At 59.7% G+C, this 138,246-nt stretch overlaps 4 protein-coding genes across 8 annotated transcripts; 2 read left to right on the forward strand and 2 right to left on the reverse strand.

Annotated features, from left to right (window-relative positions):
- Window positions 1–22,502: 22,502 nt before the first annotated feature.
- On the forward strand, window positions 22,503–30,573 carry LFNG (LFNG O-fucosylpeptide 3-beta-N-acetylglucosaminyltransferase; the record flags this gene model as incomplete). Its single annotated transcript, XM_082671156.1, has 8 exons — window positions 22,503–22,931; window positions 27,348–27,396; window positions 27,902–28,001; window positions 28,113–28,266; window positions 28,375–28,460; window positions 28,871–29,036; window positions 29,160–29,245; window positions 29,427–30,573. The coding sequence occupies 8 exons, from the start codon at window positions 22,503–22,505 to the stop codon at window positions 29,491–29,493; spliced, it is 1,137 nt and encodes a 378-aa protein (XP_082527282.1). The 3' UTR covers window positions 29,494–30,573.
- An 8,081-nt stretch (window positions 30,574–38,654) lies between these two features.
- Window positions 38,655–65,085, reverse strand: TTYH3 (tweety family member 3; the record flags this gene model as incomplete). Of its 2 annotated transcripts, XM_082669808.1 has the most annotated exons (15): window positions 39,262–39,355; window positions 40,977–41,077; window positions 41,726–41,801; window positions 42,385–42,558; window positions 44,198–44,334; window positions 45,061–45,153; window positions 45,817–45,909; window positions 46,654–46,709; window positions 47,803–47,878; window positions 48,151–48,223; window positions 48,388–48,483; window positions 48,780–49,000; window positions 49,143–49,254; window positions 49,445–49,614; window positions 64,963–65,085. In XM_082669808.1, the coding sequence occupies 14 exons, from the start codon at window positions 65,083–65,085 to the stop codon at window positions 41,009–41,011; spliced, it is 1,569 nt and encodes a 522-aa protein (XP_082525934.1). In that variant the 3' UTR covers window positions 39,262–39,355; window positions 40,977–41,008. The 2 variants fall into 2 exon arrangements, with proteins under 2 accessions (XP_082525933.1, XP_082525934.1); XM_082669807.1 differs by lacking the exon at window positions 40,977–41,077 and having other exon boundaries at window positions 38,655–39,355.
- Window positions 65,086–77,259: 12,174 nt separating this feature from the next.
- Window positions 77,260–116,705, reverse strand: IQCE (IQ motif containing E; the record flags this gene model as incomplete). The annotated part of the gene is given in 23 exon segments (XM_082669709.1): window positions 77,260–79,539; window positions 80,787–80,900; window positions 81,842–81,942; window positions 82,662–82,783; window positions 85,584–85,607; window positions 87,206–87,373; window positions 89,858–89,948; window positions 91,220–91,324; window positions 93,080–93,279; window positions 94,486–94,541; window positions 95,807–95,970; window positions 98,210–98,259; window positions 98,459–98,531; window positions 99,847–99,917; window positions 101,810–101,860; window positions 101,979–102,092; window positions 104,792–104,862; window positions 106,403–106,531; window positions 108,762–108,807; window positions 109,878–109,925; window positions 116,553–116,614; window positions 116,617–116,669; window positions 116,671–116,705. Coding segments are annotated over 23 exon segments (2,076 nt in total). The 3' UTR covers window positions 77,260–79,411.
- Window positions 116,706–118,908: 2,203 nt separating this feature from the next.
- BRAT1 (BRCA1 associated ATM activator 1) lies at window positions 118,909–134,960 on the forward strand. Of its 4 annotated transcripts, none has more exons than XM_082671158.1 (15): window positions 118,909–118,951; window positions 119,743–119,930; window positions 120,013–120,155; window positions 123,698–123,852; window positions 125,849–125,996; window positions 126,499–126,871; window positions 127,150–127,263; window positions 128,324–128,415; window positions 129,122–129,240; window positions 129,315–129,501; window positions 129,729–129,802; window positions 130,854–130,956; window positions 131,077–131,175; window positions 131,355–131,530; window positions 131,854–134,960. In XM_082671158.1, the coding sequence occupies exons 3-15, from the start codon at window positions 120,029–120,031 to the stop codon at window positions 132,550–132,552; spliced, it is 2,466 nt and encodes an 821-aa protein (XP_082527284.1). In that variant the 5' UTR covers window positions 118,909–118,951; window positions 119,743–119,930; window positions 120,013–120,028; the 3' UTR covers window positions 132,553–134,960. The 4 variants fall into 4 exon arrangements, with proteins under 4 accessions (XP_082527284.1, XP_082527283.1, XP_082527285.1 ...); XM_082671157.1 differs by having other exon boundaries at window positions 118,926–119,150; XM_082671159.1 differs by having other exon boundaries at window positions 118,926–119,150; window positions 125,852–125,996.
- Window positions 134,961–138,246: the final 3,286 nt, after the last annotated feature.

Raw genomic sequence — 138,246 nt, forward strand, 5'->3', positions numbered from 1 at the left:
TCTGTCCAGATGGGGCAGGATGCCAAAGGAGGATCAGAGAATCACGGAGGATGTGGTGGGGACAAAGGGTGGGGCCCCAACCCTCCCAGACTCTGCCTGGCTCGGTTTTCCTCTTCCTCACAGCTCAGCTCCTTCCTGGAACCACCAGTTGTCACCACCCCCCCCAGATGAATGGCTTCCTCTGCCACTCCCACCTGCCCAGAGTGGGGCCTCTCGAGGCCACAGCTGACCCTCCCGGTCTCTGACCCAGGCCCCAGGGAGCCGGTGGGTGTTTGCTGAGTGGATTTGGACCCGTTGTTATCAGCAGGGTGGGCGCCACCCCCTCCCATCTTCAGGCACAGCCCCGGGGGCCACAGAGGGGACCCCCTGCCTGAATGGACAGCCAGATGCAGGGATGAGCCGGTCCTCACTGCCTCCAGGCCCCGTTTCCCCTCCTGAGCTCAGCGCGGGCTGAGCCCTGGGTTCCGGGAAAGGCTGTGGGAAAGACCCCTTGCAGACCCTTCTCTGGCCTCAGGGTGTCTTGCGGGGGAGTGTTGGTCACCCCAGGGCTTGGGGAGAGGGCCCTGGACCAAGCCCAGGATGACTTGATGGGGAAAAAATGCCCCCAAGAGGAGTATCAGGCTTTGACTGCCAAGACAACCGTACTTATCACAGCCTTGTCCTCCTTATCTCCCTGCTGCGACAAGGGAGGGGGCTCCGGGCTCGCTGGGCCCTTGTCCAGGACTCCGACCCAGAGGGTGGGACCCTGGTCAACCTCACCCCGCTTTCTCTGAATCTCGTTGTCTCCGTGTCTCACTGTCTCTGTCTCTGTCTCTGTATCTTTATCTCTGACTCCCTCTGTCTCCAACCACATCCTTCCTCTGGGAGCTTCACTCTGCAACACAGCCCTGGAGTCTCACAGCCCAGGGTTCTGCCCTTGTGGCTCCCCCAACCCTGGCCTTGGAGACCTCCTCCCCAGGATGGCCTCCTAGTGGCTTCTACGGCTGACCTTGGTCTGGGCAGTGACCCCCACGCATGCTCCCCCAGGACCTGCATCCCCCCGCCCCCGCCCCGGTCTGCCTGCCCGGATGCTGAGGTGTGGCCAGCCTGGGGTCCTGGAACAGGACACCGTGTGGTCAGCCTCTCCCGGGGTCTGCAGCAGGCGCTCAGGTAGGAGCGCTGAGTGGGTGGGTGGGTGGATGGAGGGTACGTGGGCGGGTGTGTAGTAGGTGGGTGGGTGGACGTATGAGTAGTTGGCTGGGCTCAGACAGAACGGGTGATGGACAGACAGCTCATCCCGCAGCCCGGCAATGGCGGTCATCTATGCCCAGAGCCGGTCTGCTCCCGCCGGCCGGCTCAGTGCCCCAAGCTCCCCGCGTGACCTCCAGTGGCGCAGGCCAGAGAGGCTGCCGCCGGTTCCTGGCACGTGCCCTCCGGAGAAGCAGGCAGGAACGGGTGTGCCTGCCTCGTGGGCCAGGGCCCCGAGGAGGGGGGCAGGAAGGGAGGCGGGCTGTGCCGGCGGGCATCCCAGAGGCCAACCGGGAGGCAGGGCTGGGCAGGGCCAACAGCAGCTCGAGACCTCTCGGTCACCCCAGACCGCCTCCAGCCGTGCCTGGGCCCCCGGTCCTCCCAGCGGCCTCCCCCAGGGCCACCCACCCTGCTGTCCGGGACCCAGCCAGGTCTACGCCGGTCACATCCCTGAGCTGCCCTTCTCCAGGGGGACCTCCAGCAGCGTCACAGACGCAGTGGGGGAAGGAGCTGGACTCGGGGATACACAGTGTCAGGATCTGAGCCCTGACTCTGAGCCGTCTGTGTGACCCTGAGTCAGACAACGAAGCAGGGCTTCAGTGTCCTAATCTGTAGCAGGGGCCTGTGGCCGCCCTCCCTTCAAGGCAGGCAGGTCTCTTGCTCCCCCCCCGCCCCCCAGGGGTCCAGGCTCATACTGATGGGGCCTGAGAGTTCCAGCCCCCAACAGTACAAGACCTGAAGTCCCATCATTGTCACCTCTGCTCACCCCTCGGGAGAAGCACAGTCCCCTGAGGCCCCTCAGCAGGGCCCCCAGGCTAGCAGCCCTGGCGAGGCCAGAGAAGCAGTGGTTTAACGAGGAAACAGAGCAACACGGCTGTCCTGAGTCTGAGGCCAGCCCCAGGGCCGCGGCCCCAGCATCCCTGCAGCTCCCGGCGGAGCTGCGAGGTCCCCCTCCTGCTGCTGCACCTGTGAGGCTGGTGGGGCCCCGGGGCTGGGGTCCAGAAAAGGAACCAGGCTGGGGGGCAGGGCGGGGTCTGGCAGGGAGGGTGCAGGCCCCTTCTCTGTCCCCAGGCTGCTCCCTGCACAGCCTGCTGCCCACACACAGCCCTGCAGCACACCGCGCACTGAAAATACTGGTTCTGGGTGGGGGTGGGGGGGTAAACCCAGGCTGGTGGGGGGCCCTCTGCCCCCCTTTCCTCCCCCAGGCACCAGCCCCGCTCTGCCCCCGGCTCTCCTGCCCATGGCCCACAGTGTACCGTGGGCCTGCCTGGGCCTCAGTCTCCTCCTCTGGGGGGCGGGCTGGGCTCCCGCGTTTCGAAGGGCAGCCTTGCGTCCCCCCGTCGGGAGTGTCTGGTTTATGCCCCTGCCCACCGCACCCCAGTCCCATTCTCCCTGTGGCAGGAGGAGGGGAAGTGGAGGTGCGGGGGCTACTTCAGCAGCCCTGGGGGCTCCTGGCCGGAGGCGGGGCTGTGCCGCAGGCCAGGCCTCCTCTCACCCGCTCAGGCTCTGCACAGGGTGCAGGCTGCGTCCTGTCAGTCTGTCCATGCTCCTAGGCCACCAGGGCCTGGCCATCCCACCCCCACTGCAGAGAGGAGGAGCCGGGCTGGTGGGGGGAGGGGGAAGGAGGGCCAGACCTGTTAACAAGCTTCTTCCCAGCCCCCACCCGCCTTAGCTCCCCAGGCCCTTCCCAGGCGGAAAATTCAATTAGTTTCGAGCAACTGCTTTGCTGAAGAACCAGAGAAAAGGGGCAGGAGAGAAAGCGGATCCCCGGCGGCTGGTGTGTGTGTCAGGGGCATGGGGGAGGGGGGACATGGGCGGCAAACAGCCCGCTTAGGTGTTTCTGCTGAGCCTCTGTTCTGTGTGTCTCTAAGTGCGACTCTCTGTGTGATCATGGGTCCCTGGGTCCCAGCGTGCCCACGTCTGCTCCCTGCGCAAACACAGCCTTCACAGACCTCGGCACCCCGACGTGTGCCCCCCACCTCAGCCATGACTGCACACCCCCGCCCTGTGTCCACTCCAGGCTCCGGGTTCTTGAGGGAGGAGGCCTGGGGAGCGGTGCACACAGAAGGGTAAGAGGTCCCCCGCCCCCCGCAAACTGCATCCTGCTCACCTCCCGCTCACAGTGTGTGGTGTGCCCCCACTTCCGTCTCCACACCGACCTCCTGTCCTGTCCTCGGATGCTCTAGCCTCCTAACCACAGGGCCTTTGCACATACCATCCTCCCATGCCTGGCAAGCCTCCCCTGCAAGAAGCTTGCCCCAGTGTGGGTCAGTCCTTTTCACTCTCCCATCATCCCTGGCTTCACGGCAAGCAGCCAAAAGTCTCCCTCTGCGAGGGAGTGGGGAGCAGACCTGTTTGGATCTTTCTCTGTCCTGGTGCTCAGCATGGGGCCTGGCACACAGCAGGTGCTCAAGTAACATCGGCTGAGTGAATGAAGTACCAGGCCCACGCAGGAGTTTAAAAAACAGTGAGTCCTGCAGCAGACACACCCATCTCTGCTGGCGAACTCCTATGCATCCTGCTATGGCCTGGCTTCCAGGACCCCCTCCTCCAGGATGTCCAGAGCGCTCTGAGGACCAACAAGAAGGAGCATCGCATCTTAGCCCTCAGCCTGGGACCCACTATTCCTTGTCTCTGGCCCACGGTCTCCCTTTACCCACCCAGGTAGCCCTTCATGGCAGGCCTCCAACGTCACCAGAGTGCACGATGGGGGTGGGGTGGCCCCTCATCCTGGCACCCCTGGCCCCACTGTCCAGCTGGACTTCTCCCTCCTGCCTCCCTCCTGCTCCCCACTCAGTGCCAGGGCCTCCCTGAGCCCTGCGTGGGGGGTGGAGAGGTGCCCACCTGAGCCGGGAGCACAGCGGGTAGGCATGACGTGGAGCTGCTGGGGGACCGGGTGGGGGGAGGGAGCGCTGCCCCTCTGAGCACTTCCTCGTGGGGACCCCTAGTACTGCCAGGGGAGGGGTCCCTGCCGCAGGTCCACGGTGGGGTGCGGGCCCCAGGGCCTGCTAGGGAACAAGGGAGGTTTGGGAAGGCAGATGTGGGGAGGGGCCCGTGTGGAGGAATGTGGGCTGGCCCCTCCTGGTTCCCCCGAGGAGGGACAGAGGCAGATGGCAGCTGGGGGCCTGAGAAAGGAGGGGGAGGCCCGGCCACCCCGGCCTGAGTCTCTGATGGGCGCCTACGGTCCCTCCTTGGGATCTATGGGGGACGCAGCCTTCTCAAGTTCCCGGCCCCCCACCCTTTGCCAGCTGTGTGCAGCTGGGGCCTCGCCCAGAGAAAGCCAATGCCGGTGGGGGGGCGGGGGACCCAGGGCTGCACACGGGCTTCCCCACCAGGGCCTCGGGCCATTTGTGACCTACTGTGTCTGTCATCAGCAAAAGGGGTGACCTGTGAGCCAAGCCCAGGGCTAGGCAGGGCTGAGGCTTGCGTACAGCGGAGCAAGGCCCTGAGCCTCAGTTTCCCCGCGATTGTACCTCCAGCTCCTTTCCCCTCGAGGGCACCTCACCACCTCCTGAGGAGACAGGGCGAAGCCCTCGACCCTCTCCCCATGCTGGGATGCAGGGCGAGGCTTGGGACACACCCAGTGCCGGGAAGCGAGCTTTGCCTGCAGGGGCCAATGCAGAGAGCTGGCCTTCTCCTGAGCCCCGACCTCAGGCTCCCCACACCCCCAGTGCCCTTGCCCACCACCAGCCCACTTTGCAGACAGGGAGACTGAGGCCTCAAGGCGCCCGCTGCCCAGAGCCACCCTGCCCCAGCGCCCTGGGTCCTGCCCAGAGCTTGGAGGGAGGGGGCCGAGAGGGGAGGGGCTGCCACATGCCTGTACTCCCCCCGTCGACAGGGGCTTAGACACCTGTCCAGCCCCCCACCCCGCTCCGCGGGGGCCGCCCCAGCATTTCTGCACATCTCCACGTGCAAGGGGCTTTCCCCGCTCAGTGAGTGGGGGGAGGGCGGTTTCTCCACCACCACCACCACCACCACCACCGCCCCCGACATGGTTCCCGCCAGATTTCCTCCAGTCTGACCTCACAGACGGTCTCCGCGCTGCTGAGGGCCGTCCTGGGAACGGGCTGGGTGCCGTGGCAGGTCACTCGAGTGCATTTTCGGGACTGGCTCAGGGCTGGAGATGCCCCGGTGTTCAGAGCCGGCAGCCTGGGGTAGGGTGTGGGAGAGGCTGGGAGATAGAGGACAGAGCCCTGGGGTAGGGTGTGGGAGAGGCTGGGAGATAGAGGACAGAGCCCTGCCAAGGGGCCAGGGCAGGGGGTGCCCCAGGGGAAAGGGCCAGGGTGACGGGAGGGCACAGTGCTCCCAGTGGCCAAGGCCAGCCCTGAGACGGCCTCCCAGTGAGGGGACAGGTCACTTCTGAGCTGGAGACAGAGCTGAGACGAGGGCAGGCGGCCACGGCCCACACCTGTCCCCACTGCTCCGTCCGGTGTCCCCTCCAGCCCTGAAGTCTGCGGCTCAGGCCAGCACCTCAGACCACGTGGTCCTCTCTGACTCCCGTCAGCCAAGGCCCAGCAGACCCTGTCCAGTGGGTGTCTGGCCAGGGAACTCTTAGCCCGCCCAGGCCCGGGCGTTCCTGCCAGGACTGTGCACACGGCAGGGCTCAGCTGTGGAGGAAGCAGGGCAGGAAGGTGGGAGCTCATCCTCGCGCTGGCCCAGCACCTGCCCCCCGCTTACCCACCCCACCAGCTCAAGGGGCCCCCCTCCTCCCTGGCTGCCTCCTTTAAGGGTCCGACAGGCCTTTTCAGGGCTGACTGATGGCAGGTCTGGATTTCCATGTCAATGGGCCGCCTGGTAAGCTGGTTAACAAGCCCCCAGTCCCATTGAGGAGTCTGTGGGGAGGTGTTAACACAAGCTCCATTCTCCGGGGCTCCGTGGCCCTGTGGTTGCCATGGTGCCCTGCGTGGCCTTTTGGGCCACGGCTAATCCTTTCCCTGGGCCTTTCATCCTGGCCGTCCCACCCCCAGGCTGGTCGCTGGTGACTCGGCCATGCCCAACAAGGCTGGTTTCTCTGCCGGGGTCAGAGGAGGCCATAAATCCAGCCCCCTGTCCCCCAGCCGCCTGGCCCCATCCCTGTGTCCCTGGCATTGTCTCTAAGTCCCCAGCCCTCCCCCTCTGGGAACTCCAGTGGCGGGAAGGGAGCGTGTGCCAAGTGGTCAGCTCCTGTCCGGGGGAGTGGAGGGTCCCCAGGCCCATCCTTGGCCCTGTCCTCTGCTTGTCCAGCCTCTCAGCTGCATCCTCATCTCTGTGTTCCCTTCCCCTGGGCTCCCCCACCTTCAGCCTGGCCTCCGTGCTGTTCCCGGGATGTGCCAGGCCTGCTCCTGCCCCAGGCCCTTTGCTCCAGCTGTCTGTTTTCTTGTCTGGAATGTCCTTCCCTAGATGTCTGCGGTGCTCCCTCTGCCCACTCACTTTCTCCGTGAGGCCACAGCCCTGCCCCTCCCGATTCCTGCACCAGCTCTGTTTTTCCTGGAGCCTCGTCCCTTCCAACAGGCCTTGAGCAGCATCGGGTCCTCCCCGCTCCAGAACGCCAGCCCCGTGAGGGCAGCGACCCAGCACCACGGACGGGCCTGGCTCATGGCAGGGAGTGGATGCTCTGCAGGAAAGGATGGGGAACTCTCAGCTCAGAGAGGGGCAGTCTGAGCCCCAGGGATGCACAGCTCAGGAGGTGGGCAAGGTCCCAAGTCTGGGCCGTTCCGACGGCACGCTGGAGGGCTTCACTGTCCCATCTACCTCCTGGAAGCAGAATCTCTCCACAGAGACCTCCCTGCAGCATCCTCTCTCCCCAGCAGACAGAATCCTGGAGTCCTGCAATTCCAGGATTCAATTAGCCCGGCTGCTAGCCCCTTGCTTGTCTCCCCACGGCCCCTCTCCTGCCTAGCTTCTGCTTGCATGCATCCAGCAATGGGAAGCTCACCACCTGGGCGGTGCAGCTGCGGAGAAGGTGCCTCTTTGCACAGGTATGCTCCCAGTTCTGGGTTCCAGCTCAGACGGCAGGGAAGCTCATCTTGGATGGACCTTGCCAGGGGCTCCTGTCTTGTGGTACATGGGTGACCGCTCCCTGGCTGGGCCGTGGATGAGTGGCTATCAGCAAGGATTCAGGCCTGATAGGTCCTGAGCATCCCCTGAAATTGGCCCATCTCTCGTCACCCTTCCTTCCACAGCCGGGCCCTGGGCCTCTGTCGCTCTCTGAACCTCACGACAATCACGTGAGGCAGGAAGGACTGGAAATGGCTCCATTTGACAGCTGAGAAAACTGAGTCTTAGGAGGAAAGGTCTGGAGCCTCCTGTGGGGAGGCAGAGCCTGCCTTCTGACCCCAGGGCCTGTCCCTAGGTCCTGTGGCCAAAGGGGGCGACAGCCCAGTCTCAGCGTCTCTCGCTGAGGGACCTCACGGGATGAGGCAGCTTCCCGAGCCCCCACGTACTTACTGAGTGTGAGACGCGTGCGACCCAGGCCCGGGCCCTACTCCCACCCCCACCCCCGCAGGGCTCTCGGCTCCCAGGGGCCACAGGGCTGACTAGGGGGCCGCCTACCCAGATTCCTGCCCCGCACCAGCCTGGCGGGGGACAGCCGCAAAGGTGGAAGCCGTCCGTAGGAGGCCCAGGCGGCGCTGGGGCTGAGCGGACCGCTGTGCAAAGGCGGGGGTGAGGGTGTCAGCTGGGCAGGGCCCCCAGGAAGACGGGCACTAGCGATGGAGGCCGAAGCTCGGAGCGTGTAGTTAGGGGTTCAGTGAGGAAAGGCAGCTGCGGGACGGCTTGGGGGCCTTGAGAGCCTGTGGCCCACGTGGGAGATGCCCCGTCCGCCTCAGTTTCCTCACCTGTCGTAGGGACTACGGAGGGGAAAACTCCCCCCCCGTCCCCCAAAGGTGGGAGCGGGTGTCGGGGCCCGAGAGGAGGAGGGGGGAGCACGGGCTGGGGAGCCTCTGTCTGCAGCGTGTAGGCGGGAGCCGGGTTCCGGAACTCCCCAGGGAGACTGAGGAAGCTCCAGCTCGGCTGCCATTGGCTGTGCTGCCGGGGGCGGGGCCGTCCCCACCCTGCACTTCCTGCCCCGCACTCCTCCCGGAGGCCCTCGGCGGACACGTCGTGGGGGTCAGCACCTCTTGCCGTCCGGGAGCCGTCTCAGCCCGGAGAGGACCAGAGGCTTGCAGGCGAAAACCCGGACCGTCCGGGGGACGCATGAGTGAACGAAGGTCCCAGCGTGGTGCAGGGCAGAGGGACAGCCCTGGAGGAGGCGCGGGGCGCGGGCATGGGCTGCACCTGGGGGCAAACTCCAGCTTCAGTAGCCTCTCCCACCCCCTGCCAAGTGCAGCCTTGGGGTGGAGGTGGCAGAGCCAGCAGCCCTCACCGCAGCGCCCCTGGACGCTGGCGCTCACAGAGGATGTCCCAGGCCCCGGTGGGGGGCACGGGGGCACATGGGTCTTCTGCCGTGTGGGCGCCCGCAGCCTGGAGCAGTGCTGGTCGGCGAGCCAGAGCGGGCCCGGCCGCCTGGGAACCCGCCCAGCTTTGCGCCGGCAGGGGCCCGAGACCCCCAGCCACCAGCTCTGCTTTCCTCCATCCCCCCAACCCCGGGCCAAGCCCCCAGCCCAGGCCACCCAGTGGCTCCTCGACACCAACCAAAACTGTGGTGCCCTGGTTGAGAGGGTCCGCCTTCTCTGGCCTCAGTCTCCTGACTTGAAGCACGTACGTAAAGGCAGCCACTGTGCGGGGCCCAGAGGAACCCCACGAGGGCTCGGGCAGAGGGGATCTCCTTGGAGAGCCAGGCGGAACAGGGGAGGCCACAGTCTCTGGGGTGAAGCGGATTTGGGGTCACACTGCTGCTCACAACTTAAAAACATTCCCTGAGCGTAACCTCTGGCGATTCCGCAGTGACCAAGAGAAGATCAGGCTCTGAAGTTCGCAGTGCGGCAGGGCCGGCCTGACGATGACCATGGTGACGGTGGCAATAGCAACATGGGCCTGTTACTGCCCTCCCCGTGTGCCAGGCCTTGTGGTCAGCTCACGGGATCCTCACAACACCCTTTGAAGCAGGCTTCCTCATTGCTCCCGCTTTACACGCTGAAGAAACTGGGGCACGGAGACGTTGAGGGGCTCGCCTGAGGCCTCCCAGCTAGTAATTAGCAGAGCGAAGACTCAGAGCCCAGCAGCGTGACTCCAAGAGACAGGTGAGCTGGGTGACCTGAGCAAAGCACTTAGGCCCCCTCGCAGCCTCAGTTTCCCCAAACTCCCTGGCTTGAGGTGAGGTCCCACCCATCACACCCAGGGCAGGTCTGGCCCAGGCAGAAGTAGGAAGTGGCCGGCAGGGCGTCCTGGACGCAGGCTCGGATGGCTCTCAGGCTGTGGGACCCCCTCCACCCCGAGCCTCCCTTTCAGTACCTGTCAGATGAGATCGTGACCCTGACCCCCCGGGAAGGACCGGGCGGCTGAGGAGCGCAAGGCCCTCATCAGGGGAGGTTTCCGGCTCTCCATCTGACCACCTGTAGCCGGCAGCCCACCCCCACTCCCCTGAGCCGCTGAACCCCAGACGGGCCCTGCACCCCCAGCCAGAGCAGGCTAGGGCTGCAGAGCCAGCAGCGGGCGTGGACCATGCCCTGGGGGACGGCACAGAGGTCGTGGGAAGGGGCGGCGAGGGAGGTCCCTGTGGACACACCTGGGCGGCCCAGCCTCCGGGGGGACGTGGAAGATGGCATCAGAGCCGGCCTGGCCCCCCCGAAGCCAGACGGCCCCCCCGCCCGCCGTCCTTGCTGGCGCCCCTGGGGAGTGACCCTCCCCCCGGCTCCACAGAGGCGAGGATGGGACGAGGCAGAGGAACCGGCTGTGCGGGACACCTGAGCCCGTTGACCAGGCCTCCCAGGGGGCGGCCGCCGGGGGGCTGGGAGGCTGAGACGTGGCCCGTTCCCACCGCCTGCCCCCAGAGGGCCTGGGAGGAAGCAGGTCAGCAGGTGGTGGGCCAGCTGGGACCTAGGCCTGCCTCGACCCACTTCTACTGGTCAGGGGAGACCAGGCCAGGCCTCTCCTGGTCTCAGTTTCTGTATCTGTGACCAGGGACATTGTCCTGCCCCTCCCAGGTCCCTGGGAGCAATACAGATGTGCAGGATCCTTACCCCGTGTTACACTTGGGAGGCTGAGACCGGAGCAGGGTGTCTCCAGGGGGGCCCCGTGGAGCTCCCAGCTCTGCTGCTGCAGGGCCAGCGCCCAGGGCCAAGGAAGCCACGCTCGGCATGGGTGCCCACAGACCCAGCTTCAGTCCCGGCTGGGCGAGCTCAGAGCCAAGCGTCCACTTGTTGTAAAAGGCACATTGGAAGATCAGCTGAGCCTGTGTCTCGGCACGGTGATTACAGGTGGAAGCCACCTTCCGCCGGTGGGGCAATCGCAGGCGGCAAGCTCTGGGCCTCACTGGCCCAGGGCCTGGTGGCCACTCACCCAGCGCTCATGCCCAGACCTGAGGCTGAGAGAGAAACGTCCTGCTAGGGGGAGGCCCAGCAGAGCGCCGGCCGTTAAGGGGTTGTCGGCCCATCTGCATGTGCCCCTCTGTCCTTATGTGGGGCAGGTGCCTGGGGCCCCCAGAACCAGCCGGGGGCACAGGGGCAAGGAGGCGCCTGTCTGTCCACCCATCCTGTGTGGAGGTGGGGACCGCAGGCCACATTCCCGGTGGGCAGGCCTGGCACTGCCCGTTCTCCAAGCCACCATCCCCGCTTCCATCAGCTAGGCTCTCTATCCCTGCTGACGCACACATGTCCAAGGGTGCCCTCCATGGCCCTGAGGCTGCCGTGAAGAAGTGCAGGGGCGCTGGCGTGGCCGTGAGGGAAGATGCAGCCTCCCAGATCCTTGGCATTTAAGGGTGTACTGGGTTGAATGGTAGCCCCTCAAAAACATAGGTCCAACTCCTAACCCGCGGAACCTGTGAAGGCGACCTTATTTGGAGAAAGGGTCTTTGCAGATGTAATGAAGTGAAGGACACTGGGACGAGGTCATCCTGGATTTAGTGGGTCCTGAATCCAATGACAAGCATGGAGCGGTGCAGCCGCAAGCCGGAAGCGCCAAGACCGTGAACATTCCCCGCAGCTGGAGAGAGGCCTGAGCAGAGCCCCCGCGGAGCCTCCAGAGGGAACCAACCCTGCCACACCTTGACCTCCGGCTTCTGGCCTCCAGAGCTGGGAGACAATAAGTACTTGTTGTTTTAAGCCAAGTTCATGGTCATTTATTACAGCAGCCCTAGGACACTAACACAGGAGAAAGGGGGTTCTGAAAAGGCTTATCTCCCAGAACCTGGGTGGGCGTGGACAGTGGTAAGGGCCTGGGAGAAGGCCCGGCCGGGGGACCGCTTGGGCAAGCCCTCCCTGACACCTTCCATGGACATGAAGGGCTGCTCCACAGACCCCTGAACCCTGGCTTGGGTTTTCAGCTCACGTGGGCTCTAGGGTGATCTGGGATCAGCCGTCCAGGTACAAGTGTGACTGCCACCGTCCCAAGGGTCCTGAGCTGGGAGGTGGGCTCCCCAGGGTCCAGCTGCATCCTTCCAGAGCTGCTTGTGCCCATAAGCAAATTCTGCCTGTCTCGGGGTCCCCGACCACTCCTTAGGGCAAGAACTCGGGGAGTATGTCTCCTGGGGTCCCCGGGCTCTCAGGGAAGCAGCGGTTCAGCCCAGGAGGTGCTGGGGGGACGTCGAGAGGGCCGAGTGTCCGCCTGCCCTGAGGTACCGCACTCAGGCCCCCAGGGCAGATGAAGGAGTCTCCCCACTCGCCCTGGGACAAGGCAGCTGGGTGACAGCCTGGAGGAAGAAATGGTAGAGGATTTGGATGAACTCTGGGGGAAGCTGACTCAGCCTCCAGAAGCCCCACTTCTCCAGGCAGCGCCTTCCTGATGGGGGCCAACCTTCCGTCCAAAGCCGTCGCCACCAGCAGGACAGGAAGCACGTGGCGCAGGCCACACCCCAGCCCCGGCCCCTGCCCGGCACTCTGGCCTGGCCTCGGCCTCCCACCTTGCCCCGGCCACCTCTCTGGGGAACACGGCTGAGGCCGGCCCAGCCCGTCTCCTCCTTCCCGAGTCTGCAGCTGCGCCGGAGGAAGGAGGCCACGCAGGCCGCTGGGGCCAGCTCTGGGCGCGTGTACACGCAGACACACGTGTCCCCCGTGCCCGGCCATACGCTGGCCAGCTGGCACGTGCAAACCTGGAGCCTCCACGGCCCCCACCCCCAGCCAGCGCACACAGACCCACCGCACGTGTGAAGGCACGCACACATCGGCACACGTGTGTCTGGGGCACTCAGAGGAGTACAGCTGGGCCTCTCTCTGCCAAACTGTGCGCCGTGGCCCTGAAAAGCAGGTCCTCAGGACCACAGCTGGGGAAGGGTGATGGGGACGGAGATGCGGCGTGTTTGGGCCCGGCGGCTGAGGCATCCCACTCATTTCGGCCCTCCTCATTCCCACACTTGATTCTTCAAGGAGGAAACACGAGACCTTGCAGTTAGGACCTGAATTTGTCAGCCTGTGGTCTCCTGCTTCCTCCTCACCGCCAGCAGGGACTGACCTGTGACTGTGTCAGCCAAGGATGAGCCTTGCAATCTGAGCGGGGGGCTGGGGGAGGACATCGGGCGAGAAGAGGCTGAAGAAAGCCTTGGGAGAGGTAGGGAGGGCCTGGGGACCGTGCCACGGCGGCTGTGCACGTGTGTGCGGTCGTGCACTGAGCAAGGATAAACGACTGCTCTGCTCCCCAAGCTGCAGAGAAGAAGCACCTTTTCCCGTGCAGTGGCCCTAAGGTTCAAAGGACCCAGTGTGTACACATCTCAGCCTGCATGGCTGGGGCCGTGTTTCCACGAGCCCCCGTGTTGACGCAGGGCTGTGTGTACATGTGTATGTGTGCCGGCGTGTGCTCCTACCGGGAGGATGCCCAGTCAGCCCCCAGGCCAGGCTCCTGTGGGCAGGGCGGCACATCCCTGTCTGGTCCAGGATGCTGCGGTTCCCACGCTGTCACAATGGCCACACAACCGGGTCCCCCGCCCCCAGGGGACGGAACCTAATCTCAGCCTATTGAAGACCTGAAAGCCGTGGCCCCTGCCCTGAGCCAGCAGACGGCCCCGCCCGGGACACCTGATCCACCGCTGCCCTCGCCTCAAAGGGGGACACTGCCCCCCCAGGGTCCCCCGCCCCTCCGGCATAGACGGGGAGAAAAACTGGGTCGCTGGGATAGAGTGACAGCAATGGCAGGCAGGGACAGGGCAGGGGTGGGGGGTGGGGGGTGGGGCCCCCCCCAGGCGCAGCCAGTCCCTGAGGATGCTCTAGGCCTGAAGAAGATCTGCCCCAGGGCACCCAGCCCTGCCGGGGCAGGGGACTGGCCTCAGATCACCAAGGAGGGGCTCTAGTTCGGCAGCCAGCTGAGAAGAGAAGCCACCTGCCTAAGACCCCACACTGGGTTGGGGACAGAGCCAAGGCTGGGGACCCTCCCTTGTCCCACCTAGAGGGGTGCCCCTGGGCTATGCTGCAGGCCGGGGGTCTGGGGCCTGGATCTGGGCATAGCTCAGGCCACCTGCCCCCGCACCTCCTGGGCCAGGCCAGCCAGCAGCGCGGGCCTGGGTATGTCCACCTCCTATTCGGTCTCCTGGCGGGACAGGACTACCCAGGGGCAGCCAGGGAGAGTCAGGCCTGGCCAGGAGCTCCTTCTGGGAGCAGCATCTCAAACCGTCTCTGACCAAGTTCCGTTCACCACTGCCACCCTGTCTGTGCTCTGAGTACTGGGGCCTCCTGTAGACCTGTGCAGGGGAGGGGGGCCCTGGAGCCTCAGCCCCCCAGGACTGCAGGATTTCCTGGGGTGCAGGAGACACACAGGAAGTGAAGCCCACAGATGCTCACCCTAAGGGTGGCTGCAGGTGCGAGCTGACTGCTCTGTGACGCTCAGGGCCTCCGTCTCCCCACCTGTGGAATGAGACTTAGCTCTTTCAGGCTCTTCTAGCTCTTGGTACACCCAGCAAACCCAGCTCTGTCGCCTTGCCACTGTCACGTACTCTGGGTGCCAGGATGTGTGCTGGGGCTGGAGGGGACCCAGGATCGACAAGAAGGGAGTAAACCTGGAAGGCTTCCCCAAGGAGGGGGCAGCTGAGCAGGGAGGCTGAGCTGGAGGTGGGGTGGGACACAGGCAAATGTGCCGGCTGGGAAAGCGGGAGGAACGTGGGTTGGCTGAGCCCTGGGGTGTGTAGGGGGCAGGCAGAGATGCTGGGATGTGGGCAGGCCAGCCCTCCCGAGAGGGTAGTGAATGGGGAACCAAGGAGGGTGTCGGGCCAGAGCGCCATTTCTAGGGTTCAGGGGCCACCCAAGGCCACACTGCCAGCTCCGCACTCTGCTCCAGCGGAGTGGAGCATCTGGGGCTTGGGACTGGCCTGGAATTAGATCCACCTCCCACCCCAGGTGGCCAGGGAAGCTGGGCCAGAGAGGTGTGTGGGCTCTGCCACGTGGTCCACAGGGTGGGCTGGCTTCAGCCCTGCCCCCGAACTTCGGTCCAACCGAGTCAGGTGCTTGAGAGGAGAAAGGGGCCACGGGGCCTTTGCAGGGCTGACATCACTGTCAAGCTGAGTGGCCCTCCAGCCGACCCCAGAGGTTGCCCGTGGGCCACCTACGGGCTCGCTCCTTCCCGCGGCTGCAGTGGGGAGATCCCTGGCGTCCGCAGCGGTTGCTTGTCAAACATTCATGGTCACTGCAGCCGTGCCAAGCCGGGAGCCAGACCCTCCTCTCCGGGTGCACCAGGGAGGGGGTGTCGGACAGGAGGGCGCTCCGGGCGCTGATCGGGCCCTCCTTTCCTGCTTGTCGGATGGCGGTGGTCCACAGCGCCACACCCGAGCGTGCTCTAGAACTGGGGTGGGGGCCCCGGGCAGACCACCGCACCCCAGCACTGTGTGACGCAGGTCAGCTCACTTCCCTTTCTGAGCCTCAGCTTCCTCATTTGCAAAATGAGACCGGGAGACACGCCCTACGCAGCCTGTGACCCCGCAGCCCCTCCACTTTCCTGCCTGCCCCCCTCCGCCGGCTCCCACCCCCCCCGCAGCTGGCAGGGTGGACCAAGGTGCCCTCTCCTCAGGGCCTGGTTGGCAGCAGGCGGCACGGCCGAGGGGCTGTGGGCGGGGGTGGGAGCATTTGCACTTGACGGCAGGGTCGGCGAGAAGCCCCCCGCGGCCTGGGCGCAGGAGCCGGGGCCCCAGGAGCTTAACCTGGCAGACACATCGGCAGTTCCGCCTGCTGCTTCTGTCAATACGAGCCTTCCTGTTTTGGAGATTAAACCTCGGCTGAGCAAACAGCTTGCAAGGAGGCCCCTCCCGGCCAGCTCCCCATCCCCGGCCTGTCCGGAGGCTGTGAGGGGTGGCAAGGCTGGGAGGGAGCCCCCTTCCCTGCGCTAGGCCCTGCACCACAGCCCAGGCCGCCCCCAACCCCCCCCCCCGCCCCGCTGACCCCTGCCCAGGCCTCCACCGGAAGCCCCCTGTGTAATCCTTCCGCTCCGGGGCGGGCGCACTGTCCCAGCGGCCGGACTGCTGCACCCTCTGCCCTCACATAACCTCCCGCAGGCAAAGGGGGAGCAAGTTGCTCCTTGAAGCCTCACTGCCAGGCACATGCCACCCGGGGCGGACCCCGGGCCTGGCGGGAGAGCCCGCCCGAGCGCCCCGCGGGGGCCCGAGCCTGGAGAGAGACCTGTCATTTCACTGGCGATTGCTCCCCCTCAGCCTCTTGGCACTGTGGGCTGGAAAATTCTTTGTTTAGGGCCTGTCTGGCATGTAGTAGGACGTTTAGTATCATCCCTAGCGTCTACTGACGAGCTCCACTAGTGCCGCCTGACCCCAGAGGTGTGACAACCAAAACTGTCCCCAGGCATTGCCAGCTACCCCCGGGGGCCAAAACCACCCCTAGTTGAGAACCCGGGGCAAGCCCTGCAGACAGTGTACAGACAGCTAAACTGGGGCTGCAGAGGGAGGGCAGAGCCGCAGAGGCCTGGGCCTCCCTCTGATGCTGGCCTCAGCCCAGTCTTTGTCTGGTCCCCCTGGCCTCCCGCCTCCCTTCCCACCAGGGTCCACCCACCTCCAAGCAACCTGGCCCCGCCCTCTTCCGAAAATCCTCCCCAGACTCCGCTTTACTGTTGGCACAGGCTCCCAAGGAAGGGAGGAGGGAGCACGAAGGCCGACGTTGCCCCCAGACCCCTCCCAGCTTCCTCGTTCTCTGGCCGCAAGGACACAAGGTCCAGAGGGACAGACAGACAGATAGGGAGGCTCAGGGTTGACTCCTGGTGATTGAGCTGAATGGCGGGTTGCTTCTCCTTTGATAAAGCAACCTAGACCACGCCCCTCTCGCTCACAAAACTTCTGAGGCTCCCCAGTGCCTCCCCAGCCCCTCCCCAGCCCCTCCCTAGCCCCTCCCCAGCCCCTCACCAGCCCCTCACCAGCCTGACCTCCTGAGCCTGGGTCCTGAGGCTCCTGTTCACCCCTCTCCAGCCTCAACTCCCACTACTGCTCTCCCCACACCCCCATCGAAACACACAACCTCTCCAGTCACCCGCGACTGCCTTCCCATCCACCTCCGCCTGCCCAAACCTTCAAGCTACAGGGTGACAGTCACCATCCTTTCCTGGAAGCCTCTCCTGAAGCCTTGTACCCCCAGCCGTGGCACAAGGTGGATTCTCCCTTGCCCAGGCCCCTGGCACACTTGGACTTGACCCATCTTCCAGCCCCTACCACCCTCTGCCTGTTTGGGGAACATCTGGGTGCTGGAAGAATCCTCCCCAGGAGGCTGTGAGCCCCCTGGAACCAGGGGCTGTGTCTGAGTCACCTCCTACACTCCCCTGGAGCCAGAGCTGGGAATGGAGAACGCCCAGGGATGCTACTGGATGGGTGGGTGAACGGACAGCTGGATGGACAGACAGACAGATGGGTGGATGGGTCCACGGTGGTGGCTTATCTCTCTGGGGCTGTGACTGCCGCTCCTGGGCGTGTACCTCCCCCCAAGCTTCCAGGGCAGCCCAGAATATCAAGGGATGCCACGTCCTCCCCCATGCCGGTGAGCAACAGGGAGGACAACGCCATCCCGTGTTCCAGATGGAGGAGGGACCTGAGGTCAGGGAGACAGAGGCAAGTTCAGGCTCACGCAGGAAGCGGGGCTCCCTGGGAGCCAAGACTCTGACCCCCGCTACCCCATCCGGCCCGGAGCCCCTCCTCCCACTGCTCCTGGGGTCTGGTCCCATCCACTTGGGCACAGGGTCATGACTGGGGCAGGGGATTGAGCCTGGAGCCTGGCAGGCACCAGCACAGCCACGGCTCAGCCCTGCCCAGCACAAGCTAGCCATTCTTGGGAAGACGAGGGCCAGCTGGGGCACAGGGGCTCTGGTGTCTCCCTGGTGGGAGTCTGGCCCCCGCAGGACGTCAGTAATGGGTTCTGGCGGTGGGGCTCTGCCACTGGGGCCTGCAAATCAGATTAGCTCCGTCCAGCCCTGCGGCCCAGATGGCCCCAGCGTAGCCACCAGGAAGAAACACAGCTGCCAGCTCTAGGCCTGCCGCCCTCACTGTGTGCGCAAACCCTGGTCCCGGGGCTGAGACACCCTGACCTTCCCGTGGGGTCAAGGGCATCCTTTTTCCCCTCTCTGGACCCCTGTGTCCCACGTGTGAGACCAATGGTTTGAGTGGGAACTTTTGAGGCCTTCCTGAGGCGGCACAGTGGGAAATGCCCATTTCCCAGTGCAGGGCAGACACGTAGCATGCGGTCATTTTCATGGGGGTCAGCTCTGCCCTGAGGCCCCATCCCCACTGCCAGCTCAGAGTTCAGTAGGCAGCCCTGCCAGACCTCCTTTCACTCTGAGACCCATGTTCCCCTGAGCGGGAGGGGCCTGGGGGGGAAGAAGCGCTCTCTTGAGTCTCTGTATGTCCTCACCCATGCATCCGTCCACACTCCCCAAAGACTTGTTCAGCCATCCAGGCCAAGTCGGCCTGGCTGCTCTGACCACACCAGGCCCCAAGGTTCAGGCCAAAGGGCCAGAGGCCACCAGTGCTCATTGGTGCTATCCGTCTGCAGAGTACCAGCCCCTAGCCAGCCCAGGGTTGGCAGGGCGGGGCAGGTACCAGCTATATCCTTATTACAGATATCTCAGGATTGTAAAATCCTGAGACCTACAGAGAGAAGGGAACTGGCCCAAGACCACACAGAGCGTGGGCCAGGGGTGAGGGGCTGCAGGCAGAGTGAGCCGGCAGGCAGGGGGAACTGGGCCGGGTGCTCACTTGCAGCTGTAGGCTGTCTGTTCTCACGGGTGCGCTGCCACCCAGACCATCAGCTGCCGTCGCCTGCTGTGCCCCCTCCCTTCTGCGCTGAGCTTCTAAGCCAAACCCTCCCCATTGCCTCCCCTTCTGCCAGCACCGACTCTGCGTCCAGAAGCTTCTGGGCCACCGCGGGCATGCCACTCACTGCCCCTTAGGAAGCCCGCGGGCACCCTGGCATCTGGGGCTCTCACGCTGTCACTTTTCCTCGGACGCCCTGACGGCAGCCTTGAGGACAGGCTTCTCATGTCTGTGTCAGGTGGGGCAGCGTGAGGCCCCTGCCCGGCTCCACCTGCCGGCCACCACCTCGTGGGGGTGGGGACTGTGCCTTCCTTCCCTCTCTGGGCTCTGCTGCTGGGTTGGGAAAGGCTGTTCCCAGGACACCGAGCAGGACTGCCTTGGATGACCCGCTTCGAGTTAGTGGGTCACCCATTATGTCTCTTGGATCTTCCCGGGAAAGAGACACTCAGGGGAGGCCAGCCCCAAGGCTCCAGGAGCCGGTGGGGAAGGGGCTTCTAGAACCTGCTGGGGCTGATTCCATTTGCGGGAGGCCCCAGGATGAGCCCCATCCGGGAAAGGGGGCCTGAGCTCGGACGGGCACACAACACCTCCTCTGAGCTGACAGGGAGGCAAGGAGAGTCCCCTGGGTCCTCGCTGGTCATGTGGGCCTCCTGTCCTCGGCCACCTCTCCACCCAGCCTCGTTCGGCAGTTCTCAAGCCATTCTGCCACCCGGCTGCCCAGGAGCCCCACTCGGGGGCTGGTGGAGGGGCCGTGCCATGCTGAGCGGAGGTCGGCCGCCTAAGAGGCGCACACACCCATGTCCCCGAGCCAGAGGGCCAGACCGCCTGCTCGGCTGACTTACCGTTGGCACCTTCTAAGATGAACGACAATGGCGTCCTCGTGTTATGGGTGGTGAAACTGAGGCTCAGAGGAGGAATGTTCCAGGTCCAAGGTGATAAGCCCCGGGGCTGTGTCCCACACCTGGGGGGGACCCCGACACAGCCTCTCCCCCACCCCCCTTCCAAAGGACCCTAAGGCCTCAGGGGGTTTCCTGCCAACCTGCTCAGCCCTCCCCATCCCTTCCCTGGGTCCCCATTTCCTGTCCTGGGCCCAGCACCTCCTCCTCTCACCACCCCCCCTCCTCAGAGCTGTTTGGCCCAATGGGTCCCTGGAGGGAGCCTTTGGGTCTAGGGTGAGGGCAGGGGAGGGGAGTGCCTCAGGCTGGAGCTGAGCCTAGGGAAGGGGGCGGGGGTGGCTAGGCCGCCACCCCCCTACAGTTTTCAGACCTCAAGGAGTCACCACGAAATTCCATTCTCCTGACAGCAAAGAAATTGAATCACTCTTGCCAAAGCCCATGGCCCCCACAAGAATGCTGCAAAGCTTTGTCCTGCTGTTCCCAGACAGGAACTCACACCCAGGTCCCCGGACTCCCACCAAGCCTGGCTGCAGAGAGGTGCAGAAAACCTCCTGCTGGCCTCTACACCGTGCCCCTGCCAGGCTGGGCCACTGCCCCTCTCTACAGTTGTTCCTCCTCCTTGCTCCCCGAGTACAATGCAGCCTCAACTTGCTTTCTGTACAATGGGCACATCACGTCTGCTGTCTGGCGTGTCAAAGGCACAACAGCCAGGACCATGTAGCACGAACCGGGGAGAAAGCAGGGATGCTCTGGGGTGCGGAGCAGGGGGTCCCGCCCCTTGGGGAGGGGCCATGGAGGGGTTGGCTCACAGAACCTCCTCAGGTGGGAGTGTGGGGTGGCACGGCTTCACGCTGCTGTCCCTCCTACCTCTTGCAGAATGCCCAGCACCTAGTGGGTGCCACTTAATATGGGCGCCACTGACGGAATCCCAGGTACGCGCACAGTTCATGCAAAGATTTGGGGGCTTGACGGTTTGGGGGCTGTTAGAGAATGGGGAGGCAGTGCAGGGAGTAGCAAGAAATGGAGCTGGGACCCATTTGGGAGGTACGTGGACACGAGGGTAGGACTTGAACACAGGGACCATGGGAAACCATCAAAGATTTTGACCTGTGAGAGTGTGTGTGTGTGTGTGTGTGTGTGTGTGTGTGTGTGTCAGGGGCGTGGGGGTCTGATTAAGCTGTGTGGTTTCTGAGTGGAGAATCAATAGAGCAGGTAGACTGGGGGCAGGGAGACCAGGGTGGAGAGGAAGGTCGTGGAGGAGGCTGCCTCTCAAAATAGCCCAGAAATGGGATAGATAAGCATCGGTGGTGGGGCGAGGGAAATGGGGCACAGAGACCCTTCAGACAGGAGGCTGGAGCTGTGCTGGGGCTCAGCTGACCGTTTGGGGGTGGCCCACCCCGCCATCGGGTCCATTTCCCCCCAGCCGACTAGAGGCTCCCAGGCGGGGCTCTGGCCGATGGGGGAGGGGTTTATGGCAGGAGGTGACTCCATGGGAGTCTCGTCACTTGGGCACAGCCAGCACCATCTGCTCAGGCATCTGCCTGCCTGAGGTGGCGCCTGCTAATTACCTTGGGGGTGGGTACAGGAAGAGGCCTGGGAACTCCCATCCTCCACCGCACCCCATCCCAGAGGGGCAAGGGGTAGGGCCCCAGGGCCCTGAGAACAAATGCGCCAGGCGAGAGTCTGGAACCCGGGCCAGACATTTACACAGCAGATCTTTATAGAGCACCTGCTACGTTCCAGGCCCTGTTATCCGCAGTTGACATTCAAGTGGAGGGAAAGGGACCATGAAGGGGTACCAGCGGGCAGAGTGAGCGCTAAGGGGGGGACCAGTTTAGCCGCGGTGGTCGCCTAGGGCCTCCTTAGGAGGGGATGCGGAGGAACTGAGGAGGGAGGGGAAGGAGGCAGCCAAGCGGAGAGCCGCCCCTAGCCGCGCTTCCGGAAGATGCTGCTGGCGGGCGACTCAGACTTTGATTTCGCCACGGGGAGCCCTTGCCACTTCCTCGCCCCTCGTCCCTAACCCTCAACCCAGGCTGTCGGCGCACATTCCTGCCGCCCCTGCTCGTGCGGTGGGCTGGCCCAGCCCGTGGGAAGGGCCGGGGGTGGAAGCCGCCGTGTGCCGGGGAGGCGGGGCGGGGGCACAGCTGGGCCACATCTGGCCCGAGAGCAGAGGGACCAAATGGGACAGAAGGCGGCCTTTCATCCCGCGCGGGGAGGGGCGATCTCGGTTTCTTCTCGGGGCGCCACGGGGCGCCCGAGGATTTCGGGGAACCAATCCTCTGCCCTCCGACGTTGGGCAGAGACGAGGAAATTAGCTCGCGGGCTAGGGATGGAATTTGGTAAGGTGCTTTCTCGCTGGAACCTCGTGTTCCTACCTGTGGCTCAGGTGGCTAAGCACCTCCTCGATATTAATAAAGGGTACTCTGGACCGAGCGGGCAGGTCCACCCAGGCACCAGCCCTGTTACAAGGCCTGCGCCGTCCCTAGGGCAGGAAGCCGGGCTCGGGGAGGGGAAGTGTGGAGCGAGGAAGGAAGGACGTCCCCCGCGGGACGACTGAGCCCGAAGTCCCTGTCCCAGAATCCCCGTCACAGCGCCGAGGGCGCGCCCCTCCGCATGTCAGACGCCGGGTATATCTCCAGCCGGCGCTGGCCAGCCTGGGTTTCCCCTTCAGGGCCACTGGGGCGGGGCGGACCTACATCCCCACGCCGCCCCGCTGCCCGCCGGGGCGATCCGGGCGGGGCGGGGCGGGGCGTGCACGTGCGGACCGGGGGCGGGAGCCCAAGACGCCCGCTCGGCAGTTCCCAGACCCCCGCCGCGGCCCCACGTGGGCTCTGCAGAGCATCTGGGGCAACCTGGAGAGGCCCCGCCCCAGGGCCCGGGAGCCAGTGAGCTCGTGCTGAAGGCGGGGCCTCGCAGAGGGCCACGCCCCCGGGGGCGGGGCCAGGCTCGGGCGGTTTAAGAGCGCGGGGCGCGGGCGGTGCATTGCTGGACCTGCCGCGGGACCCCAGATCGTCGGCGCCGGAGTGAGGGGCAGGGCGCACCGGGCAGGGCGCGCGGGGCTGGGCGCACTGTGCGGCCGCCACCCCACCATGCTCAAGCGCTGCGGCCGTCGCCTGCTGCTGGCGCTGGCGGGCGCGCTGCTCGCCTGCCTGTTGGTGCTCACGGCCGACCCTCCGCCGTCCCCGGTGCCCGCTGAGCGCGGTCGGCGCGCGCTGCGCAGCCTGGCGGGCCCCTCGGGGGCGGCCCCAGCTCCTGGGCTGGAGGCGGCGGCGGCACCCGGGGTGCTAGTCCGCGAGGTGCACAGTCTGTCCGAGTACTTCAGCCTGCTGACCCGCTCTCGTAGAGACGCGGGCCCACCGCCCGGCAGCGTCCCCCGCCCCGCAGACGGCCATCCGCGGCCCCCGGCCGAGCCACTCACGCCGCACGACGTCTTCATCGCGGTCAAGACCACCAAAAAGTTTCACCGCGCGCGCCTTGACTTGCTGCTGGAGACGTGGATCTCGCGCCACAAGGAGATGGTGAGCCCCCGCAGCTTGGGCAAGTGGGCAGGGGAGAAGGTGCCCTCTTGTCCAGCTGGTGGCAGCATCCGATGGGCGCCAGGCTGCACCTCTGTACAGCCACTGGGAGTATCAGGGGGAGTGATGCCGGTCTGCCCCCTTCCAGCCCAGTGTTCCTGGTGGGGCCACTCTCTCCATACGGTTGTGGAACTGCGTGCTGGGGACCCATCCCCAGCCAACTTCCAGGGCCCTGGGTGGCCTGCACTGACCCCACACCAGCCACCAGCGCCTGGGGTTGGTGCCCTGCAATGCTTCTTGCCCCTCAGACACTGGAACTCATTAACGGGGCATTACTGTCCCCAAACCTCCCCAAGGCAGATTCTGCATGGGCGTCACCCTGGGCTCATGCCCTTCCCTGGGAAGAAGACTCTTTCCTTAGAGGCGGAGTGGGGGGTTAGGACCCCTGGGCTCAGGGCCAGGCGCATCCCCATCCCAGTCTTTGCAATGGGACAAGTCACTGTAGAAAATATTCTGAAGTTGGGGGTGGGCGTTAGTGGGCCCTGGGGAGCCCATCTCAAAAGAAAGAGAGCGCTGGGTTTCAGAGTCTGTTCGGCGGTCCTCTCTCCACAGTGCAGAAGTCTCTGGAGCCTGGAACCTTGTGCTCAGTACATCCTAGCTGAGCATCGACTTCCTCCACACACATAATAAAGACACACCCCACTTTGAAAATCTCCCTCCAGGCTGCAGCATGACGGCTGGGCTGGGGCAGGACGAGGGCAGAATGTGAGCCCTGTGGGGGTGGGGGGTGGGGGGATATCCCTGAGCTGGGAAACTCGAGGGACAAACTGGGTATCTGGGATGAGGGTGAAGGACCTTGACCGGGCTGGGGGCTCAGAGAAGAGCCCACACCGCTTCCTCCCCGTGTCAGCCCTCGAGGTCTGGGGGCCTTCTGGCCTGGCTGAGCCGTTTTGGGGCAGGGCCGTGATGGGGTCCCGATGGGGCCTGGAGGTGCAGGGTCCTCTGTGGTCCAAGCGTGGGGAGGGGGCCCTGGGAACACAGCGTCCCTTTCGCAGGGGCTCAGCAGCCCGGCGGGGGGGCGGCGGGGGCTGCGGGTTTTGTTCGGCTGCTGGGCCGTTAGGATTCCCAGCGCCGGGCGGCTCTCACGCCGGCCGCTTGGGCAACGTAACAAAGCCCCTTTCTCCCGTGGAGAAAGGCGTCCGGCCTCTGTGTGCAGCTATGTGCTCCATGGGAGCGCTGCCGGCGTGCTGGCCACTCAGGTTGCCTGGCGATGAGGGCCCGTGGGGTCCCCCACATCCCTGAGTGACAGCCCTGTGGGGCACCATCCCCCAGAACTCTGCCTCCCTGCTGTGTGACCTTTGGCAGTGTTCAGCCCCCTCTGGGCTGCCACCAGCTCTGAGCACCCCTCGTCTTGGCCTTTGGGGGCTTTGTCCAGCGGAGGGAATATGGTCAGGGGGTCTCAGGTACCAGTCCCAGCCAAGCTAGGTGACCTTGGGCAAGACCAAGGGCCTCTCTGACCCTCAGTTTCCTCATCTCTGAAACAGGGAAAGCATTGCCCTTCCAGTAGGGTGTCGTAAAAGAGGCAAAGCCTAGAGATGTAGGGAATGAGCCCAGGGAGTACTCAGAGTCGGGGTGGAGGCCGTCCCTCCCCTGGACCCTTTGCTCCCCGTTGAGGGGCCACTTGGGTTTCCTTCTCACACTAGGCCCCCCACCCAGGAGAGGCCGAATCTGTCCCCAACAATCGGTTCATGTGTCACAGCAAGCAGGAACCCCTCTTATGGTGTCCTGTGGGGGAGGGGTCCTTGAAACTGTTTCAACAGAGAGACCTCCTTTCCCAGCCCTGTGAGGGGTGATTCAGACCCAGTCTGATGGGGGAGACTCAAGGAAGTCAGGGCCGCAGCGGGGGAAACCCAGAGAGGCTGTGTGAGCTGAAAGTGGGCATCTGACCCGTGTTGGGGAGGGAGGGACTTCCTGGAGGAGGCGCCATTTGAGCTAGACTGAAAGGGCAACTGGGCATCTTGAGCACAAGCATGGGGGGTGCAAGAAACTTCCAGCAGTTGGAGTGACTTGGGTGGGGGTGGTCAATAGAGACCACACTGTGACGGGCCTTGAAGTCCAGGATGAGGGGCTGGGCCTTTGGCCCACACTTTCCTCCCCCATCCCTCCCGGAGTGGGCCAGGCTGCAGCGGCTGCCACCGCGGCAGCCACAATTGTTGGGGGGAGAGCTTGGCATCCTGTGTTTCTTTGAATCGCAGCTCCAGGAACAATGCCGCTTCCTGTGGGTGTCCCCCCGCCCACCCACAGCCAGCCCTGCGGCCCTCGCTGCCCAACTCTTCCTCCTCCAGCCCTGTCGTTTCTGGGGAAGTGGGGAGGGGTCTGGGGGGGGAGGGGGAGGGGTGTGTGTCTTGGTCCCTGGAAGGCGTGGCTGGGGTGGACCAGCACAGCCTCTGCCCCGGGGTGTGACCGCAGACTGGGGGCTGCCCCTCTCTGGGCCTCAGTTTCCCCACTTGTACACTCGGGTCGTAATGGTGCCCTCCTCCCAGGGCCATTAGGGAGATGAAAGAAGAGAACGCGTCGGAGCACTCTGCTCTGGGCACCCGTGAGCTCTGGTTCCGCCCATTGCACGGAGGGCGGAAAATGAGGCTCTGAGCAGTGGGTGAGGCCCGCGGCCGGGCAGCCCGTCCCCTCCCCTCCTGATTGCTCTGATGTGGGGAGACCGGAGGCCCGGCACCCGCACACCCCACACCTCACGCCTCCAAGCACTCCCCGCTGAACAAAGGTGACTTTAATCTCCGTAGCCTTGGGCTGGGTTTTTAGGGCACCACCAAGCGCTCAGGAGAACAGGCCTCCCTTGATCTCATTAAGAAAGCATTTTCCTTTTAATCCAGTGGCGGCAACGGCGCGTCTGCACGGGCCGGCCTCGTCCTCCCACGGCATTCCTGGGCTGAGATGCTGGGGGGCGGGGGCGCTGGATGCGAGTCTGTGCGTGCGGGCTGCCCTGGGGTGTCTGCTCTGGAAGGAGGGGGTGCGTGTGTGGAGAGGGTGTAGAAGGAGCCTGCCACCTCCCTTAGCTCTCTCTAGGCCCAGCCAGCTTGTGACCTCACTGAGAGTGTGCCCGGGTCTGGGCTCAGGCTGGGCAAGGAGCTGGAGCTGCCAGTTGAGGGTGGGCACCGCAGGTGAGTGCGCCAGGTCGCTGGGTTCGTGCTGTATGCCAGGCCTGCACACACCGGCCCCTCCCTTGCACCCGTTTGTACACAGAAGGAAACCGAGGCTTGGTGGGCACGGAGGTGGGGGGTCTCCCACTGCCCGTGCTCCCAGCACCCTCCACCGGGCCTGGGCTTTGCACTCAGCCACGCCCGGGTGTGCTGGGTGGCACGCGCTGGGCGGGCCGGGCAGAGGAAAAGGAACATTCCTTCCCGTGTGCCGACGGGCCCAGGCGGGCGCTGGCAGCTCCTGGCCCCCCCCCACTTCCGCGGAGCGATCCCGGCAGCGGTGGCCCCGTGCTGGCACAGGTGGAGCCCTGATGTGGCCTTGAGCAGGGCACGCAGCAGGCGGGGCTGCTAGGCCGCATGGATGCTGGGGCCACTGATTCCTGCGCTGGGGCACGTGAGGTTTCCCGCCTCAGCCCTGCGGACCGCGTCTCCTTAGAACCCTGGAGGCTGCTTTGGCTCCGAGGTGACCGGCTGCACTGGCTGGTCACGCAGCCAGGGGTGCGAGGGAGGCCCCGGTGTTGAGGGCCCAGCCCGGAGGACTGCAGGGCTGTGGCCACACCCCAGCCCGCCGGACCTTGTGCCCAGCCCGGCCCAGTTAACCAGGCCAGCTGTATGGTAATGGGCTGTGCGGCCACTCCCGCTTAATGCGGCCGAGTTCCCCTCGCAGCGCGGCCCAGGACAAAGCTGGCGGACAACGCCTGGTGATTCATCCTCCCTCTGGGCCCTTTGTCCGCCAGCGCTTGGCGGCCGCCCAGCAGAGGCCTTTGTCCCCGACTGATTGAGACTTGGCTTCCCAAAGCGGACCTCCTCCGCCTGCCCCCCCCCACCCTCCGCCCCTCCCACAGGCTGGGCACTGTGTCAGTAAGGGTGTGTGCCCCGCCAGGTGTGCAGGACAGCCGGAGCCGGTTACCTGGCGGGTGGGCGGGGCACCGCACCTGGCTCGTGCCGGCGCAGCTGCCGGCTGACCTTGGGCCCAGCTGTCGAGGTGGGGGTGGGGTGGTAGGGGGTGGGGTCTTCCTGGGCCCCCAGCCCACTTCCACTCAGGGTAGGCACTTGAGCCCCACTCTGCATGTGGGGAAATTGAGGCTCAAAGGTGGGGCATGGGTGTGACTGAAGGATCCCTGTGAAGCCGCAGAGTGCCCAGCCCTGGACCCCACGGTAGCCGGGGCACAGAGCTGCCTGTTCAAGGCCGTATTTCTCCCTGCAGACGTACATTTTCACGGACGGGGAAGATGAAGCCCTGGCAAGGCGCACGGGTGAGCCCTGGACGTGGGGAGGCTGGGGGGGCTCCCGCCCAGAGGAAACCCTCCCCTCTGGAGAGGTCACCGAGGCCACGGGCCTGGGAGGGCAGTTTACTCAAGGGTTTTGCTCAACGCTCCGCCCCACCACTCGCCCCCCCCCGTTCAATTCTCATGCAAATAAGGCCCTTTCAGCGCCCGGGGCCCTTTGAGCTGGTGTGGCGGCAACAGGTGGCCGGTGCTGGGAAAAAGCCGCCTGAATGGGCAGGGGCGGGGCGGGGCGGGGCGGGGCGCCTAGGAGGGGGTTGGGCTGGGGGGTGAGATCGCCGGGCCTGGGTCCTGCTCGAGGGAGGGGTTGAGGGGGAGGCCACCGTAGGCACGGCTTGAACCCAGGGCGCCCCGAGGCAGACTGCCACGCACCCTCTCTTGCTCTGCTCTCACGGGGCTTGCTGTGTGACCCTGGGCCAGGCCGCCCTCGCTGAACCATCTTGGACCCACTCACAGCCCCTCCCCTCGTCCGCAGGCAACGTGGTCAATACTAACTGCTCGGCTGCCCACAGCCGCCAGGCGCTGTCCTGCAAGATGGCCGTGGAGTATGACCGCTTCGTCGAATCGGGGAGGAAGTGAGTGCTGGCCTTCGGCTGGGGCCCGGGAGCGTCCCCTCCTCGGGCTGGCTCCCGCCCTGGCAGTCCCCGCCCCCCGCGCGCCCCCCTGACGGCAGTGCCTCGCCGCAGGTGGTTCTGCCACGTGGATGACGATAACTACGTGAACGTGCGGGCCTTGCTGAAGCTGCTGGCCAGCTACCCGCACACGCAGGACATCTACCTCGGCAAGCCCAGCCTGGACAGGCCCATCCAGGCCACAGAGAGGGTCAGCGAGAGCAAGGTGGTGAGTGTTCCGCCCACACAGGCCTACGCCGAGCGGGGAGGGGCTGGAGGTGTCCCTGCAGCCCGGGGGGAAGGGTCTGGGAGCCTCACCACGTGCCCCCTCCCGCAGCGGCCCGTCCACTTCTGGTTTGCCACCGGCGGGGCTGGCTTCTGCATCAGCCGGGGGCTGGCCCTGAAGATGAGCCCTTGGGCCAGGTGAGTGGGTGCCTTGGGGCACAGGCGAGGCTGCCCCAGACCGCAAGGTCCCCCCACTGGGGGCCTGGCTTGACTCATCTTCCCAGCACCAGTGTCCCCAACCTCACGTGTACTGGCAGGGTGAGTCGTCCCACCACTGCCCACAGCCACCAGGGTGGTCAGCACCCAGGTTGGGCAGGACCCCTTCCTGCGTCCGGTAACCCCCAACTCACAGAGAATCATCTGGCTGGTACGGAGGAGGGGGCTGTCCTGGGGCTCAGGGAGGTGGGGAGCTGCCAGCGTGAGAGCCCGTTAGGGACACAGGCCGGGCACGTGCACCTCCTTCTTGGGCCCGGCCAGGGTGACACTGCCTGGTGGGCTCCTGCCCAGCTCCCGCCTCGGCTCACTCCGGCCCTCCGGCCCTCCCACAGCGGAGGCCACTTCATGAGCACGGCCGAGCGGATCCGGCTGCCGGACGACTGCACCATCGGCTACATCGTGGAGGCTCTGCTGGGCGTGCCCCTCATCCGCAGCGGGCTCTTCCACTCCCACCTGGAGAACCTGCAGCAGGTCCCCGCCTCCGAGCTCCATGAGCAGGTGCGCTGCCTAGCAGGCCAGGAAGGGATGGGGATGGAGGAGAGCGGCTGGGAGAGGAGGGAAGGGGCAGGGTGGGGTGGCATCGGCACCCCTCCCAGCGTCACTCTGTCCCTCCCCCTGCAGGTGACCTTGAGCTACGGCATGTTTGAAAACAAGCGGAATGCTGTCCACATTAAGGGGCCCTTCTCAGTGGAGGCCGACCCATCCAGGTGAGGAAACTGAGGCCCAGATGGGGGCGGGGCTCCCCTCGGGTCCCTTGGGGTCTGCTGCAGCTAAGCAGCGTGATGAAAGAGTACGACCCTGAGCCTGCTTGGGTGGAAGAGGGCCCCCGGTGCTGTGAGCTCGGTATCCGCACCCCACACGGACCAGCCCCCCACTCTGTCCCCACAGGTTCCGCTCCATCCACTGCCACCTGTATCCGGACACACCCTGGTGTCCCCACACTGCCATCTTCTAGCAGCTACGGCTGAAACCCTGTCCCCGGGCACCCCTGGTATCCAAAGGGCCCGGGGACCCCTGTTGTGCCGCCCTGGCCTTGGCATTCGAGGCTCCCCCAGGGCTGTGCGTGCGTGTGTGTGTGTACTGTGTGCCCATCCGTGTAGCAGACTGCTGGGCAGCTCTGCTGTGCCGAGGAACAGGCGAGGCACCACCTGTCTTTCCATGCTCCACCCCAGAAGGATTTGTGAGTCAGAGGTCACTCTGAGGGCAGGTTTATTATCATTCTGGGGTCTTTGGGCAGCATGGGGACCAGGGGCTGCTCTGCAGCGAGGTGCAGGTGCCTTTCCCTCCTGCTGAGCGCAGGCCCAGCGCTGCAGGCGCCTGCCCCCTGGGATCCTGGCTCCTTAGAGCCCCCAGGACAACTCACCCTGCTCAGTGCTGCGAGAAAGCTGGGTTTGGGGGATGTGACCCGAGTCCCCTCCTCCCACTGAGCTTTGGCCTGGGTACCTGGGGAACAGCAGCCCCAGTGGCCTTGCCGCTGGGTGGAGTGCGGCACCATCCCGGGCAGGGGTCTTCCCGCTCTCTTAGCCATCTTCCCTTTGTGACGGGGAGTCAGCTGAGGATCTTATCTCCTCTCCAAAGTAGAGAGAAAGTCACCCATAGTGGGTGTGTCTGTAAATATTGTGACAGTATTTTTTACTGTGCTTCTTTTTCGAAAGGGGGTGGGTACAAAGTAGGGAGTTTTTGTCTGTGTTTTCGGGGGGTTGGGGAGGGCGCTATTTTATCTTTTCTGTGGATCAGAAAAAGCAGCAGCCGAACTTGGGATAATCTTTGTTGTTAAAGCTGATGGAAATGTTAACGCTCTATGTATTTATATGTCGTGGTATCTGGCCTCTCCCTGCCCACCTCCTGCATAGAACCTGTCTCCTACCAGCCCAGCTCAGCGCACCTGACCAGTGAGGTGTGTTCTGTCTTCTGTTTTTCCTTCTGCAAAGACATAGCTAGGAAAGTGAATGATAAGGGAAAAGTTCTCAGGGAATTGAAGTGTGTTGCTATGGTGACGTCCTTTGCTGCGAATAAAGATGCTCTTTGGGGCAACGTGGGCATCCTGGTCTCAGCTGGAAGTTGGGCCTGAGCTGCAGGTTCATGGAAGCTGAACCGGGGGGGCTGAGGGCTTGTTTGCACTCGTGTGGGGGAGGTGTGTAGAGACCTCCAAGCCAGCTATTGTGGGAAGGGAACTTGGGATTTAAATAGCAACTTCCAGGTACCTGAGCGGCGTGACCAGCCCAGGGCACCCCCGGACATAGGGGAGACCTCTGGATGTACAGGTCTCACTCCGACAAGCAGCTCTAAGACTCTCTAGCCCTGGTCTGTGCTGGCCTGCCCCTGGACAGCTGCCAGAGGGTCCAGCCCTCCCTTCAGGAGGACAGGGGCTGGCTGTGGCTTGACCTGGGACCTCCTTACCCAGCTTCATCTCTGTCACAAGCCCACAGAGGCCACATTCTTGCCCCATTTTGCAGATGGGGAAACTGAGGCTCGGAGCAGGTAATGTGATGTCCAATGTCAGGCAGCCGGGCTGGTGAAGAGCTCAAACTCCGAGTTCAGGCTGACCTTGGATCCTGGCCTCACCGCCCCCCCACCATGCTGTTGACCCTGGACGGGTCCCAGGAGCCTGTTGACCCTGGACGGGTCCCAGGAGCCTGTTGACCCTGGACGGGTCTCTGCCCTGTTTTCTACAGAAAGCAGCTCCTCTGGCCCTTCCTCAAATCAAGGCTTTGTGATGGCAGGAGCGGGGAGGGGCTGCTCTGGCCTCAGCTGGGGAATCCCCTCCTCCCACCCTCCCAGGCAGCCTGGGGCGGCCCTCAGTTCCTCTTCCTCAAACTGAGCCTGGACACACACACCCTCCCCCTGCACCTCCCCCTCCCCTGCCCTCCCCTCCCCCTCCCCCTCCGCCCCTCCCCGCCTCCAGCTGCCCCAGCCCCACCCCCGTGGGTACTTGCTAGGACCTGGGGCTCCTTGTTCCCTATGACCTCCTCGCTCCCTACTGCTCCACGCTTAGCCCTGTCCACACATCAGAAAGCAGACAGAGTGGTTTGAAGAGCGCCTCACTTCGCACCCCTGAGCTGGGGGCAGAATGCCAGCCCCTCCCGGTCCAGTCACATACTCAGCGCCCCCAACAGGCTGGAGAGGACCCCTTCCTCACAGCCCTTGCTGGTGCCTGCCCGTCCTGGGGAGCAGCTGGCCAGGGCCTGACCCCAGCGGGACCTTGCATGGCCCTGAGTCAGCAGCACGGTTCCCAGAGCAGCTGCCCTGGGGGTGTGGCAGTGACTGGGACAGCAGGAGGGAGAGAGGGCCCCTCACCATCACACCCCCAGACTCCACTCAGCACCGACTGTGTGCCAGGCTGGGTGGGGGCATGGCAGGGGAGAGGGGCTCACAGCAGCACTGCTGCCACCTGTGGGCAGAGGCCATGGGCCTCCTTCCTGCCAGTGTGAGTCACAGGAGCCTTTGCCCTGGCAGAGTGTGGAGCCCGGGCCCCAGTGCCCCTCCTCCAGCAGCTGGCATCGCCTCTGCACAGAGCTGGCGGGACCCCGGGGCAGAGGTGTGGCCGGGGCAGGTGGAGTCTGCATCAGAGTTGGGGCCATCGGTAGGTCACAGTTGGTCCAAGCTGTCCCCGCATGGGTTGGGGGCACCGAGCAGGGGGACAGCAGAGCAGAGGAGCCCAGGGTTGGGGGGCAAGCCCCACCCCTCCTGGAGCCTCGACCTCCACCTGAGAAAGGGGGATAAATGTAAGCGGCGCTGAGCCCCCGGTGCTCTGGGCCTGCAGGGGTCACAGAGGGCCACAGACTAGCGGCACCTCGGCCCTTTCCTCTTACACAAGAAGCTGAGGGAGGAGGGAAGTTCTCCCTCCTCAGAAGGGGAAGCAGGTCCAGGAGGCCTTATAGGAACCGGGCAGCCTGATGTCTTCCATCCGCCGCCCTCAGGGGTGTGCAGGGGGTGCTCTCCCCCCCACCCCCAAGATGAGTCATGGAGCAGAAGAGGTGACCTCCCTTCTGCAGGCACGACTGGGGGCAGCCATGCCCCATTCTCTGGTGGCGTCAGCGCCCCTCAACCACACGCTGGGCTAGTGGCTGGTTGGGGAGGGTCCTGGCTGGCCCTCCCAAACTGCCCGTCACTTGTGGGCTTTCAAAAATAAAAAGCAAAAGCGCAACCACTGGGGCTGCTGGGCGCTCCCCCCCCCCCCCCGCCCCCCAGCTACCCTGCTGCCCGCGGGTGAGTGCCGGGGTAGCTGGCCAGAGCAGAGGCTGAGCCAGGTCTTGGAGGGGCTGAGAAGGGTGCCAGGGTGGGGCCCCTCCCTGCTCAGTTTAAACGAACTTCCCTTCAGCTGGGCCATCACAGCCAACTTCCCCCAAAGAGGCACATCTGAGCTGGAGTGGGAAGCAGAGTGGGGAGAGGAAGGTGTTCCAGGTCTTGGCACAACCTGGGCAGAGGTGCAGAGGTGGGACTTGTCAGCACGCCTGGGGGGCTGGGAGACAGGACGGCCTACAGACTTGGGTCTCCACGACTCTCCTCCACCTGTTGCAACCACTGTGGAGCTTTCCATAGGCTCCATCCATGGTTCGAGAGGCCTGACCTGCTGGAGGCTTCAGCCAGTCCTGCCCTCTCTGGGTCTGGGGTCAGAGCGGAAGTGGCGCGGGGGGAAACCAGTGCCAGCCTCATCTTTTCGTCTGCCAGACCAACTGGCCGGTCCTGCTGCCACCTCAGGCCCAACTTTGCCAAATGTTCTTGGAGGTGACCCCTTCCCCAAGTCCTTTCTGAGCCTAGGGCTGGGCACACAGAAGGCACTTAAGTGGTCCAGCGCTAGGAGGGGCCCAGGGTCCAGGGGGCTCCTCGTCTTGGCCCCTGGAGGTTGCTGAATTTGGGGGCTCAGAGCTGTGGCTGCTTCCCTCCGCATATGCCCCCTACTGCCCCTGCCCAGGCCTCAGGCCCCCCCCCACCGTGTATAACCCACCATAGTCTTTGGGCACCGCCTGGTGGCCAGAGCTGGTGGTTCCTCTCCCAGCCCGAATCCACCTTTCCCGGGACCCCACACGGATCTAGGGGTGCAGCCCCCGAGTGACAGGGAGGGGAGACCGTCTCTGCAGCCCCTTGCTTGCTCTTAAAAGTTCACATCATGAATCTTTGGTTATTACCAATAGTTGGTATATTACCAATATTTGGAATCTATTGGTTATTACCAATATTTTGTTGGTGCGGTATGTGTGATGTCAAGAGGCAGGCTTGAGCCGGATGCTGCAGGCCACCGCAGGCCACCCATGTCACTGTCCTGTCCCCTGGCTCTGATGCAGGGCTGGCCACATCTCCTCCTGGCTCATCCCAGTGAAATCCCCAGATCCTTGCCAAGTGATCGCTCACTTCCTGTTTGAACGTGGTAGTCACAGCTGAGCCCCAGATCAGCAGCCGGCGGTCACTGGGAACTTGCTGGGAATGCAGATTCCTGGGCCGCCCCAGCCCATCTAGGACTCCAGGTGGGTCTTCCAACAGGGTCCGTCTGTCCCTGCCCGTAGCTTCTCGTCCTCTGCGGACTCAGCGCCCCCTGCCGGGCATATGCCCTCCTCACACCTCACTCCTGGAGATGCTCCTGCGGCCACCTGCAGACCCTTCTCCCCGGCCCCCTGCCCCCTCCCCCAACAGGATCACAACATCTGCTGCCCCTTCCCCCATGTGGGTATCCACAGGCCCCCTCGTCCTGGGGGCCACTTTCTCCCACACTGCTCCTGGTGACTTGGTGTCAGTGACCCTTCCCACACCCTTGGCATCCCCTCAACCTGCCCCCCAACAACCTGCCCCGCCCCCGCCTTGGTCGCCCCTCCACAGTCACTCCTCACACTTTGCCTACCCCATGGCATCCCACTCTGTCTCCACCTCATATCTTTCCAGCTCACTCCCTCCTATTTCCTGACCCCCACTGGACCCCAGATCCCTCACCCCTCAAGGGCTTGTCCTCCCCTGGCTGAAATCCCAGGGTCCAGTCATGCCCTTGAAGTCGCCTTCACCTCCCTTGGCCTCTCTTGCTTCCACATCTTCTCTTGGCCAAGCCCGTAGTCTCTGACCTGTTGCATCCGGCCCTCTGCCCGCTCACTACCCACACCTGGGTGGCTGGAGGGACTGCCTTCCCACCTGGTGAGTCTCACCTGAGTTCCAGACCAAGCGCCTCAGGGGCCCTTGGGGAGGCCCACTGCCCCTGCCCCTGGCTCTCCCATGGCACCCCGCTTCCTCTCCAGCCTCCTCTCTACTTCATAAGACCTTCTGCCACCCCAGCCCCAAGCCGCACATATGCTCTCATCACCGGGCCAGCAGGAGGGACCGCAGTCCTGTTTATGGCCGGCCCCTCCACTGTGACCTAGGTCCCAGCCCCTCCAGGTGATTCAGGACCATCACTCCCCCAACGGACTCTTCGTCTTCCCTGCTGCAGCCATTTCCGCTGCTTACGGGACCATTACCATCAGCCTTCACAGCATGCTGTTATTTCCCCACCTTAAACACACACACACACACACACACACACACGCGCGCGCGCGCGCGCGCACTTCTCTGGGCCACGCCCCCTCCAGCTATAGCACGATTCTTCTGCTTGGCAGCTAAACCTGAGACGAGAGACAATTCACGCTGTCCCCACATGGCACCGCAGAAGCACGGAGCCCCAGATGCCTCCACTCCTGGGTGCTTAGCAGCCCCCCATCAGAGCTTATGTATCCTGGGCCCCCTCCCCTAGAAGCCAAGTCAAAACGGAAACCACTGGACCAGGCTGCTGGTGTGTGCTGGAGGCAGAAGCTCCGCCCTGTGCCCCCGCCAACCCAGGCACTCATAGCGCCGAGAGCCAGGAACCTCGGCGCCAGCAATGCCACGGGAGCCTGGTGTCTTCCACCGGGCCTCGCAGCTCCCTCGCCCACCTGTGCACCTGGCATGCAAGACCAACACTCTCCCGGGCTAACGTGCCTCCCCCCATCTCACGGGTCCTAAGGGTCTCCCTGCGAGGTGGGCGGTATGTCTCCTGCCACCCAGGGTGACGTGCTGGGTTATGTGGCCTCCGACGACACGGCGCCTTCCCCAGCCCACTTCTCAAATGAGAACAATAATGATCCTTCCTACCTCGGCAGGAGGCGGTTGAGTTGCTGCTCAGACCACTGGTAAGGACTCCAGCGAGGCCAGTGGGCAGCGAGGCGCCCGGGGAAGCACTGGGAACCCCGCCTCGGGTTACAGTGGGGACTCAGGAGATGCTCCTCCTGGAGACACACCATCCTCCCATTTGGCCTCTCTGACCCGCTCCAACAGCCCTGCCCAGGGCCAGGTCTGTCACCTCTCCTGCTGGCTAGAGACGGGGCCCTCCTCACAGGAATCCGCGTCTCCTCAGGCCCCTCCAGCGCAAGCCCAGATTGCAAATGAGGCTTTCAAGCCGTCGAGACCACCGCTCCCAGCGCCAGCCGCTCTGCACACCTGACGCCCCGCCCCGCCCACCAGGCCCCGCCCCACCAGGCCCCCTCTCCCGCGAGACCCCGCCCATCAGGGTCGCCCAGGCTCTAGTGGCTCCCGGCACGTGGCCGCCCTGCCCACAGACTTGGGCGGGAGCCAAAACAACTCAGGGAAAGAGGCCTGTTTTTTAAAATTTGTTTATTTTAAAACATGAAACCCAAGCTGAATAGAAACCACAGAAATTACATTGACGAGATTTTTAGTATTTGCCAAGAAAAATAAAGCCCCCAGAGAAATAAAAATCAAACCCCAAACCCAGTTAAAAAAACAAAAACAAACAAAAAAACCCAGAAACACAGCGACAGCAACATACAGCCATGGCCCTACGGAAGTTGGAGAATGCCAAGCGGTTCAGGCCTCAGTTCCCCGCTCAGGACGCGAAATCACCTTGTGGGTGGAATGCAAGGGCCAGGAGAGAAGCCTGGGAGGGGGAGTTTTAACAAAATTACTTCGAGAGATATATGTAACAAATATAAAGTGGTGCGGCACACAACCATTATGGTTAAAAAAAAAAAAAAAAAAAAAACCCGCCCAAGAGGCCCTGGTCCCCGCTCGTCCCCCCATTTAGGGCTGTCACCCACGCACCCCTCCCGGCCGGGGCGGGGGTCCTGGGGTACGGAGGGAATGGAGCTTGGACTGGGATTGCATAGTGAGATGGGGTGGGCGTGGAGGGGCATATAGGATCAGGGCTTCCGATCAGGCCCTACACCAGGCCAGGGGAGCTGGGGGAAGCGTGCGCCTGCACAAGGAGCCCCATCGGCGAGCGACCGGACTGGAACCCCTCCTGCCCGCCTAGCCCGTCAGGGGCCTCGGGGCGTCTCCCTCCCATCCACGTGGTAGAGGACCACTGCCCAAGATGCTGCAGGGCCTGCGAGGGGCAAGAACCACAGGTGCAGAGGTGGGAGCGGACGAGGGTAAGTCACCGGGACGGGGCGGGTTAGGAAACGGCCTGAAATTAAACAGCAAAAAGAAAACCAAGGGCGAGATGCGCTCCCCCTCCAGGACCGAGGCTTGGTCTTGCACCCCTTTTAACCTCCCCCGTTTTCCTTTCTTCCGCCTCAGTGAGTAGAAGGAACTGGGCGGAGTCAGATGGGCGGGCAGACACGCACACGATGCACGCACGGAGGGGCTCCGAGCGGCGCAGGTTCCCGGCGCCCGGCTCTCACGCTATGTACATTCACATTTCGGCCTCGCGGGCCGGGCGGCCGTTTGTGCTTCCGAGCGGCGCCCCAGGCAGCACAGCCCGACGCCACCCCTCTGATCCGAGGCCGCGCGGGAATGCTCCGCCCAGGCGGTGGAGCCCAGAAAAACTTGTCGGTTGGGCTGTGGTACCGCCATATATCTGTATGTATGTATATGTGTGTGTGGTGTGTGTGTGTACAGTGGGGGGCCTGGAGCACAAGGTGCCTTTCAGTGAGGTTTGGCCGTGTGCGAAGGCTCAGATGCGAGGCTGCGGGCCCTTAGGCCCACCTGGAGCACCCCCGTGTTTGCCTACTCACTCCCCCAACCCCGTCCAGGGCAGAGGCTGCCCCAGGAACGGGGGAGATGTGACCTAGTCCCAGGCCCACCCATGCTTTTGGTCCCAGATACCAGCACAAAGAAGGGATCACAGAGGAAGGTGGCCTCTTCCAGGCCACCCTGGGGAAGGGGTGCCCTGCCGCTCTGGGAGAAAGAGCCCCCCATGTCTGTAAACTGCCGGGCCGGCTGCTGTCTGCCCCGGCCTGGGGCCTCGTGTGGCTGCCAAGTGGCTCTCTGCTGCCCCTGGACTGACACAGGGCAGAGGCTGCACCTGGCCTCTCTTGCTTCAGGCTGGCTGGGCAGGGCTGGGACCGGCAGGGGACTTTCCAACTTGATCTGGGGGTAACACCCCCATCTGTGGCAGGAAACACAGCAAACATTGTACACTACGCCAAAAGCACCTTAGGGAAGCCTTGTTCCCGCTTCACAGGTAGGGAGACTGAGGCCACAGGGACCTCAGTCCTACAGCCCAAGGGACATTCATTCCTGAGGACACGGTCCCCTGGCGCAGCGCCTGCCCAGGGAGGGTCTCCAGGCCCTTGGGCTGCCTCTCGATCTTCGACACCCCCCAGCAGCACCACGAGAAGAAACACCTCCTCCAGCCCGACTCCCAGCTGGCTATCCTGGGACTCAGCTCCGGCCTGGACTCGGCGTCACACTCGCGGGCTTTGGGTTGGCCAGGGGTGTTTTCTCTCGGAGGCTGGAGTGAGGTCAGTGGTTAGTCCCAAGAGGGGCGGCAGGGGCCAAGGGCACATTCACAGCCAGCTCGGGTCCAGCCCCCCGGCCGGCTCTGGGACACTGTGCCTGTCCTGGATGGAAAGGGAACCGAAAAGGGGGTGCCGCTCGGCCCGCCACCCCGCCTGCCCTAGAGATGACAAATGTGGTTAGTGCAAGGAATGAACCGGATGAAGCTGTCAAGCCTCTGGGGTGGGGGAGGGGTCTTGGCACCAAGAGGGCGGCCAGCACTCGATGAGCAGCCTGGGCTCCGCGTGGCACCCGCTGTCTCCTGCCGCCGGGGAGGGCTGGGTGCCACAGGCGGGGTGGGTGCTGAGGGAGAGAGCGCTGCTGGGAGGGAAGCAGAGAAAGTGGGGACCCGATGCAGAGAGCCTGGGGTGGGGTGGGGTGGGGGGCGAGGGAAGGAAGGAGTTATAGCTGCTGCAGAGGCATGTGAAGGCGCCACAAGAGGGTCTCCACGCGCGGGAGACAAGCAGACGGGTGGGTCCACACGGCCGTCCCTCCAGACGCCCAGCACACAGGGAGCACCGCGCTGCCTACGAACTAAGAGGTGAGGCACAGAAGCATCGAAGGGGCAGAGAGGCATCAGAGCTGTGGGAGGGGTGGGGCGGGGCAGCTGCCAGGCGAGGAGACGGCAGGGGTCCGCAGGGACAGCACCAGCACGACACATCTGGCCCAGCGCAGGGCTCTGCAAATCCCCGAATCCTCGGAGGCAGAGGGGCACGGGGCTGGGGGCCAGGAGGGCCCGGGCGTCGCTGGCAGCACCCCCAGGTGTCCAGGCGTGTGAGCCAAGGAGAGGGTGCGGGCCCAGAGCCCCTGCGTCGCCACCAGCAAGAGCCTGCCGGGCATCTCCACACCCCTGCAGGAAGGGGAGGAGGGGGGCGAGTGGCCACAGCGCGCCAGCAGCAGGCCCGGGGTGGGTGCGGAGGGTGCGGCAGGCAGCCGCGGGTGTAAGCAGCAAGGCCGGCCCGGGGAGGAGTGGGGCGATTGGCACGTGGGGCGGGTGGCTGTCGGGCGGTCTAGTGCCCGCTGCTGCTGGAGTTGGGGCGAGGCTGGCTCGTGGCGAGGTACTTCGCTCTCATGCTGGAAGTGTACTGCAGGGAGACAAGGGGAGGGGGCAGGGGGTCAGCGGGCACTGGGCACAGCAGGGCAGGGCCTCCATGGGGTGTGCCGGAGCACCCCGGGGTGGGATGGGGCAGGACCACGTGGCGGCACAGCTGACAGAGCCCTGGGAGAAGGGGCTCTGGGAGGGGCCAGCTGGTCCAGGGCCTGGACTCCTGAGCCCTGGCCGGGGCTGGGGGCAGTGACAGCCCCGGGGGGCAGAGGTCTGGCCGCCCACTCCCCAGGCTCCGGACGGGGACCAGCATCCTCTCCCAGTGAGATGAGCACAGCAGCCCCTGCTCCCGACTTGGGCGTGTGGCATCAGGCCAGGCAGCACTCTGCCCCGGCAAGAACCAGAGCTTGGAGGCTCCCCACTGCACCCGGCACGGGTCCTCCTCCCCCTGCGGGATCCTGGCTGGGCGGCCAGGAGGAGTGTGTGGGCTCAGGCTGTGCCTAAGGGCCCAGAGTGGCGGACACCACAGGTCACAGGAGGGAGAAGCCTCCACAGCGGCTCTGCCCCGTCACCCCTGGGGAGGACCCCGAAGCCACCAAGGCCCCTCAGGCTGGGGTGATGCTGCCACCCACTCAGATGGGAACCAAACTGGGGGCTCCTTGTGGGTCACGGACGCAGGGACAGAGGCAGCTGGGGACGGGGACAGCCAGCACATCTCGGCCACTCTTGTCCAACCTGAAGCATGGAGGCCTCACTTGATACACATGCATGTGCACGTGTGCTCACAACGAACACACGTGGAAGAGACGTGTGCTAAAACCAAGCAGTGTGCAAGGGGCCACACGCCCATCCGGGGGACAAAAGCCAAGGCACGTGCCAAGGTTGCCAGCAGGAAGGAGCCTGGCAGGCTGACCCCGCAGCCACATGCCCCCAGCAATCCCTGGGGGCTCCGAACCCGAGGCCACACACCGCAGTGTGCAGATCAGGACAGACGATCTCCCTGGGCCCCGAGAGCCCTCCCAGGATTCCTGGAAGGGGGAAGGTTGTGAGCGCCCGTCAGCGGCCACGAAGGCGAGCTGGGAGGAGGATGGGCGGGCACTGGGAGCCATGTCATTCCAGGGACGTGCAGCACGGGCTGGGGGGCGGTGGGCAGCAGCCCAGACCGCTGACGAGCCCGAGCAGGTGCGTGGCGCGGTGTGACGGCCGCAGCGGCTTTGTGCCCCTCTGCACGCGGCTGTGTGCACTTCCAGACACGTGGGGCGGCCCTTCGAGGGCCGGGCCTGCTGGCCGCACCCCAGGGCGCCAGGCACAGGTGTGCATGCGCACACGGGTTTGGGTGGCCGACTCGCTGGGAGGTGACGGATGGGCAGGGGCCAGCGACAGCTGGGCCAGGGGTGAGGAGGGGGCTCTGTGCAGGGGCTCACTGCCCCTGATGCGAGGGTGACAGCCCAGGGCCAGGGTCTCTGTGGCTGGGCTAGGGGCCACAAAGCCCGCCCACCTGCACTGCCGCAAGCTGGCCCCGTGGGCGCTGAGCCAAGACAGCGCTGGGCCCTGTCTGATGAGCCAGCGCTGGCGATGGGCTAGCGGTGAGCAAAGGGTGTGAGGCACGGAGGTGTGGGTGCGCAGGCGGTGCAGGGCAGGGGACCCAGGTGGGTCAGTACCTGTCACTCTGAGGACACAGCCACCACAGCGTTCAGGCACTGTTCATGGGCTTAAACTGCCAACCCGTGTGGCCGCCAGAGTCCAGGGCAGCCAGATAGCGCTAGGAGGGCCCGGGGTGGGAGTGCAGGAAAAAGAGAGAGAGAGGGGGGCCTCAACGCCAGGGTGAGGGCCGGTCCACAGCAGGCCTGGGGTGCAGACCAGAGTGCCGACAGGAGGGTGGCCCGAGCATGACACGGCCTGAGAACCCGCACAGCCTGGGCCAGGGCACCCCAGGCCTGCTCTGTGCTGCAGGGCATGACGGGGCCGCCCCACGCGCAGGCGGGTATTTCTGAAGCAAGGTGGCCCTCAGCCTCTCTAGCCCTGTTCCCTGAGGCCCACCACCTCCAGGAAGCCCTCCAGGGGCCCCGGCCTCTCTACAAGCTCCTTTCCCACCCTGTCCCCTTTCTGTGTCTCATTCCCAAGACCAGAGGGGACACCAGGCACAGATGGAAGAGCCAGGAGACGAGACCTGGCTTGAGTCCAGGAAGTTGAGGAAGGAAAAGAAGAGGAAGCAGGGCTGGGGTGGGAAGAGATGCAAGGGCCCTCGCAGAAGCTTGTGAGCTCACCCAGCCCCGTCTACACAGGCCAGATGCCTGCCTGAGAGCCCTGGCTGGGACCCACACTCAGGGCCTGCACTGCCTGTGAAGACCACAGCAGACACGAGGCGGCGGGGCGGGGCCCCTACCCACCCTCCGGCCCCAAGACTTACTGAAGGCGGCGGGGACTCGCGCCCGATGAGAGGGGTGTTCTCACAGCGGGGATTCTGGAAATTGGCATTCTGACTCCTGAGGTGAGAGGAAGGGGGGCTGTGAGTGCCCACTGGCCATGGCAGTCCCAGCCCTGGGCCAACGGGGCCCGTCCTGGAGCTAGCAGGACTCCACGCATCTTCCCCACCACTCTGCATACTGCCCGCCAGCAAGGGCCTGGGGTCCCGGGAGCCCGGCACACAGTGAAGGGCTCCGAGCAGGCCCATGGTGGCCACCGGCCAGCCTCAGCCCGGCCCCGCCGGCTGCCTGCCCACCACGTGGCCAGGCCCAGGGCCCTTGGCAACGTCATTCCCTGCATGAAACCAGACGCTCCATCTGACAGAGTGGCCTCCCCGTGGCCTCGACCCAGGCATGTGGGAGCAGCAGGCCAAGCCCACCCAGAGCCCGGACGGCCCCCGGGAAGGCCCCTCCGCCATCCGAGGCCCCACCCCTCCCCACTGCATCAGCTCAAGTCCCTGCTCCCTGCGGTGGGGCTGCGTCCCCACTCCAAGCCACGGCAGCCGTGCGTGCCGGCCACAGAGTCCCAGGCAGCCCATCCCAGGGCTCGGGGCTGCCGTCCCAACCTGGGCTGCCCCGCCCGCTCCCAGCACGCCTCACTCACATGTACTCGGTGACCGGGGCGTTGCTGACAGTGTGTGCTGCGGCCGGGATGCTGGTCTCGCTGCCATAGCTGCTGCCGCAGCTGTACAAGCTGGGCATGTGGACGCGGTAGAGGCTGTCGTGTGCCGGCCTCGGCCCTGGGGCGGCCTCCTCCCCCCCATCCTCATCAGGGCCCCTGCAGGGAGGGACCCAGCAGAGCTTCAGGCCCTGGCGTGAGGCAGCCAGCCACAAGACCCACAGGGGCTCAGCTCTTGTGCAGACACAGCTGCTTCCAATCCTGGTTCTGTCACCTACCCACAACGGGACTGTGGGTAAGTCGCCCGGGGACACCAAGGAACCCGCACCTCCGCCTGTGCACACGGACACCAACTGTCTATTAAAAAAAAGGGACAGGGCCCCTCCTGGGGGAGCACAGAGGGCCAGGTGCCTGCCGTCCCAGCCCGCCCCGGGAGGCCTGAGCCCAGTCCTCCAGACTCCGCCGCCCTCTGGCTCCCTGCCCGCCACTCCAGCCAGGCCGCTGCAGGGCGAGCCCAGGGAGCCGTGGGCCAGGCCTCTGGTGCTCCGGTGTGTGGTGCCTCACACGCTGCCTGGTCTGGACGGGACTTGGGACTGGGCTGCCTGGTGGTGAGGGTACAGGCCAGCCAGGCCTGGGCTCACGTCCCACCTCCCCACCACCGGCTGGGTGGCCTTGAGCAGAGGGTCCCTCCGCCGTGCCCCTCGTAGTGAGACAAGTGGGGTCGCAGCAGCAACTGACCAAGTGCCAATTCCCAGCCAAGCCCAGGGCCGAGCGCTTGCGTGCGGTGGTTCATCTAGGGCTCACGTCACGCTAAGAGCTTGTACTCTTCTAACCCCCATCCTACAGGCAGGGAGACTGAGGCCCAGAGTGGTTAAGTGACTTGCCTATGGTCACCCAATGAGCAAGGGTACAGCTAGGACCTGAATCCAGGCCATGAGGTTCCAGGGATGTGCTCTCAGCCACTCCCCTACAGCTGCCATCTTTACGACCGCCCCCATCACCACTCCCATGAGTACCACTGTCATCACCATTCTCCCCATCCTCAGCATCACAATCACCACACCACCTCCAGCACCACCGTGACTAGCACCATCGTCACCATTACTGCCACCGCCAGCAGCAACACCAACCCAACAGAAAATAGTAGAGTAGAAATGCAGACGAAAGGAAGCGATCTGAGCTGGGTTACTTGCCAGACAAGGTGGGCCGCCAAGAAACAGCCACAGCCCAAGTGGGAGACACAGCACAGGGGCTCGAGGATGGCGGGCCTGGCACACCCGTGCACCACTCAATCCAGCACTGACTACGGAGACTGAGGCAGGGGCCACCAGGACCACTACTTCAAAGATAAAGACACAGTGGCCCATGGGAGGTAGCTGCCACCCTGGTCACCCAGCTGAGGGGGCCCCGGAGGCCAGGGCCGTGTGGGGCACTCCCTGCAGAAGCTCTGAGTCCCCCAGTCAGCTGGTGTCCCCCATCAACAGCACTGCACACCTGCACCCAGGGGTGGGGGGATGGATGAGACATCCTGAGCCCAGTCAGTCAGAAGTGGGGAGGGCTGTGGGCACAGAGCCAGCAGCAGCAGGCAGGGCACCCCGGTTCCCCCTGCCTGCTCCGGACTCGAGTGTCGCCTGGACCAGGACCGCCTCTGGGCTGTTGCTACAGAAGCCCCGGGAGTGTCAAGAGGTGAGGAGGCCTTCCTGCCTGTCTCCTAGCTATGACATGGGGTGTCCAGAAGACACGGCCCCAGCTGCTGTGTGGCCTGGGGCAGGTTCCAGGACCTCCCTGAGCCCCTCACCTCTTCTGCTGCCAGGTGTGTGGGACACTGCAGACGATGGAGCTGAACATGAGGGCTGTGACAAAGGAGAAGAGGGCCAGGTAGATGAGGCCCTCGACGCCATCGTAGCAGAAGCCTGTGAGGGCCTGCACGTAGTCCTGAGGGCAGGCGGACGGGGACACAGACAGAGAGAGAGAGAGAGAGAGAGGTGGAGAAAGAGAGACGGGGTGGGGGGGGGAGAGAGAGAGAGAGAGGTGGAGAGAGAGAAAGAGACAGAGAGAGAGAGAGAGACAGAGAGAGAGAGAGACAGAGAGAGAGAGAGAGAGAGGTGGAGAAAGAGAGACAGAGAGAGAGAGAGAGAGAGAGGTGGAGAGAGAGAGAGAGACAGAGAGAGAGAGAGAGAGGTGGAGAGAGAGAGACAGAGAGACAGAGAGAGAGAGAGCGAGAGAGAGACGGGGAAGCACAGGGTGAGATGAACTGTGCACAGGGAGCCCCCAGCAGCCTGCACCGCCCCCACTCGAGGCTGGGCAGAGGCCCTGTGACTGCTCCCCTCCTCCTCCCCCACGCTCCCCCTAGCCGCTCCCCTCCCCTGCCCCCCACCCCTCCTAGCTGCTCCCCTCCCCCACCTAGCTGCTCCCCTCCCCCACCTAGCTGCTCCCCTCCCCCTAGCCGCTCCCCTCCCCTGCCCTTGCCTAGCTGCTCCCCCTCCCTCACCTACCCGCTCCCCTCCCCCACCCCTCCTAGCTGCTCCCCTCCCCCTGCCCTCCCCCACCCCTCCCCTAGCCACTCCCTCTCCCCTTACTCTGCCCCTAGCTGTTCCCCACTGCTCCCTGCCGCTCCCGTGCCTGCCCAGCCATGGGCCGGCCCTAGGAGATGGCTCTCACCAGGTGCAGGCTGCGGCAGTCCACCAAGGCGGTGAGGTGCTGCAGGTTCACCTCCGTGCCGTTCAGCACCTCCTGGACACGGAGCAGGGGGTCCTGGAGGGCGTGGACCACACAAGGTCAGCACAACGTTCCGGAAAGGGTCCTGAGCCTGCCACAGGCCTCCCTCCACCCCACACCCTGCCGTCGAGACCCCCTTGACCCCCACAGTCCTGGCACAGGCCCTGAGGACCCTTGGCTTTGAAAAAGGGGGACCCCCAAGTCTGTGCCCTGGTCTCAGGGGGCTGCTGAAGACGTGAGGGGGACAGCGAGGAGACGGACGCACAGCACCTGCCCACGTGGCCACCAGGGCGGGGCCTTCGTTGTAACGGGAGAAACAGCAAACGCCCGCGTGTCCCCTGACACGGGCCTGGTTCTTTTAAAAACCACGTTTTAAGGAACAGTTTAAGACAATGGAAATTTTCAGAATATCTTAAAGGACAAAACACTGTCCAAGATACTCTGTGCAGAGTGAGACTGGTCCTACAGTGTGTGTGTGTGTGTGAGTGTGTGTGTGTGTGTGTGTGTGTGTGTCTGCATTGTAAAACCTACCAAAAATCCTCGGGGACGTGAGGGGAAGGATGGCAGGTGGCAGAGAAGGCCAGACCCCCCAGCAGGGTCCCGCGGGAGGCAGTCTGAGCAGTGTCTGCACCCCACCTCCCTTTCGTGATGCGAAGAGGGATCCCACTGGCTCCACTGACCACACCCACAACCCCTCACCTTGGCGGCCGGGTGCTCCCGCGGGACGGTCTTCAGGAGCTCAGCCACCACGTCCTGCATCTCCACCAGAGCCTTGTGGCTGCCCGACAGCTTCTGCTCCACAGAGAGGCCGGCTGATTCCAGCGGGGGTGGGGGCAGCTGTCTCTCCCTCCCCGAGGGCCCCACCCACACGCGGCGCAGGCCAGCTCCAGTGCCCTTGGCTTCTGCCGGCCCAAGGGGCGTCCAGCCTGTGAGGCCACGAGCTCATGGGGTGGGATGGCTGTGCCCGGCAGTCTGCTCTGTGGGCCTGTGGGACACCTCTTCTTGGCCCCCCAGATGACCACACACCCCAGAGGCAACACAGTGAAAATACAGCGTCTTTAGAGCAGATAAACAGTGCTGAGGACCCCAGAGGGCCACACAGTTATGTGGAATGACAGGCAGTGGGCTACATGGCTTCCCTTCAAATTCCATCATGACAACATCCATCCAGGTATTCCACAGAGCAGGCACAGGACCCCTGCTTCCATGGGGCTTCCCTGGGCTCCTCCCACACCCGCCAGACAATCGGCTTTGCCCTATAGGGATGGCTGGGGCAGCCTGAGAAATGAAAGGAGTCTCAGGGATGCGAGGGCATTAAGCAGGCCACCCCAAAAGGCTTGCGCTGAGGTTGTCAGGGTGGTAACCCCGGGGGCAGTTAGCAATGTCAGCGTGGCGTTCGCCCAACTGCCCCCCGACAGCTCCTGGGGCCCCAGGGGCCCGACGAGGTGTGAGAGTGGGCCTCGTGGTCTGCGGGCACCTGGGGGCAGGGGCCAGGGGACCAGATGCTCTGCGGGGCCGGAGCAGCCGAGCTCTCACCTGCTGGAAGGGGTTGGCGGCACGGGGTGAGCAGGCCAGGTAGTACTGAAGGATGTCTGTGGAGAGAGGTCAGGGCGGCTGAGCCACTCCAGCCGTCCGCGTGTGCTGTGTGCGTCTGCATGTGATGTATGTCTACACGTGCGTGTTTGTGTATACGTGTATATGGGTGTCTCCACGCCTGCATGTATGCTAGACACACGTGTGCTTGCTTGTATATATTTATGTGTATGCCAGTATCTGCACGTGTGCACGTACACGTGTGCGCGCACCTATCTGCATGTGTGCGGCTGTGTCTGCGTGTCGTGTGTGTAGGTGTATCTGTGGACACGTGTATGTCTGCACACGTGGGTGTCTATGCGCACGTCTGCACATGTGTGCACATTTACACGTGTGCACCTGTCTGTATCTGTGAGCGTGCAGGTGTGAGGGGGCACATGGTCTCCAGGGAGCCTGGGGCCAGGGCCCAGGCCCTTCTCCTCTGAGCCATGTTCCTGAAATGTGCACAGTTCTCTCTTGGGGGGCGGCCTCGTATCTCCCCTCCCTGGGGAGCAGCAGACAGGGCACTGGGGGTGGGCAAGGAGTCAGAGGTCACCTGGGCGGGCATCTGCTCCCAGGCCAGTTGGGCAGAACAGTTCTTAGGCCAGAATGTCACCCCAAAAAGGGGGGGCATGAAGCCGGAGCGTGCAGGTGGCCTGTTCATCCCCATTAAAACAGGTGTTGATTCAGTGTCCAACGTTCAGAGATGAGGATTCACTTATAATTCTGATTTTGAAAACCTAAGATCTTTCAAGCCCAGCCAGAGCTGGGGAAGAAGGCTTGGACCCCAACTGCCTAACACCTGCCCCCCCACCCCCGCCCTGTGCTCTCTGGTCCCTTCTTGGCGGCTCTCTGGGATCCAGTGCACGACGTGGGCCAGGAGTGAGGTCCATCACGGCCCAGGGCAGCCTCTCCGCGCCGCACCCATACTTGGCCGCCAAGATCTGGGTTCCTGCGGAACTTATGTCGGAAACATAAGGAAGCCCCACGCTTGACTTTCGCCACCTGTCAACGGAGCCAGCGCAAGACCTGACCCAGATGGCCTGTGGCCCTGCAGGCAGCAGCTGGCACTCACGTGTGGCTGGGACTGCTGGGACACAACTGCAGACTCACCCCCGCTCAGCACCGAGTGCTCCTCCACCATCCTGGTCACGTAGGTGTCGGGGTCCACGCAGAAGTCGCTGGAGCCCTGGGGTGGGTGCAGGCAAGGAGGATGGGATGACTGAGCTGGGCGTCCCCCCGCCCCAGACCCCTCAGCTCTCAGGGGTGGAGCCTGGTCCCCCAGGGTCTGCATTTGGCTCAGGAAGGTAGTGTGAGTCTGCGGGCGGCGGGGACTGACGGGCCGTGTGCCCGCGACAGGCCCCCAGGGGAAGAGGGGAGGGGTGATGAGTGTGGCATCCCCCACCCCACCCCCCGTGCTTGGCCAGCAGACGGGGACCACCTGTGCTCTCCATCACCTACCACAGACACGGCCAGCTCCAAGCCCAGTGCGCCCCAGCTGATGATTAGGGCCAGGACCCCCAGCAGGCAGACCCTTGGGGCAAAGAGAGTCAGTCAGCACCCTCCAGGCCGGGATGAGGGCTGCACCCCGTGCCAGGCTGGACCCACAGACAGGAGGGTGGGACAGGGCTGACTTGGGGGACATGGCGCTGCAGGTGCCCCACCCCCTCCCCCTGCCCTGAGGGCCCACAGACTCACCCGACCAGGATCCCCTTGGAGCTGCGGATGAGGCCGACCAGTACCAGGAGGCAGATGGCCACGTCGAACAGCAGCAGGCCCAAGTAGCCCAGCCACCTGGGGGCACAGCGCACACATGGGCCGGGCACGGGGGCCCAATCCCAGGGCGGCAGAAAGGGGGTGCTGGGGCGGAGCCAGGCAAACAGCCCAGAGGAGCTTCCACAGGCAGTTCTGGGATGTGGAGGCTGCCCTCACTCTTGCAACGTATGTCCCCATGGGGGACTCCTGCCACAGTGACCACCAGTGGCCCCAGCCCCTTGCCCCAAAAGACCTCAGGCACTGGGAGCTGGGCGCCGACTGGCCCATAGAGACTAGTGGGAACCGAGCGGGGCAGGAAGGAAAGAGGGGCGCACCTGTACCAGTCATAGAGGTCCACCTGCTCGGCCAGCGCCTCCAGAGACACGGCTGGGTTCCTCCAAAATGGGATGGCAGCCGTGTAGCCCAGCAGCGTTTCGAGCAGGCTCTGCAGCCGCTGGACCGCCCGCAGGGGCTCTGGCCGGGCGGCCAGCTGCCGCTCCAGGCTCTGCAGGCTGGGCTCCGCCGAGCGGTTCAGGGCAGCTGCGGTGTCCCACACCTGCGCCAGGTTCGGGGTGGCGTGAGCCGGGGCACGGGCCCGCTCCCACACACGCCCACGCCTCGCTCCCACACACTGGGGCACACGCGCACACACGCAGTTTAGGAGCAGGAAAAGAGGCCCCTCCCATGCGGCCACTCACGCGGTCCTGGACCCCCGCCACCGTGCGGTTGGCGTGGCGGAGCGAGTAGGTGGCCCGATGTATGCCGTCACTGGTCTCCCCATTGCCGTAGAACCCCACGGCGATACCGGCGCTGGGACAGGGCGGGGCCGCATGAGGGCACAGGCCCGGGAGCCCCGGCCCGCTCCGCCCCCAGTTTGCCCCGCCCCCGCCCCGCCCCCGGCCGGTCCACCCGGCCCCTCTCCTCTCGGCCCAGTCACCCCTCCCAGTCTGGCCGCGCCCCTCGCTGGCCACGCCCCCACCGGCCCGCCCCGCGCGCTCACCTGCAGACCAGAGTGGCGATGATGACGCACCACGCGGTGCAGCAGCAGTCGGCGTCCAGGTGCTCCTCGCTCTTGCGCCGCCGGCAGCACAGCCAGAAGGAGTAGACAAGCAGGAAGAGGAGGTCCAGGGCGAGGCAGGCCAGCGCGGCCGCCCCCAGCAGCAGCAGCGCCTGAGGGAGGTTGGGAAGTGGTGCTGGAGGTGTGGACCCCCGCCCTGGCTCTGCACCCAACTGCAGTACCAGCGAATTCCACCTGCGCCTGGGCCACGGGACCGGCACGCTCTCCCACTGAACCCTCCCCCAGCCCTGGGGATAGAGGCTCCCAGCACCTGGGTGATGTGCCTGTGGTCACCCAGACTCAGGACCCCAGACTCGGGACCCCTGACTCATGTCTTCATTCCTAGACACCAAGACTCTAAGCCCCACTGGGAGGGCCCAGGTGGGCAAGACCATGGGATCCCTTCTCCTAACCCTGCCCAGGCCCTGTGTGCTCCCCACGGGAGCCCACCACCTCCTGGGCCCCAGAGCCCAAGGCACATATCTTTGAACAGGGATTCCGGCCCAGGCGCTGTGAGGAGGTGCTGGCGGGGGACCCTGGGCAGGGCCAGCACAGTTGCTGACTGGCCACGTGGCCAGGGAAGGCCCTTACTCTCCCTGAGCCTCAGTTTCTCTTTTGTAAACAGGGGGTGATGCTGCCTCCCCACAAGAGGTAGGCACAGAGTCTCAGGGAAGGCCACCCACACCTGTGGCAGGGCCCTGGGTGTGGGGCCGTCAGCACTGTCACCATCCTCACCCTGAGTGCGGAGACTACTCTGGATCTGACTGCCTCTGTGAGCCCCTGAGCCCCGGGCAGCCTGAAGGGCCAGCACGCTCCGACCACATCCCAGGAGGCACCAGGGGACGAGGAACTGCCCCCCAGCACCCTTCTGTCACTGAGGCCAGCGTCCCCCACGGAAAGCAGCTGACTGGATCCAGCGGTGACACGCGCTGCGGGCTCAGTCCTGGGCTGGGGCCTCAGGTGGACAGGGTAACAGGGACACAGCCCAGAGCCTTCATCTGTCACAACAGGCACCAGCCCGGCCTGGCCTGGGCACCACGCTCTTCAGTTTGCCTGGCCCAGTGCTTCACCACCATTTCACCAGTTAAAAAAACAGCCTCAGGGCTTCCCTGGTGGCGCAGTGGTTGAGAGTCCGCCTGCCGATGCAGGGGACGCAGGTTCGTGCCCCGGTCCGGGAGGATCCCACGTGCTGCGGAGCGGCTGGGCCCGTGAGCCATGGCCGCTGAGCCTGCGCGTCCGGAGCCTGTACTCCGCAACGGGAGAGGCCACAGCAGTGAGAGGCCCGCGGACCGCAAAAAAAAACCCCAAACAAACAAACAAAAAACAGCCTCAGAGGAGGTAAGGAGGAAGAACCCATGCGCCCACATCACAGCCTTTCTGGCCACACGTGCTTTGCTGGGTTGAGTGGCAGCTGACACAGGGCTGCAGGGCAGCAGGCTAGCCCTGACCGTGCACACCTCATGGGGGGTCCAAGTAAGTACCACAGAGAGGTGCCCACCCCACGGTGGTGCGACCATGGACACCCCTTAGCTGCCCCTGCCGGCACTACTACAGAGACAAGCAGACCTCAGGGGGACCTGGAAACACCCTCTTCGCATCCTGACACTCAGCGATGTGGCCGTGAGCCTAGGGAGCCACCGGGGGGTGGAATGCCCCAGGCCGCCTGCCCCCTGCGGGGCCCCCTCAGGACCAGAGGCTCAGCCACAGAGGCACTGGGACCGCTGGATCACAGCGCTGGTGCCCAGCGGCTGTCTCCCAGGAGACAGCTGCCAGGCGGCGGATGCAGGATGGCACCCCCTGCCCTCCCAGCAGCCATCCTGCCCAGCCCTCCATCCCTGATGACCCCCACACCCGAGGCAGGGCTCTCCCACCTTCCCCCTGACCGGGGCCTGCACCTCCAGCCATGATCCAAAGCCACGCGGGTGCCCTGGGGCCGATGTGCTGTTTGGAGGCTGGGCCTCTGCCCTCTCGCGTGAGGTCCAGCACGGGGCACCCTCTTGGGAAAGGCCGGGGCACCGCCACGGGGCTGCAGCACAGGCAGGAGGGTCTGACAGGACCTGGCCACCCTGGCCCACCAGCTGGGTGGGGGAAGGGAGCGGGCCCAGGGTGCTCGCGTCACAGAGGGAACCCCGAGGCCAGTGGCGGGGGGGAGAGAGGTTGTCCAAGGTCACATAGGGACACCAGCCAGGCCACAGCAGGGGGTCTCCGGTGGAAATCAAGGGCTGTCACAGGGACAGGCGCCAGTCATGGGGGAAGGGACTCACCTTAGGGGCCTAGTGTCAGCCACAAACCCCGCCCCAGCCCACAGCACACAGCAGGGTGCGAGAACAGCACCGCCTCGTGGGCTCCGCCTTCACACACACGAGCTGGAGACCAAGCACAGCGGCTGCAGGCCCTGCCGCCCCCGCCTGCGGGCTGCTCCCCTAAATCCTCAGTCAGACCACGCCACACGCCTGCCTAGACGTCTCCACCAGCGACGAGCCCCATTCACCAGCCTGGCCCCCGCCAGCCCCAGCTCGGCCGAGCGCTGGCAGCGACCGCTGCCCCTCCTGCCGCAGCCGGAGCCTGCCTACCACCCCCCACCTCGCGCCACCTCTCCTGCCGGATCCCCTCACCCGCCCCCACGTGCAGAACACAGCGTGCGTGGAGCTGATGCTGAAATCAGTACATCTACACGCACCCCCTCAAGGAAACCCCTCTTGGGGTGAGGAAGCTGGGGAATCGGGCCCAGGGCAGGCGGCACCCCCGCTGGGGCCCTGAGTCCACCCAGCCTGGCAGCGCACGAGGCCAGGGTTCACACGGTCATCGGGGCTTGCCAAAGAGCTCGCGGGCCTAGACCACCGCCTGGGTGGCGCCAGGACCACCACTCCCGTTCGCCAGATGAGAAAACTAAGGTAAGATAAGCGTCACTGGCCAAGCAGGATCCTAGCGCCTGGGGCAAGGCCGGGGTGGGGCACAGCTGGACTCACCGCTTGTCTGGGAAACGTGTCAGGTGCCAGGGCCTGGCAGGCGCCCGACAGGCAGACCCCCCGTCCTCGGGGCTGCCCGGCTGCTGCAGGAGGCCGGGGCTGGGGCCTGCTGGATGCGAGCCGCGCCATGAAGAACAGAACAAGCAGAACAGGCAGGAGTAGCAGGGCGAGTCTGCAAGGGCGCATCGTCATCCAGCAGGTCGGGGGAGAGCCCTCTGGGCAGAGGCCACCACAGCTGACACTGCCCAGAAGGCGCCGTGCCAGGCCTGGGCACCCGGGAGGCGCACTTGGATCTCCTACAGCTTTGATTTCGTTTGTTTTTTGTTGTTGGGTTCTTTTTTTTCTTTTTTCCTTTTTTGGTTATCTTTTTTTTTTTTTCCCTAAACCACGAACCATACTACCTTTATAATTAAAACACGAACCCAGAAACCTGTCAGTAGCTCTTTTCAGCCAGCCGTGGGAGGCCCCTGGCCTGCTCCCAGCTCTGCCACGTGAGAGCCAGTGCGGCTCCCGCAGGCCCGGCTTCCTCTTCTGGGAATGTGACATTTCCCAGTCCCTCCCAGCTGTCACGTGGGAGAAGGGCCGGCTTATGGCGATGCTGCAGTCCCTGCTGGTGCCCAGTCCCCCAGGAGCAGAGGTCGAGGGGAGGGACACCCCGGGTGTCCCCACCAGGAGGCAGAACCGCCTGCTGCTGGACAGAGGTGTGAGGGAGTGGCTCCTGCCCAGCCCAGAGGGGCGGCTAGTCTTGAGGGGAACCAGAGGGCTGGGGTTCGAACGCTGCTTTGCCTGGTTCTAGAATGTGACCGTGGGTCAGTGTCCCTGTGCCTCAGTTTCCCCGCGTATGGAACAGGGACAGTGGCATCACTCCCTTACCTAGCAGGGCTGCTGTGAGATGAAATGAGCTAACACCCATAAAGACTTAGAACAGTGCCTCCGTGGGGAGCCCTCGGGGTACTGCTCCCAGGCCAGCTCTACCCACGCAGCCAGGTGGGCTGGGGAAAGGGAGCCGCTGTCCCAGCTGCTGGGGGGGAGTCCAGGCCGCTCACGGACAAAGTGGGCGTGTGCACGTTCACGCCCACCCCCGCGTATTCATGCCCACACGTGTTCACATGCTCACTCACACCCACACACGTACACTCACACACACATCCTGACACTCACACACACGCACGTGAAGCTGCCGCCCCTGAGCTCCCAGCAGCAGTGCCAACAGCAGCCTGTGGCTGGAAGCTCTGTGGTCTTGGGGGGGCAGGCGGGGAGGGGTTCCCAAGCACCTGGGCATCGGACCCCTGCCAGCGACGGTGAGCGGAGAGAGGCATCAGCCAGCCGAGGGCAGCCTCACGCACAGGCACAGCCACAGCCACCTGCCTGGGGGCCCTAAGAGTCACAGCCCTGGGGGAGGAGCCTCCTGTCCCACCCCTGCCTCACGGGCTGAACAAGTGACAGGCAGGGGCAAGGCAGGCCCAGCGCCGGGGAGCCCCGGGTCCAGGGCCTTGAGGGTGAGAGTGTGTCCCGGGGCTCCGGGAGGGGTACCTGAGGGCAGGAGAGTGACTTCCAGAGGCTTCCCTGAAGGCAAGGACAGGCAGAGACCCAGGTGCTATATGTCACCCCTTTAGCCCAACACACAGGAAGCCAGGCATCCGGGCAGCTGGGGTTCTGCCCCCTCCCCTCCTGTGCTGTCTGCCCAGCTCCAGAAAGCCCTTCCTGACCGTGATGACAGGGCCCTGTTTCCATCCTTTAAGCGCCAGGTCTGTCTGCCCACACCTCCCCTAGGGGGCTCTGGAAAGGCCTCGCTCAGCTCATCAATTTAGCTGGGGTGGTGCCCCCTCTGGCCCTGAGGCCTGGCCCACAGTGGACACTCGGAAACACGGGGCCCCTGCCCCCCACCCCAAGCTCTGACAGCCTGGGCCAGCTCCCTCTCTGGCAGGACGGCTTCCTCCTGGACGAGGCCAGCCTTAAACCTGGACCCCACTGGGCTGCTAGTGGGCCCCTGGCACAGCCCCGGGAGGCAGGCTGCGGGGCCTCCACCAGGACAGCCTCACTCAGCCCTGTGGAGAGGTGTCAGCACCCTCTTCCTGGATGACACAGGGTCCCAGCCCACTGCTGCAGACCAGCAGAGCCCACGTGGGTGCCGGGGCCAGGCCTGGGGCACCCGGCAGCGGGCGGCTGCTTCCTCCTGCCCAGGGGCCAGCGGGCCTGGCCTGACCTCTGCCCTCGTCCAGAGAACAGCCTTCCCCTGGCGTTCCCGTGGCGGCCCCGCCTTCCCTTTCAACAGCCTGGCGTCCCCTCTGAATGGGAAATGTTTGATCAGCATCTGGGCTCTGACCAAATGGAATTTTCCGTCTGTGATGGAAGTGATGTCAGCACTCAGTCAGGCGAGACAAGGCGCTGGGGCCCGTATCCTGACCGCGCGCCACAGCGCTGGCCGTCCGCCACCTGAGCGCGCCTCAAGCACTGTGCTGTGAGGACTTGGCGTGGGCACACGTGCACGGGGCTGGGGGGGCCCTGTCCACCCACCCCTCCCAGCCCTACAGCTGCTGTTTCTCAGCCCTAGCCCACCCCACCGGCCCCAAGGCCCTGCAGCCCCGGCCGTGGAATGTATCCACCAAGGAGGCCCCTGCCCGGCCCTGTGCCCAGGCGCTCCCCCCAGGCCCTAAGGCCCCCAAAGTCCCCACCGGCTCTGGAAACACCTGATGAGCCAGAGCTCAGGGTCTGAAGCCTCACTCCGTCCCATTTCAGGCCCAGGCCCACATCTGAGGCCTATCAGGGGACCCGACAAGTCCCTGGCCTCCAGCGGGTCCTCCCAGCCCCGGCGAGGGGACAAGGGACAGGGGCCCGAGGGCAGAGGTGGCCTCTGTGTGAGCCTCAGCGGGCTCCCTGTGCAGGTGGGTGGTCCCAACAGGGGGGGCGGATCCCCAGCTCAGTCCGGCTACAAGGGGGCTATCCAGCCGGCCCTGCAAGGGGAGGGCCATGGTGTGTCACCAGATCTTACTAATAAAAGCCAGTGCAGCAGAGGCTGAGCCCCATCGCAGCCGGAAGGCCACAGCGTGAGAGCGCACAAGGCTGGAGGCCTGTCCCCGCCACGACCTGCTGCGCCCCCCCCCCCCGCCCGCTCTGCTCCTTCGGCACAGCCCAGATGTGGGCTGTCAGCGCACGGGTATGCGCACCACACAGCGCCAGCTCGGGCTGCACCAGGAGGCCCCAGGCCACCAGGCCGGCAGGGCCACGCGTGACCCTGCGGCAGCACCTCCACGTGTCACCTGCACAGGCAGCTCAGCTAGGCGTCCTGGCAGCACGTGGCACGGAAGCCTGCGAGGGAGCACGCCACACGCGGGGAGCACATCAGAAGCACGGACACACTGCCTGCTGAACACGCACCCCTGCCGGCAGAGCCGCTGCCGTGCCACCAGCAACTGACCCCGAGAGCTGGCCTGTCCCGCGGCCAGGCTGGGGAGACACCGCCCCACTGGGAGACCCCCACGGAGGTTCTGATGGGAAGTGTGGGCCCATGGCTGCCCCAAGCACAACGCCAGAGGCCGCTTCCCCACCACCCTGCCGTCCCAGTGGCGGGGCCTCCTTGTGGGAAATCACGTGCACCCAGGCGCCGGCGCTGGCAGGGAGACTTGGGACCAGCAGTCCAGGGGTGACTTGGGTAGGCTCCGGGAGATCGGGCTCTTCCTTCAGGTCATGTGCTAGTGGGGTGGGGCCGGGATCCCAGCCCGGGGGCGTGACCGCAGCCTGAGGTCCCACCGCTAGGAGGGCTGTGTGCCTGCCAGAGCGGGAGCCCCCGGAGAAGGGCTGCCCCCCTCCCCCTGTACCAACTCTCCGGGGAGGTGGCCTGGCCAGCTGGTAAACAGCGAGCTCCAAAGAGGAGGCAAGTCCAAATTCCACCCGGGACCCGGGAGCTCACCGGCCCGCACTGCCGTGTCCTCACGTCGGCCACACCGGCCTCACCACGCACAGGGCCTCCGGAGCTGGCCCGACTGAGGACCACTACACACAGGGTGTCCATACTCAGCGCCAGGCTTGGCCCTGGGGACGGGGGCATGGGACCCGCAGACACAGCTCCTGGTGGGCTGGCATCTCCCAAGACCCCAGCAGTGCAGGCCTGGAAGCACAGACTGTGGGAACCAGGAAGATCGGGGGAGGGGTGCAGGAGCTTCCGGGGGTGCCCTAAACTGCCATTACAGGGTCAGCGGGTGCCCGCAGGGCACGGTGAGGTGTGGGGTGAGCACTCCCAGAGAGGGACAGTGCGAGTGAGGGCCCAGCACCAGGTCCAGGCTGCAGACCTGCGTCCTGGGAGGCCCTGGCAGCTGTGACCAAGGCAGCGGGGCGGCGGCTCCAGTAGATAGGGATGGAGTGGGAAGGGGGAGCCATGGACCCCTCCAGTGCCTCTGGGGCTTGTCCACCTCAGCCCTGGGGCTGCCAAAGGCCCTTCTCCAGAGGAAGAGGCCAGGTCAGGGCGTCCAGGAGGCTGGCAGCGTCCCACACCCCAAGGCACCCTCTAGGAACCCAGAGATGTCCTGGCTGGAGCCCTGGGCCTGGGAGAGGAAAGGGGAGGGGCACCAGGCTGAGCTGCTGCCACAGCTCCTACGTCTGCGGTCTCCCACTGGGAAGGACGCACCCCACATGGCACTGCCTCCGCCCCTAGTGCTGGCCCTCTGCCTCGGCACCCACTGTAGCCAAGCTACACACACGGCCTTGTTGGTGCCCAGACCACCCAGGGCAGGGGTGACACCCATCCCCCAGGGCAGGGGTGACACCCAGGGCAGGGGTGACACCCATCCCCCAGGCCAGGGGTGACACCCATCCCCCAGGCCAGGGGTGACACCCAGCCTCCAGGGCAGGGGTGACACCCATTCCCCAGGCCAGGGGTGACACCCATCCCCCAGGCCAGGGGTGACACCCACCCCCAGGGCAGGGGTGACACCCATTCCCCCAGGCCAGGGGTGACACCCATCCCCCAGGCCAGGGGTGAACCCATCCCCCAGGGCAGGGGTGACACCCATCCCCCAGGGCAGGGGTGACACGCATCCCCCAGGCCAGGGGTGGCACCGTCCTCCAGGCCAGGGGCCTGGGGCCAGCAGGGACACCCAGGGCCCCCACACTTGAGTAATTGAGACAGGGTGTGGGCCAGCACAGGCCTCCTGAGGAAAGTTCCAGAAGAGACCCCCTCACCCCCCGGGCCAGGCTGGCTGGGTGCTGAGGGCCGTGGAGCCGAGCTGGGTGTGCAGCCGCTGCTCCCCAGCCCGAACACACTTGGCTGGGGCTCCCAGATGCCGGCCAGAAATTAAAAACAGATTTTCCACCGAGCCAGGCTTGGGTTTCACAAATTCCATGATGGTGAGCTCGTGGCCATGCCTGGAGAAAGCACAGCCAGTGGCCAGCATGCAGCAGCCCGGGAGGGGTCCAGCTCTCTGGCCAAGTCCCCTCACCCTGAGGTCCTAGGTCCAGGCCACCAGGCTGCACAGACACACTCCAGCTGCACCTCCATCCTCACGGGCACACACCGCCCTGCCCCGCCAGGAATCACCGGGACACAGGCCCAGCGAGGCGGGACTTGGGTGAAGCCCCAGAGAGAAGCTCTGGTCGGTCATCCCCCAGGCTCGGCACTCTCTGCTGCCCTCCAGGCCTGTGGGCCACGTGGAAGGACACCGAGGCCCCGCTCTCCCACTGCCCACGCCCCGCCTGCTGGCGGAGGGAACAGACACCAGAGAACACGGCGCCGGCGCGGCCCTCGAAGCCGCGAGCGTGTCTATTTCGGTCCAGTGCCCTAACACGTCTCCCAGCATGACACCCAGAAAACTCCTCTGCTCTTCACCAGCCTGTCTGCAAGCGCCTCTCCACCCGCCACCCCTGGGGGCGCACGCAACAGGCCTCAGATGTAGCCAGGAGCTACCAGACGGGCGGTCACATCATCATCCAGACCAGAGCCCAGCCCAGGGCTCGTCTCCACCCCGGGGCACAGCCCAACCCGACTCGGGGGTCAGCTGTCTGGAGGGCCCCTCACAACGGTCAGGAACCCAGCCCAGGGGAGCGGGGGAGCCGGGCAGAGTGGCACCGTGCCTGGCGCTCTTCTCAGAGGCAGAAGCAAGGGGCCACTCAGGCTTTGGGCAGCCCGGCCTCACCCCATGCCCTCGGCCAGCACAGGACACGCCTGGCCCTAGAGGGTGCTGCGGACAAAACCAAGCACCCTTGGCACACCTACCGTTCAGAGCCCACCTGCCGCTCTGAGGGGACCCAGCCTCAGCTGGCCACCTCCCAGGAGGGGGAGGGGCGCACCAAGCGGGCGCTGCAGCCTGCGTGTGTGCACGAGCCCAGCGGCACATGAAGAGCCCAGGCCCCGAGTGGGGGGCAGTGTGAAGGGAGGCAGCGCCCCCCTGGCAGCCTGCCCAGCCCACGTGCAGACCCTGGCACCCCTCAAATCCGCCCGGCCCAGCCCAGGAGGTCACTCAACCCTCCCCTGGCCCTGCTCCCTGAGGGCACACCGGGCGCCTGCCCCGACTTTGGACAAGAACCCGAGCAGCCTCAGGGCCAGCTGGCACCAGGCGCAGGCCCTGTCCTGCCCCTGCCACTGGACTGGAGGCCTGGAGGCCCACTGCAGCCTCCAACAGCCCCGTCCGTGGCACGAAGGGCACCCACTGCCTCAGATGTCAGCGGTGCGTGGGCCCCTCGGGAGTCCAGCAGGGCAGGCGCAGACCCAATTCTGGGGCATGAGGGGACTCTGCAGCGGGGACGCCTGGGCAGGCCTGGGACCTCAGCCACGGGTGTCCTCTGCAAAGCACCTCCCACCTCTGGCAGCGTGTGGCTCCCTGCTCTGGGCGACAGTGCCTGGTGTGTGCCACGAGAGCCTCGCCACGCTGAGCTGCAGCAACCCGACCGTGGGTCTGGGTCCTCACCCTCCCCAAGATCCTGGGAAGCCCCTGAGAGCCGCCTGGGGGCCGTGTGTGTGTCCCGGCCCAGCACAGGGCTTAGGGTGGGCTCCCTGCAGATCCGAGGAGGCAGCAATGGGCACAGCCAGGCGCTCCTGGGTCCTGCCGCACCCGCCCTCTGTCACGCGCCCCAGTTCCTCGGGGGCCACGTGGGGCACTTTCTCTCTCTGTGATCCAGTCCCTGGGCTGCAGATTCGGCTCTTCCTCTCCAGCCAAGGACTCAGCAGAGCTGCCTTGGCCAGTGGGGGTCTGGTCCTAACACCCTCTGAGCCTTCGTGGACTAGCTCCTGCTGGGGGGACCAGACTCGGAAAGCGCAACAGGGGCTGTGGCCGCAGGCAGGGCAGCGCTGGGCTGGAGCTGGGGCCTGTCCGTGTCTCCCAGCCCACTGATGCCGGCTGGCCAGGGGCCTCAGTTTCACTTCTGTAGTGTTACTGTTTGGCTTCCCGGAAACAAACAGCTTACTAGACAAATGTCACCAGCCTCTCGGTAGAGCAGCTGTAGCTTGGGGGTCAGAGACACAGAGCACCCAGCCCAGAGCCTGACCAAGAGCCCCTGGTCAGAGCCGAAACAGGCGCCCTCCCAGCTGTTCTGTCCCCCAGGCAGGGCAGTACAGTGCTGGGGACAGAGCTGGTCACCGCATCTTCAGACCCGAGAAAACCAGGAGCCCCAGAAAGGCCCAAAGATGGGGCCTGGGGCGCAGAGCCTGGTGGCCCCAACACCTACCCCTCAGCGGGTGTAGACCTGGTGGCAGAGGCAGCCAGCAGCCTCACCTCCCAGCCAGAGGGCCACGTGACAGCCGGTTCTCCCCAGCGCCGGGGCACTGGCTAAGAGCGAAACAGACAAAGTTGATTTCGCCTAGCTTCCCTGCCCCCCCAACAATGCATAGGCCCTGCACCCTCGCAGCTGCTGTCCATGCAGGGCGTGCTCTAGAAGCTTCCACGCAGCCCCTCGGTGTGCTCTGTTACGTGTGGCACGTTTCTGTCACTCGCAGCCTCAGAATCCTGGTGTCGTGGGACGCTGGGCAAGCGCCAAGAACCATGGACCAAGGACATGGTCCAAGAGACATGATGCTTCAACGCCGGTGACGAATTCTAGCCTTAGGCGGCACCCCTCCCCAGGTATAAGCGCGTGGACAGACTCCAGCTAGAGGGACGTTTTTTCCTGTCTCCACACTCTTTCCTATTTTCCAAGTGTTCCATGAATGTGTCTTACTTTCATAAACAAGAAGAGAGGCGATAAATGCTGTTTTTAACCAGAGTGAATTTCCTCCTGATCGTGGAGATGGTGCCAACGGAGCCAGTCTCATTCACAGGCACACGCTGACCCTGCTTGAGTCACAGCATTGAACCAGGGTGCTGTGGTCTCTGCTAGGAGACTACTGGCTCCTGTGGGTCCTGCCTAAGTGGCCTTCCAGGCTGGCCTCACACAGCCCCGGGCACAGAGCACTCACCAGCTCTGAGGCAGCACAGATCAGAGGGACTCCCTTATCTTGGGCTGAGGCCCAGGCTTCTCTCTGCCTCAGGGCCTTTGCACGGGCAGTTCCCAACGCCTAGAACTCTCTTCCCCAAGGTCTCTGCACAGCCACCTCGGTCTTATCTTTAGGGTCTCGATGGGAACATCCAAAGCACTCAGGGCCCCACACACTGGGCCGACGTGGAAGGTGAGCTGCTATGCCCACTGCACGCCAAGCTCCAGGCAGGTCCTCGCCTTCTGGTCGTTCAGAGCCTGGCTCACCGCCTCCACGGCAGGCAAGGTAGCGCCTCCGACAGGAAGCCTCCCCTGACTGTTGGACTTCTGCAGGCCTAGTCCTGACCTGATCGCAGCACCACCACACCAGCCTGTACTGTCCTCCAGCTCACAGCTTCCAGTCTCCCCTTAACTGGGGGAGACAGTGAGTGACAACGAGAGGGACTGAGGGCAGAGAGTGAGTGTGACCTCGGCCTCAGGACACCAGGGGTGTGGGAGGCTTGGGAGTGGGGAGTCGGGAAGGGCTGGTAGGAGTTAAGGGGGCAGATCCCAAGGTGAAGCCCAGAGAGGTGGATGGACCCACCCAAGGTCACACAGGTGGGAAGCTACAGAACTCGAGCCCAGGCTGGGCACCCCGCAGCCAGGCACCCGCACGCCAGTCTGCAGAGAGGGCTCTGAGACTCTCCCCCCACCCCCCGCCTGCAGCCATGACAGCCCTGACCTTCACCACGGAGGACAGACTGGCCTCAAGCCAGATCAGGTCACAGGCTACGCAAGCACCAGGGAGTCTCCTCCTCTTCTGGGCCTGCGACCCCTCCCCTGTAAAACGAGCATCCCGCCCATCAGCTGCCCCAGGTTCGGGGAGCCCCTGGCATGCTGGGAAGAGCCCAGTCCCAGGGGAGCCAGACAGGCAGCAAGCAGGCAGGTGCGGGGGTGGGGCGGCACACAGCAGACCCCAGAAGCCTTCTGCCCCTTCCAGCACCTGCCAGCCCGCACAACCCCTCAGGCCCCACAGAACGCGCAGCAGCACCGTCCTGCAGTCCGTCCATTCAGCAACAGCATGAGCCCCCAAGAGACAGGAGTCGCGGCCAGGGAGCCCCTCCTCTCCAGGGTGGAGGCCCCAGGAATACGGGGCCAAGAGAAATCACAAGCCTTTAGGATGCAAAACCCGACCCCTGGTCTTGCAGAGGCGCCAAGCCCCTAGCACAGGGCCAGCCAGGGCTCTGAGAGCCCGCAGAACAGCCTCCCTCAGCACCTAATCCCTCAGTCACATCCCCTGCAGGGGGCCAGCCGTCGGGGACTCAGGAAGCCCCTGGCCCCCAAGGCTGACTCTGGCTCCTAGGGGGGCAGGGGCAAGGGGCCTGAAGCAGGATTCCGGCCCTACCACCCACTCGCTATGTGATTCTCAGCCAATCTCCTCTTTAAGCCTCAGTTTGCTAATCTGTACAATGGAGACGACTGTCCTCATCTTCCAGATTTGTGTGAGAAAAGGCTAGCGGTAGCCCCAAACAGCACCCCCAAACAGGGTCTGGCCCGTGGGGTTTCCAGTGGGTTTCACCGGGCTCCCAGCAGTGGATGGTGTGGGCAGGAAAGAGCGAAGGTTAACAGCTGGTCTCCCCAGGCCATACCACCCCTCTACTCCTGCATCAGGGCCCCCGCTTCCTCTGGGAGGCCTGGGAAGCAGAAGCCCCTCCCCGGCTGGGCCCAGCCCACATGTGGGGAGAAGACTGCCAGGCCCCTGCAGCCCAGGTGCGTGCCAGACACAGACAGGCTCCCAGGCCAAGAGGGGTGCCCCAAGTCAGGAGGATACGGGGTCCACCACCCAGCAGCGGGATGAGGGTGATGCCCCCACAGCTAGGAATGCTCCCCCAGGGGAGGCAGGAAGAGGCCCCAGGCCAGGGCCCACGCCAAACCATCGCCCACCCACCCAGAGAGGGAGCTCTTTGGGCTGCACACCCAACACAGAGCAGGAGCACGGGGCCCTCACTCCCTACCCGCCCTGCACAGACGGCGCACCGGCCCAGTTTCAGGAACGAGGCAGTGAAGGCTCAGAGGTCAAGTGCTTGCCCGAAAGCACCAGCACAGGAGGGTAGGGGCAGGACGACTCCCAGGTCCTCCCAGGTCCAGCTAGCTCCACAGCCCCGAGCCAGCAGCGAGGTGGCGGGGGACGGAGCCAGGCTGCTTTCCACACCGTGAATTATTCAGCAGCTAATTCTGCTCCGCGGGGAGAGGAGGAGAGAGTGAGTCAGAGCCTCCCCCGCGGCAGAAACCAGGGCCCGCTCAGGAGCAAAGGGCCCTGCGGGAGGCTGGGCTGAGCGCAGAGGGGCCTGGCCACCACTCCCGACGCCTCCACGGGCTGCAGGCGTCGGCCCCTCGCTCACTTCCCACCACATGTCCGGGCGCCTCGGAGGGCAGGAGGCATGGCAGCCAGTTCAACCGTGGTGGGCAGCATGGGCAGGTGGCAGCCCACGGGCCAGCAGGAAAGCCCCACGTGGGTCACAGACACCCCGGGTACCCCTGGAGCTTCAGAACTGAAGTGGCAGAGACCTTGCTAAAGTAAGGTACATTGTCCTGTTCTGTGGAAGCAGAGCCCCGGGGACAGGTGTGGCAGAGCCACCCCAGGTGAAGTTCGTGGAGTGCACGGAGGAGTGCTGTTGCCCTCACACTGGTCAGCCCCCCAGGGCTGGGCTTCTAGAACACGGGTGTCCGGTTTTATAAGAATCCTGCTGTCCCTGGGTGTGCATGGGCCAATCCCTAGCCCCCTTTCTAGTCTGCTTAGACAAAGATCAGCAGGGCTGGGGGACCGGGCACCACGTGAGCACTGAGGCTGGGGCGGCAGGCTCCCCTGCAGAGCTGGGGTGCTTCTGGTTCTCCACCTCTGGACAAGGGAGACCAAAGAGGAAAGAGCTCTGAACTGGAGAGGGGTGACACGGTCCACGGATATCGGACTCCCAGGCCATCTTATGAGCAAAGTCGTTCCCACCCCACCCTGGGGCTCTGCATTCATCACCAAAGAGGAACTCAGAGGCGTTCTGGGTGACCAGGCACCCCAGTCACTGGGTGTGTGGAATCCGGATCCCCAGGCAGGAAGGAAATGTCCACAGCCAGGTCCCCTGCCCGGCACTCAAACAGCAGTGGCTCAGTGGCAGGGGTGGTGCTGGGCTTGGCATGACCCCAGACCTGGGGCTCCACTGGTACAGCCTGGTTACTCGGGGAGAGGGCTGCGAAGGGTCCGTGCCACTCCCCAGCTCTGCCCAGGCGCAGCCCCTTTTCCAGCCTTCCAGACTGAGGCCAATCTGGCATCCCTGTGGCCAGGCCTCCCTCCCTCAGGGCTACAGGCAGCCAGGTCTCTGGGCAGGCACTGTGTGTACATCCCACAGCTTGGCCGCCCAGCACGGGGTCATTACCAGCCAGGGAGGGCTGGCATCTACCCAGACCACTCACCCACCAACAGCCTGCCAGTGAGTGGGATTCCCCAGCTGGGGGTGAGGGGTGAGGAATCCCCACCTGGCTTCACCCAGTGTTCTCGGGCATCGGCCGTGGTCTCAGGGCCCTGGGTCCTCTGGGTAGGGAGTTCTGCCTGGCAACACCCCCAGGCCGCCCCTGGGCAGGAGCCTTAGCAGGCCCTGACAGCTGGCAGAGGGGTCTCCGTGGAGGGCAAGGAGGCAGCTCCTCCCAACCCCAGAAAGGAGGCTCTCAGTGGCTCGAGAAGACAAGGCTAGAATCTGCAGGGCTGTGGACCCTCCGTGGGGAATTGGGGGGGGTCCTTAGACTCTCAAGCAGGGGAGACCTGTGACCCAGGAGGAGGCTCTCCAGAAGAACCGGTGCTATGACCCACGAGAAGGAGTGGGCCATAATCCTCCACGGAGGGTGGGGAGCCTTTAGACCCTCCAGGAGGAGGGGACCATGACCCTCGGGGAGTGGGGCTCAGGACCCACGGAGGAGGAGGAGGCCGTGACCGTCGGTGGGGGATAGGGAGTCTTCAGACCTTGCAGAAAGAGGGGGCCGTGACCCTGGGAAGGGGGATCGTGACCCGCAGGGAGGGGGGCCGTGACCCGAGATCTGATCCCCGACCCAGGGGGCCCGCGTCACCTGCTGGTAGTCGGTGTCCTCGGGCCGGAACTGGCTGCTGGTGGTCTCCCAGCGCAGGTTGAAGTGGGGCAGCCGGTGCAGGAGGCTCACCCACCAGGGTGCCGCGTAGCTGACCCCGGCCATGGCGGGCCGGCGGCTAGAGCGCGCGGCCGCCGCGGGGCTCCCTGGCTGGCCTGGGGCGCAGGGATCAGGGGCCCGCCGACCCCGGCCTGGCCTCCCGCATCGCCCGCGCGCTCCTGGGTCCGGCCCGGCCCGGCCCGGCTCGGCCCGGCTCGGCCTGGCTCGGCCCGGCTCGGCTGCGCTCGGCTCCGGTCGGCCGCCCGCGCCCGCCGCCTCTTTGTTCGCCGCCGCTGCCGCCGCCGCCGCCGCCGCCTCCGCGCGCCCCCGCCCACCGCCCGCCGCCCGGCCCCCGCGCCGCCATTGGCCGGTCGCCCGCCGGCCCCGCCTCCCGCACCCCCCCGCCCGGGCGCCCCGCCCCTCCCTGCTCCCGCCCTGCCATTGGCACCCTGGACGAGGCTCCGCCCACTAGGGCCCCTTCCCCAGGCAGAGGGGCGCCTGGCGGGGAAGTCGCCGAGGACCCGCAATCCCGGCAGCGGGCTCTTCGTCCGCTGCATGTGGAGCTGCGCTTCACCCGGGCGCTCGCTCGTTGGTTGGACCATTGCACGTTCACTGAGCTTCTGCAGGGACTGCCTGGAGGGGCTGGGCTGGCTCCTCAGCAAGCAGCCGTGGCTCACACGCAGACTGCGGCGCCGGGCGAGGGACCCAGTGGCCTGTCTGTAAAATACGGATGATTTGGAGGCAAAGCCTGGCTTGGTGACCTAGAGCTGTGTGATCTTGGGCAAGTCACTTAACCTCTCTGTGCATCAATGTCCTCGTCTGTAAATAGGGAATACAATGACATTAAAACGCTCAGAGAATCAGAGTGTGACCCAGTCCCAGTAAGTGGCCGGGGTGAGGGGTGGGCGTAAACTCAGTTCCTAACGGTGCTTCCCTTTGGGGAAGGTTGGGTCTTATATCAAGAAGTAGAAGAAAGACAGTGCCCTGTCCTGGCCTCCTTGAGCCTAGAAATTCAGGCAGCTGCCAGGGAGGGCTGCGTATGGACCTGGAAGCCACACAGCCACACTTCCTGATGGGGCGTCTTCATGCGTGTTACTGAGATGGGGACCCCATGAACGGACAGAGGAGGCTGGAAACGCTCTAGGTGCTTGGCCCAGCACACCTCTCTCTGTGTACCTCAGGGGCAATGGGTGCATCCTCTTGGCTGTGGCTCGTCACCACCTGGGGGCATCATTTCTGGCCCTCCTGCATTCTGAGAAACAGGTCTCCACACCCGGGGCGCTGCCGTCTGCTATGCTTGGGCTCAGCCAGCTCTGTGGCTGGGCTGGGTTCTTGCAGGCAGGGACAGCTCTGGGCAGCGGCTTCCCAAGAGGCCCGTCTGTCTGCTCACCTGCCTGCCCTGACTTTCCCGTTTTCCTGTGATAAGTCTGGGAAGCCCCAATGGGCCTCCTGCAGACAGGCAAGCATGGGACAGGTGGGAAAAGAGCCCTTTGCAATGCTATGGTTTCTACTCTCTGATGAGTCACAGACACCACCCGGTTGGGGACTAAGAGCCCTGAGCTCCTTTCCACGTTACAAGAAGCTTCACAAATTGTGCGTTTTCCTCTGGTAGGGCCAGAAAACCAGACCCAAACATTATATGAAACGGTAACTTGGGTGTAAGGGGTTGAATTATGTCCCCACAGAAAATATGTACAAGTCCCAACTCTTGGTGCCTCTGTCTGCGATCTTATTTGGAAATAGGGTCATCGCAGATGTGATCAAGGTACGTTGAAGTCATAGGAGATTATGGAGGGCCCTAATCCAATGACGGCGTCCTTATAAGAAAGAAATTTGAACATGCGTTGCAGAGATACAGAGACACGATATGAAGGCAGAGGCAGAGATGGGGGTGATGTGTCAAGAAGCCAAGGAACCCCAAGAATCTGCCACCAGGAGCTGGGAAGGAGGCCTGGAGCAGATCCTCCCTCACAGCCTCACTGCTGACACCTTGATCTCAGACTTCAGCCTCCAGAATTGAGAGACAAGACACTTCTGTTGATTAAGCTGCCCAGTGTGTGGTCCTGTTATAGCAGCCACAGGAAACTCATACATCAGGCTGTTCAGAGCTTCCGGTTGGCAGGCATTCTGTGTCTCTGATTGCACAAAATGGCAAAGGAGCTTGTCACTGATTAATATTTGCAACGTGTTTGGTGGGTGAGACATTTTCCCACAGGGATCCATGGAGAAAAAATGATAAAGGAGGTCCAGGGTGGAGAAGAGGAGGGACCCACAACATGCGGTTTTGGAAGAGCACCGCCAAAGCCTCTACTGGTGGAGCCTGAGCCTGAAACCTACTGCTGCTTGAGGTCCAGTGTTGGTGAGAAAATCCCCGTGGAACTGAAAAGCCCCTGGAGAATTGTGCTTTCCTGTGGGCAAACAGGATCCAGGCGCCCTGGGGTCTGACGCTTGCAGCGGTGCGATCTCTGCCTCTCTACTCCTGTCCTTGATCTGCAAAACAGGGTTCCTGCGGCCAGGCACCCAGGAGGTCGAGGGTTAGAGAACGCCAGGTGGCAGGGGTAGGGCACAAGGAAGGCCTGCCGCCATCCTACGCCACCCTTCTTTTGCCTGGCACTCACGGGCTGGAGCTGCAGTGGTTCTTCCTGCCTGTCCTGGGTCCCCTGCAGCTGGAAACTGACTTTAGCCCCACTCTACGGATGGGGCAGCTGAAGCCCGGGTCCCACTCTTGCTCAGGTTCCCAGTCAGGGAGCCAGGATTCAGCCTCAGGTTGTTGCCCGCAGACTCCATGACCTGAAATAGGGCTCCAGTGGCCGGAGATGCCGGAGAGGACTTGGTCTGCGGCGCTGGCCACTGACCAGCACGCCAAGGGACGTGCCTTCAATGACCTTGCAGTGTGACTCGGGGAGGCGGCCGATGGAGAAACGGCTGATCTTCCCCCAGCTAAGGAAGCAGCCCAGGCAGCGATAAGGAGCCACAGCCTCCCATCGCCTCCACCACGGGGACCCGGAGCCGGGGAGCCCAGAAGGCCCAGCAGGGCCGGGCCTGCGCGGGCAGGAAGGCCCAGCCGAGCCACCCTCAGTGCCCACACCCACGATCTCCTCCGGCCTCAGCCAGGTTCCCACATCCCAGAGTGGGTGGTGAGGGGGCTTTCGAGGCTCAGAAGTGAAGAAGCTTGCCCCCGATGGACACATTCAAGCGGCAGGCAGATGGACCTTGGTTTCCTTTATTTGAAATGGGACTAAAAATAGTCCCACCTCCTGGGGAGGTCACGCGGCCCAGGCTGTGTGTGGAAAGCCAGGCCGTATGACCCGCTCCCGGGGTGCACCATCTTTGGACACTGTTCTTTTCTTGCTCTCACCCAGGTCTTCTCAGCTCCAAAGCCCAGGTTTTTTCCTTTCTTTTCTTTTTAAATGAACTGCCTCCTACTCCAAGTCACAGGGCCTCTGAGCCCCAGCCTTTTCACGGCTAAAATGGGTAGAGTCCTGCTTAGATCATAGCAACGTGAGCGTATGTAAAGTGACATGACACCGCAGCGCTAACCCAGATGTCCATCAGCTGGTGAACAGATCGACAGAACGCAGCACCGTCACTCGGTGGAATATTATTCAGCCATAGAAAGCAGTGGAGCACTGACACCTGGTACAACACGGATGAACCTTGAAAACACTGCGCTCAGTGAAAGAAGCCAGACACGAAACCCCACAAGCTGTACGATTCCATCGAAATACCCAGAACAGGCAGATCCACAGAGACGGAAAATGGATGAGCTGTTGCCAGGCGCTGGGAGAGGGATGGGGGGGACCGCTTAATGGGCGAGGGGCTTCTTCTCGGGGGGATGAAAAGTTTTGGAAATACGTAGTGAAGGTTGCACAACATTGTGAACAAAGTTAATGCCACCGAATTGTACACGATGAAATGGTTATGCACGTTTTGTCACAGGTACAAATGATTACATGTGCAAGGGCCTCCCTCAGTATCCCCCTGACCACCTTCCTTCTTCTTTCCTCCCTCCCTCCCCACCTCCCTCCCTCCCTCCCTTCCCCCCCCTCCCTCCCCTCCCTCCCTCCCTTCCCTCCTGTGAAGTAGAGTCTGTGAGTGAAGGACAGGGATGAAAAAGTCTGCAAGGAGAGAGCACTGAGGACTGAGCTGCTTGGAAGCATCTGGTAGAAGCATCTGGAACAAAGGAGGAGGCAGGCCAGGCCAGGACCTCCCCAGGGTCTGTTCTCCAGGCCAGGAAGGTGGCTGGGTTGAGGCTCTTGAGTGGTTTGTCCCAAGACCTGTAGGCGCTGGGAGAAAGGCCAGGCAGGGGATGGGTGCCAGACCCGGGGGCGGAAGGCAGAACAATGGAACCCCCTGCATTTGGACCCTGGCCAGCAAGATTCACATTTTCCATGGAGACAGAGCTTGTGAGAACCGGCAGGGAAAAGGGAGAGCCGGATGCCGGCTTTCCCCAGCTCCCGCTGAGACGCACAGCCAGCCTAGCGCCCGGTCCCCACAGACACCTGGCCGCAGAAAAGCCACAGGAGCGCTGCTTTCAAGCTGGCCGTGGGGGAATTGCCCCGTGGCTCTGGAGGCTGGGAGAGATGCCAGCCAGTGCGGTCCCTGAGCAGGCCACGGGAGCCAGCCCAACAGACCCAGCCAGAATGGTGTGCACACCCCTGGCTTGCCTGGCATCACCTATCCAGCTGCCTCGCTTACCCAGAGAGCGCCCCCCCGCCCCGGGAACCAGGAAATCAGTAGGGATGGCCTCTGACCCGCCAAGGATGCTGTGCCGGGTACCAGCACGCACCCGTGGTCTCTCTCAGAGCCTCCTGACTCTTACTTCACACTCAGTACTGACAAAGCTGGTCCCTGCGTCCCAAGCCCAAGGCAGATCCCAAGCAGCGCCCCAGAGGAGGTAGCCCCAAAGTTACATGGAGGGAGACTGGCACCGGAGGAAAAGGGGTCGCAGAGACACCCTCCCCGGGTGGGTCCCCCGTCCCTGCCCACCCACCCCGCCCAACCTGGCATCTGTGATGAGCATTGTGCCAAGCTGTGGGACCTGGGCTCATCTCAGGTTTTGCCACCAACCGTGAGCCCTGTGGGGACCTATGTCGCCCTCAGGGGCCTCAGTGCTCACCAAGCCTAGCTTCCCCATCTTACAGCAGGGGAGGCTCAGGCTCCAACCCACAGCCTTGACTCGTGAAGAGAGTCAGGAGGCCATCTTACTCGAGGGGAGAGGGTGACTGTGCGTGCACCCCGACATTTGCACAAACACCTTTCGTGCCCAGAGTCTCACTTAATTCTTGCGCGAGGTGGATGACCGCAGTCCCTGTTTTAAGAGAAGGAAACAGGGGCTCAGAGAATTGGGTGCAGAGACAAGATGGACACCCCTGTCTTGTCTTCTTTCTGGTTTAACTGTCTCCCCAGTGCAACCCGCTGAGTGATGTATTTTTAAAAGGCTGATGTGTTGGTTAGCTACTGCTGCATAACGAACCGCCTCAAACCTTGGTGGTTTCAAGCAACCACCACTGTGTGTGCTGGCAGCTCCGGGGGTCAGCAGCTTGGGCCCAGCTGGGGGGTTCTTATTCTGTCACCCCGAGTCACACATGTACCTGCAGCCATGTGGCAGCTCCCCCGGGGCTGGGTGGTCTCAGCCGGCCTCGTTCATGGCTGGGGGTTGGCGCTGACTCAACGGACCACGTGGCTCCAGCCAGCTACCTCGGGCTTCTTCAGCCGGCCTCTCAGGGAGGCCGGAGAGGGCAAGCCAGAGGCTCGTGTCCCCTTTAACAATGCGCCGTCGGCCAAAGCCAGTCACAGCCAAGCCCCGGGATAAGGGGCTGTCAGGACAGAACAAGGCAGGACGGAGCGGGGTGTGGACACGGGGCCATGGCTGTGACCGTCGCGATTCAGTGGACTCCCCAAATGGGGAAAGGTTTCTTCAAGCCGTGGTGCTCTGGGGGGTGTTCTCTGGTCAGCCAGTAAGTTCCCTTCCACCCTGGGGGGCTCGGGGAAGGGGGCTGGGTGTGGGCAGCTGGGAGAGGAGGGTCCTGGAGGCCGAGGTGCATATGGGCTCCTCCTGGCAGCCTCACGAACCTCCACTCCATCTCCAGGAGCAGTGGGTCTCTGGCCCTCCGTGGGCTGGGGTCCGTGCCGGTGACCAAGGCTAGCTGGGAAGGGTAGACCGAGCACTGCACTGCTCCTGTGCTTGGGGGGAGGGGATGCCTTTCCGGGACTTTGGAAGCAGCCCAGCAGAGCCAGGAGGAATTGGAGTCCCCCCATCCCACCCCATGCCTGGGGCCGTGGGAGGGACAGACGCACACCTTCCTCTCCGGAGCCCTCCACCCCCACCCCGCCAGCTGCTCCCAGGTTTGGGCTGCCTGGTGACATTGTTTCCCCTCCAAGCGCGGAGACCCTTCCACCGGGCAGCTTTCCAAGCCGCGGTCTCCGCGTCTGCAAAAGGAGGACAGTCCTACCTCCCTGCCCGGTGGTCCCAGGGTCATGCTGGAAAGGGGGTGCTCACAGCTGTAGCCCAGCTTCCTTCCTTCACTGTCACCTGTCCCCCAGTGACCAGCTCAAGTCACTCACCCCACAGCTGGGAAGTCTTTGCCTTGCCTGCTAGAGGCCGGCCACTGGCTCCCATGTGGGGGACACTGGGTCCCCAGATTCAAAGCCGGGCCTGGACAGACGTTCTTCGCACGCGGGGAGGCCTGTTTCGCTGTCAGGGTGGGGTCCGGGGAGTCAGGGTGAGCCAGGGTTGCGTCTCCTGGGGAACCCGGAGGCCTCCCCCTCCCCAGAGAGATGCGATCCCTGCCTGGACTCTGAAAAGGAAGCCCCTCGTCCAGGCCACCAGGAGCTCGGATGGGAAGGGCTGTGCCCTTGGTCCTGAGCTTCTCCCCTCCACCTGGGTCTCTGGGAAGGAATCTGACCTACTGGCCTCTCCCTGGCTCCCAGGGCCTCAGAACCAAGTGCAAAGGCACCCACATCTGCCCCTGCTGCCCCACTCTGCCCCGTCTCTCCTGGAGGTGCAGGGTGGGCGGCGGTCAGGTGAGAAGCAAGGCAGAGGCTTCCAGAAGCAAAGCCATGGTGACGACCCATCACAGCTGGGCCCTAAGAGATGCTCCACGCGTGTTTCCGGAACAGACACCATCGTGGTCTTAGAGAGCAACGCTGGCCGGCATAGGCCCACCCAGGCCACCCAGAGACACGGCCATCGTCACTCCCTTTTTACAGATGGCTAACAGGCTCACCCCAGGTCACCAGCCAGGATGGTTTGGACACTCAGCCCGGATTCTTCTGCCTGTGGACCCAGGGACCCTTTCCTCCGCAGACGTCCCAGCTGGGTCTGCAGCGTGGGCGTGGGGCTTGGGGGCAGCAGGAGGTCCCAGCAGGCTCGCCCCCTCGTCTGCCCAAGGCTGAGGCCCAGCTCTGGGGGCGCACTCTGCTATGCGGACGCCTCCACCTTCCTCCCCACTGAGGACCCCAGAGGAGGGATGGCTGGAAACGTGCTCCCCATCCGAGCCTGCTCCCCCTCCGGGGGCCGGGGCTGGCCTGAGTGCTCTCCTCTTTGGGTGGGTGGTGGGGAGGGGGCTGGCTTCACTGGGCTCCGCTGGGCCCTGGGTGGGGGGGGCACAGGCGGCATTCACAGGGTTCCTCACCAGCCCTTGGGCCATTGTGCTGCCCTCCCGGCTGCCAGCCATCCTTCCACCTTCTGAAATGCAAATCCGACTCCGTCATTCTCCTGCCAGCAGCCCTTCCCTGTTCCCACGGCTCCTGGGGTGAAGGCCAAACTCCTCAGCAGAATGTGCAACGCCCCCCCCCCCCCCCCCCCCCGCTTCCCTCCTGCGCTCTGTGGCCCCCGGGCCCCAGCTGCCCCGGTGCCGTTTCCGGCTCTGGGGGAGAGGTGGCGGCTGCTGGTTCCCTCGCAGGAAGAGCCGCCTCCCCACGGGCTCAGCCTCAGCGCCTCGTTCCTTCTTCTGGGCGAGTCGGGGGAACAGCCTGTTCCTGACCCTGTGGCCACTGCCCCCCGCACACCATGCCCCTGGGCCTCTCCCGCGTGGGCCCTCGCCACCCTGGTGAGGGGTGCTCGGCCAGACTTCTGCCCACTTGGGGCCCAGCCCCTGGGCAGGTGGGTATTGGGCAGGGAAGGAATTTCCTCCAGGCCCACAGAGCTCAGCCTAGCTGAGAGACAGACTCGCAAGCAGATGAAATACCCCTTGATGCTGTGCGCACAGTGCCTTCCTCCCTCAGTGCCCGGCACGCGGCAGACGTGCAGGAAATCTCAAAGCACACGGAATGAACTCGCGTTGTGAGAACACAGAGAAAGGAGGGGCTGACTGCAAAGAGCTTCTCAGCAGCGGGGCCGTGTGGGCTGGCTCGGTGGAAAGGACATTCCTGGCTGGGAAACAGCTCGTGCAAGGGGCCAGCTGGAGGTGGGGAAGGGCCTCGTGTTTCTTAAAAGGCCGGGGGATGGGGGCCGAGCTGGGTAATGGAGGGAATGCAGGATGCCCCGTGGAATCTAAGTGAATCTGTTGAGCAAGGGGAGAAGGTGTGTGTTTATGGGGGTGGGGAGGAGGACCCAAGGGCCTGACGCTGAGGGAGACGAGGAACAGGGAGGAGAGTGCTGGCCATCCCACTGGATCTATCCTTCTCTTCTTCCCTAGTAACAGGCCCTCTCACTTTTATTGAGCATATTGCCATCTAGAATAAAAGGCAACATTTCCAGGCTCCCTTGTAGCTGGATGTGCAACTATGTTCTGACCAATAGGATATGAGTGATGTCCTCAAGTGAGGGGATGCCCCTTTCTTCCTTCCTTCCTGCTTGCTGGAATGCATGTGTTGTGGCTGGAGCTCAAGCAGCCACTTTGGGCCGTGAGGCCTTGTGTTCAGGAGAAGGGAGCAACAACAAGAGCACAGGTCTTTGAAAATCACGCAGCTGCCGTATTCTACCGGTACTGCTTTCCTTGGGGCTTTGGAAACTTCTAACGTGTTTGGGTTACTGTTATTTGGGGTGTTATACTCCAGCCCGACCTAACTCTAACAAATGGAAGGATGGCTCGGATTCTGAAGAATCCACTGAGACAGAATGCACAGAGCTTGGCTGCTAATTTGATGGGGGGGGCAGGGGAATGAGAAGGGAGAGTCAAGGCTCCCTCTGAGATCCTATCTTGGGAGGCCGGTAGAATCCTTCACTCAACATGCATTAAGCACTTTTTTGTGTGCTGGGTACTGTGTTTGCTGTGCGAGTATACTGGTGGATCCCATGATCACTGTCTTCACGAATATCTTGGTCCCATGGGGGACAGAGGATACAACGGAAGAGCACCGATGGAGGGAGGTAAGCACCTCACCCGAGAGCTGCTGGGCCCCTCATTTATCCATTCTGCACAGTTATCGAGCACCTACTGTGTACCACACACTGTGTTAGGCCTTGAGAGCAGCAATGAGCATCACAAACTCAGTGTGGAGTTTACCTTAGAGAGTCTGATAGGGGAGTCAGACAGCAATCAAATAACCTTGGCTTTACACAGAGAAGCAGAACTCTGCTGAGTGAATCCCTGCCGCGAGCGATTACGCCAGGGGCCGCAGGAGGCCCTGGGGGGATTCGTGATGCACCAGCCACATCTGGGCTGGGCATCTCCAGGGGGCAAGGGCTGCTGGCTCTCGTAGGGCAAGGCACCGTCCCCGGCACATCCACCACATTCCTGCCCCCTAACCCCAGGCAGCAGTGGACAGCAGATGGGGCCTGGCCAGAGTGAGTCTGCGCCGACTGGTCGTGGGGGCATGGCTATTCAGGGGAGGCTGAGGTGGTGGTTTGGGCTGTGGTGGGCAGGGATGGACATGGAGAGGAGTGGACAGACGTGAGCCGTACTTGGGAGGTCGTCAATAGGATTTTTTGTTGAAGGATTGGAGGTGGTGGCGAGGGGGTCACGGATGACACTCCTCACCCAGGTGTCCGGCCTGCGCACACGATGTTGGGGTGGGTGAGGAGGCCTGCGGGTGAGCCTGCTTGGGAGGGGAGAATTGTGTCGTTTAAAACACTTTTTTTAATTGGGGTAAAATACATATAACGAAAAATTCTCATTTGACCCGTTTTAAAGTGTCCGGTTCAGGGGTGTTAGGCACATTCACATTGTTGTGCAGCCATCACCACCATCATCTGCAGAACTTTTCCATCTTCCCAACTGCGGCTCTGCCCCCATTACACACTCACTCCCCTCCCCCTCCCCCAGCCCCGCGCACCCACCCTCTACTTTCTGTCTCTATGGACCTGGCTCCTCCAGGGACCTCCTAGGAGTGGAATCACACAGTATCTGCCCTTCTGTGTCTGGCTTATTTCACTGAGCATCCTGCCCTCGAGGTTCCGGCTCCGACACCTGAGAGGCTGTGATCCCCTGGGGCGGGACCGCTGGCCAGGGGCAGGTTAGGGGGCAAAGGTAACTCAGAGCCAGGCTAGGCCGAGTTTCAGGCACCTGAGGCACACGTGGGCCGACGTTCACGTCGACGTTTCGGGTCTGGGTGGGGTCTGGTTGGGGTCAGAGCCTCGGGGACGCCCACGTCTAAGAGACTGTAGGGGAAGGGCTGGTACAGGCCGGGAGAAAAACCATGTCGACGGGGAGGGTGTGGGGAAGGGGCCACTGCGTCCCCAGCTGCAGAGAGAGCGGCCGTCACAGAGCTGAGCGGGGTGGGGTGCGGGGGGGCCCTGTGAGACCGGCTGACAGTGGATGAGGCTGCTACTAGCAGGGACAGCGGCTTTCCGCCGCTTCCGTGAGCTGCGCCCATGGCCCACCTACCCCCAGGCTTCCCGGCTTTCACTCCCTCAAAGCCGGGCCGGAGGGGAGGGCTGAGGGGCTGCCTGAATGGCCGCCCCGGGGAGCTTCGGCACACATGGGGCCCTCTGCTTTGAATCCCAGCCTGTTCTGGGCTTCATTAACGAATAGCTCAGGGGCACCCCCTCTCCCTGTTCAGAAAGGACACAGCACCATGGAAACGTCCCCCAGATTCCCCAGGCAGGCACTGCCTAACGGGGCCACCTTCTGGGTTGTCGCTGCCCGGCAGGGCTCCCAGGATAACGGAAGGCGCTGGCCAAAAGCCATTGGTTGGCGTCCAAGCAAAGAAACACGGACCCGTTCCTCCTCCCAATATTCATGCTCTGAACCCAACAGCAGCTAAGAGAAACCAGGGACTTGCATTCTGACATCTTCCCCCCTTAGCCTGCGATTTTGAGGAACCTCACGTTTAGAATCATCTCGGTGGAGGCCTGGGGGTCACTCTCGGCTACCAGCCTTTAAGGAGGCTCACGTGCAGACCAAGCTGGGCTCCACCTCTGAAGTGAAGAGAGCTGCCAACAGCAAGGAAGGCCAGTGGCACGAGTGGGGAGAGGGATCCCACGTGTTTGTGCGCAAGTATGTGTCCACACGTTTACACCTTCCTGCCGGCTCTCCTCCTGCTGGGTGAAGGCCCGAGGGGGGACAGTCCTCCATTCTCCTCTCACCAGCTCCAGCTGAGACCCCCACCCCTCCCCCCTTGAGGCTGCCTCTCTGCTGCCAGGCCCCAGCCTCACGGGAGAGTAGGTGGCAGCAGGCGTGTGGCCGGGCTAAGGGATTGATGAACCCTGCTCTCCTCTGTCACAACCTCTTCAAGGGCCAACCAGCACCTCTGAAAGTGCCAAGTCTTCCAAGTGACCCATTTGCCCGTGACAAGACACACGGTGATCCGCTCGGGCCGGTGCTGGAGCCAACAGACCAGTCCCTGTAGGGGCTTCAGACAAATTCGAGGGCCCAGCAAGCAGCCGCCTGCGAACAAAGCCACAGGTGCACCTCGTGCTGCGATATTCCAACAAAATATTGGAAAACCATTATTTTTCCGGAAGTCAACTATTTTGGGCTCATTCACATCCGTCTGAGTCCCCAGTAAATGATTCCTTCCCTGCTCCTAAAACAAAAACTAGAATTGGGGGAGATACTCCCTCATTTTCACTTCTTGATGCTCAAGTCCTCACTGATGAACAAGGAAGAGAAATTCAAAGACAGATGCACGAGTTCCCGCACGGCGGGGAGCTGGCTGTGGGACCCTGCCCTCCGGCCGGCTCTGCGCTCCCAGGGCTGTGCTGTGAGCAAAGCAAAAGCCAGGAGCCCAGAAGCACGGGGTTTGTGCAGCATGAGCTACGGCAGTGGCACACCCAGAGGTCATGAAAGGTCACGGGTTTATAGGGCAATCAAGACAGAGATGCTGCAAAACAGCTTTTATTTACAAAGGCCAACGATGAGTAGCACAGAGGGAAAAGCTTATGCCTTCCGAGAGACTTGCGTATAAATTACGCGTAGGTCAGAGCGTTCCTAAATACAGAGGCCAAAGACCAGCGAGTCCACCACTTCCTCCTGGAGCCACCTGGTGGCTTCACACTTCAACTCCCAGATGTGGGTTCTCTCGCTTCAAAGGATGCTTACCCGGCGTGATCAGCTGCTAACAGGCCCTTGGGAGCTCGGGGAGGTCCTCACCTGGAGCGGCTGCCGGCCGGCCCCGGGCAGGTCTGAGGGTCCACTCTCCAGTCCTCAGAATTTCTGAGCCACACGAGAGCAAACATTGCTTCCAAAACCACAGCGGGGGTTTGAATTGGCTTAGACGGCTTCTCGTGGAATTTAAATTCTACTCAGCTCTTGAAGGTGAACAGGGCTTTCCGCACAGGGTATTTATTACTTAAAAACGAAGCAAAGCTCTGCAGCTCTCACGCTGGTTGCTCTGAGCTAGGTGGCCGTCCTTTTCCTAATGCCATCGGTCTTTTTGCTGGGACGAGGGTTCTGGTCTGTCTGCAGGGCGGCCGGGCCCGTCCAGTGGGGCAGCACAGAGGCAGGCAAACAGAAGGCAGGCCCTGTAGGCCCCAGGCCCCTGTCCCGCCCCGCACTGTGCTGCTCCGGCAGCCCTAGAACCCCAGCCCCGAGCCGTGGGCCCCGCAAGCACGCTGGGCACCTGGCATTCTCCAGGGAACAGATCCACACAGCGTCAGAGGGTCACAGCCTTGAGTTAAGTCATTTACTGAGGTGGCTTCAAGGCTGCTTACTTTTACTAGATCAACATTGCTGGGCCCAAGGAGCACAGGCAGACAGATGTACGTATCTGCAATTCTCAGGAGCATTTTCTTGGAAAACTCAGGTCCCGGGGCTGACCTTGCCCATCCCAGCTCTGCCGACGGCCAGCCCGCTGCACACACGGCCTTTTCCTCCAGGACCAGGCGAGGACGTCCTGACAGTGGCCCATCCGTCATAGGTCCCCAGAGCCTTGGGCTCCTGAGAGCAAGGAGTAATGCAGAAATGCCCGTTCTTGAATGGGGTGGGGGGGAGAATGACCCCCTGGGGACCTGCAGGCCGCGGGCATCGCCTTCATCACCCTCTGGGTGCCTGACTGGTGGACTGGCTCCTACAGGCCTTTAGCTGAGCCGGCACCCAGAGGAGGAACGGACCCAGTGGATGAAACGAGGCAAAGGTCAGCAGTGAGTTCACCCGAGTTAGCCATCAGTCCAGCGGGGGAAACAGAAGAAAAAACGGACTTGGAAACTCACAGGCCGAGTAAAGAAAACATGACACAAGCCTGGCCCCCTGGCTGAACTTTCTTCAACCCACTGTATGACCGGCACCTAAGCGGTGAAAGGGGCTGGCGGGTCCCCCGCCTGACTCCGGGTGGCCGGGGCTGGGAGATCCCTCCACCTCTCTCACGGGACAGGGCAACACAGATCCTCCCGGCCACACGCCTCGCCCGTGCTGGAGCCGGGAGCCTCTGACCGCTGTGAGGAGGGCCCAGGAGTTTCTGAAAGAAGGACAAGTCTGAGCCGGAGCCCCTGAGGTGCAACACGGGAAGGGCTGCCGCGCCGTCGGGGCGACGGGGAGGTGGAGGGGTGGCCCGGGACTAAGCTCTCCCTGGTGCGCAGGGCCCTCCGTTCGGGCTGAGAGCGAGAGTTCTCGCATCAGCTCTCCCGAGGCGCGTTGCCTGTCCTGGAGCTGGTGGCCGAGTGGCGTCAGCGCCGATGAAGCAGCCCGCGCCTGCACGGCCGCAGGTGGCCAGAGGTGCCCCGAGAGGACGTGTCTCGGCCGGGCCCCCTGCTGCCCCCCAGCCCGGGCAGGTGTGTCTGTCCGGCATGAAGACCACCGGGGGTAGGGGGGACACGGGCCTGCAGCCGGGGCTGCAGAACGTAGGCGACCCCTTCCCAGAGATAAAATAAAGAGAGGCATTCGGGGTTCCCTCAACAAACAAACAAACGGGCAAAACGAAAGAGAAAAACCGGGGACGGAGGTGAGGTGTCAGTAGGTACTGTTCTCCTCCCCACAAGATAAGTTCCTTTCCGGTCTGAGTGCTTCTGTCCTCTGAACCTAACCTCGCCCGGACAGGGCATCGCCACGTGCCGGGCGACCGCAGGGGCCTAGGGCGGGGAGGCGATTTTCTTCGTGGGCACAGGCGGAGCTAAGACGATCTCGTCGGAGTCATCGGAGTTCACGTCCTCCGCGGGCGGAGTCGCGGCGCGCCGCGGCCCCGAGGGAGAGGGCTCCGCTGCAACAGAGACGGGCCGGCGGTCACAGCCACGCTCAGCGCCGCCGGGGGCGGACACGGGAGGGACGGCGGGGCAGACCTGACGGACGCCACGCCACGCCACGCGGCCACCCTCGTTAGCGCCTACTCGCACCCTCTGCGCTCAGCTCCCAAGCGTCGGCCAGTTTCCCCAAAGCAAAACAGCCGCGAAAGGTGAAGGCTGGCGGCACGGGGGAGGCTCAAGGCGGCGGCGGGGATTCTCTGCACGGCGCCCTCACGGTAGCGTGCGTCCGGGAGTCTGCGGCCCGGGAGGCCGGCTGTGACTCGTGGGCAGATGCAGCCGGTGGCCCCCGGCTTCCTTGGGAGGACACGCCCCCCGCAGGAGGAGGGGGCGGGCTAGGCCAGGCCAACACCCAGGGACCACCCGCGAGCTCTCGCTCCTTTCTTCACGCACATCTGAACTCTTCATCGTAATCGACCCTAGGTTGGGATGCGCTTGCCGACCACCCTGCAGACCCCCTGCGCCCTCAGTGGCCACCTGGATGGGATGTGAGGAAGGGGCAGTTTCCCCTGGGGCCTGGGGCCCGTGCTCCCAGCCCCAGAAGACGGCCTCTGCTCTGACTGCTTCACAGAGTAAAGTGCCAATAAAAAAGGAACCAATCCCTGACTTGAGATAAAAGAAGGAAGGAAATCACCACCCCGCGTGCTGCGGATACTGTAACTGTGTCAGCTTTTTTTTCTGTAACTGTCAAGAAGACTATGAGAGTGAAAAAACTTATGAAATTAAAAACAGCAGTTTTCAAGGTTAGCTTCAGTTTTTCTTTCCCTTTAAAAACACTTTCACAATCAGATCAAACAAGGGCTCCATGTGCAGTTTTCACAGGGACCGTTTCCTCGTGTAAACAAGGGCCCGAACGAGGCCGGCGGTGGCACTTTTCAGGCAGGAGGATGAGCTGCCGCTTTGAAAGGACACGCGTTTAACAAGAGGAGAAAAGGGCGCCATACACAGGCCCTTTAGCCCTGATCGAGGAATCTAAAGGTCGCCAGACGTAGGGTCTGGTGAAATCCGCCTGAAACTGGTTTTGGGAGAATAATATGCAGCCTTTGGGGAGCTTTACAGACGGAGGTTTTGGACAGAACCTCAAAGTTCAAAGTTCGCTCTGACAAAGCCAGACAAGATTACCGAAGAGGACAGAGTACGATTTTTCACACGTGGCGGTTTCCAGGTCAGGCAAGCCCCGGAAGGGCCCCCGCGACCCGACACTCACCAGAGCAGGGCGGCGGGGCTGCTGGTGCCCCTGGCCCCCATGGCCTCGGCGCTCCGTCCCCGGGAGCCGCAGCCTCCGCGGTCTCCCCGCTGCTCCCCTCGCTGTCTTCCTGCCCTGAAACGACAGGCACGTGGGAGGCTCCCATCCTCACAGGCTCGTCGCACCCACCCATCTCCCTAGGCGCACACTTCTGTTCAGAAAAACTGCTCCTCTTACAGTTCTCCCTCGTTACGAAGCACCACGCCCTTCCTGCACCTGCCCTTCTCCGACTGCGCCTCTGCGACCTCAGAACTCAGCCTGCGCGCCACGCTCGCAAACGAGACTCAAGACTGCGCTCTGTCTAGTGACAGTCCCCGACCTCACACCGCCACCTCTGTGCCACCTCTGGCGCACAGAAATGGTCCAAGCAAGTGTCCCGGTTACCGTCTGAGGGAGGAGGACGTGAAGTACAGGCAGAATCATACATTTGGGGACTGAAAGCGACTCGCAAGGGGCCTTGCCCAACCCTCGGGCTCTCGCACAGGAGGAGTGAGGCCCGGGGAGGACCCCGAGTCTGGAGTGGGGCAGAGCTGGGACCGGGTCTCACCATGGGCTGTGCGCCCCTGCCAGTCCAGGGATTTCTCCACTGACTGTTATTGGATCTTAATGAAGCAGAAGAGGAAATACAAGCAAAGTTTTACTTAAAACCAACAAACAGGAAAAACATTGGCCCAAAGGAGGGACACCGCGTTGCTCTAGTTAGAGCTGAGAATAAAAATCAAAACCACGAAGGTCCGGCGGCGTGGCCTGCGGTCACCGACCCCGGAACCGGCCAGCCTGTCAGGCTCCGGGAAGTCGCTTGGGGCCGGCTCTTTCCCCTACGACCCAAGGGACAGGGGACGGAGCTGTGACAGGAAGGTGTGGCCGAGGCGTCACCCAGCTCGCAGGTGGCCGCGGGACAAGCCCCCTGACACGACTTTACACGTCCCAGCTTCCGGGACGGTGGTAGCTCTTTTGGTTGAAACCTCAGAAGGCCAGCTGCCCCTCGCGTGAGATCCAAAATGAAATGCAATTACCAGGAGAGGCTGCAGGGAAGGGCGGAGAGGAGGGTGCACTGTGTGGGGCCCAAGCAGGTCTGTCGGGAAACGCTGCAGGGGCAGCTCTTGGACCAGCAGCACTGGGAGAGAGAGAGAGACTAGCTGATTCTGACTTTAGGGAAGGCCAGCGTCGTGCGAGGCCGACGGGCCCAGGTCCTGAGACATCATGCGAGGCCGACGGGCCCAGGTCCTGAGACATCGTGCGAGGCCGACGGGCCCAGGTCCTGAGACAGGCGGGCTGTGAGGGGCCTCTGGCGTGTCCCCTGCACCCCCGGCCGTGGCTGGCTGCACCAGGGACGGGCCCCAACCCGAGCTCGGCCCCTGGCCCGCTGTAAGTCCCACTCTTTGCCCGAGGTGACTCATACAGGGTTCTGAGCCGTTGCAGCCGGGACAGTCCTGACCAAGCCCCGGCGGATCCGGCAGGCACGGCGCCACTGACAAGAATGTGTTGCTGCAGGAAGGCTTCTGACGACACCCACGTCTTCCTGAACACGGGTCACGCCACGGTGTCCTTCAGGAAGGGGCAGGGCATCGGCACAGGCCGACAGGCGGTCTGCAAACCGAGGGCTCCCCGGACCCCACGCTATTAACCCCTCCCATCTGTTTTCTCCCAGCAGGAGGAACGGTCCTAGAAAGGCTTCTTTCCGAGGACCGGAGCCGGTGGCCCACCTCACCCGGTGGGTGGGTGTAGCTTACGCTCTGGTGACACACCCTGTGCCTTTCTGGCTGGGGAGGCCCCGCAGGTGTCCGGCACTGCCCCGCGACACAGAACAGAGGTAGGCCTGCCAGGTGGACTTACCTGTGCCTGGCCCGTGCCAGGTGTGCCCGGAAGGCAGACTGGATGACGGTGATGGCCTCCTCTTGCCACGGGTCCCCCTCGGCCTGGACGACGGGGCTCGGGACGCGGGGCTCGGGCGAGTCCTGGGGCAGCGACGGTGGGGAAGAGAACCGCGTGAGCCCCCGCCACCTCCTGCGCGCGGACCCTCGGCGCCGGGTTAGGAGCGCGGTTCCGACTCGGGTGCTGCCTCGTTACTATTTCATCAGCAGTTTCCTGACTGCAGGTTACTTGGACTCAGAGATTCTTAGAATCGGCGTCTGGGGGTTTTCCCAGGGGAGGGACTCCTATCTTTGCTGTAGTTTAAGCCTCTGTCTTGACCCCAAGATGGACACGGTACTCGATGTCCCAGCACCTCAACGCCATTCGGCTCCTGAAGCTCAACCCTGGGGGAGGGCATGGGTGCCAGGGGTTGGAGGGCGACGCACACGCCCAGGGCGAGGCAGGACGCGAGGACCCAAAGGCGTCTACGCTTGTCCCGCCGACAAAGCGTGGGAAGAAATGGAGAGAGAACGTTAGGACTTGGGCCCGTGTGCAGCCCCTGAGGGTTAGCTGGGTGGGAGGGCTTGGCATGGCAGGGGGGTCCGGGCTGCACACTCCACTAGACAATGGCCTCGGCCGTGCCGGATGCGCCCGGAAAGCCGCCTGCAGCACGGCAGCCTAGCGGGGGCAGCGGGGTGGGGGGTGGGGGGAGACGGAGACGGGTGTCAGTTTCCCTGGAAGACGGCAGGCACGGGTTGGGGTGTCCCAGAGGGAGAAGCTCCAACGGCCGAGAAGAGGGCTCCCTTTCTGCCGCAGAATCTCGGCAGTGCCTGAAGGAGCCTCTCTCCCTCACTCGCCACAACCTCCTACAGCGAGAAACATGCCACTGCTCTGGGAAGGAAAAGGCCCTGTTAACCGCTATCACATTTAGCTGCAAATGTGATTCCGTATTTTACACGTAGTTATGTTTTCATGCTGAGATCGTTTATTCCGTGTTGGAATAGTTATTCCACTCCATACGCTTTCCACGTACAACTTCTAAAGTCAAGTAGGGCGGAGCCTGGTCTCAGACTATGACAAAGGAATTACATATCCTTCGACCTCAATCTTAAATCATTTTCTTTAGAGATACACGTGGGCGCTCTGTAAGTGCTGAGATCAACGTTCCGGATTTTAGGGGCGGCACTTTTATTTCAGGGGTCCTGCCTCTAGTCCTGAGCACGGGCTTACGGCTCCATAACATTTAGGAGAACGACACTCTAGCACGCTGAGCCCCACCGCTGAACCTGCGTTTAGAGGTTCAGATGCGTCCATGATCACAGTCACCAAAAGAACACATCTTTGTCTTCCTTGAACGCAAAGTGAAGGAAATGCCACAAACAGGGGTTAGGAGACAACAAAGAGGCGAGAGAACATCAGTTACTAAGGACAAAATAACGCACGAAAAGCAGATGAGTATCTAGACAAACCCAGAAGGTTCCCACCACGCGGTTCACAGGAAAGCCACCGCACCCGCTGGAGGGGAGAGGGTGCTGACCGAGCAGGCCAGAAAGGGGAGCAGGCGTCCTGCACGCCATGCTGCCCACACGACAGCCCGCACGGCGGGTCTGTCATCACCCTGGAGGCTGAGGGAGGAGGGGACACCGGAGGGGAAAGGGCGGAACACCATCGACAGCACACAGGCCGCCGCCTGCTTCATAAAGATGCTCTACGGTCCTTCCAGGGACCCTCGTCCCCTCAGTCGCTCACAAACGTTCACTGAATGCCGACCGCACGCCAGGCACCCCTCTGGGAACCAGGGACCTAGCAGCAGAAACACGGGATGGTCCCTGCGTCCGCGAAACTTACATTCTAATGGGAGGGGCAAACAGTTGCCAAAAGGGTGAAGTATCGGGTAGGGACAGGAGCTATGAAGGAGACTAAAGCAGGGCGCGGGGCTGGGGAGTGCCCGTGGTGCGGCATCCAGGGAAGGCCGTGTTTCAGCAGAGACCTGAGTAAAGCCGGGAGCAGGACATGCGAGTGTCTGGAGGAGGAGCCTTCTAGGCAGAGGGCGCAGCAGGCGCAAAGGCCCTGTGGCAGGAGCAGCCTGGATATTTTCAAGGATGCCAGAGACGCCTCCAGACTGAGCGGGGCCGGAGGGGTGACCGGGGAGCAGCGCACGCAGGGCTTCAGGGAACAGCTTTGGGTTTTGTTCCAAGTGTGAGAGGAGTCATTACGGAGTGATGTGGTTTAACATTTAAAAACATCATCCAGGTGGCTGCACAGGGAATAGGCCGTGGGAGGGCAGAGCAGAAGCTGGGGCCGGTGGGGAGGCCGGGCGAGGGTCCCGGCGGCTTAGATGCGCACTGTCTACCACATACCCTACTGTTCTCCTCTGCTCTGACCCGCATTCCGTCACACCCCTGCTCTCCTTTTCCAGGGCAAGCCACACCCTTTCCCTTACCCAGGCCTTTGTTTGCCGAATTCTCCTGCCCAGGATGCCCTTCCTCTCACTCCCCAGTTCAGTGAGTCCCTCTCCTTCTCAAGGCCCGCCCCCCTGCAGGGACGTTCCCGGCCCTGGTGAGCAGGAACCCCACAGCGCCGTGGACGTGCCCCTAAACCCCGCTTCCATCCTGGACGGGCCTGTCTGTCTTAATGTCTCTCTGTGTCCTGAGGGCCCACAGAACTGACGATCAATGAAAGTGTGTTGAGAGACTGATGAATGACTGAATGAATTATGAAAGTGCGAAATTATCCAAGTGTTTATTTGATGTTAACATCACTTCAGTATTCTAACTCAGTGCTGGGGCCTGGCCTGGGTGCGTGAAAACACGGACTCAATGACGCTTCTTGAGATCTCCGCACAGTCACTTGAACCAAAGTAAAAATACGTATTTTGAAATTAGTAAAATAAAACTGGCTTACCTCGTCCAGAACGGCCTGTTTTTTCTGAAATAAGGAGATCAGTTATGAATTAACATGAGGATGAGTTTTCTGTGATACCGTATTCGTCCCTTGGCCCCTCCCCCTGCCACAGCCAACAGCGACGCAACAGCAGAGTCAGCCCCCTGCCTGCCACCCATACCCAAGGGGCTCCGGGAGAGGCTGATGGAGCTGATGCAGACCCGCCTGCAACAGCGAAGGAGGAAGCGAGCGGCCGTGACCGTGACCGGGAGGCGAATCACAGCCGAAGCCCAGGCCGCCACGGGGGCGTCTGCGGTTCCTGGCCGGCTGCATGGCAAAGTGACTCGCAGGGACCACTGAGACGGGATTGTCTTAGGCTCCGTGTGAGGAAGCCCCTCCCCCAGCCAGAGCTGTCCTATAACATGCTGTGTCCTCTCTGGAGGTCCACAGAGCGGCTGGACACTGCCCGCTGGTGATGTTACAAAGGGGACCCCCGTGCAGGGTCTGGGTCACTGACTCCCAAGTCTGACCAGTCATCAAAATCACGGGGTGGCGGGGGAATTTCTCCGGTGCTGTCACGGTACTATGATTAAGTGGTACATCCTCATTCCTAGAAGATAACGCACTGAAGTCTCATAACGTCTAAAACTTACTTTCAAACAGTTCTGGAAAAAACAGTACGTGCAGAAAAGAAACGTGGCTAAACGCACGCTGTTGCTGAACCGAGGTGGGGGGCGAGAATTAGCGCCTCGCTGAAGATACTAAGGTCTTTCCACGTTCTATGTTTTGTAAATTTTCGTCATCAAAGTTGGGAAGAAGCCATGATTAAAAAAACCCTCCACCGGCAGATTTCCGGAGCTAAGATCTTACACTATTCGGGCAGGTGGAGAGCTCCAGTTTCTGTTTGTTTGTCCAGCTGGGGGAACAAGGGTCGTGTGCGTTCTATCAAACGGGGGGAGGCGGCTTTTGTAGAGCATTTCGTCATCAGAGAGCACCGTCCTTTAACAATTGCAGTCTCCGCGAGCCCCATCTCCGCGAGCCCCCCCAGGAGCTGATGAGAGGAGCCCCACTCCTCCCCCAAGCGAGACCACGGGACATCGCGGCTCCCGGTCTGTCGTGCACAGCCTGCGGCCCCTGCTGCCCTACTCAGCCCACCCCCGGGTCTGAGACCCCACGCGCAGCCCTGCTGTCCCGTCACCCACACCGCCGTCCCCTGAGGAGCAGCCCCGAGGCAGGCTCTCCCTGTTCCTGACAAGACGGCCATCCCGGGAGCCCCAGCGAAGGGCTGCCATGGGGCCCGAACCGCCAGGGAGACCCCTAAGCTCAGTCCCGTGCTTGCAGGGGCGCTGCACCCACAGCCTGCGTCCCTGGGACCCGTCGGGAGGTGACAGAGGCTTCCAGACCAGCCACTGCCCGGCCCGCGGCAGGCATCCCCCAGCTCGCCCACACGGGCTCCAGGCGCGGCCTTCCTCTCGCCCTCGCCGCCCGAGACCCCGGGTCTCTGGAGGCTATCTTCTGCCTCCCTACGTTTTCCGACGTGTCTAGGGCGTCTGGCACGGAGCCCGCCCCGGCAAAGGGACGGAGGAAGGGCTGGCGAGTGAGGATGTGGGCGGCAGAGGGCCGGCGGGCGAGGGAACTCTCACCCAGTGCTGGTGCCCCTTCCACCGGCGCTGCAGGAGCCGGGCGGCGGCGTCTCTTCTGTCTCTTCTCCCCTCGGAGCAGCCGGAGCGGGGCCGGGAGGAGCCCCCCTCGCTCGTGTCCAGCTCCGAGTCCGTCTGGGAGGGACCGGGGGGTCGGGGCGCTTCCCGGGTCTGCAGGAAGTCCAAGGTGAGAAGGGTGACTGGGTCGGGGATGGGGGCAGAGAAGCCGGCTATCAGGCCAGGAAGCAGGATATTAGGATGCAGGCAGAGCTTCTCAGACTAGACTTTAATTTAGAGGAAAAAAATCAGTGTCCACACCGCTCAGCATGCCAGGCGACAAAAGAAGTCTCTGGAGAGCTAACATATGCGCTAGTAACTAGGGTGAAAGTCGGTTTTCCTTAACCCTGTAAACTCTGGGGGTAGCGCTCTCCCGCGAGGAGGGGAAGCAACGTGACCTGTGGCGTCATCAGGTAACCACACGCACCGTCTGAGCTCAGTCACGTCTGTGCACCAATTACCTGCTTCCCGGGAGGTCCTTTACTGGCTCCCTTTTCGTCTAATGCTGGATTACAAAAATGGGACTTCTGAGATAAAAGGCAATAGATCCCTAGCTTGGTTTTTTGTTTGTTTGTTTGGCCGGACCCCGTGGCACGTGGAACTGCCCGGACCAGGGATCGAACCTGTGTCCCCTGCAGTGGGAGCGCAGAACCAGATGAATTGCACAGACAAAGCCATTACTGCCAGTTCCGGTGGACGAGGAAAATATTTTTTCTCCCTAAGGGGAAGCTCCAGGAATAGGCAGAACTCTCCAATCCACGTGTGTCGGGTGCCCCCCAGGGGTCAGGGCTGCCTGCGGCGGACAAGCCACGGGCCGGTCAGCACCGTGAGCATCCCACTGGGAAAGGAGCCTCGAGGAGACAAACGGCGCAGCTCTGCCCGCCACACGCCGGGCAGTCAGCGGCCCGGCGCCGCAGCCACCTGGGGCCGACAGCGCGGGCGTTTGGGTAGGTGGGGGTCTCCTGAAAAGGGCCCATCGGGCAGGGTGGCCAATCTCCTGGACAGGAGGACAGTGCCTCTGCAGGACTCAGAACACTCTCTAAAGCACTGGAAAATCCGCCAAGGAGATGCACCCATACGGGTAACACAGAATGTCTACTTTCCTGAACAACGGAAGGGACTGAGGTGGACCCACACGTCCACCCCACGTGTGGCCAGCTGGACATGCGGGGTCAAGGGCACCGCACAACCCCCGGGGCTCCAGCCAGCATGCGCCAGGAGAGCCACCTTTCCTTTGCCGAATCAGTCGGCCGCCTGGGGTTTGTCTCAACTTGTAATTGGAGAGAGACATGCTCGTCAGCTTCTCCACATTCCCTTTTAGGGCTTTTCTCTTTCCCTTTTGTGCTGGGGTTGAAGTATACGTGGCGTCAGATGCTAAAAGAAGGAGGGGCCTTAAAACAGGGCTCCAGCTAAATAAGAAAACCTTGCAAGAGGGAGGCCCGTCTAGATTTTTAAAAAAAACAAACCCAAACACTTTTCTTTTCCACTCTCAGCAGATAAGTCAACCCCGCACCTGGTATGCCCTCCCTCTCCTAGAGGCCAGTCCCCATCAGGCTACTGGCTACCGAAACAGCAAGTCGCTTTCTGAAGCAACAGAACTTCTCGGCTAAAACACGTGCCGGGTAAAGCCTGGCCGTCCTGGTGGATTCGGCGTGTTACTCAGATCTGTAGCCAGTGTCGCAGAAGAGGGCGGCACGGCTGCCCATCTCAGCGTGCACCCACGCTGGACGCCCCGGCCAGGCTGGTCTTCCCTGTCACACACTCACACAACAGGCTCCCCTTGGGGCAAACTGCAGCCACAGGGTTTCAATACCTCAGTTATGAGTTTTTTGTGTTAACAGATATAAGATGATAATTGCCATCTGGGGAATCCATTAATCGGAAGAAAAAGGATTAGCGAGGAGACACACTCTCGCCACTAGAAGTTCTAGCATAGGTGGCACTGGGCCGACGGGGGCCAGAGGGCTCCCCTGGTTCAAGAAGGTGCTCAGGGAGGAGCCAGGGGAGACCCTTGCCGTCGTGTCCATAGAAATGGAGGGAGCGAGGGGACAGGGAGGAGGGTCAGCCTAGACTCACCGCCTGCCTAACTGCCCACGGGCCCTGCGGAGGGAGCTGCGGCTCCCCAGTCACCCAACCCCCGGCCTAGGGGCAGGGGCAGGGGCCGTGCCGGCCCCGGCGAGCGCCTTCCCTGCCGGCCCCCGTGTCAGTGCAGACTCTGCAACTTACATTGAACCTCCCGGTTCTTCGCTGAGAGTTCCAGCCTTCCCTGGGGCCTTCCCAAACTCCTTCTCGCCTTCTAACGGCAACCCTTGTTGGATATTTAAACTTTTATTTGAAGTTTGGGGAAGATCTTCACTCACCGGCTTAACTATCTAAGACGCAAATACTAGTTTGAAAATTCAATTAACTGATAATTAGTGCAGAACTCCAGGATTCAATACACGCAATTTATAGAAATCGACTGTGATGGTAGAAGGAAACTGGACTGTCAACGTTGGATTCAGGCAAAACTCCGGGCACGGAGACAGTCAGAACCATAACGCATCAGCTCAGAGTCCCGCCATGCCGGACAGGAGGTAAAAACACAGACAACCCTACCTCCGGGCTCGTCTCCTCGGGGTCCTCCTCCCCTCCTTTCTTACTTTCTTCCAGTTCTTGAAACTTCCTGGTAAGTGCTTGAATTTCCTCCCTAAAGTGGGAAGGGAAGAAAGTGACACCTTACTTGCCATGACGCCGTGTAAGATGTCTGTACGTGACAGGAGGGGTGGCGGCCTGCAGAGCTGGCAAGGATGCCCCCCGGGAACGAGGTGGGTGCCCCGCCACCACCTGACTGCCCAGGAGCCGGCACTGCCCAGGGCGACCCCTCCGGCCCCACTCCTGACACACGGGAGGAACGGAAAAAATACCGACTGCGTGAACGGTGCACGGATATCCTTTGGGGTTTTTAACAAGCAAGGCGAGTGGAAGGAAAGACAACTCATGTACTTGCTACAGATCTCAGAGGCAAGGTAAAAATAATTCTTCACTGTACGCCCGCCCATTCTGATTGACTTTAATGCCAGGCTTCCAGCAAAGTCTAGTCACGTTTATTCGGAAGATAAAATTTGGTATTCATTTCGGTAATCCGTGTCTTACTAATTATTCCGAGCGCTAAATATTTCTGTGCAGATTTCTAACCTACTTTTTTGGGCATTTCTTACTGAGATAACATTCATATAACCCCAAACTCACTATTTAAAAATATGCGATTAAGTGGTTTTTAGTGTAGTCACGACGTTGTGCAACTATCCTCACTATCTAATCCCGGGATAGTTCTGTCACCCCAGACAGGAGCCCCTTACCTGCCACTCCCTACTCTCCCCTCCCCCACCCCCCAGCAACCCCTAAGCCGCTGTCTTCTCTATTAATGTGCCCATTCCAGATATGTGCGAATTGCACAGTACGCGGGCTTTTCTGTCCGCCTCTTCAGGGAGCATCAGGTTTCTGACTCATTCACGTCGTGGCAGGTGTCAGCCCTCATCCCTTTGTATGGACGTACTTCCGTTTTTACTCTCTTCACCAGCTGACGGACATTTGCCATGTGTCCACTTTTTATCTACGGTGGACAGAGGTCAAGGACGGAGCGTGGGAGGTGGCGTCTGGACCCGGGGTGTGGAATCAGGGCGCGTCTGAGGCTGCCCGCAGCGGCCGTGCTGGAGGAGGGTGCGGGCCGGGGAGCTGGCCGTGATGCCAGAGCGGCAAACACTGGCCCAACCGTGAGCAGACTTTCCCCAGAGGTCGGATATTTACTCTGAGGGAAACAGCCAACCACGGGAGGACCTCAGGAGAGGGGCGATGTGATCGGGCTGGAGCTGTACGGGCCGCTCTCGATGCGGGCTGAGCGCGGATGCGCCGGGGTGGGGAGGGCTGGGGAACAAGGAAGGGCCTGGGGCTGCGTGTCTTCCGACTTCGTCCACTCACCTCAAAGCCTCCTCTCTTTCTCTTCCCTCCTTCTCACCCTCCTTCATGTTTTCCAGCTCCTTCTCCAAGTCAGCCTTTGTCTGCAGTAGCTGCTTCACCTCCAGACTGAACGAGGAACCAGAGATATTTCAGCGTCATTAAAACAAAGGCTCACAGTGACCTGGGTCACCAGAGCACGAAGAGCTTTCAGAAAACGTAACGGGTCCACCCTCCTTCCTTATGCATGGATGAGGATGAAGAAAGGCCCTTCTCTGTAACTGCAGGGATCCGGGAGCAGCGCCGGGGGCGCCTGGTTATTTACTGAGCGCCTTCCGTGCGCGCGGGCAACGGACGGAGCAGGGCTACCGGACGAGGCGCAGGCCCCGCTCTCACGGGCGTCACCGTCCCGCGGGGAGAGGCATTAACCCAGCGGTCACACAGTTGGGCGCCTAATCTCCTGAGATGAGAGCTCCCAGGACCCGCCATGGACCAGACGGCGATGCAGCCTGAGCTGAGGCCTTGAAGACAAGAGGGTACCCAGGCACCTCCACCCAAGCTTGCCTGTGCCCCACAGGTGACGCCTCGCTGAGAACGTGGCTATAAAACGTTCCACTGCTCACCGTGGTGGTGACATCACGTGAATGAGATACGTCACCAGGAGTGTCACACGGTAAGGGCTCACGGAGTGGAAGTTATTATCGTGCCATGCGACGGCTTAAGAGATAATCAGAGATGCTATTTACCGTGCAAAATGACTGGCCTAATTTTTATAAAGAACCTAGCACATGGATGCACTATTAGGCTTCGACTGGAGGTGAAAAAACAGGTGGAGTGGGAAGGGATTTGCCTTCTGCTGTGAACAGAAGGCAGCAGAGACAGGTCCTTCTCAGACCTCGACGTGCACGTGAATCACTGGGGGGGGTCTCATTAGATGCAGAGTCAGGTTCAGGAGATCTGGGCCAGGCCAAGGTAACCAGCCCCAGGTGGGCAGGGCCCGAGGGTCTGCATCTCTAACCAGCCCCCAGCTGATGCTGCGGCCGTTGGCTTCCTAGGCCACACTCTGAGTAGCAAGGTCTCAGAAACACCATCTCAGAAGATGCATGGGTTTAGCCTGCTCGCGACAGAACTGCAACTGGAGAAGCCACACGTAAACAACGGGTGGAGGAGACAGGAGCGTTTTAAGGGGGCTACAGAGCGAGACACTAGAGAACAAAGGGCAAATGAGCAGAACCTTGAGGCCTCGCCTTCCACACTCTTATGGTCACACTGAATACTCCACGCGCCACAGCACTGTCTTGTTTGATGCACAGATTAGGTGCTGTAAACATAGTACTGAATCTTTAACCCCTTCTGCAAGAGACCTGATGGATGGCCTGTTATCTTACACGCATCAATCACAGTCAATGCTTCTCTGAAAAAGAATTTGGAAAGCCGTTTGGAATTCCATGTAAAGAATTTGGAAAGCCGTCTGGAATTCCGTGTAAAGAATTTGGAAAGCCGTCTGGAATTCCGTGTAAAGAATTTGGAAAGCCGTCTGGAATTCCGTGTAAAGAATTTGGAAAGCCGTCTGGAATTCCGTGTAAAGAATTTGGAAAGCCGTCTGGAATTCCGTGTAGAGAGATTTAAGTGGCACCCTCCGCCCCGTGCTTTTCGTGACGTCATACGGCCAATCAGTGTCTCCTTTTCCCCACTAAAGCTGCCTTCATTTCACAACTAAAACACCACAAGTTTCAGAATCGTAGAAACGTATCTGTGTGACGACTGCCATGAGCTGAGCCTTCCCCAAATCCCCAGAACAGCTCAAGTCCCGCAACTACACACGTCACGGGAGCAGGACCCCTCCCGGAGGCGGCCGGGCGCCAGCCGTGCGGGACAACGTACTCCCGCTCCTGCAGCCGGGTGTGCAGGGCATTCCGCTCGCCCTTCAGGCTCTTCACAACCCCCCGCAGTCGCTCGCTCTCCTCCTGGCGGTCGGGACGTGGCTGCCGGTGCACCGTGGAGCTGGACACCGAGTGAGCCGGCGGGGTAGACAGGACCACCTCTGGAGCGTGCGATTTGGGGCTTTCCATCAGACTTATTTTCTGGAGGCAACAAGGCATCTGTTAGACGTTATCTCTTACTTTACTTTCCTAGGAAAGAGACAACGGCCAAGGGGAAACTCATCCCAAGCAAGGGAATGGGAAGAGCTCTGCGTGTGATCTGAGAAGCCTGGGACGCTGACCGGGGACAATTCTGCTCCACCAGAGTCCTGGGGGCGATGGAAGGGCATTCCCCCCCCCTCCCGCCCCCAGAACTCTCTTCCTCTGGAGCAGGGAGCACGCAGACCCAGCCGGGATGGGGCAGGTGCGGTAATAAACAGACAGCAGAGCACGGAAGGTGAAATCGTAAACTGCTTTCCTTTGTGCTTGTTTACCCTATTATTTCCCTAGGACGTCTGGAATTTTCAGCCTCTGTGCTTTCACACGTCAAGGACGATCCAGCTCTGCCAGCTGGAGATACTGAGTGCCTTCAGATTCCCACTGATGTCAGCATCTCTCCGAGCGGAAGAGCGCTGCCCCACCGGCTTCTGGACCACCCCTGGCTGCCCTTCCTTCCTAACAAGCTTCATTCTTGAACTACCCACAATTTATAGACACTTAAGTTCTCTGCTTTGTAAATACGTGAAATTATTGTTTTTTTTATCGCTCCCCTCTAGGTTTACTCTGCAGCCAAACAGTGGACAGTTCTAACTTGACACTGTACCAGTACTCAAAAGGGAGGGACACTTCTGACCCATTTCAACAGAACCAGGTTGACGACATTTGCAAATTCACATGGGGGATATGAGGAAACGGTAACTTCCTAACTCTCCTGGTTGGCAAAGGGCGGATGCACAGTTTTCTGGGAATTCAAATACTACACGAGTGGTGAGGAACAGTCTGGGAAGCGGCTGGTAGTAAAAAGCCCCCAGGTGCACGGCAGGCTGGGTGTCTGAGAGGCTCTGGGATCCTACGCACCCAGCGACGGGTGCCCACGAGAGCCTGAAACGATTCGGTGTGTTGTGTGACCATGCTTTGCCGTCTGTGACACGAGGGACAGGCATGACATGCCCTTAGGTCTCATCCGGACCCGTAAGTCTCCTCTTGTCAGCATGTCCGCGTGCCGTCTGCGGACAGACGGCCACCGTTTACATGACTCCCTGCGTAAGTCCCAGGAGCGGCGCTGTGTCTGTCCCGTGTTCTAAGACCCGCTGCTCTCACACAGGCAGGTCCTGAGCAGGGAAGGTTCCGTGGCGGGACCACACTCACTTTTTCCAGCTCTGCGATCCGCCGAAGCAGCCGGGGCTTGCTCCACTCCACCGAGCCTGATGGGACAGCGGGGTGTGACGGGCGCCCTGCGTACAGCCGTCCCGCCGGGCCCCTTCAGCCCGGACCTCCCGTCTGGAGCACGGCCCCATGGCATCCCCTCCAGAGGCTGGCCCCCACGGCCGGCGGCCCCACGCCCGGCAGACCTGAGGTGCCGAGGGCGGCCCCACGGCGACGTCTGTTCCCTTTCACCACGGCTTTACCGACACAAGCGGTCGGGAGAGGGCTCAGTGCGGCCTTCTCTCCCGATTCCACCCCGTCGGGCTCTGGCCTCACCAACCTGCCAAGACGGCCCTTCTCCAGCTCAGCAGCAAGTCCACTCCGCCACATCCCAGGCCCCGGCCTCGGCCCCAGCCCCCCGGCCACCAGTGTGTTCCCCGACACCCACACGCTCCTGGAGGCCCCTCAAGCGGCTCAGCTGGTCCATCCTCCCCCCACTCACTCGCTGGGTGACCGGACTCTCGCCGGGTCATCTGGTCCCCGACGGCCTCCAGGACCGGTCCTCCTGCCGAGGGCCCCGCCCGACCCCCGACTCACTGACGCACCGACCTCCACCGGCCGCCTACCCACCCCCCCGGCACGCTCGCTCCATGCCCCCACCCCCGCCTGTCCTTTCAGTAGCCCGGACCCCGTGTGCCTCACAGGCTGCACCACTCCCCATGTGCACCGGAGCCCGGCCACCTCTCACCACTGCTGCGCCACCTGGGCCAGGCCACCAGTGGCCCCTGCGAGGCCCTTTCCTACACGGCGTCCACTCAGCACAGGAGCAGGGGGTCCTCGAGAGGCGAGGCAGACCCTCCCACCCCTGCTCCAGCCCTCTGTCCCCTGAGTGGCCTGCAGGGCCCTGTTCTCCCCCGCCCTCACCTCTGTGTCCATGGCCAGCGCGTACGCAGGCTGGGCCCCCGGCCTCAGACGCGCCGGGACACTCAGGGGCTCTGCGCCTGCTGGTGCCCCCCCCCCCGGCCCCCCTCCTCCCCCCCCCCCCGCGGCCCCCTGACCCGCGCTCTTACCATTGGCCAGCATCTGACCTGCTGGCTTCTCGTCTTAGCAAAGCGCCTTCACTGCTCTAGCTCTGTGTCTAGAGCGGCGCCTGGCGCTCAGCAGGCTGCCGCCGCTTTGCAACACACCTTGGAGCAGCGCTGCCCCGGGTGCGCGGGGGAAGGAGGGCCACGACTCCCCTGCGGCCGCAGCCGCCCGCATCCTGGGGCCCCTCCTGGCGTCCCCAGCCCCGCCTCCCCCCTTGGCGGCTCTGGGGAGCAGGTACCCTTTATCTTGGAGACAGTGGGGGAGTCGCTCAGCACGCGGTCCAGGTCCTCCTTCAGGCTCTGGTTCTCCTCCGTGAGCTCCTGGACGCTCCGGGACAAGCTCAGGAGGGCGCTGCTCATTCTTTTCTGCCTTTTAAGGCCGATGTTCTTCTCCACTGGAGGCCTAGGAGGAATGAGACCAAGCGGCTAAGGTTTGGTGCCTGAACTGGTTTACTACGCGTCCTGAGTGGGGGGGGGCGCTAGGCGGCCTGGGCGCTCAGCGTGGTTTCTGCCGATGAACGTTTGCGATTGAACAGGGAACACTAACTCTGAAGCCCAGACAAGCAGACTGCTATCCGCTCTTCTCATCAGCGAGCCTGTGTAACGAAATACTGTGTTCAGTCATTAGCAATGGACATTAAACAGGACCACTAAGGAACTTGTGGACATTTACTTTCTCTGTTGTTCCGTAAGTACTTAGATCATAGTTTTTTTTTCTTTTTTCTTTTTTTTTTTTAAAGATGTTGGGGGTAGGAGTTTTATTAATTTTTAAATTTTTTTAAATTTTTGCTGTTTGGGTCTCCGTTTCTGTGCGAGGGCTTTCTCTAGTTGTGGCAAGCAGGGGCCACTCTTCATCGTGGTGCGCAGGCCTCTCACTGTTGCGGCCTCTCTTGTTGCGGAGCACAGGCTGCAGACGTGCAGGCTCAGTAGTTGTGGCTCACGGGTCTAGTCGCTCCGCGGCATGTGGGATCCTCCCAGACCAGGGCTCGAACCCGTGTCCCCTGCGTTAGCCAGCAGATTCTCAACCACTGCGCCACCAGGGAAGCCCCTTAGATAATAGTTTTGATCTTGCCTTTTATTCCGCAAAATAAGTCTAAAATACAGTCAATCCCCTTTATTCACAGAATCCATATTTGCAAATTCGCCTACTCACTAAAACGTATCTGTAACCCCCAAATCGATGCCTGTGGTGCCTCTGCAGTCAGTCTGTGGGTCTGAGTTGCAGGCGGGCTCACTCCCGGCTGGGGGGACAAGCGCCGTCCGCATCTGGTCTCAGGTCTCGCCCTATCCACAGGGTGGATTTCGAGGTCTTTTCTCGTCTTTGTGCCTTCTGTTGGTTTCGCCGCTCTCAGCGGTCCCCTGCAGCATAGTTCTTACTTGCTAGGAGGCTGTGACACAGCTCAGGGAGGAACCACACGTGTCAGAGCTTCGTTCAGGCCTGAGTCACGGCGCGGTTGGTCAAGAGTTCAGTGCTAAGAACGGACACTAAATAAGGTGCCTTTAAACGGAAACACACATGAAGGCGGGTTGTATGCCGGTCAGGTGATGGGAAAGCTGTGACCAGAGGGTCTCAGGAACAGAACTCCGTGCTTCTCCTAGAAGCACTGGTTCAGCATTTCCCAAGTCAGTGTTCGTGGACACTTTACAGAACATAACACTGTGAATAATGGGAATCGACTCCTCTGGCCCTTTACAGAAAGTTTGCCACCCCTATTTTATTTTATTTAATTAATTTATTTTTGGCTGCATTGGGTCTTCGTTGCTCCATGCGGGGCTTTCTCTAGTTGCGGCAAGAGGGGGCTACTCTTTGTTGCGGCGCGCAGGCTTCTCACTGCGGTGGCTTCTCTTGTTGCAGAGCACGGGCTCTAGGCACGCGGGCTTCAGTAGTTGTGGCACGTGGGCTCAGTATTTGTGGCGCACGGGCTCTAGAGCGCAGGCTCAGCGGCCATGGCTCACGGGCTTAGCTGCTCCTCGGCACGTGGGATCTTCCCGGAGCAGGGCTCGAACCCATGTCCCCTGCACTGGCAGGCAGATTCTTAACCACTGTGCCACCAGGGAAGTCCCGACCAGCCCTCATTTTAAACTACTAGGAGGAAAGGAGAAAAAGGGAAGACCATGCCTGGCACATTGTAAATGCTCAATAAATGTCAGTAATTCACTGCAGAGGCTGGTGACACAACCAAATCTAAGATAAGGGATCCCTCCTTTCCTAATTTGTTGAAAGCCTGATATCACCTGGGAAAGGGACAAGGGAAAATCCACGAGATAAGGAAACTTTGATGTCTCTCCTAATAAACTTATTTGGCAAGATGAACTTGTACTTGGTACTAAATGTCTTCCGAAAAGGAAGATCTGCTTTGAAAAATAGTGTTTTCTAAGTCTAAGCTGGAAGCTGTGAAGTAGTACAAACAATGAGAGCCCACAGCACCGACTGTGCTGTTAGTGGGCAACACATGGCAACTGTGGGGGCACATCTGTAACATCCCAAAGGGAAACACGCCAGCTCTAACCATGAGTAACACGGGCTCAGGCTCCCAAGTCAGGGCAGTGTCTGCAGGCCCCACCTAAGGCCTACCCTGCTCTGACAGCAGTTTAACATGAAAACAACACATGAAACATGGCTCCCAAGGAGAGGATCATACTTCTTTCCTGTCGTTTCAGAACTTGCCAGGAGAGTCTGGAGACGATGAATCTGTAAACACCAAATTAAAATGCATTTAATACAAAATGAAAAAACGGCAGTGATTCCTGACTTCCACCCAGTGGCAGGAAGTGAGCGCTAAGTTGCTGATTTGTGTTCAAGTTAAGATGAACTAGAAGAGGGCCCCTCAGTGCAGCTGGCCCCCCACCCTCTGACCCCGCCCCCCACCCCAGGGCAGGAGGGCACGCACCTCCTCGTAATATGTCTCCATGGCGATCCTCATCTCCTCCAAGTTAGTGGTCTTCATATCAGTCTGCAGTTTGCTAAAAACCCAAGTTCAGAGTTGACATGGCGGTGCCAGCATTCCCGGCAGAGCAAGAGGAAGCCTGTTTCCCGGGACATGGGAGAAGGATGGGCTTTGGAAGAGAACCGGGCTGGGAAGCGAAGCCTGAGCCGGCCCTCAGCTGGCCGTGGCCTTGCACAAGGCCGAGGAGAGAATTCTCATACCTCCAGGGCCCTTCCTTGTTGGACCTGCCGCTTTCCAGGGTGAGGTAACCGACCCCCGGCAGGTATTCTTTGCTAACAAGGGCCTGTCTTTAAAAACGGCAGGAATTGTGAAGAAAGACCTCAGGGTTAGACAGGAAGAGTCATCTTTGGGGAAGGTGGAGGGAATGGTTCTTTAAAGGAAAGAGAATCATTTTTTTCAAGTTGTATTGCCTGTATAATTCCCCTTGTTCTCAACACTTAACAGACTTTAGGGAAAAGGCTCTAACAGAGAAATGAAAGTAAAGTTACAGAGTTCAGGATTCTGAGACACAAAAAATCGGCAAATGATAAAAATTTTAAAGTTGACGATTCCAGCAAGAAACAAAGGAGGGGGGTTCTATTGTATAAAGAGGATACAACAGAAAGTGAAAACTCAGGTTTCCTTAAGTAAACTCAAACACAGCTAGGAAAGGCTCTCCTCTGTGATAAAACAGCAGGAAAGGAGTCCGCGCTGCTGCCCTAAAAACAGCACCAGGGGGGCTTCCCTGGTGGCGCAGTGGTTGAGAGTCGGCCTGCCGATGCAGGGGACACGGGTTCGTGCCCCGGTCTGGGAAGATCCCACGTGCGGTGGAGCGGCTGGGCCTGGGAGCCATGGCCGCTGAGCCTGCGCGTCCGGAGCCTGTGCTCCGCAACGGGAGAGGCCGCAGCAGTGAGAGGCCCGCGTACCGCAAAATAAAAAAATAAAAAATAAAAACAGTACCAGGATAGTGCATGACAGCGAGAGAAGCAGGTAGGGGAGATGACCAAGCGTTAAGGGCTTGTATCAAGGTCTATACAGTTCATCTTGGAGATGAAAAGTGACCACAGAAGACTAAGGAGAGAAAGCACTTCTTCAGTGGAACAGGAACAAGAAAAGAGGAAAGGGGAACACTGCTCCTTAGGGTCGGATGGAAGAGGCGCGGCTGTTCACGGTCCCGTTTTGGTGAACGGGATGCTGGACACAGACGTGGGGGCAGGGTGGGAACGGAAGCTGGAGCTGAGGGCACAGCGAGTGTGGACGTGGAGCCGGAGGCAGGCCAGGTGCGCGCCCAGCGGGCCCCTCCCGAGCCTGGACCACCCCCCCACCCCGGCCGGCCCCCCAAGGCTCCGTACTCGATGGTGTGGTTCTTCTCCTTGCACTGCTGCTCCAGCTTGAGAATCCTCTGCTTCAGCCCACTGATCACCTGCCAAGGCAACAGGACGCGTCAAGCTGACGTCTCTGCGGCCATGGCCTCGCCCTCCCCCTCCCGCCAGGGGCTCAGCCGGCCCCATTCCCCGGGCGGGGTTGGGTGTCCCCGGCCCGCTGACCCGGCAGCACCTGCACAGCCTCCTGCCAGAGCGCCTTCCTACTTAGCTGTCCTCCCCATCAGCGCTGGCATCTCTTCTAGACTCAGCTGGAGAGACAGGGCCAGGCTGTCCTGCCCGCTCAGAGCAGAGGGGCCGGTGAGTGGGGCCACAGGGGATGCTCCCACTCAAAAGGTGCCGCCGTCCCCTCCATCCCATTCCACAGCCACCCTCTGGAGGAAGGACAGGCCGCCGCACGGTTACCTTCGAGGAAGCCACCTCAGTCCCTGGATGCAAAACTCACCAAGCCTAGCCCGCCCAGGACACCCCGGTCCCCAGCACGCCCCTGGGAGGGAGCGGGCCTGGAGGAGGCCGGGCAGCTGGACAGAGGCCTTGAGACGCCCTTCCGTCTCCATGCCTCCTGTTCTCTGTTCATGGGACACTTTGGGAGATAACACCCTGTACTCCCGAAAGAACATCCCTTTCTTTCTTTTTGAAGAGTCAAACAACTTTTTAACTGGATTTTACGGTAATTTTTAATTATACTAGTAATACATGAATACATTTTCTTGAAAAAAATTATAGATGACGCTATACCCTTGGAGCTGACCCCTGTCAACTAAATACTGTTATCAACTTCCTGTGCATTCTCTAGGCCTTATTACACACGCACACACGTGTGCACAGCCCCTGAAAGTCTGGCATTTTGCTGTTGTTTACACAAATGGTGCCCCCTCCCCCCCGTCATTCTGCAGCTTGTTCTTTTCACTCAATAGGCCGTCTTGGTGATCTGTCCCCACTAGTTCCTACAGATCGATGTTATTCTAGTTACCCGTTCCTCTACTGATAGATGCTTAATTTGTAACCCACTCTTGCTATTACAGAAACTCCCGGCCGGTCCTCCTTGTGCACACGGGCAAGTATTTCTTTTTTTTTGGCGGTACGCGGGCCTCTCACTGCTGTGGCCTCTCCCGTTGCGGAGCACAGGCTCTGGACGCGCAGGCTCAGCGGCCATGGCTCACGGGCCCAGCCGCTCCGCGGCATGTGGGATCCTCCCGGATCGCGGCACGAACCCGTGTCCCCCGCATCGGCAGGCGGACTCTCAACCACTGCGCCACCAGGGAAGCCCTTTTTATTATAAATTTTAAGTTTATGTTATCAAACCCATTATTAATTGCATCATTAATGTGATTTTTGTGTTCAATAATCTCAGAATTGGATCCTTTCCAGTTTTCTTTTAGCATATCAGGTTTTTTTGAAAAATGTACCTCCTTGACTCATGTGAGGCTTATTGTGATACATTTTTCTCCAACTGCTATCGCTTATTGCCATAGCATTCATCATACTGGCTCCATCTGCCATAATTTTGTTCCATTCAATCTGTTATGTATTATTACATAACACACAGGAGGGGTTTGTATGTGTTTTAAGGTCTAATTCTGTTTCTGCTTTGTTTCTCTGTCTTAAATCAGTATCACTTGTTAGGCCTGACGTGTGTTTCTTAGGTGTGGCGGGCTGAGTCCCCCACTGTGACTACCTTTTTCTACAGTGTATTTCCGGCCTTCGTGCTAAGCCTGCTCAGCCTCCCTCCCACTCCCACGAAGAGCCCCCCAGCATCTTCTTGTAATCCCTACGGCTCCGTGGAGTAGGGTTTCAGGAAGTCCCGAGCCCTTCCCCGAATCTGCTCCTCCTCCGGTATGAGTGCTGTAGAGAAAAGGCATCTCTCTACAGGCTGTTTGGAAGGTAAGGTTTCAGTGGACAGGTTATCTGTTTTGCTGGAGATTATACTCACCCAGCCAGTATCAGGCCTTTTCTCTGCCAGAGTCCGAACAAAATCCGGGCCCTGTGGGAAGCAGATTGAGGAATGAAGACAAGACGTGGTCTAGCCACGCCCCCCGCCCCCGCGTTGGCCACGCCCCACGCCTGCCTCGGGGCACCGCCGTGCAGGGCCAGGAACTTACTCGGGAAGGATCCAAAAGCTGCTCTATCTGCCGGTCCTTTCTGCTGTTTTCCTCTTCTAAGCGCCGAAGCTTTGTTCTCATCAGATCCATGTTGCTTTTGTGCACGTGTAATGACTGAAGGAAAGAAGGACCACACACACACACACACACACACACACACACACACACACACACACACACACACACACACACACACACACACACCGTGCACACACACACACATCCTGGTGAAACACTGAGTTGGAGAGGTGTTTTACAAGCTGCCTGGTTCCCAATCAGGGCTTTGCGTGTGCAGTGGGTGAGGGAGGTCTGGACGTCACAGTGAAGGCTGGGCCAGGGGGTAAATGCCCCGTTAGGTGCAGGGCTACCCAGGCAACTAGGAACTCTGCCCCACACAATGCCAGCAGCACCCCGGCCACAGACAAACGCTGCTCCCCCAGTCGATACTGCCAGCAGCACTTCTGGAAGGTGCCCATGTGACATGCTCTCCTCCACGTCCGTGTGACAAAGCCCATGTTCTTCACACACCACATACTATCACAGTCTTGTGTCCATTTAAAATTCTTATCCTCAACTAAGGCTCAGTTGGTCAGAGCAGTGGTTCCCAAACGTTTACCTGTGGATGAACTTTTCACCAGTCTGGGGTGAACTTAGAGGGAAGACTGTCAGTTTTTCATAAAACTAAGTTTTTTGTTTTTTTGTTTTTTTTTTTGCGGCACGCGGGCCTCTCACTGCTGTGGCCTCTCCCATTGCGGAGCACAGGCTCCAGACGCGCAGGCTCAGCGGCCATGGCTCACGGGCCCAGCCGCTCCGCGGCATGTGGAATCTTCCCGGACCGGGGCACGAACCCGCATCCCCTGCACCGGCAGGCGGACTCTCAACCACTGTGCCACCAGGGAAGCCCCATAAAACTAAGTTTATTCAATTTTTACCACTCTCCTGTACTTTGAAATTATGCCCTTCCTATTATTTTGGACATATATAGTTCTTTTATGAAATGGTGATGGTAGGGTATTTTTAAAGTTTGTTTTCAACGTCCTCACTTGAAAAAGCTTTTCCCTAGTCCGGGAAGCCCCACAGCCTGAAAAGCGTAAGGTTAAGCCAGTGCTCGTAAGGCTCATCTGGAAATGCCCACGCGGGTCAGCTAGTTCCGTGGTGAACCAGCGTCCAGCACCAGCCTGCCCCCAAATTAGCCAGTTATCCTGGAGAAGCCCTTCTCCTTTCAAGGGACTCGTAGTGCTCAGAAGAGAGTCCGAAGTGTCTGAACACAGCCAGCCCCCAGCACCGGAAGGACAATTCCAACCAAGTGTGCGTCCCACTGGGGGAAGCCTGGGGAGTCGGCCACATGGCCACAGCCGGCAGGAGAGATACTGGCCCTCACAAGTGTTTAGTGAATTAGTCAATTAATGTACGGTCACTGGGAAAGATAAGAAATCCAATACCGGGAATTCTGCTTCCAGAAATATGGATTCCAGAAAAGCGCCCTCCCTTTTCCCTGTTCCTCGTGCTCAGCACGGCTACCAGCCCGGTACTAAAGCCCCTTCGTGGACCATTTTATCGAATCCTCACAAAACCCTGTGAAATTGTATTATGATTAGCCCCGTTTTTCTACAGGAAACTGAGGCATTACCTGCCCGAGAAAAACTACCCTGATGCCCCAGCTGCCAGAGCGACAGTCTTGAAGATAAAAGTCTCTCCTCTCTGAAGAGAAGCCTCGGCTTATTTAGTTTGAGTGAAGTTAGCATCATTTTACCCAGAGACCCATTTCTGGCCCCAGGCAGGTTCCTCCTGAGAGTGTCGCTGCGGCGATTGTTCAGGGCTCTCAGAGCTCACGCGGTACGGTCCCTTCACCAAGGTAGCAACCCTCCCTGCGGTGCCCCATTCACTTAACACATCTCTGGACAGGGACGCCCTGACTCATCGGGCGGGCCCTGCACTGCTGTGCAGCTCCCGCGGGTGAGGGCTGGGTCCCGTCCACGGGCCCTGGCCCGGTGCCCCTCAGGCAAGATGGCTTCTAGACTCCTCACGTGCTCTGGGCACGCTGGCTGCCAACGCCCTGCTTAACGCTGCCCAGACTGATCACAGCCCTCCGGACGGACGCAGCTCAGCTGGCGGGGCAGGGGTGGGGTCGGGACGTCAGGTCTGTGAACAGACTCACGTGATGGAAGGGAAGGAAGCCCAGTCGTTTCTCCAGCGGCACAAGAATATGTGCGGCTGTTAAAGACCGGTTTGGTGTAGCGGTGACGGTGAAGCAGGTGAGGATGATGTCATTTACTGCAGTACAGTTTGTGCCTTAGGGAACGGGTGGCAGGTGACCTTGATGGAAATCCTGGTGCTACTACTGGTTAACCTTGGAGAGACTACTCACCTCTCTGAATCTCAAGGCTATGACCTATATCTCTTGGGGCCCTTGTGGACATCAACTGAGATCAGGCCTGTGAAATGCCCTTAACACCAAAGAATTATGCAAACGGGAAGTTATTGATAATAATACCACCAAAAGACCTATCATAAGGCCAAGTCTCAGGGCGCAGAGGGACTGGAGTTAATCTAGACCCCCCCGGGTGCTGTCCACCGTGGGGGCCGGAGAAGCAGAGCACGGCGGGCTCTAACTGCTCTCACAGCGGGCTCGAGGCCCTCTCCGTGAGCCAGTGCCGCCCAGCTGCTCAGGCACCGGGCCGGGGTTTAAACTCAGCTGTCACTCTACAGCTCCTATTTCCCACGTGACACATCCCAGCACAGGTGTGACTTTCCATCCACGTTACCGAGGGCTTTCCCGCTTAAAGTCAACAGAGAACAGAGGGAAACGCTACCTTCTTCAGCTCAATGATCTCGTCATACATGCCCTCCATCTCTCTGTAGACAGGGGTCCCAGGAACATAACCTGCAGGGAGACACACAACCCTCTGAAAAGACTGTCTGCAAAGTAGAAGGAATTCTTGGCCACACCTTAAGGGAAACCTGGAGGTTAATGAAATTATTATTTTTTTTTTTTTCTTGTGTTAACTTCTTTCCCCAGAAGTAAGGAAACCAAAACCGGTATTGATATAGAAAGAAGAAGCAAGAGAAAACTAAAAGATGTGAACACGGGGCTTAATTATAGTAAAAGGATTAACGGAGGGGGTCAAAAGGAGAAGTGCTGTCTTTAGATTTTAAACAGCAAACAGATAAAAAGACAAACAAAAACAAACGTGGTCATGTCATCACGCAGGTGACAGCACCCAGTCCGATGTCTAACGGTAGGTACAGTGTACACTGCTCTCTGCTTCCATGTGATCCCTAAGGGGTCAGGACTCTGAAACACACCAGCCTGAAACAGCGCTGCCAGCTAGCAGTGCGGCAAGGTGACCATCCCTGGCACCAGGACAAGGTTCCTCTGTGCTTCCCACGGGGCCAGGGCCGACAAGCAAAGCAGTAAAGGAGGGAGGAAGCACGTGGGTAAGATCAGACAGGAAGACGGAAACATGAAAACCAATCGATTCTTTCTGGTGACATCTGGGGTTTTTATTATCCTTGCAGTTCTCATTTCTGAGATTGTTTATACAACAAATTTAAATACAACTCTAAGTTTAGGGAGATAGGCACCACTGAAGCCCGGGACGATGTCTCTGTCCACATCGGGAAAGCCGCTTTCTAGGAGGGCAGGATGGACTTTCAGGGGCCACTGTCCTCAGGACACTCTGACTGAGGGAGCCCCAGATCTCACTGTCAGAGCACACCCACCAATCCCCATGCCCTTCCGCTCTGCTGTTCCTCAGTCGTGGCTGTGTCACCATCAACGTGCTCACCGTGGCTGGCAGAACGCCTGAGATTTGACCTCTGCATTCTTTCCGCTTCGGTCAAATCGTCAGGGGTGCTGCTGGGGGGAGCTGTTGGTCCATGCACGCTCCAAGGTGAGGTCTGATTTCAGGGCTGGGGTCAGACTTCCTGGTTTCAACGTGCATGGATTTAATATGACAGGTACAAGCAGAGACAACGTAAGGCGCTGCCTCTAATAATCAGTCTTCAGGGTTGAAAAAAGCTTAGGGAGACCAGTGGTGTGTGAGAAACGTCCAGCCACCGGCCCGCAAAATAAACAAAGCCCTGACGTGTGGCGTTTGCCCACTCCCGCGGTGTGCGTATCCCCGGCACACCCAATCTCAAGCTGCTGGTGTGACACGGGACAGCTCACACAACTCCTCAAGCCAGCAGGAGCAGCTCCAACACACGACTTCCCGCAGCGCCCAGACAAGCCAGGACCCAGGCGGCAAACGTCAGGAACCACACCACATGCTGCGTAAAAGCCGTGGGGCGCGATGTCTTTGAGAAGATCAAAAACAGTGCGGCTCCAACGAGTCGTATTAAACGCTCTGTGCCAGGCACCACCCGAGATTTCTAAGACGCTCCCTTCGAGCAGGAAGGGTTTCTCCCGGGCGACCACATACCTTGCTTTGAGCTTCCCAGCCACAGCTTCTGGGGGGTTAAGGACCTTTGGCTCCCGAGGGGCGCGCTGCCGGCTGTCCTCAGAGACCTCCAGGAGGCCACTTTTCGCGGCTTAGAGTGATAAGGTGACTCTGAAAGGCCAACGTGTGGTTTTAGAGGTGCAAGGTATCAATGCCCGCTCAACACACGTGCTTCAGAGAGACAGAAATGGTAAAGCAAAACATTCCCAAGGGCGTGACAACCCCAGATGAACACACTCCGACAAAATTAAAACTATAGTTATGACTTGTAGGTATACTTACATTTGTTTTTTACTTTTTATTATAGAGAAATAACGGGACATTTATTTTAAAATATGAATCTAAAATTCTACCAATATTACAGTACTTAATTTCCCATTCAATTTTTTCAGAGGCATATGTATTTTTATATAGCTGCAGTCATAGTGAACACACAATTTTGTATCCTTTATACTTAACACCGTAAATATTTTTTCATGTTGCTGTCAATACCTAGCGTGCAAGTAATAATATTTAGAACTTGATACGTAAAACGGCTAGAAGAAATGAGGAAAAAATTGTATTTTTCCAGGGCATTTTTGATTTTGTCATCAAAACAACGAAAAGGTTTTAAAATTATATTTTAATCTGGAATCTTATGGAGATTATGCAAACTTATGCAAAACCAAGCTATTCATAAAATATGCTTATATTTCTTAAATACCAAAGAAATTTATATCTGTAGAAGGTCCTGGGATTCTAAATCTAATACATTTAATTTTTAAAATTTCTAAGATTTTTCCATGGCTTCAGAATTTATGGAAAATTTCCCATTATTGTTTAGGGTGAAGGAGTAAAGACACATTGGAGTGCTCATTTATGAAGGTAAATTAGTGATTGGAAAAAACCCACAAACGACATTTCCCTCCTAAACGTATGGGATTTATCGATAAGTAGTAAGGATTCCCAAACATGTACGCCTATGGATAGAGCTGCGAAGGAAGAAGGAAAAAGGCAGCAGGCGGTGGAAACCTGTCGGTGTGGAAGGACCGGAAACTGGCCGCCTGCCCCGGCCTCCTCAGAGCGCTGTGAAGCCCGAAAATCTCAGAGCGCGGGTAGCTGCAAACCCACGTGGCCCCGGACTGGGCAGTGAAGAGAACCACTCATGAAGTGAACAGGACAGGCATGACTCCTTCTGTCACGGCCCGGAAATCGGACAGGCGCACACCTCTTAAGGGAGTGTTAGGAGGGCGGGCTGGGGGTGTCCCAGGGAGGGGACACAGAGCGTCCTGTCGCAGTGTCCATGTTGGATGAGCAAGGTGCCTGGGGTCAGCACTGCTGCGGGGACAGGCGTCAGGCATGGCCGGGGGAGAGCACGCTGGGGGGCGGGCAGGGGCAGGGCCACTGAGTGACAGCACACCTCTCAGGGGGTTTTAATGCTTTGGGGGTTCTGGCCATCCTAAATTACGTGAAACACAATTCTGACATTTACAGAAATCGAGATAAGAGTAATTTGATTACTAGCATTTTCAACACTTGAAATGCTTGACTTCCAGCAAGAATAATGAGAGATGTCTGACATTTACCTTAGGTACTTTCTAGACAAGAAGGACTGAAACAAAATGGGCTGAAAAGAGAAGGTTTAAAACACAAACACCCATACTTTCACTTTATATCAATGCTCAATTTCCTCCACGGAAGGAGAGCCGGGACCTCCGAACTCCAGATTGCCAGATGCTTCTTTCTAACACTCGTATTTGTTTGTGATATGAAACATACTTTCTTCTCTTTGCAGGAATCTATCTTTCTGATTATGTGGTTCCTGGGCTAATATGAAAGTTCACGTGTATTCTCTGAGTGTGTCATATATAAGACAGTATGTTTCAAATACTTATGTGTATAAGAAACGTAAGCCTACGCATATGGTACACACACGTAGATAATAAGTCAGGCAAGGCCGCAGGCTTGTGCGCAGCAGAAGGAAGCCAATCTAGGATTTGGTTCGTCACAAAGGCCTCGGGAAACATAAAATTCAGCAAAGCACCCAGATGAACAGCTTTGTGTCTCGAGGAATAAATCCTGCGTTGTCTTCCCTTTGGCAGCGCTGGGAAGCGCGTGGCGACTTGAGAAAGAACGTGAAAGGCCGCGACGCACTGTGTGTGGGAGGGAGGAGGGGGGCTCAATGGGACAGTGACAGCTCGGGACCTCAGCCCTCGCGGGCCCTGCCTCAGTGGCCCTAAGGGTTCAGAGAAGAAGGCGGTCCTGATCTTCCTCGCAGGACGCTGGGGAAGGAGGGCTTCCAACCACCATTTTCTGAGTTAAACTGTGGAAACTTGAGGGACAGGGGCCTGGTCATACTTACTCGGTGATGTAGGGGGAGGTCTGTGGAAACTTTTCCTTTTCGCTTTCTGAAAGGAAGAAGAAACGACGGAAAGCGGGTTGAGCCTTCTCGAGCAGCCCAATGGTCCCAACCAGGAAGCACCGGGGTGTTCAGGATGGGCGGGGGCGGCAGATTAACTGGCCGAAGCAGAGTGCACGCAAAGGAGGGCACAGGGCACAGGGAGGCGCCCCCAGACGCAGGAGCAGCAGCCCGGCCTGCATCCAGCAGAGACGGAGGTGTCCCGCCTCAAATCCGCCCTGAAGGTACCACCAGCCGTCCCCACGCCCCCCTGGAGCACGGGGGTGTGACTGTCCGCAGGCGGGACTCAGCAAGATGAAACCTGAGAGTGAGGCAGAGGGGAAGGTGCAGTAGGAGTGGCCCGCCTGGAGCCCGGGGGCCCCTTCCATGCCTTCCTCCCCAATCTGCTTCACGCTGGACACAGAACCCCACTTACTTCCCTGCCAGCGGGAACACTGAAGTGCTCCGTGCAGGCTGACTTTCCCCCAGGAGATTGGTCCCGATCCCTCCTCCTCCCGGGAGCATCTTGGGCCCGTGCCCTCAGTGGCGTGGAGGGAACACTCTTAGCTCTGCGGAGGTCCTGCGCCTCAGACAACAGGCCCAGGATGCCACCCCTGGAGTCCCCAGAGCTGCGGTGGGACGTGCTGGGGCCGCCTTCCCCCAGGGCTCCGTGCTGTGGTTAGGCTAGAATTTGTCTGCTGGGAGGCGAGCACCTGCCAAGGTCTCCTTTCTCACACCTCAGCCTCCGACTGCATCACGGAGCTCTGCTCCCGTCCCCCCCCCCCCCCTGCTGTTACGTGTCAGGACTGGGGGGCTGGGGTTGGGGGGAGCACAGGCCAAAACCAGGTGCAGGATGGGAACTTGTCATCAGCCTCAAAAGTACTTGGCTCACGACTAACTTCTGGGTAAAAGTTTTAAAATTATCATCTAAGTTATTCAAATCCACCTGAGGGCCTGGAGCTTTTCAAACTCGGAGCAGCATGTGGAATTTGTGATGGGGCGCTAAACACAGCACTGGGGACGCCGCGTGTGAGCACCGCAGCCACGCCCCCCCCCCCCCCCCCCCCGCCCCGCACTCACCGTCTCTGAGTCAGAGTCGAAGGTTATTGCAGACAGGCTGTCATCTCCCTGGAGGAAGAGATGCGAACAGCGAAAGCTTCAGGCGCCAGCTTGGCTCCACAGTCACCCTGACAGAGTGGGAGCGGCCGCAGAGCCCCCATCTAACTCAGAGCATCCGTCCACGGCAGGAGCAGCCAGTCTGTCCCGTCGCATCCGAAGGAACAGGTGGGGACACAGAACAAAACTCTGCTGGCCCCACCCCTCTAGGTGGTCACAAACCACCGAGGTGGGATGGGGGCGTGGGAGGGAGGGAGACGCAAGAGGGAAGAGATATGGGAACGTATGTATATGTATAACTGATTCACTTTGTTATAAAGCAGAAACTAACACACCATTGTAAAGCAATTATACTCCAATAAAGATGTTTAAAAAAAACAAAAAAACACAAAACTCTGCTGGCAGGGCTGCTCCAGGCCTGTCAGTCTAGCGACACCATCTCCACAGAATTGACAAACACTTCTTTTCTTTTTAATTTAATTGAAGTATAGTTGGTTTACAATACTGTGTTAGTTTCAGCTGTACAGCAGTGATTCAGTTACCTATGTACATATTTCAGATTCTTTTCATTATAGGCTATTACAAGATATTGAATATAGTTCCCTGAGCTACACAGTAAATCCTTGTTGTTTATCTATTTTATATACAGTAGCGTGTATCTGTTAATCCCATACTCCTAATTTATCCCTCCCCCAACGAACGGTTCTTGATAAAAGTATTTCATCTTTGTATCAAAGCACAAGGAACCTGTGACTACATCCTGGTGAGAACAAATCAGTCATTCACGTATCCATCAGTACACAAGTTATTTGGGCGTATGGAGGTTCCTACCTTTTGATTCCAGTGATCTGCCCTGGCCCAGGGAGTGAAATAAAATCTGTACTAACATCAACACTGGCATGTCAAGGAGAAAAGGGAACTTTCCCAAGAGAATGATGTGCCTGTGTTAACACACTTACTCAGGTTTAAACCCTACAAGGAGAGAAAGCAGAACAATTTCTAAAATCCCTCCACCGTCCTGTACAGTTGACCTAAAACGCTGATACTGAAGTTAGGACTGAATGCGCCCGTTATGAACCAATAATGCCATATCTGGGTGGCGGTGTAACTACGTTTCAGCGAGCTGTCTGGAGCGCAGCTGAGTCCATGCAGTGCTGTAGCGGGGCTGGACTGCATTCTGGAAAGCACGTGTATCGTCTACCAGGTTAACTATCAGTACATTAGCAACAATTCTGCTGGCCGCTTGAACTTTTACTAAAAACGTGGGGCCGCACAATCACACGGACAGGGGGCAGCTGTCACAGGGGGCACCCTTCCGGTGCGCGCCTCTTAAACAAGGAGAGTCCAGCGTAAGGGTGCGGAGGGACTGGATTCGGGGGACGAGGGGAAGGCAGTGCGTTCCAAACAAACAGAATCTTTAAAAAATCAGCCACTGGATTACTTTTTTGATGTCATTAAACAGGTGACATTTTAAGGTATAAATAGCAAACGATAGTTGTAAAGTTTTCATTGAACCAAGTATATGGAAATGATGTGCAAAATTGAGGCAGGGAAGGGAGGGAACTGGTATACACACGATGTAGGAGATCAGGAAAGCCAGTCAAAGGCTCTGTCTTCGTCCCCTGGCATCACAAAGGGCAGCCCGCCAACCGTGAAGGTGAGCTGTTAACAACTGCATAGAAAAGTAGCAAGACTTTCTTTTGTGATTACTTGTCACTATTCTTTGTTCTGAACAAAGTCTTGAAAACTTTTTAAGGACCTGCAGTTTCTACGAGGGAATGAGGTTACGTGTGTGGTGAACACAGCAAAGTGGTCTCTGTGTTCGTAGGTGGGCTCACCCACACCATCGCTTCCCCCCCAGTCAGTCCCCCTCAAACTCTGCCACCCTCCATCCTGCCAGTCAGAAGGAACTAAACAAGCAACATATAAGTATCTGAAATCATAGAACAGCCCAAGATCCACCCCTCAGTCAGCAGCATGAAAGAGACCATACACGGTATTAAAAAAAACAAAAGCGCACGTTAACGGCCGAGTCATTCTTCCTTCTCCAAGTACGATCTGAGCTGCCACGCATTCCTACACGAGATATCGCATCCATGCACCGTGAGTCAGGAATCGCAGGGCGGTGATGGTGGCCGTGCCCCTCACCCCTCTGCATCGCAGCTTCCTCGTCGACAGGGAGGACACATTCTCCTACCAGGATTTTTAAAGCATTAAATATATACTAACTAAACCACTGGGGAAAAAAGACAGAATGTCCAGAAAGAGATGCAGGAACATACGGGGACTTAGTATATGGTAAAAGCAGGGAAGGACTGCATTCATCCAGGAGGCATCGTCCAGAGCGTGGAAGGCCCCCTCCTCAACAAACAACCCTTTAACAGAAGAAGCCACGAAACAATCTTTTGCAGTTTCTGGAAACTGACAAAAGCACACAGCTATGGAGAAAAATTGATTCAAAAAAATCTACTAAGTCCAGGGAAGAACGTGGAGAGTCAGAGGCACCCCTCAGCTCCCCGTCTCCATCTGATAGAAAGGATTCCAGAGAGCTCTCCTCCAGGCGGGTGCAGTCAACACAACAGGGGTGGTGGTGGATCCCCTGCCCCCAGCTCCCAGAAGTAGGGTGTAAGCTCTACCCCAGAGGCGGCAGGCGAAGACTTCCCCTGTGCTGGTAGGGCACAGGGTCCACGCAGGGAGGGCAGGCCCAGAAGAAGTGTCACTCCGGGGAAACACTGCGCTGTCCCTGCTGTGCAGTGGCCCAGAGGTCCTCCCCAAAGGGAGAGGCAGGACGACGGCTGTGCCGAGGGGACTGACTGTATTTGCACCAGAGAGTGGAGAATTGCACGCCTCCCTGATTCCATTGCCAAGTTGCAGACAAAGTGGGGAGCGATCCCGAGGCCCCCAGCTCCGCGGTCACGCGGCAGAGAGCTCACTGGCAGAGCAACCGGAAGGTGAAGAGCCCAGAGCGCCCTCCTGAGGTCGCGGTCGGCCCCGAGGCTCAGGGAGGCCGCTGGCAAGCCCTGGAGTGCTCTGTCAGAGCAGGATTGGGCCAACGCAGACACAGTCCCCACGCTGCACCCACGTCAACCCAAGGGCGCGAGCCCTGGCGGTGCTGGGGCTTTGGCGCAGCTGCTGACCAAACCCTGGCTGAATGATAAACTACCCTGACCCAAGAGCAGACCCCAGGAAGCCAGGCTTCAAAGTACAATGACAGGCATCCCCAGAAGTCCAGAGAGCCACACGCATGTCCAAGGTCGCCCTCTCAGGAGAGATGGGAGAGGGAAAACCCATATGCACTAGTTCCCCGTTGTGCGTGGGCAAAGATGTAAACCCCTGAACTGTGACAGCAGCCTACACACACACACATACACACACACACACACACACACACACACACACACACACACACACACACACACACACACACACACCGCTCAATGGTCAAGGGCGAAAATCTGACTGGCCCAGGGGGTGAAACACAACCTCTGACCAACAAGTGGCTTCTGCTGACCCAAGGGTAACCCCTAGGTAGTTGGGCTAAAAGATTTAAACAAGAAAAAATCTGAGCAGGGAAACAGAGGCTGCACGGTGCGGGGAAATCGACTTCACACGTTAGCTCGGCCAAGTCACTCAGCACAGAAACGAACGACTGAGCAAACCACATCAACCCCGTGGGGAGGAGCTGCTGTAATACGTTATCTAAATGTCTAGTTTTCAACAAAAAACGACGAGACACACAGGGAAACAGGAAAGTGTGACCAATATACAGGGGGAAAGAGCAGGCAATAGAAACTACTTTTGAAGGGCCCAGATGCAGGACCTGGTGGACAAAGGCTTCTAGAGCAGGCAGAGCCGTAGAGCAGGGAACAGAGAATCTTCCAAGTAGTAAACGCCCTGCCCTGTAAATGCTCTTATCATCTTGCTCTAGCAACTGTGAGCCCTTTTAGAAGCGTTGGCCCTTAAATCACCAGGGACCACGCCCAGCCTCCACTTCACCCCTGTGGCTCTGCCCTGGCCAGCGGGGCCTGCTCACGGCCACGGCACAGTGGGCTCCCTGGCACCGCGGCAAGTGCTCTGTGAGGTTCACGAGCAAGCCCAGAGGCGGCTGTGTTCCAAGGGACTCGGGGGATTGGACAGACTGGACAGTGCCTGTTCACAGGAGGTTCTTGTCTGGTTGAGAACAGACGTAAGCTCAGCAGAGAAATTGCCAGTTAGCCTGGGCCAAGGGCGGCGAGTCTCCTAAACGCCCGGAGACCCCTGCCCCAGCCTCTTCCACAGACTGGGTTCCTGGAGACCAAGGCACTGGGGCTCAGCTTGTCTTTGTCTCCTCAGAGGCCGGCATGTATAAGGGGCTTAACAAACGCTTCTATGTGCAAGAACGTTTACAGCAGCATTGCTTCTAACAGCACAAACATGAAAACATGAGAGTAAAAGTGAGCTTCCCTGGTGGGGCAGTGGTTAAGAATCTGCCTACCAATGCACAGGACACGGGTTCGAGCCCTGGTCCAGGAAGATCCCACATGCCACGGAGCAACAAAGCCCGTGCGCCTAAACTACGAAGCCTGTGCTCTAGAGCCTGAGCTCAGCAACAAGAAAAGCCACCGGAATGACAAGCCCTCGCACCGCAAGGAAGAGTAGCCCCTGCTCGCCGCAACTAGAGAAAGCCCGCGTGCAGCAATGAAGACCCAATGCAGCCAAAAATAAATGTAAATAAAATAAATAAATTTAAAAAAAGAGTAAAAGCAAGGAAATGGAGAGTTAAAATAGGGCTATCCTATTAGGTTAGCATTTTATTTTTTAAAAATATTATCTTTCCATTTTTGCATGAGTAATAATTGTCGAGAATATTTATTTATTTATTTACTTAGGCCACGCCACACGGCAGGCGAGATCTTAGTTACCCCACCAGGGATCAAATCCGTGCCCCCTGCAGTGGAAGCACGGAGTCTTAACCACTGGGCCGCCAGGGAATTCCCACGTTAGAGTTTAAAAAAAAATTTTTTTTTAAATTGAAGTATAGTTGATTTACAGCATTGTGTTAGTTTCAGGTGTACAGTAAACTGATTCAGTTATATCAGACATATATTTTTTCAAATTCTTTTCCATTATAGGTTATTACAAGATATTGAATATAGTTCCCTGTGCAATATGGTAACTCCTTGCTGTTTACATGCCACATATAAGTGAGATGATACAGTATTTGTCTTTGATGTATTTCTTTTTTTAAAAAATTGAAGTAGAGTTGATTTCCAATGTTGTGTTAGTTTCAGGTGTACAGCAAAGTGATTCAGTTATATGTATATATATATAAAGTTAGAATTTTAAAAATCATGTTTTTGAAAATGTGTGGATATGGGAAGATGCTAGGAATAAATAAAGCGGCAAAGGTTACAAAACAATATAAAAATGATCTCAAGTTTTAAAAAGCACGTGAAAAAAAAAGATGCACTGAAAAAAGGTCGGAAGGAAATACACCAAACATTAACTGTGGTTTTCTGTAGGCAGTTAGATTATGGGTAATTGATTTTCTCTACTGGGCATGAATAACATTTATAATAACAATATGAGAAGTTGAAGGAGCAGTAACTGAGGCCACTGTAGACGGGCAGGTCTTCCAGATGAGGCAGGACTTGGTGCCTTGAGGGACAAGTAGGAAACTTTCAGCAGCTCCAGTGGCAGCAGCACTGAGCCCCTGCTTGGGGTCAGCTCTGTACAGCCATGCTGGGTACTGCCATCTCTGGGAGAAGGAAGCAAAGTGAGTCAGGTTCCCTTTGTCTGGAGCCCTCCAAAGGCTTCCCACTGTGGCCCGAATAAATTCAAACTCCGTGCATGGCCTGCAGGGCTCTCCATGGTCAGGCCCGTGGCTCCCTTCCATCCACACCCATGCCCTTGAGGAGATCCCAGCAAGCTTTCTTTCAGGCTCTGGAACCACTGCACTTTCCCACCCCAGGACCTTTGCACCTGCTGGTCCCACTGGTCTCTGATCTTTACCAGAATGCCTCCTTCTCGTCAGTGACATCAGGACACTCCAACTTCTCAGAGTGGCTGTTCCTGGCACCCAGTCTAAAGCAGCCTCCCCAGTCCACCTCCGTCACATGGGCTGTTTTATTTTCTGCAGCGCACTTTCCACTTTCTGACTTGATGGACCTGATCTGTTTTTTTACCTTGTTCTCCCCCACCCCACCCCACGCCACTGGAATGCAGTTTATTCATCCACAATAATGTCTCCAGCAGATGGCTGGCGCGGCAGAAACACTAGGTAAACCAAGTCCCCCGCCCTGGAGACACGGGGTGGGCGGACACTTACGCAGTAAGCTCTGTCACCCGGCGGGCCGCGGTCGCTGGCTCGGCACAGGCCCGGCTTCGCAGGCGCCGAGCAGCGAGGGCGCAGTGTCCGGGAGGGCTTTCCGGAAGCGACGGCCAGTGCAAGGACGAGCGGGGAACTAGAGGTGGCTGGAGGCTGGGCGAGGGGCAGCGACGCCCGGCCAGCCGCACGCGGGCGGGGGCTGGAGGCCCGCTCTTATGCGGTAACAACAATGGCAGCTGTCACCGGCGGTCGCCGGCCCTGCGCCCCCTTCCTCCAGCCCGCGCCTCGGCGAGGGGAGGCAGCCAGGGGGCCTCCCCGCCCTCCGCGCTTACCATCTCCGAGGCCGGCTCCCCGGTGCTCAGGGACATGGCGGCGGCGCTGCCCGATCGCCCCTAGGCGCTGCGAGTACGGCCGTCCGGTTCTGGGGCTCCGCCGACCGCCAGCCTCGGGGCCTGCCCGCGCGCCCGCCGCGACCCCGCTGCCATGGCAACCGCGCGGGCCCCCGAGCCCCGGATGTGGCCGGCGCCCCGCGAGGCGGGCCGACAGTAAGCGTGCTCGGGGAACCCCGGCGGGTCGACAGGCTGCGCGCCCAGAGTGTGGGGCGGAGAGCGGGGCGGAGCTGGAACAGTCCAGCCGCCGCCGAGGCTGCAATGTGAACCTGTGCACTAGTCACCAGAGCCGGATATTAATATTTATTAGGTTAACGATGAAAGGGACAAGGGGCTTCTGCGGTGTCCACAGTCTGCCAGCTCTGAACGCCTGGCATTCGGAAAACCATCTTCCTGATCTCGGTACCTTAGGCTCAAGGGTTCTGATGTAGCCACAGGACAATAAAAAATAAGAGTTTGCACTCACTGTATGTATTCAGTGTGCATCATGAAGATCTTTAGGCGAGTTGGGCTGCAAAGTTTATTTAAATTATTAGCAAGTATAACTTGCCCTTTCTTTTCATACAGACCTCCAAGGGCATCTACTCTGTCCCCCTGCCCTGCTTTACTTTTCCAGCCCCCTGGCCTTTATGATCTACAGGAACTTCCCATGTCTAGCATGTAAGCTCTCTGGGGCAGGGCTGTGTTTTGTTCACGGCTGTATCTCTCTCCTTTGGAACAGGGTCTGTTCCAATAGGTATTTGGTGCCCGGCAAGTCATAACTTCTCTGTGCCTGTGTCCTCAAATAGAAATTGGAGAAAAGCGTTGTGGTGAGGATCAAATGAGTCAGTATCTCTAAACTGCTTAGTGCAGTTGCCGGTTCCAGAGTGAGCGCAGTGTGACAGTGTTAGTACACCGTTATGAGGTGAACAAATGAATGAGTCTCCACACAGGGTAGCGTGGTGTAGCAGGAGGAATGCCTGGCAGGTTATTACTGTTCGAATTCTAACACCACCAATTATTATGAGTCCATGACCCTCGTTTCTTCGGTCTCCTCATCTGTACAACAAAGGGGGTGAGCCACACGGTGGTCGGACGCTGTCTCCCCACAAGCTGGTTAGTGCTCAGGAGCTCAGGTTTAGTAGTTTCACCATCGTCTCCTTGTCTGCAAAGTAGAAACAGTTTCAGGGCTTTTGTGGGCACTAAAGGAGAAAACAGCTAAAATTCAGCATGGTGCCTGGCACATGGTGAGCACCTCAAAAAAACAAGCTACCAGGTAACGCTTTGCCGCTGGTCCAATTACTTGAGTGGTATTTTAAATGGCAAAATTTTATTTGTTCTGAAATTATCCCCTTCACTCATTGGCGCTCCTCTGCTCTGTGAAGCCCTGTTTCCGGAGTGGTGTCAGGTACAGTCTGTACCCCAAGTTCTGGTTCCCTATTTACACCTTCTCTGATGGATCCTAAAAGAAACCACATGCTCTCCTCTGAGCTGCCACCAGAGTTGTGTATAAAAGGTGAATCTTACCAGGCCTCTCACCTTCTTAACTTCCATCTGCTTCCTCGGGGTATTGTTCACGTGGCAGACAAGTGCTTTCAGGATCTAACCTACCTATGCGCCAGTATCTCTTGCTCCTCTCCTGGGGCTCCGCAAATCCCCTGCCCTTCCTGCATCTGTTGTTTCACTTACTTTCTCTTAGTTATAGACGGTTCCAGAATTTCCATGCTTCCACTTACAGTGTTTTGACTTTACAGTGCTGCAAAAGCAATACATATTCAGTAGAAACCGTACTTCAAATTTGGAATTTTGATCTTCTCCCATGCTGCCGATATGCGGTAGGTAGGATCCTTTCTCATGACGCTGGGCTGCGGCGGCGAGCCGCAGCTCCCAGACAACCACGCAATCACAAGGGTAAAAAACCATCCACTTACAGCCATTCTGTACCCAGACAACCATCCTGTTTTTCACTTTCAGTACAGTATTCCATCAATTACATGACATATTCAACGGTTTATTATAAAATAGGCTTTGAGTTAGATGATTTTGCCCAACTGTAGGCTAATGGAATTGTTCTGAGCAAGTTTTAGGTAGGTTACGCTAAGCTATGATGTTGGGTGGCTTAGGGGCATTAAATGCATTTTGACTTACAAACGGGATGAAACCCCATTCCGAGCAGAGGAAGATCTGTCTACTACGCAGCTGGCGCTTTGCTTCGCTTGCCCGCCCAGACACGTGGCCCTTTGGCCGGCGAGGCCACGCCCCTTCACACATAGCCACGCCCCTTCCGCCGAAAGCCCTGCCTTCCGGGCGCAAAGCTTGCCGGATCCTCGAGCACGGACCTGTGAGCGTCCCGCTGGGGGTGGGTGAGTGGATTCGTTCGGCGGCGGCCTGTCCTTCTCAGCCTGAGCTCGTTCCCCGAGCCTGGGCCCTCTGGGCTCTCGGAGTCACCTCCAGGGCGATTTCACGGTTCCCCACGCCCGCCGTTCCCGTCCTCGCCCCCGCCAAGCCCGGCAGGTCGCACGGTACGGGGCGGGGCCTGCAGCGGTGACGGACGTGAAGCGGGTGAGGCGCGCGCCAGGGAAGGGGTCGCGGTCGCTGTGGCGGGCCCCGCGGGGTCGGGGTTCGGGGCCGGAGAGCAGCCTGGGGGCCGCGTGCGTGGCCCGGGCTGGGCCCCGGCACCACCGCGGCCGCCGGCCTGGCGTCCTCAGCGGGGTCCACAGGGAGGGCGCCTTGCGCAAGGCCTTAGCCTGGCCAGGGATGGACAGACAGACGCCCCAGCCCAGGCAGGCCTGCTCCTGACCCGGCACACAGAGTCACTGGCCACCCCACCCCCCTGCAAGAGCCCTACCTGAGCACAGGACCGACGGGCTCCCTGGACCCTTCCCAGGCCGGACACGCAGGTCCAGTTGCCGCCGCGGGAGGAACCGGCAGTGGTTCCCGCCCGCGCGCCCCGCACACTGCTGCTGCAGGGTTTTCACACTGACCCTGGGAGGGACAGACACACACCGCCAGTCTGGACTGAGCCACTTACAACTCGTCCTGAGCCGCTCTGCCTCCTGCACGTGGCCGGCCCCAGAGCGCGCACACGCCCTCCCTCTGGCCCGCCCGCAGCCTCGCTCGGCTTCGTGCTCCCTTCGTTCTCCCCTCCCACCAGGGTCCCAGGCTGGCCGACTTTGAGCTGCTCAGGCCTCATGCTGTGCTGTAGATTGCCCTCCATCTCCACCGCCAGGATGGAGGGCTCTGCTTGCTCTTGACAGCCTCCGGTCCCACCTGAGCTGAGGCTTTACGTCCATCCCGGCGACTTGCAGCTTCCGTCTGAAGACTGTGGTCACCTGGGCTGAGGTGAGAGTTCTGGGGCCTGGGCGGGCGTGGGGATGCCTGTGGCTAGGGCAGGCGGGGTCTGGCCGTGACAGTGCCTTTGCAGGAGCCCCAGCCTCGTCATGGACCCAGAGTGCTCCCGGCTCCTCCCTGCGCTCTGTGCCGTCCTGGCAGACCCCGGGCAGCCTGTGGCAGATGACACTTGTTTGGAGAAGCTGCTGGACTGGTTTACAGCGGTAACCGAAGCAGGTAAGGGTGAGGGTGCCGCTGCTGACTTTCCCCGGAGGCCAGAGGGTCCCGGGCTCCCCTGTCCTCGGGAAGGACTGTCTATCCGGTGTCCTTCCTTCATCCTTAGAGATTCCCCCTGGCTTTGGGGACGCGGCAGGCTGAACCTAAGGGGGTGATCAGGAGAGCTTGAGCTGCAGGCCGCCCGGTATTCAGGCCACGCTAGGTGGCTGCCGAGGCCACGGGACAAACTTACCTTGTTTTTTTTTGTATTAAGAAATCGGGTTTTCTTTCTGATTATGTAAGTAATACATATTCTTTAAATGAAACTTGAACAGCACAGAGGAGTAAAGAGGAAGATTAAACCACTCCGAACATTTTTTTCTTTCCAGCCTTTTTTCTTAACACATCATAATTCTGTACTTTTCTTATAAAAATGAGTCACACCGTAAATATAACATATCTTGCTTTTTCTCTCTTACTGTCCTAGTGCGTGTTTCCCCACTGACACGTTGATTTTATTGACTGTACGTCAGTTTGCTCTGTGAATGGACGTTAATTTTGCAATTAGTCCACTGTTGTTAGATGTCTGTGTTTCTAACGTGTCATTATTACAAATAACGACATAATGGCTTTCTTTGTACGTAAATCTGCCCGTGTAAATGTTTGTCTGGTAATTGTTTGCGTGTGGCTTATATGTCACAAGTTTCTGCTGTTTGTTTCTTTGGTTTATCCTGTTCTTTTACCCTCTTTTGAGTTGAATATCTAGGTCTGTCTTGCTTTCTAATAGATGCGTTTAAGGCTACACATGTCTCTGCAGGTATCACTGTAGCTGCACCCTGCAAGTCTTACTATGTGGTGCTTTTGTTGTGATTTACTTCCAAATATTTCATACTTTTCATTATAATATTTCTTTATCCACAAATCATCAATATGTAAAAGGGTATCTTTAGATTCATGACATGGGGTTTTTTTCAGTCTTTTTATTACTGATTTCTAATTTATTTGGTTAGAGTTAGAAAGTATTTGATTTTGATTCTTTTATATCTGTTGAGGCTTTTATCGTGGCGTAGTACACAGACCATTTTTGCACATGTTCTATAGATTTCTCTATAGGATATTATTTTTTGGTATTTATAGAGTCCTCAATCGTGGCCTAGTAGTTAAATTAAAAAAAAATCTTTTTAATTGAAGTATAGCTGATTTACAGTGTTGTGTTAGTTTCTGGTGTACAGCAAAGCGATTTGTTTTTTTTGTGTATATATACACACATACACTTTCAGAGTCTTTTCCATTATAGTTTATTACAAGATATTGACTCTAACTCCCTGTGCTATACAGTAGAACCTTGTTGTTTATTTTATATATAGTAGTTCGTATCTGCTAATCCTAAACTCCTAATTTATACCCCCCCTTCCCCTTTAGTAACCATAAGTTTTCTGTGTCTGTGAGTCTGTTTCTATTTTGTAAATAAGTTAATTTGTATCATTTTTTTTTTGGATTCCACATATAAGTAATATGATATCTGTCTATGTCTGTCTGACTTACTTCACTTAGTATGATAATCTCTAGGTTCATCCATGTTGCTGCAAATGGCATTATTTCATCCTTTTTTATGGCTGAGTGATAGTCCATTCTACACACACACACACACACACACACCACATCTTTATCCATATCTGTCACTGGACACTTAGGTGGCTTCCATGTCTTGGATGTTGTAAATAGTGCTGCGATGAATTTTGGGGTGCATGTATCTTTTCGAATTATGGTTTTCTCCAGATATGTGCCCAGGAATGGGATTGCTGGATCATATGGTAACTCTATTAAAAATTATTTTTAAATAGCTTTATTTGAGATATGATTTACATATCATGAAATTGATCTATTTAAAGTGTGTAATTCAGTGGTTTTTAGTAAATTCACACAGTTTTGCCACCATCCAAAGGTTAATTCTGCAACATTTTCATCCCCTTAGAAGAAACCTGCTGTCCATTAGCAGTTAACCTCTTCCCTCCTCCCCAAGCCTGTATGTATTTTCCTCAGTGTTGTACATGATGAAAAGAATATAGTCTCCATACTTGTTCCTTAGTTCAAGTTTACGTTGTTAAAACCTGTGATGTTCTTGCTAATTTGTTTGCTTAATTGTTTTTGAGAGATATGTGAAAATCTTAAACTAAGATGGTGGATTCAACAATTTCTGTTTGAAATTCTTTTTTCCCCCTTTGTATATTTTGAAGTTAGGTTAGGTATGTACAGTCTTAGACTGTTATATTTTCCAGGGTTTGGCTGTTGGAGCAATGACTTTCTTTCTAAAGCTCTGACAGAGCTTTTTCCTTTAAAGTCAGTTTTGTTTGATATTACTCTTCCTGCAGCAGCTTTTTAAAAATTAGGATTTGCCAACTGTATCTTTTCAGCCTTTACAAATCTGGCCTTCTGTGTTGTCACGCTTCATTGTTTCTTGCACACAGTGTGAGGCTAGCCTTTGGTTCTTGATCTAGTCTGCACAGCTCTTTATTCTAATGGACAGTTTCATTTGTTTCATTTGTTGAGTTTACTGTTATATTTGAACCTATTTTTATTATACTCTTTTGCATTTAAAATATTTTTTCCATGCCTTGTTGTTATGTCTTTTATCTCCTTTTCTGCCCCCCCCCCCATTGGATTAATAAAGCTTTTGTTTTTTCAGTTTTTCTGGTTTTGAAGTGAAGTTTTGAAGCATTCCACTTATGTTTTTAGGGGTTAGTCTTAGGTGCAAACTGGATTGTAAAAGTTGAAAGTCAGTTAGAATCTCTGTCTTCTGCGCCAACCACACGCGGAGCCTCGGGCACTTTAACTCCAGCTGAGTCCAGTCTTCCGTGTTTTGTTGTCTGGTATTTTGATTCTGTTTTGTTTTAAACTCCTTCAAAATTACTTAATTTTTAAAGTCAGTGCTTTTTTAGGTTTGCCCACATGTTTTTGGTTTCTTTGATTCTTGCTTCTCTCTCCTTCACCCTGTTTTTCCCTCCTTACTGTGCCTCATTGTCCTTTCACAAGGGCCTCGCACTGGAAGCCCTCCCAGTGTTAGCCCTCCCAGTGTTGCCCCAGGTTTCCTCCCCCTTCGCCTCCCCCACCCCGTCAGTGCTTTGGAATGACAGAGCAGTTGCCTATAGACGTTTTGGATGCCACATCTGGAAAAGAATGCCTGTTCCATTGTGCTTCTCGCTTTCGTATTCTCAGTTTAAGAGAAAAGTATCTGTTGGAGGTGAAAATTGTCCTCTGCTTTAATTTGCATTTCTTTTTCGTAATCAGCAAGGCAGAATATCTTTCGTGGTTTGCTGGCCACTTGTATATTCTGTCCCAGCCCCTTGCCTGTTGTTAAGGTATTGGCTTTCTGTTTTGTCCCCCTCATTGAATTAAAGTTATGGATCCTTTGTGGCAGTTGTTGCAACGATTTCCTCCCGGTTGGACTGCTGAGTCTAATAGCCTGAGAGAAAGGGAATCTGGGGGTTGCCAGAAGAATGGTCCCTTAGGGAGGCATGCGCTCTGCCCCTGGTAACATGCTTCCCGGCTGGGCCTGTCTCCAGGGTCCAGTCTCCTGTTACTACAGGAAAATCCCTGCCTGGTAGAGCTGCTGTTCCACGTGCTGAAATCCCGGGACCTAAGTTCCAGAATCCTCTCCTTCTCACTCCGCCTCGCAGGGATATTTGCAGCCCAGGAAAACTGCTTCCAGTATCTTCAGGTGAGCCTGGGTCCTCCCACCTGAGTGACCCACCTTCTCCTGCAGGTACACAAAGCACTGGTGGCTGTCATGACCCCTGAGTCTCTGAAGCTTGTTTTGCCCCGCGTCTTGACGTGTACCGCAAGGTTTTTATTCCTGAGTATAGTTCTCCTTTGAAGAACTGACCAGGAATGATGTTGGGGTGAACGGTGAACATTTTAAAATACGGCAGAGCTGGGGCTGGCTCTCTGCCCTGGCGCTGCCCTTCATGGGTGTTCCTCAGTTCAGCAGTGCAGGCTCCAGGGACCCAGCCCACACCAGCTCGCTGCGGGACAGGCTTCCCAGGATGTTCCACACGGAAGTGTGTTTTAGGAAATGACTTCGTGTGTGATAATCCACCCATACCTCTGGTGCTTTGCAGTTGGTAGAACACCTCAGTTTGCAAAATCACATTCATGTTATCCTGGGCGCCCTAGCCAGTAAGCAGGTCAGGAGTCTTCATCTTTCTCCTGGATTAGGAGACAGTGAAGGCTCAATATAAGAATCCCACGGAGCTGGCAGAGCTCACACTAGACCCTGAAGAGTCGCACTGTTCGAATGCTCTGTTACACCACCTGTTGCTCTGAAAGTAAATCCTCAGTCCCAATCAGATGGCCTTCCCCAACTTCATTGATTTCCTGAGTACTTCCCAGTTCCCGTCTCTACTTCTCCACGGCCTCCTCTTCCTTCCTAAGGTTGCCCATGGCTTTAGGGGCTTAGAAGGCCACTGACTGCCCTTCAGTCTGGTGGTCGGCCCCCTGCACGTGGGGACGAGGGACACGGGCAGGTTCGGGCTCTGAGTCGCAGTGGAAGGTTGCTTTCTGTCCTGGGCCCGTGGCACTGGCTTGGGCTCCTGTTCCCTTTTCACCTGGCCCTTCACAGCCTCCCAGGGGGTCTGGTAGCCCTAAGGGCCCTTCAGCAGCCGGATGCTCACCAGCAGACGGTGCCTGGGCAGCGGACATGTGGACAGACTACCTGAGGTGGGGGGCTGAGCCTTTGTACCTTCCCGTTGGCTGCGAGCTGCCCCCAGGGAGAGGCTGCAGCTCTGGGGGCGCATTTCGGTGATGCGAGATCCCACAGAGGGCCTGCCCTGTGAGCCGCCGCCTCCAGCAACACCCCTCAAGGCCTCGAGGCCACTGCGGAGTTAGAGTCATCCTTGAGCGATTGGAAGTGTGTCTCCGAGGCCCCGTGGTCCCTTACGCTGGAGTCTGAGATGACTTGAGGGTGGGGACCAGCATTTTATTGTCAAGATAGACAAGGCTCAGAGCTAGTAGCTACACCAGTGAGGGGCTCCGTTGGTAAGAGGCAGCCCCCGAGTTTCCCACTCATTGGCACCCTGTAGTGAACAAGAGCCTTGTGCACGTGGCAGCAGATCAGGACAATGCGTTATTGTCCTATGGACGTCCACGAGCAGGTGGGGATTGAGCGGGGAGTTAGCCACTGCCTGCTGACGGGGCGGGGTGATCAGCTTCGTAGGGGCAGTGGTCTTGCAGCCGGGTTGTAAGGGGTTTGAGCAGGTGTATGGGGGGTGTGTGCTGGGGGATCTAGGGTAGGGGACACCTGGAGGAGGGCAGCTGCCCTGGAGGGCCCCGAGTGCCAAGCACAAGAGCTCAGTAGGCCGTGGAGACCTTTGGGGTCCTTGAGCGCAGCATGTCACGGTCAGAGGGGGACCGTTGGTGTTGCAGTTGGTGGGCTGTTTGGGGGAAGGGTTTCTATGACAGGGTTGATGAGGCTTTATGTAAAACCCAGTTCTCCCTTCCGAAATTCTGTCCCCTGGAAGACACAGTTGGCAGTGCTGTGGCTGCCATCGGCCTGCTCTGGTGGCCACCTGCCACCTCTCACAGGCTCTTTGTCGGCCGCTCACGAGAAATTCCCCCAAAGAAGCGCTTCGACCAGCTGTGAAGGATAGAAAAGCCGTTTCTGATGTGGGGTCCCCTGGGAGCTTGCTCAGGTCCCCACTTCCTTCTCTGCTTCCCAGCAGGGGGAGCTGCTGCCCATGCTCTTTGGGGAGGTGGGCCCCCTCGGAGGAGCGGCCTGGACGGCCCCTGCTGTGCGCAGCGGCTGGATCCAGGGCCTGCGCACCCTGGCACAGCATCCTAGCGCCCTGCGCTTCCTCGCCGCCTGTGGTGAGTGCCCCCGTCTGCCCTGCCTTCCGCCTCTGCCCTTGCCGTGCCTGATGCTCTGCGACTCCTGGGAAATCACTGCACCTTGCTGGGTCTCTTCCTCTGAACATGAAAGTGGCTGTGGTATCGTAGGGCTGTTGTGAGGAACATTTGGGGTAACCAAGGGTTGGAGGCCCCTCAAGGGTGTACGGTGTCCTGTGGCTTGTAGGTGAGAGCCAGCAGTTGGGGTGGCTTTGAAACTGACGAGAAGAATCCCAAGTGGCCAGGGTTCTAAAGCCCCTCGCCCTGTGAACCCTCCATTCTGATTCCATTGCCTCTGAGTAGCGGGGAGGCTGGGCCTCTGACAGTGCCTCCGCATTGGGTGGTTTCTGAGTTCTGTCCGTGAGGGTCTGAAGTCCAGTGGTTGAAGCTGCTCAGTGGTTTCAGCGTCTCTGCTGTCACCATGGACTCTGTTCCAGCTGAACCCTGTTTCTCTCCCCACCCGTTGTCCCTCCCCGCCCCCCAGGTGCAGTTGACACCATCTTCTCCCTGCAGGGAGATCCCAGCCTGTTTGTGGCCTCGGCAGCCGGGCAGCTCCTGGTGCACATTCTGGACTTGGCGATGCGGGGCCCAGCCGAGGGCCACCGCAGTCCGCAGGCTTGTGACTGGCCAGCATGTGCCCAGAAGATCGTGGGTCACATAGAAGACTCCCTGTGCTCCACAGCCGTCCCGCAGGTCACACAGGCCCTGAGTGTCCTGACCACTGCGTTCGGGCACTGCCACGGCCTTTGGACACAAGGCCTTTGGGTGCGGCTGAGCCCCCTCGTGGCCCGCCTGCTCGAGAAAGACCCTGTCCCAGCCTCACACTCGCTCGTGGATCTCCTCCTCAGCGTGGCCCGGTCAGGCCCCCAGGGCGCAGCTGGTGGGGTGGGCAGGAGGTGGGGCTTGTTTTCTTCGGGAAGTCTTGGGGCAGCCATCACATCTGGGCCACATCTCCCTGGCTGCCCGAGAGCGCTGCCTCGAGTAGAGGGGACACCAGAGGGGGTCTGGAAGCCCGCACACCTGGGAAAGGCCTTCCGTCTCAGCCGGCACACCCAGCCCAGGCCACGGCGGCCCGCTGGGCACGGTGTGGGCTGGACGGGGGAATGACGTTCTCTTCCTGGGCTCCTCTCCGCAGTTCTGCGCCGAGCTCTTACCGTGGCCTGTGGGAGACTTTGGCCCAGACACTGAGCCACTTGAGCCCCACACAGGCAGGGCCTCTGGCTTTGGGGATCCTGAAACTGCAGGACTGGTAAGGATTGGGGTTCATGTTGTGTGAGGCGGGCAGAGAGGTCAGGGAGCTTCAGGGGAGCTCCTGAAACCAGAGATCGGTCAGAGGCAGCTGGCCGGGGCGTGGCCGGGCCGTCCGTGGTTATCAGCAAGGTGTTGGCACAGGCTCCGGCTTCTACAGTTTTTAGTGGTGGAATAGCTTTATTCACAGGCTCCCCAAAGATAAAAGAGATCTTGGAGCAGCCCTGCTCAGAGCAGGGCTGGGTTCATACTCAGGATCTGCTCAGCTGCCTTCTGCCACCTCCCCAGTGGCCTCACCTTGTGGATCCTGGGCCACCCTGTGTGCGTGCCACTGTGGGGGGGCGTACTAGGCGCTGTGGGATGGTGGAGGGGGACCCAGTAGACAGGAGTGACAGGACAGATTCCCAGAGGGAGAGAGATATGCGCCCTACCAGGAAGGGGGTGTGGGGTCTGGAGAGGTGGGAAGGAAGAGAAATCATTCCAGGGTTTCAGGCGGACTAGAGCCGGTCTTGTTGGCCCAGGTCTGGGGTGAAAGTGGGCACAGGGCGCTGGGGTTACGATGCAAGCCTGGCTCTGGGCTCCAGGGTCTCCAGATGTTCAGAGAGAGGGAGTGGTCCTAAGGAAGAGGGAAGGATTGGGCAGCTGGCTTGGAGGGAGAGCTCTGTACCAGCTTGGCCTCCCAACCACCCTGGGCCCAAGCACGTCGGCGAGAGGCGAGACCATGTTCTGGAACGTAGGAAAGGATATCTCAACATTGGGAGTACTTCCAGGAGCTGGGGCATCCCATCCCTTTGGCCCTGAGCAGGCACCGCCCATCGGAGTGGGTGTGGCCAGGCCTTCCCCAGGCTCTTCCTGGGGCCTGGGTGGTGCTCTCGCAGCTCCTTCGAGTCCCCTGCCAGTGGTGTGAGTGCTGGTCACAGTGCTTACAGGGAGGCTGTTTCTCAAGGGGGTGTCCAGATCCCCAGCACTGACCCCTTTGGCCCAGACTTGCTGGGGATATTAGGAGGGTAGCCAGCTTGCCTGAGGGCGGGGACAGCCCTCACCGTGTCCTCTGTCCTCAGTCCACAGGCGCTGAGGACCCAGGCCTTTGGCATCCTCCTCCAGCCCCTGGCCTGTGTCCTGGAAGCTGCTGCTCAGGCCCCTGGACCCCCAGGTAGGCTGCTTGGGAAGGGTGGGCAGGTGCAGGAAGGCAGGACCCTGGGGTCCTGAGAATGTCCTTGGGGCCAGGGCAGGCTGATGGGCAGCGGGACACCTGGCTTGCCACCCCACCTAAGAGTGAAGGTGGCTGTGGTGTAGGCTGCCGTCACAGGTGTGACCGCTGCTCACGTCCCTGCCTGGGAGTTCATAGGGCAGCATTGCCCCCTGTGGGCATCAGCTGGAGTGGCCCCCAGAGTAGCTGACCCGGCAGTTGGTGGTGGTTACCGGGGGCCTGGGCCACGTGGATGGTTCCTGACCCAGAGCAGGCACACGGGCTTGGCACTCGTCCTCCCAGAAGGTCAGTTCTGTGATGGGAGAGTGAGTTTCCTCGCTGCGACTTGTCTTGCTTCAGCCGCACGATGGGGTGAGGATTAGAGAAGGGGGGCCAGCTTTGCCTCGGAGCCCCATGTTGAGCGTAGAGATGGGCCTCTGACCAGCGGAAACCGGCCCAGGCATGGGCTGCAGGGAGAGTGGGACTGCTTGAGAGCCCTGCAGACAGGTCCAGACCTCAGCTCCGGCTGGCTGGACGCCACCCTGGATGAGCCACCTGCTCGGAACCTCCGGGCCTGGTCTCTGGTATGAAGCAGTGACCAGCGGCAAGGCCTGCAGTGGCCACACAGGAGGTGCCCGCTAACCAGGGGCTGTTTCTGGTCGCCCTCTAGGCTTGCTGGAGGGGGCCGCAGGCAACTCGATGACGGTGGACACGCTCCTATCCTCCAGGTCGGCCTGTGTGGGTCTCCTGTGCTGTGCTCTGGCCCACCTGGGCCTGCTGCAGCCACTGGTAGGTAAGGCCCGGCCCAGGTCCACACTGGCAGTGGGACTTGTGGCCTGCATTAACCTTCCGTCCTCCCCCAGCCCCAGCGCCCCTCGCCCTGGCCGCAGGCGCCCCTGCTTGGGGCTGCGGTGACAATACTGCGGCTCTGCAGTGGCTCAGCGGCCCCCACCTCCGATGTGGGCAGCCGTCTCTGTGCGATCCTGGTGGGCTGTGGCCGGGTCCAGCGAGCTGCCCTGGATTTCCTGGGGGCGCTGTCTCAGGGGACTGGTAAGTGAGAATGTTTTCTCTTGCACAGCTCGGGTGTTGGGCGAGCCCCACAGCTGCTCAGAGATATCCCAAGACTGCTGTCCTCTGCATGTGTCCTCTGGGGCAGGGGCTGGGATTCAGCTGACCGATGGGTTCTGTCCCCTGTTTTCCTTGGGTTGCCATACTTGTGGGCTGGGGAGGCCCCAGGGTAGGAGGTTGGGTGCTTCAGCCATCCACGTCTGTCTCAGGCCCTCAAGAGTTGGTGACGCAGGTGTTTTCCGTCCTCCTGGAGTACCTCGTGAGCCCTGAGTCCAGCTCCATGGTACACGCACAGGGTGCAGGGTGGAGGGTGGAGGGAAGGGGAGGGGGAGGAAGGCAGAGGCAGGGCACCCCTGCACGCCTCTCTGGGGCCAGAATTGCCTCTTTTTTTTTTTTTTTAATAATTAATTTTAAAATATTGGCTGTTGCTGCACGCGGGCTTTCTGTGCTTGTGGCGAGCAGGGGCTACTCTTCGTTGCGGTGCACGGGCTTTTCATTGCAGTGGCTTCTTTTGTTGTGGAGCACGGGCTCTAGGTGCAGTGGGCTTCAGCAGTTGTGGCTCGCAGGCTCAGTAGTTGTGGGTCGCGGACTCTAGAGCACAGGCTCAATAGCTGTGACGCACGGGCTTAGTTGCTCCGCGGCATGTGGGATCTTCCTGGACCAGGGCCCGAACCCGTGCCCCCTGCATTGGCAGGCGGATTCTTAACCACTGCGCCACCAGGGAAGTCCCCAGAATTGCTTCTTAAAGTGAGTTTCAAGGGGCAGGCAGCTGCACAGGGTTCGGCCCAGGGCCTGGCATCGGTGGAGATTGAGTGAGGGGTCGCCGGGCCATGGAAAGCAGGGAGAGGATCCAGTCTTACAAGGAATTCTCCATGAGAGATGTAAACTAGAACCAGGTGGGCCTTACGCTTGGGGTCCCAACTCTCATTGAGGTTTCCTGCAAATCTCCTCGTTCTCGTAGCCCTGGGGTTGAGTCATGCTCTGGGGGTGCAGGAATAGCATATGTACTGAGCAGGCAGTGGGGAGATTGGATGATAAGCCTGGCAGATTCCGGGGCTTTCAGGAAAAGGTGCCGTGGGTAGTTCCTGCTGTTTTGGTGCAGAAGTTTCATTTCCCCGGTAGTGGGGCTTCCTGACAAGAGCTGGCCTCTCCTCCTCTCTCTCTAGTCTTGGATGCCAGTCGGCCACTTCCAGAGGCTTCTGCCTCGTAAAAATGAAGTCCGGTGTTCCCTGTCCCCATGTATCCCGTCCCCATCTTATACCCCAGGGCGGGGACGGGGGCAGGCGGGCCAGCTCACCCCTCCTGGCCCTGCAGCCCCACTCTTCCCACTCCAGGTTCTGAAGAAGGCCTTCCAGGCCACACTCAGGTGGCTCCTGAGCTCACCCAAGACCCCCGACTGCTGCGACCTGGACCCCCACACCCAGCTCTTCCTCAGAGGTGATCCCAGCCCCTCCCAGGGGTGAACTGAGGGAGGAGCAGGGATGGAGGCGACTGGGGGCTGGGTGGGAGGCAGGGTGGACATGGCCTGGGCCCTCTGAACCGTTCCTCCTGCCCCAGAGCTGCTTCCTGTGCTACAGAAGCGCCTGTGCAGCCCCTGCTGGGAGGTAAGGGACTCAGGCCTCGAGTTCCTGACCCAAATGACCAGACACTGGGGAGGTGAGTGCAGGGTGCGGCGCCGGGGGCTGGGGTCCCTGTGGGAGGGCTGGCCTGGCCTTGGCACACCGTTGTCCCCAGGTAGTTGGGAACTCGGACTACCTAGGCTGCCTTTGGGGAGGGAGGAGAGGCTGTGGACTCAGCTTTCGGTCATAGCTGGTTGTGGCTTCTTGGACCCCCAGGGCAGGCCGGCTTCAGACAAGCGCTCCTTGCTTCAGAGGTGCCTGAGCTCACCAAGCAGCTTCTGCGAGACCCTGAGAGTTACGTCCGCGCGAGCGCAGTGACCGCCACAGGGCAGTTGTCTAGCTGGGGGCTGTGTGCCACCCCTGCCGGCCCTGAGTGCCCAGGGGCTCAGCAGGTAGGAGGCAGTGGGTCCTGTGGCCGTGCGCCCACTTGGCTGCTGTCCTGATGCCAGGGTGGAGTGGGTCTGCCGTCCAGGGGTGGCATTCAGGGTCGGGCGTGTCCCCTGAATCTCCAGCTCCACTTCCTGGAAGCCCTGTCTCTTGGGCACGGCCACCCCTGTTTGACGATGGGCAGATGGGGGGCTGAAGGGCACATCGCCTGAAGGAAGCCGAGCATGGCAGGGGGTCCTCATGGGGCTTCTCCCTGCTGCACCCCGAGCCCGTCAGCGGGAACTCGACTTCCCTGGTCCCTTCACCCTCTTCCCACTCTGTCCTCCAGGAGAGCCTGCTCGTGGAGCTTCTGCACATCCTCTCCACAGACTCGGAGGGCTTCCCCCGGAGGGCCGTCATGCAGGTCTTCACTGAGTGGCTGAGGGATGGCCACGCTGATGTAGCTGAAGACGCGGAGCGGTTTGTGGCTGGAGCGCTCCAGGCGGCGAGCAGGGACTTGGACTGGGAGGTGCGGGCCCAGGGCCTCGAGCTGGCACTGGTGTTCCTGGAGCAGCTGCTGGGTCAGCGCGGCTCCCACTGTCCCTATGCCGTGGCCCTGCCCGAGACAGCCCCACCTGGTGTGCTGGCCCAGGCCCTGCAGGTGCTCTGCCGTGTGCAGCTCTTTGAGTTTGCCTTCCGTGCCTTGTTTGACTGTGACCGACCTGTGGCCCAGAAGTCCTGTGATCTTCTCCTATTCCTGAGGGCCAAGGCTGCTCCCTGTGGCAGCCCGCAGGAGGCGGGGGACAGTCCCAACGTGGCCTCTGTGGAGGCCACCCTGCAGAGGTGGCAGGCAGGTGAGCAGGGTCAGCCCCTGGGGTACCTGGAGCCCGGGGCCGTCGTAGCTCTGCTGAGGTCTGTAGACCTGGAGGGCCTTCGGGACACTCTGGCTGAGAGCAGTGACCATGTGGAGAAGAGCCCCCAGTCACTCTTGCAGGACATGCTGGCTGCCGTGGGCGTCCTTGGGGAGAACGAGGCCGACTGCTACTGACCAGCCTAGTGGCAACCTCCCCAGGACCCTGCTGCTGCACCACGTCCCTTCCTTGGGCCCTGCCATCCTGAGGGCTCTAGTCTGGCCTGGCTGCACAAGGGACCCTCCGGGGAAGCCAGGACCAGGTGAGCCCAGCAAGCTCAAAGAGCCCCACATTTTGATGTATTGCTGAAGAAGTGGCTTATTTTCTACTCAAAATAAGTGTGATTTGATGGTGCCACTGGGTCAGCACAGTGTCCTAAGACTGGCCAAGGGTAGGCCCCAGGCCTGGTGGGGGCTGGAGAAACATCTGGGGGGGACCCTCTGCACAGTGGCCACGTGCTTCCTTGGCACGGAGGGGTGGTTCCTCTGCTTGGATCCCACCGTGCCCCAGGGACACCCAAGGTCAGAGAGCAAGCAGCTCAGGCTGGAGAGTGTCTGGCCTTGGTCTCTGGTCCCTAACGGTAGTGACCCCAGGTCTAACCAAGCCAGGTTTTCAGTCTCTGAACCTCCAGGATCAGCTTGACTTTGTAACGGTTCAGAGCTCACCATTTCAACTCACCAGGCACGTAGGGTCGCCAGTGGTAACATCAGGGGAGTTCAGCTCTGGGCTGGTCCTCAGGGGACCAAACAGACGGTACACCAGCCCAAGCTCTGCCATTTCCCAGCCATGTGACCCTGGGTTGACCTGTGCCCCATCTATAAAATGGGAATTTTACTCTTTGCCTCCCAGAGGGAAGTGTCTCAGTGTTCTAAAGCACCCGGCACAGTCAAAGAAGAACTCTCAAGAGAAACTTTAACATATGTTTAACTGAACGAAAATGAAATCACAGCTTACCAAATTTGTGGGATGCAGCAGAAGCAGTGCTCAGAGGGATGTTTATAGCATGGCATGCGTATGTGAGAAAAGAAGAAACGTCTAAAATCAATAAACTAAGCTTCCACCTTAGGAAACTGGAAAAAGAGCAAATTCAACCCAAAGTAAGCACAAGAAAAGAAATAATAAAAACTAGAGCAGAAATCAATGAAATTGAAAACAGGAAATCAATAGAGGAAATCAAGTAAACCAGAAACTGGTTTTTGAACAGATCAGTAAAGTCAATAGGCCCCTAGCTAGGCTAAGAAAAAAAAGGGAAGACACAAATTACTAGTACCAGAAATAAAAGGGGACATCACTGCAGATCCCATGATAATTGAAAGGATAATAAAGGAACACGGAGCAACTCTGTGCCCACAAATTTGATAACCTACCTGAGATGGACTAATTCTTTGAAAGTCTGCCAAACTGATACAAGAAATAGATGATCTGAGTAGGCCTGTATGTGTTAAATTGAATCCATAATTAACAACCTTCTAAAACAGAAAGCATGAGGCCCAGGTGGCTTCACTAGTGAAGTCTACAAAACATTTAAGGAAGAAATTATACCAGTCCTCTACAGTTTTCCAGAAGATAGAGCAGAGGGAATACTTCCTAACTCATTCTATGAGGCCAGCATTACTCTAATACCAAAACCAGACAAATATCCAAGAAAACTAGGAACCAGTATCTCTCATCATAGATACAGAAGTCCTTAACAAAATATTAGCAGATTGCATCCAACAATGTATAAAAAGAATTATACACCAAGATCAAGTGCGGTCTACTTCATGTATGCAAGGCTGGTTCAGCATTTGAAAATCAGAGCGATCCATCCCATCAACAGGGTAAAGCAGGAAAAGCACAGTCGTATCAGCTGCAGGAAAGGCATTTGGCAAAACCCCTTACTATCCTCAGGTTTTAGGTTGGGCTGAGAGGTGACCCCACAGCCTCTGGAAAGACCCATGTCCTTTGCTGTGTCATAGAAACTTCTTGCAGGGAGAGGTGTGTGTGGACAGCAGGGGACCTGTTCCTGGGAGATGCTGTGCCCTGTGGAAAGCAGCTGGTGTTGTCTCGGGCAGAATTTGCATTCTTGGTGCAGGCCTAGCAGGTCTGTCTTCTCACTCCTTCACCAAGGCAAACGCCCATCAGACGGACCTACCTGGTCAAACCCTGGCTTCACCACTTACAGGCTGCTCTGTCCTTGGGCAGGTCATTTAATTCCACTCAGCCTGGCCTTGTTTATGAAATGGGGATGGACCTCCCCAAGCTGTTGAGAACTGACTGAGACATGGTGAATAAAATGCCTGACATTGTGACTTTCACAAAGAAGATAGTCAACAAGAAGGTGTTAGCTTCTTCCTTTAGTCCTTCCCCTCCCTTAACTGCTGTTCCCAAGGTTGTGTGGATCGGCCTTTTCTCTTCCTGCTCTGCCCACCTCCTCTGAGTGAGTTAATTCAGTTCCCTGGCTTCACACACAACCCTCACACCGACAGGTTAGGACTCCTGTCAGACTTCTCTGAGCCCTGGACCTGCATGTCTAGTGCCAGTGGGTCAGCTGCACTGGGATAGGACAAGGACCCTGCACGTGTGACAACACTAAGCTGCGTCCACTGCTTCTCTAGTGGATTCCTGAAGTCACTTCTCAAAGGGCCTCCTTCCAGCAGCCTTCCCTTCCTCTACTCTTACCCTCTCTGGCTGAAGCAATCTGTCCAAACCTGGTTATTCTCACTCCCCTGCCTAGACCCTACTGTGTCTCCCCATTGGCAACAGGCTGGCACACAAGACCCTTCAGGCTGGGCACCTGACATCTCCAGCACAGTCTCCTGCAAAGCCCTACCTTAGTCCCTACCCTGGAAAATCGCCAGCGTGTGACTGTAAATCGCTTGGCAGTGCTTAGATTTCTGGGCCCTCTGAGTTTCTGAAGCAGGAGGTCCACAGTGGGGCCCGTGAAGCTGCATTTTTTAAAAAAGTTTATTTTTGACTGCATTGGGTCTTCATTGCTGCACGTGGGCTTTCTCTAGTTGTGGTGAGCGGGGGCTACTCTTCGTAGTGGTGTGTGGGCTTCTCATTGCGGTGGCTTGTTGTGGAGCATGGGTTCTAGGTGCATGGGCTTCAGTAGTTGTGGCACATAGGCTCAGTGGTTGTGGCTTGCAGGCTCTAAAGTGCAGGTTCAGTAGTTGTGGTGTACGGGCTTAGCTACTCCACAGCATGTGGGATCTTCCTGGACCAGGGATCGAACCCGTGTACCCTGCATTGGCAGGCGGATTCTTAACCACTGTGCCACCAGGGAAGTCCTGAACCTTCATTTTTAACAAGCGTAACAGGAGAGCCTGGTGATAAAAGTATGTGTTTTGGTTTGTCTAAAACTGTCTTCACTGTCATACTTGAATATATTGAGCATAAATTCTAAGTTAGTGTCTGTTTCCTTCCAACACACTGAAATACACTGAGTGCATTCCACCATGCCCTGGCTTCCATTGTTGCGGCCAAGAGGTCACTGTCAGTCTAACTGCTGTTCTTGGAGGGAGCCTATCTTTTCAGTGGATGTTCTGAAGTTTCCCATTGTCTTTGGTTTTTCTGTAATTTTACTACCATGGATAGGTGAGAATTTTTAAATTTATTCTTGGGATTCTTGAATCTGGATTGGTGTTTTTCACCAGTTCTGGCAAATTCTCAGCCGCTATGCTTTCAAAGTGCTTTTCTCTGATCCAGGTTCTCTCTCTAGCACCACCCCCTTCTCTTTCTCTCCTAGAATAGAAATCTATACATCTGCGATCTCATTGTTCTCTCCACATCTTTTAATCTCTCCACTATTTTCCGTCTTTTGATTTTTGTATGTTGTGTTTGTGCTTTTAAACATTTGTTAACACTTTAGCTTCCTGTTCTGTGCCGATATTTTCAAGCTTACCTTTGACTTCTTCAAACCTAAGAAGCTCCGTTGTTTTATAACCCATGTCTGTATTACAGTAACACTAGCTGCTTATCAAACAAACCTTAAAATTTCATGGCTTAAACTAATGCAGGTTTATTCACTAACCACAGAGTAGTGCACTGTAGGTGTTTCTCCATTGGGCAGCTTTCCCCCAGGTGGTGAAATGGGGACCCAGGTCCCTTCATTCTGGTGCCTTCTCATCATCAACCCATGGTTCCTAAGATTCCCGTAGAGTTTGGGCCCAGGCCAGGCATCCAGGAATGAGAGAAGACTATGGAGGTTCAGATAGAGGTTTTTATGGGTGAGGCCCAGAAGTTGCACAGTTGTTATCACCTACATTCTTTGGCCCAGACTTCAGTCATTTGGCCATGCCTGACTACGAAGGACTCAGGAATGCAGTAGGGCCAAGTGCATGGGACCGACCAGCCGGGGTTTGCCACAGTGCGCCCAGTTCCAGGACACAAAGGCCACACGTGTCTGCTCGTGGCTTGTTGTTTTCACATGTTCTTGGTCATCTTTAAATGTGTGGTGATCACTGGCTTCAAAAACTTATATGTGGGGATTCTTGGAAGCCTAGGGTGAAGGGGCCCCCATCATTCCAAATTCACTGCTTGGAGTTCTCTGCCCAACCAGCTTACACACCCCTGGGTCTCAAATCAGTGAAAGGGCAGATCTGTAGCTCGGACTTCTCAGGAACTTTGTTGCGTTTTGATTTTGCTTCTCTCAGCACCAAGTCAGTCTTACCTGCGGTTCCCTGAGATTTGGAGCAGGATGGAGGGGGCAGGTTTAATTCTGAGTCATTAGTACCCTGAGAGCATAACTCTTCAGATTTTCAGTTTATTATTTTTGCTTTTTGAAGTATAGTTGATATATAATATTAGTTTCAGATGTACAGCATAATGATTGAATATTTTTATATGTTATACTCTATTTAAAGTTATTATAAAATACTGGTTATAATCCCTGTGCTGTATAATATATCCTTGTAGATTATTTATTTTATATAGTAGTTTATACCTCTTAATGCCCTACCCCTATTTTGCCCCTCCCTCCTTCCCTCTCCCCACTGGTAACCACTAGTTTATTCTCTATATCTATGAGTGTTTTGTTATATCCATTTGTTACATTTTTCAGATTCCACATATAAGTGATAACATATAATATCTGTCTTTGTGTGACTTATTTAAGCTTAAAACCTTCCAGGTCTATCCATGTTGCTGCAAATGGACAAATATTCTTTTTTATGGCCGAGTCATATTCCTGTGTGTGTGTGTGTGTGTGTGTGTGTGTGTGTGTGTACTTATCCATTCATCTATTGATGGACACTTGGGTTGCTGTCACATCTTAGTTATTGTAAATAGTGCTGCTATGAACATTGGGGTGCATGTATCTTTTCAAATTAGTGTTTTCATTTTTTCTAGATAATATACTCAAGAGTGGACTTGCCATACCATAGGGTAGTTTTATTTTTAGTTTTTTAAGAAACCTCCGTAATGTTCTCCATAGTGGCTGCACCAATTTGTGTTCCCACCAACAGTGCACACGGTTCCCCTTTTTCCACATCCTTGCCAACATTTATCATTTGTAGATTTCTTGACGGCAGCCATTCTGACAGGTGTGAGGTGGTATTTCATTGTGGTTGTGATTTGCATTTCTTTGATTAACAATGTTGAGCATCCTTTCATGTGCCTGTTGGCCATCTGTATATCTTCTTTGGAAAAAAATGTCTCTTCAGGACTTCCACCCATTTTTTAATTGGGTTATTTGTTTTTTTGGATGTTGAGTTGCATGAGTTGCTTATACATTTTGGATATTAACCCCTTATCGGTTATATCATTTGCAAATATTTTCTCCCGTTCAGTAGGTTGTCTTTTTGCTTTGTCAGTGGTTTTCTTTGCTGTGCAAAAGCTTGTAAGTTTATTAA

The sequence above is a fragment of the Grampus griseus genome, assembly GCF_964374135.1.
Source record: "Grampus griseus genome assembly, chromosome: 14".
NCBI classification, from domain to species: Eukaryota; Metazoa; Chordata; class Mammalia; order Artiodactyla; family Delphinidae; genus Grampus; species Grampus griseus.

Bases quoted from the DNA above. Each gene is read 5' to 3' on its own strand.
- BRAT1 (XM_082671158.1), top strand. From the start codon at position 120,029: ATGGACCCAGAGTGCTCCCGGCTCCTCCCTGCGCTCTGTGCCGTCCTG. The intron at 123,853-125,848 runs GTGAGCCTGGGT...TCTGCTTCCCAG, and splicing joins ACTGCTTCCAGTATCTTCAG to CAGGGGGAGCTGCTGCCCAT. The intron at 130,957-131,076 runs GTGATCCCAGCC...CTCCTGCCCCAG, and splicing joins CACCCAGCTCTTCCTCAGAG to AGCTGCTTCCTGTGCTACAG.